This window comes from Pinus tabuliformis, chromosome 6 (genome assembly GCF_031772625.1).
Source record: "Pinus tabuliformis cultivar Carrire ecotype Pingquan chromosome 6, CPIR1, whole genome shotgun sequence".
NCBI classification, from domain to species: domain Eukaryota; kingdom Viridiplantae; phylum Streptophyta; class Pinopsida; order Pinales; family Pinaceae; genus Pinus; species Pinus tabuliformis.
The window spans coordinates 1,546,774,677-1,546,918,855 of record NC_142292.1 but is presented as its reverse complement, the minus strand read 5'-3'; positions in this window follow the sequence as shown (position 1 = coordinate 1,546,918,855).

Here is a 144,179-nt window from a genome sequence, read left to right as displayed (position 1 = left end):
TCAATTTAAAGATCCAGTAAGTGTCACTAGCTTTCCCTGTGATTACTCTTTTGAACTTTTGATGCAACATCTGACTTCATTTGACTCCATAGCCCAATATAAAGAAAGTAATTTGATCAGATCAACCAACCAAACCAATCAAACAAATTCAAACAAACAACCAAGCATAATCATAACTAGCCTAAAATCAACTTAAAAACCAAGCTAAATCATAAAGAGAGATCCCTCTCTGAAGTTGGCAAGGCTAGATCCTAGCTTCAAAAGTGGTTTGATGTTGTCCAATATATTTACTCCCTCAACCTCAAAAATATAGAACGATAACATAGTGGCGACCATACTGGGGAAGAACACATTTTAATCCAAAACATTAGTATTCCCTAGCTCAAAATCAGTATTTAAATTACAAATTGTTGTATAATTATGAAATACCTGATCTAAGGTTGATATTTTGTATATATCTGCTCTATCATTGATTTGGATTTTGATTTTTGTGTGATAATTTTTCATAATGTTGGCTCCCAAAAGGATTTATACTAGATCTCACCATGATCCCAACCTTGCTAAAATTGTAGATGACCCAGAGAAACTGGTGAGAAAAAGAAGCTTTACCAAGAGTCAAGGTAGTAATAGTCCCCTGTCTAGATTCAATTCTTGTAATGCCCCACTTAAATCTTACCCTACAAATTATGTTAATATTTACATTATCTGAAAATATTGAGAAATATTGGTCTAAAATAAATTTATGATTTCCATTATTCAAATTCCCCACTTACCTTCTCAATTTGAATATTGTGTAGGATATGGTCTCCTTCCATTAATTCAAAATATATTTATTCATTCACACACCCCAATGTACCCTCACATTTACTAAGGAGAAGACATGGTCCTCTCCATGTAAGCACATTTCACATTCCCCAATGTACCCTCACATTTAATTGGGAGAAGACATAGTCCTCTCCATCTTATCATCAATATATATATTTATTCATTTCACATTCCCCAATGTACCCTCACATTTACTAAGGAGAAGACAAAGTCCTCTCCATCTTATCATCAATATATATTTATTCATTTCACATTCCCCAATGTACCCTCACATTTACTAAGGAGGAGACATGGTCCTCCCCATGTAATTACACTTCACATTCCCAAATGTACTTTTCAGATTTACTTGGGAGAAGACATGATCCTTTCCCATTAAATTCTCAATTTTAAATTCATATCACAATTCCAAATGTACTCTAGCTTAGAAGAGAAGTCAACCAAGGATGGGTGAGAGTTAATGACATTAATGAGAGGTGGTTGAGGAAAGAGGGTATAAAAGGGAAGGGGGAAGGAAGAAGAGGGGGAGTGGGAGTTTTTCTTAGGATTGTAGGGGTTGGTTGTGATTGTTTGGCCTTGTTATGATTTTTGGGAGACCTTGGAAACCTGTGGAGGTTTCTTGGGTTTGAGAGGAGGAAAGTATCATTACTTAGTTTTGCACATTCTTCTTGAGGACACACTATATCTGGTTGGACTTGGGCACGGAGGGCTAGGGAACCTGTGGAGGTTTCCTGGGCTAGGAATTTATTTCCTAGTTGGCTGGGAGGTAAATCCAGTTGGGTCGGCTAGAAGGAGCGTTCAACTGGAGCTATCAGACAAAGGTATCGTCATCAACCGCCAGAACAGGTATTTTTCCGTGGACTACTCTTGTTAAGTTGATATCAATGGAATGCTCACCTTAATTTATGTTGCTTATGATAAAATGATAAAATGTTAAATGTTTAAAGCTATGTGAAAAGGTCAGCAAGCTCCTTTTGTTATTTATAAATTAACAGGAAAATAGATATGTTAGTGTATAACGAAATAAAGGCTCTAATAATAGGATTCGGGTTCTTACACATGGTATCAGAGCTTTAGTTCATAATCTGGGCCCAAAATCCACTAATCCCAAATTCCGCTGTAAGAAATTGGTAACCCTCATAAGGACTCATAATTCTAATATATAGATTCTTCAAATTTGCCTCCAAAGCCCACCTTGCACCCATTTACAGGTCTTAAATTGCCGCATCATAAACCTGATTTCTGGACTTGAAAATGCGGTATGAGCGCCTCTCAGAGTATGGTATCGGTGTCTGTCTAACTATTTATGAAATTGCAAACATAGAGAGGCGAGTGGCGAAGATATAGAGTCCAGGTTTAAACAATGGAAGTTATTAGAACCCCGCATTGTTTTATGGAGGGCAGCCATTTCTTAACGGAGAACCTGATTGAGATGAAAAGCCTTCGACATCATGGATTCTCAGGGCAGAAATCAGTGATTTCGTGATGAAATTGCGCTGGTTCGATTATCTGCTAGTCTTCTCCAAAACGAGCAAATAAAAAAAATTTGAGGTGGGTAGCACTCCTCCCGCATGTTTTGTCATGACAATCAATAATGCAATCAATGTTGCAATCTATATTAATCATGAATATGTATGATATGAGTGGCTGTCTGTTGTCTGTGAATCTGGTTTTGTTTGCATTAACTCTTTATGGAATAAATTTCCCATATTTCATTGCCTGCGTTGGGTGGCATGGAAATACCGCACAAACAGCACAGTACTCGACCCGCGGTCTGCTGTACTGTAAACATATCGGCCATTGGACCCTCGGCCATTTCTACAACGTTTTAGACAAATAAACAGTCAAAACAAAGGTCTGACAACTATCTCGATCAAATCTCTTACCTCTGATGTATAATCACTTGGACTCCTTCCTTGAAATTTATCTTTGTATTCTCGATCAAATCTCTTGCCTCTGATTTATAGTCGCTTTGTACTCCTTCCTTCCTTTGAATTTGATATCTGTTTGCTGCTTCTGAGGGGGTTTTGAATTTGATGACAAAACCCTGATTGGATTCCTCAAAATGTGAAAGGAAAGATATTAGCCTCTATCCAACAGGAGTGAACAACCAAAACAGATCGACGGTCCTCAACCTCGAACCCCTGCTACCGTACACAAATTCCTGGAAGGTTTCAGAAATGCGTGGTTAGAATCTTCAGTTCATCCTAACAGTTTACTGCGGCATATTGGAACCTAACAGCTAGAAATGAAAAGCTTCGACTTACTCTCAAAACTGCCTAGTCTGACCTATACGCAGAAACTGAAACACATCACGCATTAATCCCTCACTCTTTATAATAATTAAGTTACTTTGCATGAAACTACTCAATAGGGATGATTTTCTCATCCAGCCATTGTATCCATATGACCATGACAAGTGGCTTTTCTCTGCCTTCTGAATTTCATCATCTTCCTTTGAATTGAGGAAGTATAACATCAACTGCTGTATAAGGAATAAGTAGTGTTGCTATATCAAGGATATCCACTTTTAAATCATCTGTTGAGATGAGCGATTTGCCGAAACCTTTCCTAACCAGGATATTCCTTTATGTTGTATTCCTCCAAAAACTTGTCACACAATTACCTCTGTACTTCATCAAAAGTCTTTTGCGCAAGATGTCAAGGACGAAGTGTTAGATCTGTCCTTAAATTCATCCGACTGTCTAGAACTTACACATCTTGTTCACAACTTCGATTGTGAACAAGATCCATTGTCAATGCTTCTGTTAGAGTTTTTGAATATTATCACTACTGATGAAAAGTAATAAAGTAATATAGATCGTTGAACTAAAATGAATTGACTGAGCTGTCATACACACAGTTGTGATGCCATCTTACATAAGAAGTCAACCATGTTATTGTCAGCCAAGATGAGAATGGCGAAGATCAATCATACCACTGAGATGGTATACCACTGTGATGCCAATATAGCTGCCACTGAGATGCTATAACCACAGTGATACCAAGCGAAGAGGAATAACATAGTGATGCCATACGTAGAACAATGAGAGGAGGGTTGAGCCTTTTCTTTCAATCTTGACGCATTACCAGGAATTTTGAACTGTCTTAGAAAGTTGAAAAGTTACAGATGGAGTATAACCTTTGACTACTTATGGATGGAATTAACACTTTTACAACATATGGATTACCTCATTACCTTAGAACCACCTGTAAATGTGCTCAACGAAGTCCTTAAAAGAACGCAGTAAGCTACAAGCCCATAAGCCCTTTCAAAGTTTGTCTGCTCGCCAAATCGTTTAAGTTCCTTAAGGCCATACGTGATTTCAGAGAGAGAACAATGAACTCTTCTTTTGTTAGTGCCAATATTGGTCGGTCTACTGAAGGTATATATGCTAAGAAGAATTGTACTAAGATAAGGATCCGCAAAGAATAGAGCATGACTTCAAATAATCCTTCTTACACCTGATCTTTGCTCTTCTTGAATTAGTTGTCACTGAAAGTTCATCAGAAAGATACAGAGTATAAGATCTCATGAATTAAGCTATCTAAGATCTGAAACAATCCTGTTCACAAGTTCGTTTGTGAACAAGACTACTGCATAGCACAGTCACTACTGCATGGCACAGTCATGGTCATACGAGCTGTAACATAGCTATCATCACTGGTTCAGAACTGTAACTATATAGATTTGACAAGTATCCCAACTTATCCAAACTGATCTACACATAATTACATAGGAGACTATATGCAATGGCAACTTATCAGAGACCAAACCTAACAGTGATGACACTTTCAACAAGGTTTCTGAGTTGCCATACCATCGTAATAACTGCTTCACTGAGATGTCGATGTGCTGAGATACAAATATCAATACTACAAATCGATATTACTATGATGCCACTGTTATCAGTTCTAATGATATTACTAATGATAAATTAGAGAATCAGAATTATCAAAAACATCACATCTCCCTCTGAATATTGGGAAAGCAAGCTTGCCCATAACCATCAAGTCATTTGCAACCTGCTATAAACCCTTTGGTCCATGAACTATAATTATCCAATCATAATTATGCAACTCTTTTGCAGTTCATCCGAGTCATTAAACTCAACTGTCATGACTTGCTTTCCTCAAAAAAAAAAAAAAAAAACAAAAATCAGACAAGCAAAATCATCAGGGATTTTACACCTCCTTCTGAAGTCTTGTTGTAGATTGATTATGGTCCTTCTTCAACCAAGAAGAAGAAATCTTCTCATGAGATTATCTCAACACAATTATTGCAAATACTGATATGCAATGAAAGTAAGAAAAATGATAGGAGTGAAGTACAATATCAAAGTAAGAAATAGGAGTTAGTTCAAATTTCAAGACAACAACGAGAGAAATAACTAAGTAGTGAGAATACTTGTACTCCCAAGCTTGGATTGCACATTCATGCATTACAAGAATCTTATATCAAGCAATCAAGAGACTTAGACCCAATACCAAAGTCAAAAGTGTCTCTCTTTGGAACCATGACACATTCTGCCAATGTCTTATCCTTCAATCTTCATATATAATCCGCATGTTTCCATTGAAACTCTCAACAATGAAATGCATTACAAGAATCTTATAATAGCAAGCATCAAGAGACTTAGGCCCAATACCCTACTCAAAAGTGTCTCTGTTTGGTACCGTGACACATTTTGTCAGTGTCTTATATTAAGGTCATTCATTAGGAACCCCGAGATGGTTATTAGACGCACAATATCTGCATCAGTATGCAGGGGAATTTCCCATGCATAATCGCGGTATATATTATTCAGCAACATTTGTCAGCCTTCATAATAAAATATGAATATATCCTACAAAGTTACAAACATAATAGCATAATACCTTGAAACACACATGTCTAGAATCTACAGTAACCAGATTTCTAAAACGTCAAACACCGCATTTTCAAATGCAAATTTTCAAATTTAATAGAATAGTGAACAAGTGTAGATAATGGTCTCCACAATGTACTAAAACGTGTAATATCAATATGATTACAAGAGAAGGGGAAACTCTTATTTATACAAAAGGAGGGACTGATATGGGGTGCTTAGGCTCTTACGTATTGAATTAATCATACACACACTAATTATCAGTTTGAAGCCTTATTTTACATTGCTGGTTTTGTGCAAAATATTAATAACTAGTGATGAACATTCCCATAAAATAGCTGTTTTACGTCAATTTATCTGCATGATAAAAAGGTTGTGATAAGGTTCAAAGGTTATGAACCTGTTGCCATATCGACTCCCAGGGCAATGCAATCCTGTGTTAGTGCTAGAGGCACCCAAGCTCACATCTCAACATCATAACTCCATCCTCCCCACCTTGTCTAACCTCTAACTCCACCTCTCGTTTCTACATCGAAGGTGCTGGAACACATTTCAAAGCACCTTGAAACATTTCAAGGGAATTTCATGATTTGAAAATGCAGGCCCATGTTTCTTACACATTTCAACTTAGCAGTGTTTGTTTCACGCTAATAAAAACACTTAAAAAGTGTGGGAGCCACAACAAGCACACAAATGCCCACTCATAGTAAAATAAAAACAAAGTAATTCTAAAAACATTTCTAAAGTACACTAAAAAAAATTCCTGGCCAAACTCTAACCGATGCGGTAAGCTTCCTATATCTGTCTCATGGATTGCAGGGCAAGTTTACGCATTTGCTTGAGATCAAACAATAAATTACCAAGTACTTGGTTGGGGTAGAAGCAATGTAAAACATGATTGAGGACATCTTCATATTTCAAAGGTATATATAATACAATATCTCGAACTGTATAAGATATGAGGCTTCCTATAAGCCAAATTAGATATTTATAAAACTATAGGGTAGAATTAGTAAATATGCAGTAAAGAAAGGAAATTTAAAGTTAATTATTAGTTAGATGTAATAATATACAGTTAAAGGATATTATGGATATTTAGGGAAGAAATATATTTTATTTAGTTATCTCAAACAATTTAGTATCATTATATGTTCACATTTAAATGGAAAATATTAATGATATTTGATATTATTATTTTATATATATATAAAAGGGGGGGAGTGTATGCTCAAAGAGCCAAAGAACTAAAATCAAAAGATTGTCCAATTAAAATCTCAACAACTATTGGAGTTGGTTTCCCTACTTAGCTTCAAAGGCGAATATTATGTTCATTGTGCCTCAAATGGTTTTGATACATCTATGTCTAAGAAGGAAATATTGTTGAGAGTTTTTGCTTATATGTAAATAGGATTAATGGTTTATTGGTGAATACACAAGAATGGTTCAAAATTTCATTTTATATGAGTATTTTTTGAAAGCCAATATGTGAGTCAGCTAAGAGAGACAAGTCCTAGGATGGATTAATAAGTCTTAGATATTGAACAGATTTTGAACAAATCAAAATGGTGAGGACGCGAAGGAACCAAGGGCCTGGGGAGTCTTCACAAGGACCTCCTTCAAATAACCCATTACCTTCACCAGAATTGACTCTCATCCTGCGTTCCTTGGAAGCAATTAATGAAACCTTAAGAGGACGCCAAACAAATGAAATGGAAGGGGAACACCCTTCATCAGGGTTAAGGAACCCCGAGGGATCTAGAGACTATGATAGAAGACCTCCAGTTGAGGACATTACTAGAGAGCTCCAGAAGATTAAACTCCCAGAATTTGCAGGAGGTCGTGCCAGTGAGCGTGCAGAAGCCTGGTTAGAGGGGATGGGAAGGTGTTTCGCACTAAGGGATTACAATTCCAATTCCAAAGCCAAAATAGCAATATTCCAACTCAGAGATAGTGCTCTGAATTGGTGGGGTAACTTGGAGCGTCAACTGCACCTCACTCCAGACACAGTTACTTGGGAATTGTTTGAGGAGAGGTTTAGGAAGAAGTACCTACCAGCATATTATGAAGAAAAACAGGTAGGAGCCTTCCATGCCCTGATACAAGGAGGTCGTACTGTAGAAGAATATGAAATTCGATTTATGGAATTAGTCAAGTACGTTTCCTACATGGATACTGATCAGCGCCAAGCGGATCGTTTTATGTATGGATTGAGGCCTAAGATTAGGGCAATGGTACGAATGTGGAAACCATCCTCAATTGCAGAAGCTGTAGAACAGGCTCGTTATGTCGAAGAACACCTAGATTTAAAGGGTGAAGGCAGAGCTATCTTTCCACGTCAAACAGGGTTTATGGGTAAGGCCCCTCATACCTTCCCAAGGGGGGTAAGTCGGAGGCCACCACCATATGGAAACAGGGTTATACCTAGAACACCAACAGTAGGAATTTCCATGGTTTCTAGTGCAGCTTCACCCATAGTTTCAAGGGCACGTACAAATCAAAGTCATAGGCGAGGAACAACAAGTAGGGGTAGGGGTTCCAGGGGAAGAAACTCTTTCCAAAGAACTCCACATCATTCGGTTCAAGGTCCACCACACATCACTTGTTGGGGATGCGGAGGACCTCATTACCAGCGGGAGTGCCTAGAGTTTCGAACCAGTAAACAGCAGAAGAGAGGGAAAAGAACCAATAGGGGGAGCAGGTAGCCACCACCGAATCTATGCCGCAGTTGACAATCAGCAAGTTGAACACCAGTCTGTCGTGGTAGAAACCTCAGGTATGATAAACAAAGTAAAAGTTAAAATTTTGTTTGACTCTGGTGCTACAGATAGTTTCATTTCACCAGTTGCATTAGAAAAATGTGGGCTGGCAACCTATGAGCACGATGACTTTAAACAAGTTGAGATGGCTTCTGGAATAAAACAAGCAGTAGGGCCTAGTGTTGACCAATGTCAGGTAAACCTCGGGGTGTGTATGACTAAGTTGAAGGCATACGTCACAGAATTGGGAACGTATGATGTAATTGTTGGAATGGACTGGCTTGAAGCTCATCGAGCTTTCGTAGACTGTTTTAAGAAGAAGGTGATCTGTTTAGATGATGAAGGTAGGCCAATTGAGATTTGTGGAATCAAGAGGGGAGTGTCCCTATGATTCATATCTATGATGAAGGTAAAACGTTGTCTCAGACAAGGTTGCAAACTGTATTTGGTCAAGACTGTAAGTGACCAGAAAGGACCTTCCCTGGATCAACATCCAGTTTTGGCTAAATTCAAGGATGTTTTTCCAGAGGAATTGCCTGGATTACCTCCTGTAAGAGAGATTGATTTCACCATTGATCTGAAACCAGGTGCAGAACCAATATCTAAGACACCCTATAGGATGACAACTCCAGAGCTTTGTGAGTTGCAGATGCAGTTAAAAGAGCTCTTAGACTTGGGATTGATCAGACCTAGTATTTCCCCTTGCGGTGCACCAGTAATTTTTGTCAAGAAGAAGGATGGTTCCCTGCGCCTATGCATAGGTTATAGAGACTTAAACAGAGCCACGATAAAGAATCGGTACCCAATACCTCGAATAGATGACTTATTTGATCAAATGAAGGGGGCAGCGGTCTTCTCAAAAATCGATCTACGATCTGGGTACCACCAATTGAGGATAAAGGAGGAAGACATCTCAAAAACTGCATTTCGAACTCGATTTGGGCATTATGAGTTCGTAGTTGTTCCATTCGGTTTAACTAATGCACCAGCAGTATTCATGAGCCTCATGAATGGTGTGTTCAGGAAGTATTTGGACCAATTCGTGCAAGTCTTCCTTGATGACATCCTTATATATTCCAAGAATGAAAAAGAGCATGAACAACACCTAAGGGTAGTATTGACTTGTTTAAGGGAAAATCAATTGTATGGGAAATTGTCAAAGTGTTCCTTCTTTCAGAAGAAAGTCCATTACCTTGGGCACATCATTTCGGGAGAAGGGATTTCTGTTGACCCGGAAAAGGTGAAGCCCATAATGGATTGGCCAGTACCAAAAAAATTCCCGTGAGGTACGTAGCTTTATGGGGCTAGCTGGGTATTATCGCAGGTTTGTGGAAGGGTTTTCAAGGATTGCAAAACCCATCACCACATTACAGCGAAAGGGGGTTAGGTATGAATGGAAAAATGAATGTGGCACTGCATTCACAGAGCTGAAGAGGTTACTAACTAGTGCGCCGATCCTTCAAGTACCAGACATGACAAAAGACTTCACTGTCTGCACCGATGCTTCGGCGCAGGGATTGGGTGCAGTATTGATGCAAGAAGGCAGAGTAATAGCTTACGCTTCTAGGAAATTGAGGAAGCATGAAGAGTTATATGCTACCCACAACTTAGAATTGGCGGCAGTGATGTTAGCCTTGAAGCTATGGAGACACTACCTCATTGGGAGAAGATTTGAGTTAAGAACAGATCATCAAAGCCTAAAGCATCTCTTCACTCAAAGGGATTTGAACGCCAGACAAAGGCGATGGAGCGAATTCATGAGTGAGTATGATTTTGAAATCTCATACATCAAGGGAAAGGAGAATGTAGTGGCGGATGCACTAAGCAGGAGGCCACGAACTTTCTCCCTAGTAGCCTTAAAGGTAAATTTAAGGGAGCGGATATTGGAGAAACTCTTTGAAGATAGTTGGTATTTAAAAGTCATCTCAGCTATCCAAAGTGGGAAGCAGATAGAACCAAAGTTTGAAGGATATGTCCTTGAATCAGATGGGCTATTGAGATTCCAAGGGAGAATGTACGTACCTAAGGAAGGGGGTATAAGAGAAACCATCCTCGGAGAGTCTCACAGAGCACTCTATTATGCACATCCTGGGGTAAAGAAGATGTACGCAGACGCAAGGAAACTCCTCTTTTGGGCAGGCATGAAGCATGACACAGTCCAGTTTGTCGCCAAATGTCTTGAATGTCAGCGAGTGAAGGCTAATCATCACCATCCAGCAGGACTCCTACAACCTCATGACATCCCTACATCTAAATGGGAAGTAATTTCCATGGATTTTGTGGTGGGTTTGCCACTCACTTCCCAGAGGCACAATGCTATATTGGTTATAGTTGATAAATTGACCAAAAGTGCCCATTTCATCCCAGTAAGGGACACTTATGATGTTACGGATGTGGCGCGAGTGTTTGTCAATGAAGTTATCCGACTGCATGGATTGCCCACAAAGATCATTTCTGATAGAGACTCCCGATTTACATCTAGGTTTTGGACAAGTTTGCAGTCAGCACTGGGAACTCAGTTAAACCTAAGCACTGCATATCATCCAGAAACAGATGGGCAGACCGAAAGAGTAAATCAGGTTCTGGAGGACATGCTTAGGATGTACGTCATGGATAATCAGACTCAGTGGGAAAGGTACTTACCATTGGTAGAGTTTGCCTACAATAACAGTTATCATAGTTCAATCAGGATGCCTCCTTATCAAGCTCTATATGGAAGACCTTGCAGGACGCCATTGAGTTGGGAAAAGTTGGAGGACCGAGTGATAGTTGGCCTAGAATTAGTCCAAGAAATGGAGGAACAGGTAAAGCAGGTTCGACAAAGGTTAAAGGAAGCACAGGATAGGCAGAAGAGTTATGCTGATTCACATAGGATTGATCGCAGTTATGAGGTAGGGGACCAAGTTTTTATTCGTATCTGGCCCAACAAAAGCACCATCCAGTTTGGGAAGGGGATGAAATTGTCACCTCGGTTTGTAGGACCTTTTAGGATCAAGGAGAAGATTGGACCAGTTGCCTATCGTCTTGTACTGCCGCCGCATTTGCATAAAACTCATGATGTTTTTCATGTATCTGTTTTGCGACATTATGTTTCTGATGAATCTCACAAACTGGATTGGCAGGACTTGCAGGTCTCGGACATGGGAACCGTAATGGTATAACCATTATGCATATTGGACCGTAGGGTTCGACAGCTCAGACGTCGCACGGTGGACCAAGTTAAGGTCCAGTGGGACAAGTATAGCCCAGGATCTGCTACCTGGGAGGATGCAGAGACTATGCATCGTGACTACCCCTCACTTTTTGAGCATTTGTGATGCCTATTTTGACTTAGATAGCTACCTATGTTAAGATCCTATTTCCATGTTATTTATTTATGAACATTATGTAATATTGATGCATTTGGTTGACACATAAAACTACTTATATGAATCAGTTGATAGATTTGATATTTATGATAGAAATGGTTGATGTATGGACTACATGTCATACTCACTTAGTGATGGACTATCTAGTGGGTAACTTATTAGAATTACTTTGGTTCATATATAGCTCAAGTGGATATGATTTATTTAAATGAATGACTTAGCGAGAATTCTTAGATTGACACATGGATACTAGACTTAGTAATGTGATGATTATATGTCTTGTTGTATATAAATGCACGAATGAGAGGCTAACCCGCAGGGGAAGAGAACTATGTGATAGCCAAGAGGGAAGGATGAGACATCTCATGAGGAAGGTATAATGTACATTATTTTACTTCATTGGTATCTACTTGATATGCACTCTTATGACACAAAAAAAAATGCAAATGACAGGTGACAAGATGACTTGACTGGATTATTCGATGACAAGTCCAACCAGCTCTGTAGTGTGGTCCGTGCTCTGAAGGAGGGGTGGAGGTGTTTCCCACCGTGTATCCTCCGAAACCTGGAATCGTGGGGAGGACAGCTGAACACTCCCCCTAGACGTGTGATGACGATTGCCAGATTCCTGCTGGGGGAAGTTGGTCGAGGCATTTGACGCTCCCACCATGTCGGTTTTATCAGTGGTCAGTAGGGCCTTTGCCACTGATAAGGCAACAGAGGACGGATAGGGTGGGAACGGAAGTAGGCCAGGGTGGATAGGAAGCTATAGACCAGTTGGAGACTCTTGATGGGAAGTAATGCCATTTTCTGACTCATCGAATTTTAATGCTATAACTCTTTCTGGTTTGCTATGCTTTCAAACTCCTTGTATCTTTTCATTCTAACTTCGGGACGAAGTTTTCTGAAGGAGGGGTGTATGTAATGCCCCACTTAAATCTTACCCTACAAATTATGTTAATATTTACATTATCTGAAAATATTGAGAAATATTGGTCTAAAATAAATTTATGATTTCCATTATTCAAATTCCCCACTTACCTTCTCAATTTGAATACTGTGTAGGATATGGTCTCCTTCCATTAATTCAAAATATATTTATTCATTCACACACCCCAATGTACCCTCACATTTACTAAGGAGAAGACATGGTCCTCTCCATGTAAGCACATTTCACATTCCCCAATGTACCCTCACATTTAATTGGGAGAAGACATAGTCCTCTCCATCTTATCATCAATATATATATTTATTCATTTCACATTCCCCAATGTACCCTCACATTTACTAAGGAGAAGACAAAGTCCTCTCCATCTTATCATCAATATATATTTATTCATTTCACATTCCCCAATGTACCCTCACATTTACTAAGGAGGAGACATGGTCCTCCCCATGTAATTACACTTCACATTCCCAAATGTACTTTTCAGATTTACTTGGGAGAAGACATGATCCTTTCCCATTAAATTCTCAATTTTAAATTCATATCACAATTCCAAATGTACTCTAGCTTAGAAGAGAAGTCAACCAAGGATGGGTGAGAGTTAATGACATTAATGAGAGGTGGTTGAGGAAAGAGGGTATAAAAGGGAAGGGGGAAGGAAGAAGAGGGGGAGTGGGAGTTTTGCTTAGGATTGTAGGGGTTGGTTGTGATTGTTTGGCCTTGTTATGATTTTTGGGAGACCTTGGAAACCTGTGGAGGTTTCTTGGGTTTGAGAGGAGGAAAGTATCATTACTTAGTTTTGCACATTCTTCTTGAGGACACACTATATCTGGTTGGACTTGGGCACGGAGGGCTAGGGAACCTGTGGAGGTTTCCTAGGCTAGGAATTTATTTCCTAGTTGGCTGGGAGGTAAATTCGGTTGGGTCGGCCAGAAGGAGCGTTCAGCTGGAGCTATCAGACAAAGGTATCGTCATCAACCGCCGGAACAGGTATTTTTCCATGGAATACTCTTGTTAAGTTGATATCAATGGAATGCTCACCTTAATTTATGTTGCTTATGATAAAATGATTAAATGTTAAATGTTTAAAGCTATGTGAAAAGGTCAGCAAGCTCCTTTTGTTATTTATAAATTAACAGGAAAATAGATATGTTAGTGTATAACGAAATAAAGGCTCTAATAATAGGATTCAGGTTCTTACAATTCCCTCCCTGAGAATTTTCTTTGGTCAAGGTCTAATTCTCTCCGAGAGAAATTTGAAACTTTATAGGATATAGAATTTGATTAACATTTCCAGCAAAGTTTTTTTAAATCAAAGTCTAAGGATTTTGTGGATCAAATTATCATAGAGAAATCCATACTACAACCGTATATTTCCCAAACCCAATTCCTTGAGACAAATCCTAATCTTGATTCTTTAAAACAATTTGACAAATTACAAGGTCTGGTTTCAGTCTTGGACGAAGCTATAGAAGAAGCTTTTATTTAGCAGTTTGTTGAATTCTTTGCTTTAACTATTGCAACAGCCTCTTTGTCTTGTCAGTCTATACATTTATAGCCTCCCAGTCCTACTCATTCCATAGTTTCAACTTCCCTACCCATGGTTTCTTGAACTACTATCCCTACTGTCCCTGTAGTTATCAAAACTACACCTCCATTAGGTCCATCCTCTAGTCAATCTACCAGGATAGTCATGGCAGGAAGGTATGCACCCTTGGTGTTACCAGGCCAGCTAAATGCTATTCATGCAGATTATCCTTCCAAAATTATGACCTTTGATAATGTTGGTGCTTATATCGCCCAACAACATGTGGGTAGGATGAATTATGTGTTTGACCTCCAAGAAGTGGATGAGGTTGATGTTAAGATGGGCCAAGAAATGGTTTAGGGCTTACCTTCAGGAAGTATAGCCAACCTTGATGCTTTTCATCAAGATTTTTTAGCTAGATGGGAGATCAAGAAGAATCCACTTTAGCTCCTAAATGAATATAAAAGGTTAAAAAGAAAACCCAATGAAACCATGGAAGAGTATTGTGAAAGATTCAATATTGTTTATAATGCTATCCCACAAGGCATCAAGCCCTCTGTGGTGAAGTAAAATTATAAGTGCGGACACAAACAAATTCCTCTAGCCCGATGATGGGTCTAGCCATAGTAGATACATTATATGGAAGACTTCCTTAGGTTAGAACCAATTAATAGGGCCTACCTCCTAGTACGCTTATCCCGTTTGATGATGTCCTTGCTTTCTTGCTCTAGTTATCTCTCACTTTCTTTTCCAAGCACCTGAAACAAGTAAACAACAACAAACATCAACCGTGATAATAGACAAATAGTAATTCAACCTACTTAACAAGTCAAGAAACATTAAGCCATGAATATGTAAGATGAAAAATCATGTAGGAAACCAATAGATAATTGCATATATATTGAATCAAAGAGAGATTACAACCATTGTCTTGACGTTGCCGTTCTCCTTTGACAAGACCAGGTTCCTACACACTTCTGCTAGCATTCCATGATGGCCTCAATCAACAATAGTTTTAAGGCTCTTCCCTTTAGGCTTCACTCCAAACCAAATCACACTTCTCCCTCACACAACTAGATAGCTACAACTATGAATAACTTGTTGTTTTACTTCAAACCAAAATAACACTAGCACACCAATGTTAACACTTCAACACTAACACTAGCTTGTGCTTGGGAAAAAGGGAGGTTTATATAGGATGAATGGATGGGAGATGGATCCTCTTCTCATGGGAGAAGGTCTTATCCCTTGAGGTAGTTCCATCATTATAGGGGAAAGGAGCCCAAACTGACATCCTCGACCCCATCCGGCCAAACCATTTACCATACTTTCATTACGAAGCTTCTAGAGCTGGAAGCTTCGGCTCTTAATTTAAAAAAAATCCATAACAGGACCGACGCGACTGGAACAAATCTAAGTCTCTCCGCTCGGTGCTAGGGATAGTGCTAATCTCTACACATCGGCGTGATGAATACAAGGTCCATTAGCACCGGTCTTGTAAACTGGGCAAAACAGACATTTCAGGGAAAATGGTGCAAAATGGAATTGATTTGCTCATGAAGAGGGACACAATGGGGGTGTCTTCATGAAGGGAAAACATGTAGGGTTCATTGTAGAGGTCCTCCAGGATCAAGGAATAGGGATTACAGGGACAATGACAAAATGTTGTGTAATAGATGCCCCCTAAAGCGTGAAGGCCAAGCTAGAGTGAGGGATGGAATGCTTTATGAATCAGTGCAGCGAACCATTGTCTATTGTCGGAAAACCTGTAAGAAAGTACATATACATATACATAACTGAGAATTCTGTCAAATGATACATGAATCATGGCATGGACACAACCATCCGTCAAAGAGGATTATAATGAAACCAAGGTATGGTCGCAGCCATCCAATAATGAGAAGGATCACATATGATAACTCATGGTTTGGTTGCAACCATCCATATGAAAGAGACATGCATATCATAATAACAATGTATCACTTTGCAACCTAGACTTTTGTGATTTGAGTCTAGGGTCTTGTGCTCCAACATGACCCAATAAAAGTACAAATTCTAACATGTGAATGGATGTGTTGACGTCGAACATGCTGGAAAGTCACTTGATTACCAGTCAATGATGTAAACTGTTAACAAGTACGAGAGAAACTACCAATAATGACAATGGTCCTCAAGGTACTATCTGCACAATCCATGGAATGTGAATAGAGGAAATGAAGTCGAACACCCGTGAAATCACTCGATCGAAAGCCAATGATGTGAAATTGTCGTCGAGTGTGAAGAACTTTCCATTAGGGCATGCAAGCTCTAAGGTATCGGAAGGGAGTCTCTCGGTCAACTTCCCGGATAATGAATTGAAGTCGATGGAAAGAGACCATGTCGAAGAAGGGCCATAATGTTTCCCACACCATCGACACGAGACAAAAGGATGTAAAATTATTTTGGATGATACAAAGAATCAAAGGTAAGTGTAACTGTAGAAGGACAACTCTTGAACATATCGGCGACATGATTGGAAGTTTGGCAACTTTTGGATCTGTTACACAGTAATTTGTCACGTCCTTGCTACCCCTTCTCTCACACATTGGAGGACTTATTCCGGGACCTGTGAGAAGTGAAATAACCTGAAAACACTTGCATTTTATCCCCTTGAGTATGTACTTCATATGCCCTGAAGACACCTTCTGCAAAATACCCATAAAAATAGCCCTTTTTCCATTGGCACGGTTCCACTGTGTATCACTCGTGCCAATGGGGGAAATCCTCCAAAGAGTGCGCGCCAGCTGGCGCTCTGTCTCAGAGTCGCACTCGCGCCAACCCAGTTGGGTAAAGTTTTTAACAAACCAACTTACGAAGGTTCTTCCTAACCCACTCATGAACTGAATCTATATTGAGTTGGGTCAGTTTGGCTTCAAATCTCCATAGAAGGGAAGTAGTTCTCCACCTCTCATGGAAGCTTCTTAGTGATAAAGCCAATCCCATGAATCTTGTGGATGACCCTAACTCCTTCTCCTCTATCTATAAAAGCTTGTCCTTTTACCTTTGACAAGTTAGAGTCTCCAAGTTCCAAATTCTAAGTCTCAAAGTCTGAGAATTGCCGAGTTCATGCTACAAGGAGCCTTATTCATTCCCATGAGGCTAAATCTTAAGTGAGGAGATTCTTGTCCAAGTAACCAAGGAGAGAGAGGCTTGTTCCCCATTCCCAACAAGCTTTGCAAGGCATGTGCTGCTGATCACCCAGCCAAAGGAGGGTTTGACGTCAGAACTATGGTTGTATTCTTCTTTGTTGTTTATCAATAATAGACGACTATCATTATGGTTCCACTCTTATTGTCTTTGTAATGATGATTGAGTTATATCCTTTATGACTGATATATAGTTGCATCTCTTGGATTTTATGCTTGTGTTTGTGTCGTTCTTTGCATGTGCAGGTGTCCGTTCACGAGGATCGTGGGGATTGTGACCAGCCAGAGCAAAGGAAAGAGAGCGATGACTCTTCTACAAGTACTAGCGTTGGAATCTAGGTAGGCCTTCATAATCGGTCTTTAATTTGCAATTAGGAACCTGCGTGTTAGTGTTGTTTGATTGTTTCTAGACCCCATTTGGGCTAGTAGGGATCACCTCTGTCCGCAGAGGGGATTTACCTCCACAACAATTTGGCGACTCCGCTGGGGAGTTGGCTTTTTGCCTTGTTGTTTGTTTTGTCTTGTTGTTTGATTTGTAAACTTTGGACGGAGTCTGAAGTACGGCCAAATAGCCTTCGAAACGCTATTGCTCCTCATTAGCAAAGTAGATCAACGCCACTTCAGTCCATCTCCGGTTTGGTTTACGAGCTGAACGGCTTGGAACTTGCCTTGTTTCTTGGTTGTTTCTTGGGTTCTCCTACTTGATTAGCTTTCTAGGATGAATCCCTGTATTGCTTCTTGCCCCTTGGTGTACCTGGGTACTGTTGACTTAGCTTTGGCTCGTTTGTTTTTATTTTTCCATAGTAAACTTGGCTGGCGCAGTTTGATAGAGTTACATTTGCGCCAGTTGGCACATGTTGCACATTGACAACCCGCGCCAATACCAGAAAGGCGCCTTTTTCGACCTGACAGTCGCACCAGGCCTGGGAACTTTTGAAGTTTGCTTGGCTGTGAGCCCTCTGAGCTTGGTTTTTGTTCTAGGTACCTTTTTTAGACTACTTGAGTGTGTTGGAGTGTGATTTGACTGGATTTGATCATTACGCTTAAGGTGTTTGCTTTTTTCCATCGATTTCACGTTTCTAGCCCTAGGGCATCTAGTGGCTTTGTGTGTCGAGCCTTCCTTAGGTGTTTTAATCTTCTAGTGGTCCAGTCAATTCTTTGATTGCTCCCTTGCACTTTTTTGGTGGTTGTAAATCTTTTTGTTGCTTTATTTGGGTGACTTGCTTTGTCTTCACTTGAATTCCGCTTCGTCTCACTTTGAGCCTAGATTACACTGCTCATTGGTGTCTTTGGGATCTTTCTTGTTCTTTAGAGTTTTGATTTGTGATTTAGGGAACTGAATGTGCTTGTATTGAATAGAATTTTCTTGTCATCGTTTCTCAAAGTTTCTTTAATGCACTCTGCCATCAACAAAAGAAAAAATCTCTTTTCTTTGTATTAGTTAATGAGAATTAGAAGCTTTTCATTTTGATTAGTGATTAGTGATCTCAAAGAAAAGTTTGTTAATTTCCATTAGCTGCATTAGGGAAGTTATTTGTTGTTTTGCGATCATTTCTTTTGCGTGAAAGCCCTCAAACCCTCTCGTAACTAGCATTCATTGAATTAAATGACATATTTTGGCATATAGTTTGCATTTAGGGAATTTTGAGAGATTACATACGGTAAGGCCTGAAAACCGAAACCTAATGCAAGATCAACTTTAAAATGAACTGAATGAACCTAAAAACGCATTGGAACATAACGCACACTGTTTAGAGGTCTAGGCTAGAGACGTGCCCGACATCGTTAAACCTAGTCACTTTTGTTTCACTCAAGGTTGGGTGATTCCTCCTTCTGTGACACAATAGTGGTCTAGCATGGATTTGAGCTCCCACGTACCGTCGAGTATATGGGGAGACCCCACTAGGTTATCATCCTTTATCCATAGGAAGTCGTGTCTGCCATCTCACAAGCCGTAAAGCACCGAACACAGCATTCGGGAAGATTGACTGTCGTACGGAAAGTCCTTGGTTTTCATATGATTGCCAAGGTGTATATGCAGTTTTACGGATTTTCTGGTAAACCCTTTGCCTAGTTCTCCAAAGTAGTCACTTTTGATCCTTTTCGGACTCCTTAAAAGAAAAGGCTCATCTGAGCACTTGTCACTTCAGGCTCACTAAACATTCGAAGGCGACTAGAGTCATCTTTTTGTCCTTTTCTCGACTCTTTAAAGATGATAAGGTCAAGTTATGTCCTTGCGTCCTAAAATTTATTCGACTACGTTCACACCTACCCGGTTAGATCTTGTTTGCGTTAGTTTGAGTAGGGTTCTTTCTCATTTGTGATGGAAACTTTTCCGGAGTTTACCAACCCAGGCATCCCCTCTGATGGGAATCATGGTCATTTCCCTCCTTTCGGAAATCATGGTGCTCCTTACATGGCAACGTTGTCCCTTCCTGGGTTAACTGTTGGGTTGCCTGTTTGGTTGTTCTCAACCTCTCTGGTCCCTACCATCTAAACTATTGGTCAATCAGTTCCTCCACCCGAACAACATCATGTTGATTCTAAGGTGGACCTCTCCCCTTCTTCGCTTGTTTCTGCGTCCTCATCTTTTACTTCGCCTAGTGAAAGTATAGATTCAAGTAACCAGGCGGCTAAGAAGAATAAGAAGAAGACGACGAAGAAGAAGTCTCCTAAGTAAGAGGTTCTGTCTGTATACTGAGTTATGTCAGATTTTTCTGACTGTAATTCCTTCTTCTTCCAAACGTTGGAGTGTGATGATGTTTTCTCCTTTTGGTATGTTGGTTGAAATTTACTCGTGCATTCTTTTTCTATATGCCCAAACTTGTTACAAGCATAACATCTTATATGTTTCATATTCCTTCTAAAGAAATCAATGGTTTTGTGACCAAACACATTGCAAGAAAAAAAATATCCCTTAAAATACCTGGAAGTTGATAATCTTTCTATGTGGCTATTATTAGTTTGAACCATTCTACTTCTTCACCTAGCTGCAACATGTCCAAAATTATGACATATAAAACATTCAACATTGCTCATCATAGGACATAACTGATTATCACTTCCATAGTTAGGAGTAAATAATTTTCTTTGAGGTATTTATTTCCTTGGTTGTTGATGGGATTGACCTTTGATCTCCTTGTTGAGCATTTCAGATTTAGAGTTCCTTGCCTCATCTTGTGAGCTAGATTCATCTTCAAGAGTTTCATGAAAACCACGACTAGATTTGATGATAAGAGAACTTTTACTACAAAGAATATTATCCAAAATCTTAGTACTATCTTGAAATCATAACAGTTTATCATTTTCTTCTAGTTTACCTTTTAGGATATTTACCTCTACCTGATATTGCTCTTTTGTTTCAAGATACCACTTCTTCATGATTTCTTTACATTTTCTTCCTTTTTCCACTTGTTTATTTAATTTGAGAATATCATTTTCTTGTTCTTCATCTTCTTGAGGTAGTTCTTCATTCTACTTATTTGAATTTTCAAGATCTTCTTTTAGAGAGACTATCTCAGCTTCAAGACTTCTATCGTAACTGGATATTTCTATAAGTTTCTTGATTGTTGTATCCTTTTCATTTACTTCATTTCTCAATGATGTCACTTAATCCTATAGCCTTTGACATTGATCTTCCTTTTCCTTGTATTTCTTCCTTACTTTGTTTCCTTCCTCCAACTGAGCTTTTAATCTGGTAACTTCCTCTTTGTAGGCACATTCCCTTTTATCAATTAGATCTTTTTTATTTCTAATTGTGTTTGTGAGATTTTTAAATTCTGCCTCTATTTTATTTCTTTTTCTTTAACCCATAAGAGCAAATTCAGTTGTTTCATTGTCTCATTCATTATCTTCAAATGAACAAAGAAATGTATCACCAGAGGACAATAAATTCATACCTGATAATCCTTTTGCTTGTTCATCTTCATTCTAAGGTGATTTTGAATCTGAAGAGTTTCTTCCACATAGTGGCCAATCGTCTCTCCCACTGTCACAGTTCCTTTAAGATGTCTTCTTCTTTTGAGGCACTTTCTTCTTTTGCTTCTTTCCCATTGTTACTATGGATCTCTTTCAAGCAATCAAGCTTCTCCCAAAGGACCCACTCCGATACCAATTGTTGGGAATAATACTAAGAAGAGGGGGGGGGGGGGGGGGGGGGGGGAATCAGTGTTTACAAATCAATAACTTTTTCCATTTCATAATCAGATTTATATGCGCTACTTCAGTGAAGGGAACTCGTGTGTACACGCAAATGTTCTTAATGCAACCAACGTATATCCAGTGAACTTATGATTCAGTTAATTCATCATATCTTGACCTTTAATTAGTGCATCAGTACTTTATTAAACATTAAACAGTAACCATGTGTAGTAATAATAGAATAAACCATGACACATAATCAACACACATGAACACCAAGATTTAAGGTGGAAACCCAATGCGGGAGAAAAACCACCTGTTGTTGTTGTCTCTGTCTTCTTTTTAATATACAGAATGATCTGTTTACAATCTTTTACTGGTGCAAACTCATACCAGTACGCAGGCACCCATCTGTAGATGGCTACAACCTTCTCTCGTTCTCCAGCTTCTACTGGAAGGGAGATACAACCCCCTAGCTCTTCTAATGGTTGATATGTTTACCAGTACGTACGTGTCGGCCTACAGAAGGCTACAACCTTCACTCGTTCTCTAGATGCTACTGGAAGGGAGCTCCAACCCCCTCATCAAATCACCAACCACTACTGGTAGGAAGCTTCAACTTCCTCACTAAAGGCTCCAACCCTCAGTATCCTCCAGGGACCATGTTTCATAAATTTTCATACTGGATACTCTTGGTGCATAACAACACAATATGTAGGTCACGTTTCATCAAATTTTCACACTGAACCCATCAGTAACATTGAAGCTCAAAATCAATCACCACTGCAATACATCCAACAAATACATCTGCATCCAGCAATCACTGAACCCTAATCATCAATCTCTGATATAACTGAAACCCAATCATCAATCTCCGAATCAACCATAACTAAATCAATCAATAAATGAAACCTATAACATATTGAATCAAACAATCACTGAACCTCTGACACAACTAAATCAACCATTCATTCAAACCTTAATCAAAATTCAACCAATCATCTAGAACAAATAGATCATTGTAACCAGTACACAGATGTGAACCCAAAACATTGCATCAACAACTAGAAACAACTATAACCTCAAAAATCATGTGCCAGAATGTATACACTACTTCCATTAAAAAAACCCATGTATACCTCCAAAATTACTGAATCATAAAAACCTTTGAATCAAAACTGTACCAACCAGTACAATCTGAAGATCTACTGTCAAATTACAGATATCTAAACAAACAACATCAAAGATCACCCTTCTCACTTAATCAATCAATCAATTAGAATTAGTTTCCTTATGCATTCAGTTCTACTTTAAGATATAAGAAGACATCATTGACAGACAACAGTAAAACAACAACAATAATCAGATATGTGAGTCATCTCTGAACAACAAGCTTTTCTTTTGCATACGCTACTTGGAAGTACTCAACTAGCGTGTATACATTCCTTCACCAAGGCGAACCAGCGTACAAATCTGCAAATAAAAACTTATAACGTCGCATCTACTCCAGTCTTCAGATATACCCATATCATGACGTAAAGGATAAAACATTTATTAGCATTCAGATATAGCCTATCCATTATCATATCACATAAGATAAGTCATTATGATCGTGATCCATTATGAGATCTCATCCATCATCAAACACTCAGGTGCATACTTATTTCAGATCAAGCAAAGCATTAGAAACCCACAACATGCATAATTGCCTTTTGATATAGCACTTCATAAGATATTCATTGCTTGTACGCTTAGCCCCTTTGATATTCTCCTCCTTATATAGTTTTAGCCTTTCTCAATACCTTGTACCAAAACAACACTTAGAACCTGTGGTATTCTTAGACGGGATCAAATAATTGTTACTCCACTCAATATTGTGGGCTAATACCATGTATTGACCCTTGGTATTATTTAATCTTGCATTTCCTTGATTTTCCAACCCATGTGCGCTTTTCCTCTTGTGAAAGTGCGTACATACATATATGCTCTTTTTGTACAGTGAACCTGCGTGTATATGCTCTTTTTGTATAGTGAACCCACGTATACAACTTAACATGCCTGAAAAAATCCTTTTTATTCAACTTCTTGATTTTGATCTGTAGTCCTTGTTCCAACATCCTATTCTTCTATAACATTTCATTGTTACCTCTGAATTGATTTGCTATAACGTGATTTTCCATCATACATCACTTTTGAACTGATTTCTTTGAACTTCCCTGCATTTTGTCAGAATTAGTTCATTCATGAAATATCAAGGACAACACACACTAGCAATCTCCTTGTATCAAACCTTTGACCATTATTCTCTTCCATCATTCTGTCACCTCTGACCTATAGATTCATCTTTGTTCCATCATTCTGTCACCTATGATCTGTCGTGTAGATTCATCTAGTTTCCATATACTTGTTTGGCTACAAGTGGGTTTGGCTACAAGTGGGTTTGGTTTCATGTTGGAACTATGATTGTATAATAGTTCAATGGAGAAGGAGGTGATCCTTCTGGTTATGTTTCATAAGTTCTTTCAGTCATTTATGCTTTGTCTTGTACCCTAGACCTGTAGGTTGCATTGATGGCAAGTGTTTGACAAAATGTTAGTCCCGGTTGGGGATGCTCAGGCCTAGTCCTGAGGTTGATTTTTTATTTATCAGCATTTTTATCATGTCTTTGATGGATTTTGAAAGTTGTAGCAAGTTCTGGGCAGAGACCGGGATTCTAGGCTAGAAAAGTGGTCAAATCTCGAGGTCATTGGCATAAGTTTGTTGAGAAAAGTCCAAAGTCATTGGCACATAGGCCTATGAGAGAGACTTTGGGTTGTTGGATGTTATAATGCATATAACATGATACCAACCAGGGGTTAAAAGGATTAAATCATCAGCGGGAATAAGGGACAAGATGTATGAGTGGCTGACATGTCTCCTGAGGGTGTTGTTGCTGATGTGGATGGGTTTGTTTGATATGTTTTATCGGTTCCATTTCCTTAAGGTCACCAAGGAAGTTGAATCCCTTATAGTAGCCTCTCTCATCACATGTTTACCCCTGCTGGCAAGTTGCTTGGGTGGACCTGGGAGGAGGGGGTGTTACAGAACACTACTTGGAGAACTTACCTCTGCATGTATAGGTGCACACAAAGTCATTGGTTTAAAATAGGGTGCACAATAATAAAAATCCTTAGGATGCACATTCACTACTATTATCAACCTCGACAGTGAAGGTGTTGATGGTCAAAATTGACCTCATCAACATTTAGTTAGGAGACCACTCAGTCAGAGCCCCAAGTTAGACTCTTATCTATTTGGGATGGTGGTTCTGACTGGTTAAATGGGTCTAGTTACCCATATCCTAAAACTAGCCTAAACTAAATGCTAACCTAACCTAAACTAATCTATATGTAGAAAAATATATACACAACCTTTTATATGCTAATGTATCTTGTTATTTGTTGTTATCAACAAACAAAAGAGAATGATTTATCTTCTTGTGGCTAATTGAATAAGACAATCCTTTTAGTTAGCTAAAACAAGGTGAAAGGAGACTTCTGAAACTGTAACTAATTAAAATAACATGCAAAATGAAAGATAATTTGTATGCAAGACACAAAAGGAAATCCTAATATATCTCAATTAAAAGAAGGTTTAATCCCCTTCTCAATCAACAACAAGGGAAATAAATAGGAAAATGACTAATATAGGATCTAATATTAATATATTCTTGCAAATCATAGAAATAGTTCCTATGATTTGCAAAATATTTAGACAAATATGCAATAAGATTACTTAAATAGTTATCAAAATCATCCCATGCATATAATTAAATCCAATTATTAATAAATGAACTTGATATTAGATTTACTAATATATTAAAGAAAAGCTTCATTAATATAATAAAAAAATATTCAAGAGAAAATAGTAATTGACTAATAAATAGTTAGCATCCAACACAAGCAAGTCGCATCGAATCCACTATCTAATTCGAATTCAATCCTATTCAACCCTACAAATGTAACTTAACACAGAGCATCGATTAGCATAAAATAAGTAAGATTAACAATAGTGCTAATACCAATTACTCTTATACTAATTGAAACATAATTCAAGACAAAATTAACAACAATAGTAAAGAAATAATAGGTCTGCAAATTTAATACAATAGTGGAAAGAAATGAGAACTTATTATCAATAGCTCCAAATGTCTATATACAGTCCTTTGAAATCATGAATTTCTTCAAGAATTAGTTTTACATTTGTGCATGGATTCTTCTTTTAAAAATTCATAACACTCTTAATCCTACAAAAAAGAAAATATTTCTCCTACAATAGTGCAAATGACATTCTCTTTCCCTGTAGAACTTTCCTCTTTGTAGGTTGTAGAACCAAAGTCTAATAATAGTGCAAACACCCCTTTTCCTACATCCTATAAGATATTTGGAACCATTTTTCCCTGGTATGCAATGTGTTTTATAGTTTTGTAGAGCTAAAGAGGATCATAATTTTCTCCCCATTATCCTTGATCATAACAATGAATATAACTTCCCTTATTCATTTATGTCTTGGTTGATATGAAATTGGTTGATCCCCTTGCTCTAGGTTGTTTAACTAAGTCATCTAATAATTTATACATCTTTTTTCATATAAAATTATTTCATTAGTTGATTAACTGTTTGAAAAGAAATATGATTAAATCAATGATTTCCAAGTTGTGATGAATCTTATCCTTAGGAGTACTCGAGAATAGCTATTCAATTATGCTTCTCCATGTATGATTTCTATTTTAATATTATGTCGAAATGTTAGAGGTTTGATTTGTCTTAATGTGATATCCCTTACTTGAATTCTCAAGATCACAATCATATTAGAAAATGCCAAGCATGGATGCCTAGGATCCAATCAAAGAATCTCAATCACTTGCACCATTCCTAGATTATAATGAATTTTAATCCTCTAGAGTAGTTGAAAATCATTATTGAAACATCTTTTTTGAAACAAACCTTTTTGTTAAGATATGAGTATCAAAATGCATGGAGTTTGGCTTGATTTATAGTGACTTTGATCCAATTTCCTGAATCCTTGGGATTATCATCTAATATGTTAAATGCCAAGCTAACATGAACATGGACACCTATGCAATGAAATATATTGATGTTAACAAACAAAAGAAAAGTGATAATATAATCTAAAAAATAGTTATAATGTTACTATACCACATTGATATGGTAAAATGACATTGCAATGTTTATATAGTTTTCTGCTGTTACAATATAGCATGAGAAAATGAGATGATCTTGTAGTAGAGTAGCCCATAGATATCATTTTAATGCCCAAAAACCATATGCCACGAATTGAATGCCTAATCCATTAATAATTAAAAACATGAAAAAATGGCCCTACACCTTGTGATGGCATGGCACACAATGATTGGTGAACGAGAGTGCTATGGAGCGGAGGAGGGGGCTAATGTGAAAGTAGAGTTGTCCCAGAAGAAATGAATGGAAAACCTTGTGAAAATCATCGAGAAAACAACCCCAAGATTGTGTGGAAAAGGAGAGACAGGTAAGCGTGACATGAACTAATGGAGAGGATGACGCATGGAGGGGGTGATGACTTGGAAGGCTGAGGTGGATGTTGAGTTGTCATAAAGATTCAATCTTGGAAGAAATGATGGGTGCACGCTTAAGGGATCACAAGGATGACAGGACAATGGGGTGAAGTGGAGAGTGAGTATGCATGTTTCAATGGGAAATTATAGTGAGTGGAATCCATTACCTAAGTCAAAGCAGGTTAACAACCAACATCGACTACCTGTGACCGTACGCACATTAAGCTCTCCCACCTGCGGCTCCATTAAGAACTCATATTTATCAATTTTCATTAATGAAATATATGTTTGTATTATAAAATCAATCAAATAAAATCAAATACTTGTTAAATCTTATGCAGTTGTCTTTAAAGAGACTTTTTGGAAGCTATTCCAATGGGTTCTTCCAATCAAAATCCGACAACAATTTATTGAAATCGCAAGTTTGATAGCTAATTTCTGTACAATCAAAGTGTCCCAGGGGTTTTTCAAGGTGCTGAATCCAAATATGCAATTAAAAAACCATTTTAAATAATACAAATCAAGATTTAACCTCTATTTTTTCCGCGAGATTCCGTCACCGGAATCTCCAAAAAGTCACACTAAAGACAACTCCAAATCTTATTGTGGAAGTAAAAAATTCTCAATTAATAATATATTGAAAAAATTTAATTAAATATTTTATATTATATTTGATATTTTGAAGTTCTAATTGTGGATGTGTGTCACATATAGATATTTTTAGATGTAACTTCACAATTGTTATTGAAAAGCATCTATGGATGTGCTAAACATTAAACTTCAAAATGTGATATCTAAATGATAAACATTGAGTTCTAAAATGTGGAAGTTAAATTTGATAGCGTGGAGCTTAAAATTAAATATATCAAATTTTAAGTCAAACATATATCAAATTTTCCGCGCAATCATACTAAACAACTAGATATAGTACAACATTAAATATAATTGGAGTACATTTACTTTATCCACCCTTTCAAGAAACAAATAAAAATTATTAAAAGGTAAATAAAATTAAGCTACTTTTCATTATATATTAATTATTTTAAATAATAATTAGTTAAAACAATATTATATGTATCATCTACTTTAAAGTTTTGGAATCAACCATAGGTTGAAACAGTTAGGTAGAACTTATATTTATCAATTTACATTAATGAAATATATCTTTTATTAAATATTTTATATTTATTAAATGCCATAGTACAATATTTTTTTTTTGAAGTTGTAATTGTGGATGTGTATCACATATAGATATTTTTAAATGTAACTTCACAATTGTTATTAAAACTAATTTATGCATGTAATAAATATTAAACTTTAAAATGTGAAATCTAAATTATAAACATTGAGTTCTAAAATTTGGAGTTAAATATTATAGTGTGGGGGTGAAAATTTAATATATCAAATTTTAAATCAATCATATTAAACAATTAGATATTTTACAACATAAAATATAATTGTTGTATATTTACATGAAAATTAAATATATCAAATTTTATGTCAATCATATTACACAACTAGATATTGCACAACGTTAAATATAATTGGAGTTCTAAAATTTGCAGTTAAATATGATAGTGTGGGGGCCAAAATTAAATATATCAAATTTTAAGTCAATCATATTAAACAATTAGATATTTTACAACACAAATTATAATTGTAGTATATTTACATGAAAATTAAATATATCAAATTTTATGTCAATCATATTACACAACTAGAGATTGCACAACATTAAATATAATTGGAGTATATTTACATTATCCATTATCCACCTTTAATTAAGAAGCAAATAAAAATTATTAAAAAGTATATAAAATTAAACTACTTATTATTATATATTTATTTATTTTAAATAATAATTAGAGTTTGAAATATTATTATATATTATATATTATTTATTTATTTATTTATTTATTGAGGCAGAATATTTTAAATTTCCAATTAAATAACAACAGTATAGAATATAGAAACCAACAAAATTAAAAAATTAAAAAATAAATAAATAAATAAATAAATAATAATAATAATAATAAATAATAAAAAATAATAATGATAATAATTTATTATAAAATTTAAAAGGATAAAATTAAACACTACATTGCATCCACATTAAAAATAAATAAAAATAATAATAATAAACGTTGTATTTAAGTTATAAAATATTGCATAAAATAATAGTTCATTATAATTATAATGAATTTATTACAATTTTATATATTATATTGAAATATACATTATTCCATAAAACAATCATTAGTTATACTTGGAAGTTACATTGCATCTAAATTAAAAATAAATAAAAATAATAATAATCCTTGTATTGATATTAATTTCAAATATACAATATTGCATAAAACAATAATTCATTATAATTATAATGAATTATTTACAATTTTATATATTTTATTGAAATATACATTATTGCATAAAACAATCATTAGTTACAATTATAAGCTATAGTTATAAAAAAACTCATTATTTTATATATCATGTTTAAATATTTAATAGAAAACTGAAATTTTGAATAAAATTATAGGTTAATAAACAATATACAATTATAAATCAAATATCATACAATTTAGTATAAAAAAAAAATCAAGTTTGAAACTTTTGTATTTATATTGAAATATACATTATTGCATAAGACAATCATTAGTTATAAGTTATGATATATAAAATTAATTATTATTTTATATATTATATTTAAATATTTGATGGAAAAACTCAAATTTTTAATAAACTTATAGGTTAATAAACAATATACAATTATAAAGCAAATATCATACAATTTAACAAAAAAAAAAAAAAAAAATAAATAAATAAATAAATGATATTAAAGTTTGAATATTTTATATATTATATTGAAATATACATTATTGCATAAGAGAATCATTAGTTACAGTTATAACATCTAGTTATAAAAAAATAATTATTATTTTATATATTACATTTAAATATTTGATGGAAAAAACTGAAATTTTCAATAAAATTATAGATCATTAAACAATATACACAATTATAAAGCAAATATCATACAATTTAGTACCAAAAAAATCAAGTTTGAAAATTTTATATATTTAAATTAATTTGAAATACACAAATATTGTATTTAGTACTCATCATTATATTATCATGTTAATATAATGATAACATTTAAAATCAAAATAAAAAATTATGCTTCAACAATTATTAAGTCACATATTTTGTTTGGTTTTTTTTTTCCAATTGAAATCACACATGAGAATTATCCAATTTTAACATATTGAATTTATTTAAAAATGCACAATTTCACACACTTGTATGATAAGTGTAAAGAAATTGAAGTGACAATATATAAACTAATACATTTAATTCAAAGTTTCGAATGGTGTATTTATCAAATTTACACATTTTATAAAGAAAGTTTTTTATAAAACAAAAATTTATTATAAAATTAAATATAACACAAATGCAATACCATTTATTTTTAATAACTTAGACATCAAATTTCCAAACATTTGTATTAATTTTAAATATTGTGAAATGAATAAAATAACACAAAATGTTGTGTGGAACCACATAATATACACTTTAAAAAACATTTAACCAAGACATTACAACAGTTACAACACAAAAAAACATGACACATAAACAGACACATAAACATATAAATAACACAGGCAAACATATGAATTTAGAGTTTTGTTTATATATAAATTTTGAAATCTTTAATGTTCATGTTTGTTTTTTATGTTATAAATTTAAATATCTAGCTGGTTATTTATGTTATAAATTTAAATTTTTGTAACTTGTTATTTAAGTGATAAATATAAATATTTGCTATTTATATTATAAATTTAAATTTAAATTTCAACATGCAATTGTAGAATATCATTTAATATTCAAATTTTAAATGTAATTTTATAAATGTGGTTAGCCTGTATAAGTGTTGTATAAACATTTGACTTTTGAAATATGAAATTGAAAAAGGATTTTTGAATGTAATTTTATTAATGTGGCTGGTGTTGTAAGTGTTGTATAAACATTTTGGAAAATGATTTTTGAATGTAATTTTAAGGTGTGAAATTGAAAAAAAAAAAAAAAAAAAAAAAATTGAATGTGACTTTAAAGTGTGAAATTGTAGTGATTTTTTTAATGTAATTTTAAATTGTAAAATTTAAAATTAAATATATCAAATTTCTTTTATTTAATTATAAGACATATCACTAAAAAAAATACAAAATAAAAACCATAAAATAATAATAATAATAATAATAAAAATAGGCACCCTATTAGGATAGCTTTGGCCTTGGCTATCCATAGAGGTTGAGAAGGGGGCAACCCTCTTCTCAAAAAAAAAATATTTCATTATATTTTTATTGTAGTTTTAGGGTACTTACATGAACAATAATATACTTTTCTATCAAAAGCTACCCAAGTAGACAACTTCAACTTTTCAATGTAGGGATTTCCATCTATCCTCTCATAAATGATGTGATTTTTGTCACACCACTCCACATCTACCTTTCTTTTGCAGAAGATCAATTTCTTTTTGTGAGAACATTGTTTCTATGTGTGCTCTCTCCATGTATCTGTTTCATATCATAAGAATATTAATTAAATATTTAATAGCAATTTCATTATAAAGAAATCAATTACTCAAATATTTTTTCAAATATAAAAAATTGCTATGCTACTCTAATATTCATTCAAATATAAATACTTGCACTGATATTGTTATAATTTTCTTCATGAGTTGCACTTTTAAAAAATTCTTTCCATCTACCTGTTCATTTATAAAAAAAATGCTTTCCATCTACCTGTTCATTTAGAATTGAGATTTTCCATCCATCTCCCCTCAAAACGCTTTCCATTTAGCTTCTAACATACTAAGCACTTTCCATTTAGCTTCTAATATATGAAGCTCTGCAAACTCTTCTGTCCCCCTTTTCCAATGGGTTTCATAACAAAAATAATTGTTTAATAACTAACAATTTCACTTTTGTAAAACAAATAATTAAATATTATTCCTAAATTAATTCAAGATAAATAGATGTCCTAAACATCTCACAACAATTTCACTTTTATAAAACAAATAATTAAATATTCTTTTGAATTTAATTCAGAATAAATGAATGTCCCAAACATCCATCTGCAAAAAAAAAATATGTATTTAATTCAAAACATCAAAGAATGAGATACTAACCTAAACATCTCAGAAAAGCAATATTAAAGAAATAAATGCTATACATAATAGAAATAAGTCTTTTATAAATTTTCTAATAACAATTATCTTAACAACATTATCATCATCTAAAGCACTTAAGGAAATTTTTATAAAAGCAAATGTTATATGTAACATATATGGGGAAGTTTTGACATTGTTATATGTGACATATATGGGGAAGTAATTAAACATACATATTATACTGCCACTTAAAAGCCATTCAGGCCCTAGCTAAAGGGCTATCCAGGGAAAAGGCCAAGCCCAGCAAAATCACTCTTTACCCACATATTTACTCTGGAAGGGAGAAACCTCACCACTCTACCACATATTTACTCTAAAAAGGAGAAACTTCAGTGTGGGATATAGCGTATTTACTCTGCCAGCCTATGCATAGGTAGACTTATTACACAGGGAGAGGAGCAGGCAAGTTGAAAGAAAGGGACTATAGGAAAACTATAAATACCAACCTCAGCAAGCCCGTTGAAAGAAAAAGAGACTGATACAAAAACTGTATGGGGATTTGCAAAAAAAAAAGATTGAAAATTGTTCAATTACAACAGGTAACAAGGGATTATTTCTAACCCGTGGGCACATAGCTATTTACATGTACTCTAGCTTGATTCCTATTACAGCTGTAGTTCAGTTGTTCAACTTTACCCACAGGCCAACAATATTGAGTTATCAAATGCCTTAGGTTCATCTCGACAAACAACAGGTGCACAATATGGCAAACCTACAGGCTAAACTAACAGTGAACAGTTACAGGAGTGTTTAGCCCTTGATAGCATCCTGGAAGGAACGAAAACTCTACCTACAGAGTAAGAAATGGGGCAGCAACGCTACATAAGGAGAGACATAGGAAACGAATAGAGAAAGCCAGAGAGGCACACCCATTTAAAGACTCAGAAGGCGCAGGCGCATTAACCATGAGCCGTGAAAGTCATTTGTAATGATGCAACCTTAATCTTTAGTCTGTGTTTTAGCCATAAATCTATTATGTTCATATCTGGGTAGTCCAGTTCAATTGCCTTTCACACTCTATTTTCCATTCCTGTTAACTAACATTGCCCTGTGATGGAGTAGGATAAGTAATCCATGGGAGGGAGTTGTTCTATTGCCCATAGAGAGGTCAGAATGAAAGGAAGAACCATCCTTGAGTTCTGGTTAGAATATAAGGTTATCTAGGAATAATTAGGAGATTGATTCAGAATCAATGAGATAACCTATATTGCTCTTCAACCTCTTGACTATAAAGCAAGGGACAGTTAATTGAGTTGGCTGGCTGGTGATTCTTTGGTTTAATATCTATATTTTTTTTGGTTTAATATCTATATCCTACCCCATTAGCATTAGCACAAATATCTTACCTACTTATGATTAGCCCGTATCTTTGTAATAGAGAGAGCCACTTGGTGTGAGACCAAATAAATATATTTGAAATAAAACTTGTTCTACCCAACCCCTTTAGCATTAGCACAAATATCCTACCCAACCCCATTAGCAAAAATTTCCTAACTACCTATGATTAGCTGGTATCTTTGAAATAGACAGAGCCACTTGGTCTGAGACCAAATATATTTGAAATACAACTTGTTAAAACTTTTGGGAGAACAAATATTAATAAATTTAAATTGAATTAGATTTCTAAAACTAAAAAAAACCACACAAAACAAGCAAACAGTAGTAGGAAAGAAAATAAACTCCTCAATATCCACAAGGGCATCAGATAAGATTTTATCATTCTAGGAATTCAAATACAAAGGAAAAAGAAAAAGGAGAATAGGAGCATGCAATGAATACCAGGGAAAAGGAGAATAGTAGCAAGTGTCAGTCTCACTCTCTCCGTTACATGTATATGCGGAAGCCAGCCATAATTTAATTTACAGCATGGTCTCGTCACCTGGTAAAAACCCATAATCCAAAAATTCAATAAAATGTTTCAAATATTCAAAAATAATTTAGACAACATATTACATAATCTCACATAAAAATTTAATTTACAGCATGGTCTCGTCACCTGGTAAAAACCCATAATCCAAAAATTCAATAAAATGTTTCAAATATCCAAAAATAATTTAGACAACAGATTACATAATCTCACATAAAAATTGAAGGGATGCTTACCTTGCCAGGGTTTGTTATGCCACTGGATCCCATCATATTTTCTTCCAGTTCTCCTCTCCTCTGCAGCACCATCTTATTTGTTGTTCTCCTTCCTTCTCTCCTCTTCAGGTTCTCCTTTGCAGCAGCATCGTGTTTTCTGTTCTCCTCTTGTCTGTAGCATCATCCTAGTCCTTGAACCCAACCCCTCTAAATAGGAAAGCATCCTGGTCAGGCTCTTGACCCCAACGCCACAAAAAAAAAAAAAAAAACTAATAAAACCAAAACCACAAAACAAGATAAAAAATTCAAAACAAAAAACACGTTGACAAACGCAGAATATTTAAAGCGGAAACAAAAACAAGCATTGCCATGCTTAAAAGAAGGCATAAATAAGAATTAAAAAATACAGCCTAAAACAAGCCCCAACTAAAATCCCCACCATCTCCAATCTTCTTCTCCTCTGCCCGTCAGGGGACAAATTCTTCGGAGAGGCTCGTTGATCCACATTGTTGTAGGTGGTGCTCCAGCAAATAACGTCTCCTTCGTCTAAGATCTACGCCCGAATGAAAACTTAAATGAAAACTTAAAGTCTCCTTACTCGGGCTGTCTCAGATTTGCGCCCAAACGAAAAACAATGCAGCATAAGGACTCATACACACACCTCCCAAATGCCCAAATGCTGCCCTGCTCTGCTGTGATAAGGGAAACCTCGTTAGTATCATCACAAGTAGGCTTCCGCCATCATTTCAGGTGAGTCGGCAAGCATAACGAATCGAAGGAAGTAGGGTAACTGGGAGGGAGACGAGGGAGAGATGCGGAGGGTAATGGCATCCTTCTCACGTCCAGTTCCCCGTCTGTCTAGTCATTTACTTCTCAGAGGAGTTTGTCCTCTCATCTTTCCAAAAGTAACCACTGCGGTAACAAACCGACAGTTGTATTGCATTCGCTTGTGAGCGCGGCCTCTAGGCTTCTTCTTCTTGTCTCGTTTGGTCACCTTGGGCGTCTGCCCTCTCACTTACTCCGCTCGGGCAAGGGAACCATGAACCTTACTCATTGTGATGCGGTAATGTTGCAGGAGCTCCCAATCAAAGGAATATCGTGGTGCATCTGAATTTATGTAAAAGGAATCGATATGGGAAAATGAAAGCTCGCAGAGGTAACACCGTAAAAAAATACACCACCCCCTACCATCCAAGAAGCGTTCCCTTTTTACCAAGATCCCTTTCTTGATTTCCCTCAATCAGTTTCCAAATATCAAGAATCAGTTTGTAACTGATTTGTAACTCTTTGATTTTACAATGAGTTATTTGGTTATTTACGAGAGGAATATTACAACTTTGATAAGGGACTAGAATGAGCCTCAGGGCTCAATAAGGAAGGCAAATGAAATTTTTCTCTATCTCCCATTTATTTATTAAAATTCATTATAAAATCTATGAAAAGGAGAAAAAAAAAATTATATTATATATATATATATATATATATATATATATATATATATATATATTTTAATTTGAAAATTATATAATCTTAAAAAATTTGTATTCAATTTTGATTAAATTAAATTTTTAGAGACATTCTTTTACTATGAACTAATAATTTTAGAAAAAAAATGCTTTTTTGTATTAATTTTAATTAAAATTAAATGATTAAGATTCTGAAATATTAATGAAAAAATCTACTTTTAAAGATAAGGTAGCTAAACATATAAACCTTTTTTCTCAAAAAAGATAATTTCTATCAATAATATTTTAAAAATAAATAAAATTGTGTTACATGTTCATGTTTTTAACCATTACATTCATAAGGTTTGATATCTTAACCATATCTTTTTAGAGACATTCTTTTACTATGAACTAATAATTTTAGAAAAAAAAATGCCTTTTTATATTAATTTTAATTAAAATTAAATAATTAAGATTCAGAAATATTAATGAAAAAATCTAATTTTAAAGATAAGGTAGCTAAAATACATATAAACCTTTTTTCTCAAAAAAAGATAATTTCTATCAATAATATTTTAAAAATAAATAAAATTGTGTTACATGTTCATGTTTTTAACCATTACATTTATAAGATTTGATATCTTAACCATATATTAAATAAATTTAATGATAATATATATATTTTATAAGATTTAATATTTTAAATAAATTTAAAGGTAATATTTACTTATTTCTTTTTTTAGTGAATATTGTATTTCTTTCTAAACTAGAATATACATGGATATGCTAGATACAAGGTCCTTGTTTAACTATGAACATTGGACCATATCCAAAAGTGCGCTCTTAAAAAAGAGGCATAGGAAATCATAATAAGTAAAAAAACTAAGTAGGTGACAATGTTTAGGGATCAATGTCATCTATAGTGTTGCCACAAGTGTGGGGAAACAATGCCAAGATGTTGCTCAATATGTCCAAATTCTAATCCATATCCTCATGTGACGATGTAGGTGCTCCATAGATTTTATGATGTGTACTTGGTGCTCGAAAGCGTTCATCAATATTCTAACAAAGAGAAAATTCAAATGCAAATATAGGTTGATGGTGTACATATAATGGCTAAAATGATCTCTTGTGTGTCCAACATATGACATCTAATAATCCAGTTTAGTGAGAACCTTTGTGTTCGAAAGTTGCTACTCTTGGGAAGCCCCTTCATGTTCCATGCAAGCTAGTTCCCCCTAGATGGACCCCATGATGGTATCTCAAACACTAGCATCTAAATTTTGTAGTCGATGGTGTGCATATGTGTGTCTTGTAAAGGCTCTCCCCTAATAATATGCATCCCCTCAGTAAATACGTGCTCTATGATGGGGCGTAGATACGTGCTTTGTGATGGGGCATAGTAAAATGTCAGACAGGAATATAGAAGCCAACTCTTGGGAAGGCAATTGAATTTATGTCAGATTAAAATCATAATCTCATTTCATTTCTTTCCATACCTCTTACCCTTTCCTCCCTATTAGAAAATGCATGTGGATGATGGCCAACGATCGCAATAGATATTGATCAGTCAATGAGTGGAAAGATCAGTAGCTATTGCCAATAAATAAATCCACACATGGAGAGTTTGTTGATTCTTGTTGTCTTTATTTTTTAGGTAAGACAATTAAAGTAATCTTGGTTATTAATTTAAGATAGTTAAAATAATATGTGTTTAGGATGAGATATTAGTTTTTTTAGTTCATTGGTTCTTATTTTATCTTAATTTCTTAGGTAAGATAATTAAATTAGTCTTTGTTATTAATTTAAGATAATTAAAATAATAATCTGTCTTTAGTATGAGATATTAGTTTTGCCTTTAAAAAAATTCTTAAATTTCCCTATTATGGTAGTGGCACTTATACTAGAAAGCATTTTTTCCATCCAGTGTCATATACAAGTGTTAACTTCCCAACTACTTGGGTTTGCATGATGCAAAATTATCCTTGTTTATAAAATCTACTCAAGTTCTTTATTTCAATATTGTTACTTAGGCATATAAGTTTTGTATTTAAAAAAATTCTTAAATTTCCCTATTATGTAATAGTGGCACTTATAATAGAAAGCATTTTTTCCACTCATATACAAGTGTTAACTTCCCAACTACTTGGTTTGGCGTGATGCCAAATTATCCTTGTGTATAAAATCTACTCAACTTCTTTATTTCAATATTGTTACTCACGCATCATATCGTAGATTAGATGGGGTAATTTATATGTTGAAAAGTACAAAATGCATGACCAATGGTAAGGGTATCCCCCGATTATGAAGTCCCAATTAGACCTAAAACCATTTGGAGTAGGAATCCCATCATTTTTGTGGGTTTGGCTACCACCATGTTTGTTTGTTTCCTATTTGGTTTTGGGAGAAAAGATATTAAGGTGAAGGCAAGTGTGAAATACCTGGAGCATGAATATGAATAGACTCACTTATGAAAAACTTGAGATACATAATCCAATAGTATAACAACACAACAATTGTAACATCCCTCAATATACCTAGTGCAAAATACACAACATTAGAATGTTTTACAAGTTTTAATAGAATGTAATATTCCCAAATAACTTATCACGTATTCTTTAACTGATAATCAAATGTTATAATCATGATCATTAAGTAAAGCAACCTTGGAAAAAGAATAGAAAATCTCATTACGTAAAATCCATTAATGCAACTTGTTGACATAATGTTTTCGTCTATAACTTTCCATCATTAACATTGTTCATTAAAGTAGGCTTGTTAATAACATTTTGAATGATGTATTTCCAACATCATGAAAAGTAGAAATATCATCAAGATAATAGAAAATTAAAGCACATAAATGAACACTAATATATCCTCGGAACCGTGAAGGAAAAAACCAACAAACATTTATTTTATTGAACATTTTGTGAAGGAGTTCACCCTTCTCTTAATGGAAAGAAAAGATTCATTCATTGTCCACTATAGAATTTTTACAAAAGAAACATAATATTTGATTCAACCATAGTTAACCAAAAGCTATTACATTAAACATACTATCATGTTTCTCAATCACATTATCGAGTAGTTTTTTTATCCCAATGCTTTCATGGCATGGTTGTTTCCCACAGCAAGTTACACTTGTGAACTGCATTGTATGATCTTTATCTCTACATGGAACAACAAGTATACATAATAACCTCATCACCTGCAATAGTACTAGTTATAATTCATCTTTTGATTGCAGCAAAATAAGTTAGTTTAAAACAATCACTCCATTCTCTGTGAAAGTTGTGATTCTTTCCTACAAACACTATCATTAGTAAACTCTCACATCATGATAATATAATATATCAATTCATAAAAAACATATTCAATCTCTTCTAGTTATGATTTTTATGTTAGAATCACTAATCTTTTTTTATGAATCATACCTCTTTTGTCACCAACAACAAATGCATATATAGTACAACCATTCTTTGTTATGCATACAAATTTCTCTGCAAAATACCCAATTAGCCATATAACAACTTTCATTCACATAATAAAGACATTCACAGTTACTCCTACTTTTAGAAAATTACACTACACTTATCTGAGTCATTTCAGGAAGAGGCTATGGCCTTCATGTTCAACCCAACCTTGAACCAAGCATTCATTAGTTCCCCTCAAGCTATCCTCTAATTTTCATGAAAAGAAAAAGTAACTTTGTAGAGTTGTTCTTTAACTTTTCACCTCATGAACCCTAAGCAATGTCCTGCTAAATTATCTAGATTCCACCATTCTTTCTCTCCCATTTGTATTTATCCATGAATTGTTTTCAACTCCCATAGTTCTTTTCATAAAACTCACATTATGGCCTTTATCTGCAGCCATCGAAAAACATAAATTGTGGTCAATAGTTTGTCTTTTTCTATTTCTCTCCCAAAAGAAAGTAACAAAAGGATGATTTCTTTGTTTTATTCCCCCCTCACTAGAGACAACCAACTTCAACAATTTTTTCCCTTATAGTTAGGGTTTAATATCTCATTTAGCCATTTACCTTTTCCTAAGAAAATTATAGATTAAAAAAAGTCCTAATTTCCTCTTGTCAAATGGTATTTTCATTATAATATTCATCACATGTTTTTTCAATTTCCCTAATTAAGTAATAAATAAAAATAAAAGAAATAAAAACAAGTCATATAGTCCTTTTCCCAAGGGTGTTACATCAACTTCCTCAAATTTTGGCCTTGCTTATGTACTAGTGGAACAACCCTCATCAGGAGAGCCCCACAACTCCATATGCACCACCAGGAATATTAGCAACAACACCTATCTATATCTTGGCTTTGATAGGATTGGAATTGGTCTCCATTTCATTCCTCCTCCATCAGACTCATCAACATTTTCAAGCTAGTTAACATCCAACTACTAGTAGTCTATTCAATGGCACATCCACAATCCTCTTCTTATCAAATGAATCTAAATTTGTTGTAATATTATCATCTCAAATGATGTTCCTTATGCTGTAAATATACTTCTCCAAGGAGCTCCTCACCTATACCTTATTCTTGTGTTCTTCATCTTTAGCCTTGTACATATCATAATCATGAACCATCTTCTTGATTTCCTCCTTAATCAACATTTTTCATTTGTAATGGTGATTTTACTTTTTTGACTAGTGGTTTTGTCCATGACAAAGACATTTCGAATACCACTGGCATCAATATCAAAGAACACAATGATTTGGGTAACTCCTTTGGGATCAAGGGGTAAACAAAATTTTAAATTTACCCAACAAGTTATTGTCTTTGGCTCGAGTTCACTCACCCTCATACACTTCAATCAACATACTAGGCTAGTTGTCTAAGTAGAAAATATTTTATCCAAGAAGTGTTCCTTGAGATGAGAATTGTCATAATCCCACTTGCAGCTTAAAACCCTAATGAAAGGGGAGTCCTTGGCTCTAGTTCACTCACCCTCATACACTTCAATCAATGCACTAGGCTAGTTTTCTAAGTAAGTAGAAAATATTCTATCCTTCTTAGTGGGGATATTAATGTTCCTCGAGATGAGAATTGGCATAATCCTTTATCCTTATTGATGGGGATATTAATGTTCCTTGAGATGAGAATTGAGATAATCCCACATGCAATTTGACATGCTAGTGAAAGGGCAGTAACATCAACAAGAAATAGGCATTTCACTTTCTCATTTTCCTCTCCACTCAAAATAGTAGAGCGCTTTCACAACATCTTTGAATGCAACACTCTCATCAGGGTTAACGCTTTTGCAAAGCTCCTTGCCATTAAAGAATTTCTACAAAAAGGAATAAACCTTGGATATAGAAGAACCTTGAAAAAGAACCACATAATGGATTGAGTTTTTATCGACCTTCGCATCATGCAAATGTTTCTTAGTAGGCTCCATGCACTTCTTGAACAAATCCATTTTCAACTCTTGAAATCTAGCCCTAGTAATGGTGGTTTTATACAACAAGGACTGAACCTTGGGTATAGTAGAAACGTGAAAAAGAAACACATAATGGATTGAGTGTTCGTCCACCTTCGCATCATGAAAATTTTTCTCAATAGGCTCCATGCACTTCTTGAACAAATACATTTTCAACTCTTGAAATCTAGCCCTAGTAATGGTGGTATAGAGGTCGATACCTTCATAGAGGGAATCAATTTCAATGGTGGTCTGGGAAGTTTGTAGCATACTTCCATTAAAAACTTGTAAAATTTTCTCTTTTATTTTTATTTTTCCTAATAAATTTATTTTACAAATTACGGGACCCAGCTTGAAGGTCAGAAATGGAAAATATGATGTGCATAAATAAATTTTAATAAATAAAATATTTTTCCATATGAGATTGCAATGAAAAGATGTTATAGAGGGTTTCACACTTCAGGTAGTTACCGACAGTCAGGATGGTTGGGGGGATGGTTGGTTTCCTGCCCGAATCTCTTTCATAGTATATTTCAAGCAACAAAGAAAAAGGCTAGCCAAAAGGTGAGGGTTAAGAGTCTAGGGTTTAGGGTTAAGAGTCTAGGGTTCATAAGACTTTAGTAAATCCTCTTAATAAACACTTAAATAAAAGTTAGAAATTTTTTTAAGATGTTATAAAATGCTTAGGGTTTAGAGTTTAGGGTTTATGGTTTTGGGTTTGGTGTTTAGAGTTTAGGGTTTAGGGTTTATAACACTTTAGTAAATGATTTTAATAAACACTTAAATAGAAGTTACAATATGTTTTTTAAAATGTTATAAAATTATTAGGGTTTAGTGTTTAGGGTTTAGGGTTTAGGGTTTAGGGTTTCAGGTTTAGAGTTTAGGGTTTAGGGTTTGTGGTTTATAGTTTAGGGTTGAGGGTTTATAACACTTTAGTAAATTCTTTTAATAAACACTTAAATAAAAATTACAAAATTCTTTTTAAAATGTTATAAAATGCTTAGGTTTAGGGTTTAATGTTCACGGTTTGGGGTTTAAGGTTTAAGGTTTAGGGTTTATGGTTTAGGGTTTATGATTTAGGGTTTAGGGTTTGGGGTTTAGAGGTTAGGGTTTATGGTTTATAAGACTTTAGTAAATGATTTTAATAAACACTTAAATAAAAGTTTCAAAATACTTTTTAAAATGTTATAAAATGATTAGGGTTTAGGGTTTAGGGTTTGGGATTTAAGGTTTAGGGTTTAGGGTTTAACTTTTGGGGTTTGGGTTTAGGTTTAGGGTTTAGTGTTTAGGGTCTACAACATTTTAGTAAATTCTTTTAATAAACACTTAAATAAAATGGTTAGGGACTAGGGTTTACGGTTTAGGGTTTGGGGTTTGGGTTTAGGGTTTATGTTTTTGTGTTTAGGGTTTAGGATTTTGTGTTTAGGTTTAGGATTTATAACACTTTAGTAAATTATTTTAATAAACACTTAAATAAAAGTTACAAAATCCTTCTTAAAGTGTTATAAAATTCTTAAGGTTTATGGTCTAGGGTTTAGGGCTTAAGGTTTAGGTTTGGGGTGTATGGTTTAAGGCTTGTAACAATTTAGCAAATCCTTTTAATAAACACTTAAATAAATGTTACAAAAGGCTTTTAAAAATGTTATAAAATGCTTAGGGTTTAGGGCTTAAGGTTTAGGTTTTGGGGTGTATGGTTTAAGGCTTGTAACAATTTAGCAAATCCTTTTAATAAACACTTAAATAAATGTTACAAAACGCTTTTAAAAATGTTATAAAATGCTTAGGGTTTAGGGTTTAGGGTTTAGGTTTTATAACACATTAGTAAATTATTTTGATAAATGCTTAAATAAAAGTTACAAAATTATTTTTAATATATCATAAAATTCTTAGGTTTTAGGGTTTAGGGTTTGGGGTTTGGGGTTTAGGGTTTAGTGTTTAGGGTTTAGGGTTTATAACACTTTAGTAAATTATTTTAATAAACACTTAAATAAAAGTTACAAAACTCTTGTTAAAATGTTATAAAATTCTTAGTGTTTAGGTTTTAGGGTTATAACACTTTATTAAATGCTTTTAATAAACACTTAAAAAAGTTACAAAAATGTATTTTAAAATGTTATAAAATTCTTAGTGTTTAGGGATAGGGTTTGGGATTTATAACACTTTGATAAATTATTTTAATAAGAACATAAAAATAGTTACAAAACGCTTGTTAAAATGTTATAAAATTCTTAGGCTTTAGGGTTTACGATTTAGGGTTATAAAATTCTTAGAGTTTAGGGTTTAGGGTTATAACACTTTATTAAATTCTTTTAATAAACACTTAAAAAATTTACAAAGTGCTTAGGTTTGGGGTTTAGGGTTTAGGGTTTAGGTTTTATAACACCTTAGTAAATTCTTTTAATAAACACTTAAATAAAAGTTACAAAATTATTTTTAATAAATCATAAAATGCTTGGGTTTTAGGGTTTAGGGTTTGGGGTTTGGGGTTTGGGGTTTAGGGTTTAATGTTTAGGGTTTAGGGTTTAGGGTTTAGGGTTTATAACATTTTAGTAAATTATTTTAATAAACACTTAAATAAAAGTTACAAAATTCTTCTTAAAGTGTTATAAAATTCTTAAGGTTTATAGTTTAGGGTTTAGGGCTTGGGGTTTAGGGTTTAGGGTTTAGGGTTTAGGGTTTAGGGTTTAGGGTTTAGGTTTTGGGGTTTAGGTTTTAGGGTGTATGGTTTAAGGTTTATAACAATTTAGTAAATTATTTTAATAAACACTTAAATAAAAGTTACAAAATGCTTTTAAAAATGTTATAAAATGCTTAGGGTTTAGGGTTTAGTTTATAGGGTTTAGGGTTTATTGTTTAGGGTTTAGGGTTTATTGTTTAGGGTTTAGGGTTTATAAAAATTTATTAAGTGCTTTTAATAAACACTTAAAAAAGGTTACAAAACACTTTTTAAAATGTTATTAAATGATTAGGGTTTAGGGTTTAGGGTTTAGGGTTTAGGTTTTATAACACCTTAGTAAATTATTTTAATAAACACTTAAATAAAAGTTACAAAATTATTTTTAATAGATCATAAAATGCTTAGGTTTTAGGGTTTAGGGTTTGGGGTTTTGGGTTTAGGGTTTAGTGTTTAGGGTTTAGGGTTTAGGGTTTATAACACTTTAGTAAATTATTTTAATAAAAACTTAAATAAAAGTTACAAAACTCTTGTTAAAATGTTATAAAATTCTTAGGGTTTAGGGTTATAACACTTTATTAAATGCTTTTAATAAACACTTAAAAAAGTTACAAAAATGTATTTTAAAATGTTATAAAATTATTAGTGTTTAGGGATAGGGTTTATGGTTTAGGGTTTGGGATTTATAACACTTTGATAAATTCTTTTAATAAGAACATAAAAAAAGTTACAAAATGCTTGTTAAAATGTTATAAAATGCTTAGGCTTTAGGGTTTAGGATTTAAAATTCTATAAAATGCTCATGGTTTAGGGTTTAGGGTTTATAACACTTTAGTAAATGCTTTTAATAAACACTTAAAAAAAAGTAAGAAAACACTTGTTAAAATGTTATAAAATACTTAGGGTTTAGAGTTTAGGCTTTAGGGTTTTGGGTTTTGGGTTTAAAATGTTATAAAATGCTTACGGTTTAGGATTTAGGGTTTATAACATTTTAGTAAATGCTTTTAATAAACACTTCAAGAAAAGTTACAAAAATCTTGTTAAAATGTCATTGAATGCTTAGGGTTTAGGTTTAGGGTTTAAAATGTTATAAAATGCTTAAGGTTTAGGGTTTAGGGTTCACAAGACTTTAGTAAATTCTTTTTATAAACACTTAAAAAATGTTACAAAGAACTTTTTAAAATGTTATAAAATGCTTAGTGTTTAGGGTTTAGGGTTTAGGTCTTATAACACTTCAATAAATTCTTTTAATAAACACTTAAAAAAAGGTTACAAAACACTTTTTCTCAAGGTTTAGGGTTTAAAATTTTATAAAATGCTTAGGGTTTAGAGTTTAGGGTTTATAAAACTTTAGTAAATCATTTTAATAAACACTTAGAAAAATGTTACAAAACACTTGCTAAAAAGTTATAAAATGCTTAGGGTTTAGGTTTGAGGGACAATTTAGTAAATTATTTTAATAAACACTTTAAAAAAAGTTACAAAACTCTTGTTAAAATTTTATAAAATTCTTAGGGTGTAGGTTTTAGGGTTTAGGGTTTATAACACTTTAGTAAATTCTTTTAATAAACACTTCAAAAAAGTTACAAAACTCTTATTAAAATGTTATAAAATGTTTAGGGTTTAGGGTTTTAAAATGTTACAAAACGCTTGCTAAATTATAATAAAATTCTTAGGGTTTAGGGTTTATAACAATTTAGTAAATTCTTTAAATAAACACTTAAAAAAAGTTACAAAGGCTTGTTAAAATGTTATAAAATACTTAGGGTTTAGGGTTTGGGGTTTAAAATTTTATAAAGTTCTTATGGTTTAGGGTTTAGGGTTTATAATTCTTTAATAAATTATTTTAATAAACACTTATAAAAAAGTTAAAAAATGGTTTTTAGGGTTTAGGGTTTTTTGGGGTTTTTAGGGTTTAGGGTTTATGGTTTTTTATGGTTTATGGTTTTTTTAGGGTTTTTAGGGTTTAGGGTTTTTTAGGGTTTAGGGTTTGGGATTTAAGGTTAGGGGTTTAGGGATTAGGGGTTTAGGGTTTATAGCACTTTAGTAAATGGTTTTAGTAAACACTTAAATGAAAGTTACAAAACACTTTTTAAAATGTTATAAAATCCTTAGGTTTTAGGGTTTGGGGTTTAGGGCTTAGGGTTTAGGGTTTAGGTTTTGGAGTTTAGGGTTTAGAGTTTATAAGACCTTAGTAAATGATTTCAAGCTTTAGGCTTTAGGGTTTAGGGTTTATAAGACCTTAGTAAATGATTTTAGGGTTTATCCTTTAGGCTTTAAGCATTAGGATATAGGGTTTGGGGTTTGGGGTTTAGGGTTTAGGTTTTATAACACTTTAGTAAATTCTTTTAATAAACACTTAAATAAAAGTTATAGAACACTTTCTAAAATGTTATAAAATTTTTAGTGTTTAGGATTTACCGTTTGGGGTTTACGGTTTGGGATTTAGGGTTTCTGGTTTACAGTTTAGGTTTTAGGGTTTATGGTTTAGGATTTATAACACTAAAGTTACAAAACACTTTTTAAAATATTAATAAAAATTTAGGGTTTAGGGTTTCAGATTTATGACACTTTAGTAAATTCTTTTAATAAACACTTAAATAAAAGTTTAAAATTCTTTTTAAAATGTTATAAAATGATTAGGGTTTAGGTTTTATGGTTTGGGAGTTTAGGGTTTAGGGTTTCGAGTTTAGGGTTTAAGGTTTATAACACTTTAGTAAATTCTTTTAATAAACACTTAAATAAACATTACAAAACACTTTTTAAAATGTTATAAAATGATTAAGGTTTAGGGTATAGGTTTTGGGTTTGAGGGCTTAGGTTTTAGGGTTTATAATAATTTAGTAAATTAGTTTGATAAAAAGTTAAATAAAAGTTACAAAACACTTTTCAAAATTCTATAAAATACTTAGGGTTTAGGGTTTATGGTTTTGGGTTAGGTTTTAGGGTTTGTTTAGGGTTTTGGGTTTAGGTTTTAGGGTTTAGGGTTTAGGGTTTATAACACTTTAGAAAATTCTTTTGGTAAACACTTAAATGAAAGATACAAAACACTTTTTAAAATGTTATAAAATGATTAATATTTAGGGTTTGGAGTTTGGGGTTTAGGGTTTAGGGTTCATGTTTTAGGATTTAGGGTTTATAAGGATTTAGTAAATTCTTTTAATAAACACTTAAATAAAAGTTAAAAAACTCTTTTTAAAATGTTATAAAATGCTTAGGGTTTAGGGTTTAGGGTTTATAAGGGTTGAGTAAATGATTTTAATAAACACTTAAATAAAAGTTACAAAACACTTTTTTAAATGTTATAAAATGCTTGTGTTTAGGATTTAAGGTTTATGGTTTAGGGTTTCAGGTTTCGGGTTTAGAGTTTAGGGTTTAGTGTTTAGCATTATAACGCTTTAGTAAATTATTTTAATAAACATTGTAATAAAAGTTACAAAATGATTTTTAAAATGTTATAAAATGATTAGGGTTTAGGGTTTAGCATTTAGGGTTTGGAGTTTAGGGTTTAGGGTGGTTTAGCATTTAGGGTTTAAGGTTTATAACACTTGAGTAAATTATTTTAATAAACACTTATATAAAAGTTACAGACTACTTTTTAAAATGTTATAAAATGCTTAGTATTTATGGTTTAGAGTTAAGGGTTTGAGGTTTATTGTTTGGGGTTTAGGGTTTAGGGTTTAGGGTTTTGAATTTAAAATACTTAGGGTTTAGAGTTTAGGCTTTAGGGTTTATGGTTTTGGGTTTAAAATGTTATAAAATGCTTACGATTTAGGATTTAGGGTTTATAACATTTTAGTAAATTCTTTTAATAAACACTTCAAAAAAAGTTACAAAAAGCTTGTTAAAATGTCATTGAATGCTTAGGGTTTAGGTTTAGGGTTTAAAATTTTATAAAATGCTTAAGGTTTAGGGTTTAGGGTTCACAAGACTTTAGTAAATTCTTTTTTATAAACACTTAAAAAAGTTACAAAACGCTTTTTAAAATGTTATAAAATACTCAGTGTTTAGATTTTAGGGCTTAGGGTCTAGGGTTTATGAATAAATTCTTTTAATAAACACTTAAAAAAAGGTTACAAAACACTTTTTAAAATGTTATAAAATGCTCAGGGTTTAGGGTTTAAAATGTTATAAAATGCTTAGGGTTTAGGGTTTATAAAACTTTAGTAAATCCTTTTAATAAACACTTAGAAAAAAGTTACAAAACACTTGCTAAAAAGTTATAAAATGCTTAGGGTTTAGGTTTGAGGGACACTTTAGTAATTTCTTTTAATAAAAACTTTAAAAAAAGTTACAAAACTCTTGTTAAAATTTTATAAAATTCTTAGGGTGTAGGTTTTAGGGTTTAGGGTTTATAACACTTTAGTAAATGCTTTTAATAAACACTTAAAAAAAGTTACAAAATGCTTATTAAAATGTTATAAAATGTTTAGTGTTTAGGGTTTTAAAATGTTACAAACTCTTGCTAAATTGTAATAAAATGCTTAGGGTTTAGAGTTTATAACAATTTAGTAAATTCTTTAAATAAACACTTAAAAAAAGTTACAAACGCTTGTTAAAATGTTATAAAATACTTAGGGTTTAGGGTTTGGGGTTTAAAATGTTATAAAGTGCTTATGGTTTAGGGTTTAGGGTTTTTTAGGGTTTTAGGGTTTAGGGTTTTTAGGGTTTATGGTTTTTTAGGGTTTAGGGTTTTTTGTGGTTTATGGTTTTTTTAGGTTTTTAGGGTTTAGGGTTTTTTAGTGTTTAGGGTTTGGGGTTTAAGGTTAAGGGTTTAGGGATTAGGGATTTAGGGTTTATAGCAATTTAGTAAATTATTTTATTAAACACTTAAATAAAAGTTAGAAAACACTTTTTAAAATGTTATAAAATCCTTAGGTTTTAGGTTTTGGGGCTTAGCATTTAGGGTTTAGGGTTTAGAGTTTATAAGTAAATGCATTCAAGCTTTAGGCTTTAGGGTTTAGGGTTTATAAGACCTTAGTAAATGATTTTAGGGTTTATCCTTTAGGCTTTAAGCATTAGGATATAGGGTTTGGGGTTTGGGGTTTAGGGTTTAGGTTTTATAACACTTTAGTAAATTCTTTTAATAAACACTTAAATAAAAGTTACAGAACGCTTTCTAAAATGTTATAAAATTCTTAGTGTTTAGGGTTTACCGTTTGGGGTTTACGGTTTGGGATTTAGGGTTTTGGGTTTAGGGTTTAGGTTTTAGGGTTTGTGGTTCACGGTTTATGGTTTAGGATTTATAACACTAAAGTTACAAAATGATTTTTAAAATATTAGAAAAAATTAGCGTTTAGGGTTTAGGGTTTAGGATTTATAACACGTAAATTATTTTAATAAACACTTAAATAAAAGTTTAAAATGTTATAAAATGATTAGGGTTTGGGGGTTTAGGGTTTAGGATTTCGGGTTTATAGTTTAAGGTTTATAACACTTTAGTAAATGCTTTTAATAAACACTTAAATAAAAGTTACAAAACGATTTTTAAAATGTTATAAAATGATTAAGGTTTAGGGTATAGGGTTTAGGGTTTGGGTTTACAGTTGAGGGCTTAGGTTTTAGGGTTTATAACAATTTAGTAAATTATTTTAATAAAAAGTTACAAAACACTTTTCAAAATGTTATAAAATACTTAGGGTTTAGGGTTTAGGGTTTTGGGTTTAGGTTTTAGGGTTTAGGGTTTAGGGTTTATAACACTTTAGAAAATTCTTTTAATAAACACTTAAATGAAAGTTACAAAACGCTTTTTAAAATGTTATAAAATGATTAGTATTTAGGGTTTGGGGTTTGGGGTTTAGGGTTTAGGGTTCATGTTTTAGGATTTAGGGTTTATAAGGATTTAGTAAATTCTTTTAATAAACACTTAAATAAAAGTTAAAAAACTCTTTTTAAAATGCTATAAAATGCTTAGGGTTTGGGTTTAGGGTTTAAGGTTTAGGTTTTAAGGTTTAGGGTTTATAAGGGTTCATTAAATGATTTAATAAGCAGTTAAATAAAAGTTACAAAACACTTTTTAAAATGTTATAAAATGCTTAGAGTTTAGGATTTAAGGTTTAGGGTTTATGGTTTCATGTTTGGGGTTTAGAGTTTAGGGTTTAGTGTTTAGGGTTTATAACACTTTAGTAAATTATTTTAATAAACACTGTAATAAAAGTTACAAAATGATTTTTAAAATGTTATAAAATGATTAGTTTAGGGTTTAGCATTTACGGTTTGGGGTTTAGGGTTTAGGGTGGTTTAGAATTTAGGGTTTATGGTTTATAAGACTTTAGTAAATGGTTTTAATCAAGGCTTAAATAAATGTTACAAAATTCTTTTTAAAATGATATAAAATGCTTAGGGTTTAGTGTTTACAGTTTGGCCTTTGGGATTTGGGTTTAGGGTTTATAAGACCTTAGTAAATGATTTTAATAAACACTTAAATAAAAGTTCCAAAATTCTTTTTAAACTGTTATAAAATGCTTAGGGTTTAGGGTTTTGGGTTTTGATTTTGGGTTTTAGGTTTAGGGTTTAGGTTTTAGGGTTTATAACACTTTAGTAAATTCTTTTAATAAACACTTAAATAAAAGTTACAAAATGGTTTTTAAAATGTTATAAAATGCTTAGGATTTAGGGTTTAGGCTTTAGGCTTTAGGGTTTGGGGTTTTAGGTTTAGAGTTTAGGGTTTAGGGTTTATAACACTTGAGTAAATGCTTTTAATAAACACTTAAATAAAAGTTACGAACTGCTTTTTAAAATGTTATAAAATGCTTAGTGTTTATGGTTTAGAGTTAAGGGTTTGAGGTTTATTGTTTGGGGTTTAGGGTTTAGGGTTTAGGGTTTTGAATTTAGGGTTTATAACACTTTCATAAAATCTTTTAATAAACACTTAAATAAAATTTACAAAACGATTTTTAAAATGTTATAAAATGCTTAGCATTTACGGTTTAGGGTTTATGGTTTGGGGTTTAGGGTTTGGGGTTTAGGGTGTAGGGTTTAGGGTTAGGGTAGAGTGTTTAAGGTTTATAAAATGCTTAGGGTTTAGGTTTTACAGTTTATAACACTTTAGTAAATGATTTTAAACACTTAAATAAAAGTTACAAAACACTTTTTAAAATGTTATAAAATGATTAGGGTATAGGGTTTAGGTTATAGGGTTTAGGGTTTAGGGTTTAGGGTTTAGGTTTTATGGTTTAGGGTTTATGGTTTATAACACTTTAGTAAATTATTTTAATAAAAACTTAAATAAAAGTTACAAAACCATTTTTAAAATGCTATAAAATGTTGAGGGTTTAGGGTTTGGGTTTTAGGGTTTAGGGTTTTAAGTTTAGGGTTTAGGGTTTAGAGTTTAGGGTTTAGGGATTATAACACTTTAGTAAATGCTTTTAATAAAAATTTAAATAAAAGTTACAAAACACTTTTTAAAATGTTATAAAATACTTAGGGTTTAGGGTTTACAGTTTGGGGTTTATGGTTTAGAGTTTAGGATTTAGGGTTTAGGAATTACAATTTGGGGTTTAGGGTTTAAGTTAAGTTTTTTCGGTTTAAGCTTTGGGGTTTAGGGTTTAGGGTTTATAACACTTTATAAAATTCTTAGGGTTTAAGTTTTAAGATTTTTGGTTTAGGGTTTAGGGTTTGGGGTTTAGGGTTCATGGTTTCAGGTTTATAACACCTTAGTAATTGTTTTAATAAACACTTAAATAAAAGTTACAAAACACTTTTTAAAATGTTATAAAATGCTTAGGGTTTAGTGTTTAGGATTTGGGGTTTAGGGTTTATGGATTAGGGTTTGGGGTTTAAGGTTAAGGGTTTAGGGTGTAGGGATGAACCACCCCACCTTAAGTGGGTATCCACTACTACATATTACACATAATGCATTCATCCCATGGAGCCTCGAGGAGTTATGAATAAAAATAAATAAAAGGAAAAAGGTTTATGAAGAAGGGTGGAAAAACAAAGGTCGGGGTATCTCATGTACCACAATTTTCTCCCTCCTACACTCACATACCTAGGTGTGGTCTTCCCTTATTATAGATACTCATAAATTCTTAGGGTTTATGGTTTAGGGATTAGGGTTTAGGATTTAGGGTTTATAAAATTTTAGTAAATTCTTTTAATAAGCACTTAAATAAAAGTTACAAATAGTTTTTAAAATGTTATAAAATTCTTAGGCTTTAGCATTTAGGGTTTAGGGTTTATAACACTTTAGTAAATGTTTTTAATATACACTTAAATAAAAGTTACAAAACACTCTTTAAAATGTTATAAATTAATTAGGGTTTAGGGTTTAGGTTTTAGGGATTAGGGTTTAAAGTTTATAACACTTTAGTAAATTATTTTAATAAACACGTAAAAAAAGTTACAAAACACTTTTTAAAATGTTATGAAATGCTTAGGGTTTAGGTTTTAGGGTATAAGGTATAGGTTTATGGTTTTGGGTTTAGGGTTTAGGGTTTAGGGTTTATAACACTTTAGTAAATTTTTTTAATAAACACTTAAATAAAAGTTACAAAACACTTTTTGAAATGTTATAAAAGGCTTAGGGTTTAACATTTAGGGTTTAGGTTTTTTGGTTTAGGGTTTATAGTTTAGGGTTTAGTTTTTATGGTTTAGGGTTTATAACACCTTAGTAAATTATTTTGATAAAAAATTAAGTAAAAGTTACAAAACTCTTTTTAGAATGCTATAAAATGCTTATGGTATAGGGCCATAAGACTTTAGTAAATTCTTATAATAAACACTTAAATAAAAGTTAAAAAACACTTTTTAAAATGTTATAAATTTCTTAGGGTTTAGGGTTAAGAGTATAGGGTTTATAAGACTTTAGTAAATCCTCTTAATAAACACTTAAATAAAAGTTAGAAATTTTTTTAAGATGTTATAAAATTCTTAGGGTTTAGGGTTTGGGGTTTGGTGTTTAGAGTTTATGGTTTAGTGTTTATAACACTTTAGTAAATGATTTTAATAAACACTTAAATATAAGTTACAATATGTTTTTTAAAATGTTATAAAATTATTAGGGTTTAGCATTTAGGGTTTAGGGTTTAGGGTTTAAAGTTTAGGGTTTAGGGTTTAGGGTTTCAGGTTTAGAGTTTAGGGTTTAGGGTTTAGGGTTTGTGGTTTACAGTTTAGGGTTGAGGGTTTATAACACTTTAGTAAATTCTTTTAATAAACACTTAAAAAAAAATAAAAAATGCTTTTTAAAATGTTATAAAATGTTTAGGGTTTAGGGTTTAATGTTCACGGTTTGGGGTTTAGGGTTTAAGTTTTAGGGTTAGGGTTTAAGGTTTATGATTTAGGGTTTATGGTTTGGGGTTTGGAGGTTAGGGTTTAAGGTTTATAAGACTTTAGTAAATTCTTTTAATAAACACTTAAATAAAAGTTTCAAAATACTTTTTAAATGTTATAAAATGATTAGGGTTTAGGGTTTAGGGTTTGGGATTTAGGGTTTAGGGTTTATGGTTTAAGGTTTGGGGTTTTGGGTTTAGGTTTAGGGTTTAGTGTTTAGGGTTTAGGTTTTAGGGTTTAGGTTTCATAACACTTTAGTAAATTATTTTATTAAACACTTAAATAAATGTTACAATTTTTTTGATAGATCATAAAGTTCTTAGGTTTTAAGGTTTAGGGTTTGGGTTTCGAGGTTTAGGGTTTATTGTTTAGGGTTTAAAACACCTTAGTAAATTATTTTAATAAACACTTAACTAAAAGTTACAAAACTCTTATTAAAATGTTATAATTGCTTAGGGTTTAGGGTTTAGGGTTATAACACTTTATTAAATGCTTTTAATAAACACTTTAAAAAGTTACAAAAATGTATTTTAAAATGTTATAAAATTCTTAGTGTTTAGGATACGATTTATGGTTTAGGGTTTGGGATTTATAACACTTTGATAAATTCTTTTAATAAGAACATAAAAAAAAGTTACAAAACACTTGTTAAAATGTTATAAAATGCTTAGGCATTAGGGTTTAGGATTTAAAATTATATAAAATTCTCATGGTTTAGGGTTTAGGGTTTATAACACTTGAGTAAATACTTTTAATAAACACTTTAAAAAAGTATGAAAAGGCTTGTTAAAATGTTATAAAATACATAGGGTTTAGGCTTTAGGGTTTAGGGTTTTGGGTTTAAAATGTTATAAAATGCTTACGGTTTAGGATTTAGGGTTTATAACATTTTAGTAAATGATTTTAATAAACACTTCAAAAAAAGTTACAAAAATCTTGTTAAAATGTTATTGAATGCTTAGGGTTTAGGTTTAGGGTTTAAAATGTTATAAAATGCTTAAGGTTTAGGGTTTAGGGTTCACAAGACTTTAGTAAATTCTTTTTATAAACACTTAAACAAAGTTTTCCAGGATGAAACACTTAAACAAAGTTACAAAACGTTTTTTAAAATGTTATAAAATGCTTAGTGTTTAGGGTTTAGGGTTTAGGTCTTATAACACTTCAATAAATTCTTTTAATAAACACTTAAAAAAAGGTTACAAAACACTTTTTAAAATGTTATAAAATGCTCAGTGTTTAGGGTTTAAAATGTTATAAAATTCTTAGGCTTTAGTTTAGGGTTTAGGGTTTATAAAAATTTAGTAAATCCTTTTAATAAACACTTAGAAAAAAGTTACAAAACACTTGCTAAAAAGTTATAAAATGCTTAGGGTTTAGGTTTGAGGGACACTTTAGTAAATTCTTTTAATAAAAACTTTAAAAAAAGTTACAAAACTCTTGTTAAAATTTTATAAAATTCTTAGGGTGTAGGTTTTAGGGTTTAGGGTTTATAACACTTTAGTAAATGCTTTAATAAACACTTAAAAAAAGTTACAAAACTCTTATTAAAATGTTATAAAATGTTTAGGGTTTAGGGTTTTAAAATGTTACAAAATGCTTGCTAAATTGTAATAAAATTCTTAGGGTTTAGGGTTTATAACAATTTAGTAAATTCTTTAAATAAACACTTAAAAAAAATTACAAACGCTTGTTAAAATGTTATAAAATACTTAGGGTTTAGGGTTTGGGGTTTAAAATGTTATAAAGTGCTTATGGTTTAGGGTTTAGGTTGGGGGTGTGGGTATTATGGTTTATAATGCTTTAATAAACATTTAATAAACACTTATAAAAAAGGTTAAAAAACAATTTTTAGGGTTTAGGGTTTTTTGGGGTTTTTAGGGTTTAGGGTTTTTTTAGGGTTTAGGGTTTTTTAGGGTTTAGGGTTTGGGGTTTAAGGTTAAGGGTTTAGGGATTAGGGGTTTAGGGTTTATAACACTTTAGTAAATGGTTTTAGTAAACACTTAAATAAAAGTTACAAAACACTTTTTAAAATGTTATAAAATCCTTAGGTTTTAGGGTTTGGGGTTTAGGGCTTAGGGTTTAGGGTTTAGGTTTTGGAGTTTAGGGTTTAGAGTTTATAATACCTTAGTAAATGCTTTCAAGATTTAGGGTTTAGGGTTTAAGGTTTAGAATACCTTAGTAAATGATTTTAGGGTTTATCCTTTAGGATTTAAGAATTAGGATATAGGGTTTTGGGTTTGGATTTAGGGTTTAGGTTTTATAAAACTTTAGTAAATTATTTTAATAAACACTTAAATAAAAGTTACAGAATGCTTTCTAAAATGTTATAAAATTCTTAGTGTTTAGGGTTTACCGTTTGGGGTTTAGGGTTTGGGATTTAGGGTTTCAGGTTTAGGGTTTAGGTTTAAGGTTTATGGTTTAGGATTTATAACACTAAAGTTACAAAATGCTTTTTAAAATATTAAAAAAAATAGCGTTTAGGGTTTAGGGTTTAGGATTTATAACACTTTAGTAAATTATTTTAATAAACACTTAAATAAAAGTTTAAAATTCTTTTTAAAATGTTATAAAATAATTAGGGTTTAGGTTTTTGGGTTTAGGGTTTAAGGTTTCAGGTTTATGGTTTAGGGTTTATAACACTTTAGTAAATTCTTTTAATAAACACTTAAATAAAAGTTACAAAACACTTTTTAAAATGTTGTAAAATGCTTAGGGTTTAGGTTTTAGGGTTTATAACACTTTAGTAAATGCTTTTAATAAACACCTAAATAAAATTTAGAAAACTCTTTTTAAAATACATAGGGTTTAGGTTTTAGGGTTTCAGGTGTAGTGTTTGGGGCTTAGGGTTTAGGTTTTATAACACTTTAGTAAATTATTTTAATAAACACTTAAATAAAAGCTACAAAATGATTTTTAAAATGTTATAAAATGATTAAGGTTTAGGGTTTGGGGTTTACAGTTCAGGGCTTAGGTTTTAGGGTTTATAACAATTTAGTAAATTATTTTAATAAAAAATTAAATAAAAGTTACAAAACACTTTTCAAAATGTTATAAAATACTTAGGGTTTTGGGTTTTGGGTTTTGGGTTTAGGGTTTAGAGTTTATGTTGGGTCCCTATAATACTAGTGATTACCCCATTACTATTGTAGTTGTATCCCTTATTAATATTGTTGTGCCCCTATTGTCCCCATATTGTTATTATTGTTCCCCATAGATTCCCTCTATTTTTATTTTTGTGGCTTTATGTTATTACTGTTAGGTCGGCTGGGTTATATTGTGACTCCTTAGACTCCTATATAGAAAGGAGGTTTTGTCATTTGAATCATCCAAGTATTGTTCATTTATGTAATGTAAAGGAGGTTGCCCCCTCGAAGAGGCTGAATTCTAAGGCATTGATCTATCTTTTCTATCTTTTTCTTGAGCTGCTTTCATAACATTTGGTATGAGAGCTTTGGATTCTAGGGTTTCGCTGCTCCAAACAGCTCATCGTGGAATTTTCGCTATAACTTTTTTCTGCGATGTTTCAAAAGCTAAAAAAAAACACATTTGAGAAGAAATCACTTTGAATCTCGGGTCCAAATTTCAGAGCTTTTTGCGCTATATTGCGGAGATATGATCTGAGAAAATTGGCATTTTTGAAGACTCCTGAATTAAATTCCAAACATGTGACCTGGGGAAAATCGTCATAACTTTCTCTCTGAGCATTGGATTGATATTTCGTAAAAAGGTAAAAAAAGAGGACGGACTTGTAGTTTCTTCTATATATTTTTCAGAGCCAAAGGTCGAAACAGTGACTCGTGGCATGTCGTACAAGTTCTCTCTACTGAACTAGTCTATAATCAGGTCACTGTGGGAGATTTCACATAACTCTTCCTTGGAGAATCCAATTTGGATCACACTGGTGACATTGGAAAGAGGACACAGAGGGCTACTGTAGGTCACAATTTTAGAACTGGATGATCCAAAAGTACAGAGATACATCAAAGGCAATATTGAGCTCCTACAAAGTGAAAAAAGGTGTGTAGATTTTTTTAAATTTTTGCTTAAGCTTGGTTTGAAAATTTAGTTTGAAGGAATTCAAAGGGCATAGTAGAGCGTTATTATCGGTAACTGATGCCCTGAGGAAAGAAAATGCAAACACCTAGTAAGCAACCTGAAAGCTCTAGCATGACTCATGAAGAAGAGGAAGAAATGCTACATGATAATAAAAATTACAAGACCAAGTGCAACAAATGTCACTCTCACAAAAGCTAATAGAAGCTAAGATAAAGGGTGTGGAAGCTAAGATGGACGATTTGAAGAGAGACATGGTAGATTTGAAGACAGATTTGACAAATTTTCTACAAGAAATACTTACTAATGGTGAAAAGGTAGTAAAGGAAACTCATGATGTGAACAAAAGAAATGTTAATCATGATTTCATAGACTCTAATGTGGGATCGAAGACCCACCATATTCCAAAAATCGATATGAGGAAGTTTGATGGCAAGGATCCCGCAACATGGATATTATAGATGGAGCAATTTTTCGATCTCAATAATGTGCAAAACACACAAAAGGTACGTATTGCAACTTTATATTTGGAACCAAATCAGTTTGTATGGTATCAATGACTTTGCTCTAGTAAACAAATTATCACTTGGGCAATTTTTATGGAAGAATTGATAACACATTATGAGGATACAAAAAGCAACACTTTTTTTAGCCAATTGATAAGTCTCAAACAAAAGGGTTCAATAATGGAGCACATTGAGGAGTTCCAAAAATTGAACATAAGGGTAAAAAATATTCGAGAGGAGCATAGGATTGATGTGTTCATAGGGTCTTTAAAAGATAATATCCAACATGATGTTCACATTTGGGAACCTGATTCATTGGAGAAGGCATTCAGGTTAGCAAGAAAAATGGAAAGCAAAATTATGGAAACCAGGAAGCATACCACTCACAACTATAAAGATGGAAGTGTTGTTGCCCCTAGTCTTCCACAACCTATAAGGTTGACACCACAACAATTGGAAGAAAAAAGAGCAAAAGGGCTTTGTTACAGTTGTGATAGAAAATACACTAAAGGTCATAAGTGTACTGAGAAGAAATTATTCTACATAGATTGTGAAGAGGAAGAAGAAAAGGAGCAAGAAAGGTCAAAAGAAGAGGATATACTCCAGGAACAAAGCCTAGATAAATAAGAAATGAATCCAACAATATCTTGTAATGCATTGGCGGGAATTACCACTCCTCAAACCATCAAGATAGAAGGACAAATCAAGAAGAAAAAGGTAATAGTGTTGATTGATTCAGGAAGTATCCATAATTTTATTCATTGTAAGGTAGCAAAAGAAATGAATTGCTTCTTATATCCAACACCAGAGTGTCAAGTGATGGTTGCAAATGGAGGAACAATAATTTGCTCTGGAAAGTGCCATAATATCAAGCTATCCATAGGAGAATATGTATTGACTAGCCCAATGCTTTCCATTCCAATGGGAGGTGCTGATGTTGTACTAGGAGTCCAATGGCTACAATCCTTGGGTACAATAGCTTTTAATTTTCAAGAACTTTTCATGAAATTTTCTATGGAAGGAAAGGAAGTTGAATTAAGGGGCATTGCAGGGAAAACGGGAAAGATAATCAACTCTAATGGTATGACAAAGCTTCTAGAAAAGGAACAAAGAGGTGTAATTGCACAATTATGTTCGCTAGATGTTGCCACATTGGAATCATCTCTTTCTCCAAATCTCCAAAAAGTCTTGGACAATCATTCCAAGGTATTTGAGACTTCAAAAGCTCTCCCACCTATTCGTGATCATGATCATGCTATTCATCTAATTCCAGGAAGTGTTCTTCCAAACATCAGGCCGTACAGATATCCCTATGCCCAAAAGAGTGAAATTGAACATATGGTTGTAGAAATGCTAGAGGCTGGTATAATTCAACCGAGTCAAAGTTCTTTCACTGCTCTAGCAGTATTGGTGCACAAGAAGGATGGATCATGACGCATGTGTCTAGATTATAGGGAGCTCAACAAGCTCACTATTAAAGATAAGTTTCCCATTCTTGTCATTGATGAATTATTGGATGAATTGCATGGATCAATTTGCTTCATCAAGTTGGATCTTCGTTCAAGATATCATCAAATCAAAATGAAGACTAAAGACATTCCGAAAACAACATTTAGAACTCATGAGGGTCATTATGAATTTTTGGTCATGCCTTTTGGCCTTACCAATGCACCTTCAACATTTCAAGGTTTGATGAATTCCATTTTCAAAACATTCCTTAGAAAATTTGTGTTAGTATTTTTTGATGATATACTAATCTACAACAAGTCTTAGAAGGATCATGTTGAACATGTTGACAGGGTGCTACAACTATTGGAGGAGAAACAATTATATGCAAAAAGATCCAAATGTTTCTTTGGAGTACAAGAGGTGGAATATCTGAGTCATATTGTATCTCATGAAGGAGTTAAGGTAGACCCTAGCAAAATTAAAGCCATTAAGGAATGGAAAATCCCCACATCCATAAAGCATCTGCTAGGATTTCTCAGGTTGACAGGGTATTATCGCAAGTTTTTTAAGAATTATGGGAGAAGAATAGCACCTCTAACAACATTATTGAAGAAAGATGCATTTTCATGGACTCCAGAAGCAACAAAGGCCTTTGAACATCTTAGGCAATGTGCCAAGCACCAGTCTTAGCTACACCGGACTTCACAAAAACCTTTATTGTGGAATGTGATGCTTCAGGAAATGGAATTAGTGTTGTTTTAATGCAATATGAAAGATCCATTGCTTTTGAAAGTTGTCCAATCAAGGGAAAGTTTTTACACAAAGCTATTTATGAGAAGGAAATGTTGGCAATATTCCATGCATTTAAGAAATGGAAACCCTACCTAATGGGTAGACACTTCAAGGTAAAAACGGATCATGATAACCTTAAATACTTTTTAGAACAAAGATTATCCTCTGAAGAGCAACAAAAGTGGTCACAAAGATGTTGGGTTATGACTTTGAAATCATCTACAAAAAAGGGAAGCAAAATGTGGTGGCAGATACACTCTCAAGAAAGGATGAGGATGTGGAAGCATTGTTGTGCGCCATTTCTATTATCCAACCAGATTGGATAAATGAAGCAAGGGAGGAATGGAAGAATGACGAAGAAGTGTGGGCACTTATTCGAAAGTTACAACAAGATTCCAGTACGTCTGATACATTTAGCTGCCAAAATGATTCGTTATGGTACAAAGATCGCTTATACCTCTGTAAGAATTCCTAGCTAAAACAAAAGATTCTTATGGAATTGCACACTTCTCCCTTAAGAGGGCACTCAGGATTTTTAAAAACTTACCACAGGGTTAAGAAAGAATTTTTTTGGGATGGCCTTAAATTAGATATTTGAAAGTTTGTGGCGGAATGTTTGGTTTGCCAACAAAATAAAGTTGAAACAATTAAGACACCGGGTATATTACAACCTTTATCCATTCCAAGCCAAAGTTGGGAGGAGGTTTCAATGGATTTTATCACAGGTTTACCCAAGTTTCAGGGAACGAGTGTCATCATGGTGGTAGTTGACAGACTTACCAAGTATGCACACTTTTGTGCATTATCACATCCATTTAAAGCCAGTATAGTTTCTACTGCATTTATGGAAACAATTCAAAAGCTACATGGAAACCCAAAGATTATTGTAAGTGACAGAGATCCCATTTTCACTGGAAATTTTTGGACATAATTATTTTCTTGTCTTGGTACTCAGTTAGCTCATAGCTCATCTTATCATCCTCAATCTGATGGGAAAACTGAGATAGTAAACAAATGTTTGGAAGGATATCTTCGTTGCTTTGTATCTGATAAACAGACACAATGGGTCAAATGGTTGCCTCTGGCTGAATGGTGGTATAACACTTGCTTCCATATAGCAACAAAAATGACCCCATTTATGGCACTTTATCAATATCAGCCACCATCCATCACATCATATTTAAGAGAAAATTCTAAGGTTCAAGCAGTGGAACATCACATTGAACATCAACAACAAGTCCTCCAACTCTTAAAGGACAACCTTGTGTTGGCACAGAATAGAATGCAACAACAGGCAGATCAACATCGCAATGAAAGAAGTTTTGATGTAGGTGATTGGGTATTCCTACGGCTACAACCATATAAGCAAATGTCCCTCAAGCAAGCTAAGAAGGATAATAAATTATCACCAAAGTATTATGGTCCGTACAAGGTGTTGTAAAAGATTGGTACTATGGCATACAAATTGGAGCTTCCTGCAGCTTCTCGATTGCACCCAGTTTTCCGTGTTTCATGTTTAAAGAAGGTTATAGGCGACAAGCTCCTAGTTCAAACAATATTGCCAGAACTTGAGGAGGAAGGAAAAATTATATTGGAACCGGAAGCAGTCACAGGAACGAGAACTCGACAGCTACGAAATCGATCAATTTCGGAGTATCTTATCAAGTGGAAGAACTTATCAGCTGAATATTCCAGATGGGAGGATGAGACTTTTATAGAGAAGCATCTAGAACTATTCAAGCGTTGAGGACAACACTTTTTTGAAGGAGAGAGGCATGTTGGGTCCTTATAATACTAGTGATTACACCATTACTATTGTAGTTGTATCCCTTATTAATATTGTTGTGCCCCTATTGTCCCCATATTGTTATTACGGTGCCACATAGAATCCCTCTATTGTTATTTTTGTGGCTTTATATTATTACTGTTAGGTCGACTGGGTTATATTGTGACTCCTTAGACTCCTATATATAGAAAGGAGGTTTTGTCATTTGAATCATCCAAGAATTTTTCATTTATGTAATATAAAGGAGGTTTCCCCCTCAAAGAGGTTGAATTCTAAGGCGTTGATCTATCTTTTCTATCACTTTCTTGAGTTGGTTTCATAACAGTTTAGGATTATAAGACTTTAGAAAATGATTTTAATAAACACTTAAATAAAAGCTACAAAAACGCTTTTCAAAATGTTATAAAATGATTAGTATTTAGGGTTTGGGGTTTTGGGTTTAGTGTTCGTGTTTTATAATTTAGGGTTTATAAATATTTAGTAAATTCTTTTAATAAACACTTAAATAAAAGTAAAAAAACTCTTTTTAAAATGTTATAAAATGCTTAGGGTTTAGGGTTTGGGGTTTATGGTTTATAAGGGTTCAGTAAATGATTTTAATAAACACTTAAATAAAAGTTACAAAACACTTTTTAAAATGTTATAAAATGCTTAGAGTTTAGGATTTAAGGTTTAGGGTTTAGGGTTTCAAGTTTGGGGTTTAGTGTTTAGGGTTTATAACACTTTAGTAAATTATTTTAATAAACACTGTAATAAAAGTTACAAAATGATTTTTAAAATGTTATAAAATAATTAGGGTTTAGGGTTTAGCATTTAGGGTTTGGGGTTTAGGGTGGCTTAGCGTTTAGGGTTTATGGTTTATAAGACTTTAGTAAATGGTTTTAATCAAGGCTTAAATAAAAGTTACAAAATTCTTTTTAAAATGATATAAAATGCTTAGGGTTTAGTGTTTACGGTTTGGCCTTTGGGATTTAGGGTTTAGGGTTCATAATACTTTAATAAATCCTTTTAATAAAAACTTAAATAAATGTTCCAAAACACTTTTTATGCTGTTATAAAATGCTTAGGGTTTATGGTTTATAACACTTTATTAAATGATTTTAATAAACAGTTAGAAAAAGTTACGAAATGTTTATTAAAATGTTATAAAATGTTTATGGTTATTGTTTTAAAATGTTACAAAACGCTTGCTAAATTGTAATAAAATGCTTAGGGTTTAGGGTTTATAACAATTTAGTAAATTCTTTAAATAAACACTTAAAAAAAGTTACAAACGCTTGTTAAAATGTTATAAAATACTTAGGGTTTAGGGTTTGGGGTTTAAAATGTTATAAAGTGCTTATGGTTTAGGGTTTAGGGTTTAGGTTGGGGGTGTGGGTATTAGGGTTTAGGGTTTATGGTTTATAATGCTTTAATAAATTCTTTTAATAAACACTTATAAAAAGTTAAAAAACAGTTTTTAGGGTTTAAGGTTTTTTGGGGTTTTTAGGGTTTAGGGTTTTTTTAGGGTTTAGGGTTTTTTAGGGTTTATGGTTTTTTAGGCTTTATGGTTTTTATGGTTTATGGTTTTTTATGGTTTAGGGTTTATGTTTTATGGTTTAAGGTTTATAACACTTTAGTAAATCCTTTTAATAAACACTTAAATAAAAGTTACAAAGCATTTTTTAAAATGTTGTAAAATGTTGAGGATTTAGGGTTTATAACACTTTAGTAAATTCTTTTAATAAAAACCTAAATAAAATTTAGAAAACATTTTTTAAAATGTTATAAAATACATAGGGTTTAGGTTTTAGGGTTTCAGGTGTAGTGTTTGGGGCTTAGGGTTTAGGTTTTATAACAATTTAGTAAATTATTTTAATAAACACTTAAATAAAAGCTACAAAATGATTTTTAAAATGTTATAAAATGATTAAGGTTTAGGGTATAGGGTTTAGGGTTTGGGGTTTACAGTTTAGGGCTTAGGTTTTAGGGTTTATAACAATTTAGTAAATTATTTCAATAAAAAGTTAAATAAAAGTTACAAAACACTTTTCAAAATGTTATAAAATACTTAGGGTTTAGGGTTTAGGGTTTAGGGTTTAGGATTTATAACACTTTAGAAAATGTTTTTAATAAACACTTAAATGAAAGTTACAAAATGCTTTTTAAAATGTTATAAAATGATTGGTATTTAGGGTTTGGGGTTTAGGGTTTAGGATTCATTTTTTAGGATTTAGGGTTTATAAGGATTTAGTAAATTCTTTTAATAAACACTTAAATAAAAGTTTAAAAACTCTTTTTAAAATGTTATAAAATGCTTAGGGTTTAGGGTTTGCAGTTTAGGATTTAAGGTTTAGGGTTTATAAGGGTTCAGTAAATGATTTTAATAAACACTTAATAAAAGTTACAAAACACTTTTTAAAATGTTATAAAATGCTTAGAGTTTAGGATTTAAGGTTTAGGGTTTAGGGTTTCAGGTTTGGGGTTTAGAGTTTAGGGTTTAGTGTTTAGGTTTATAACGCTTTAGTAAATTATTTTAATAAACACTGTAATAAAAGTTACAAAATGATTTTTAAAATTCTATAAAATGATTAGGGTTTAGCGTTTAGGGTTTTGGGTTTAGGGTTTAGGGTTGTTTAGCGTTTAGGGTTGATGGTTTATAATACTTTAGTAAATGGTTTTAATCAATGCTTAAATAAAAGTTACAAAATTCTTTTTAAAATTATATAAAATGATTAGGGTTTAGTGTTTACGGTTTGGCCTTTAGATTTAGAGTTTAGTGTTGATAAGACCTTAGTAAATGCTTTTAATAAAGACTTAAATAAAAGTTCCAAAACGCTTTTTAAACTGTTATAAAATTCTTAGGGTTTTAGGTTTTGATTTTGGGTTTTAGGTTTAGGGTTTAGGGTTTAGGATTTATGGTTTAGGTTTAATAACACCTGAGTAAATGCTTTTAATAAACACTTAAATAAAAGTTAGACTTCTTTTTAAAATGTTATAAAATTCTTAGTGTTTATGGTTTAGAGTTAAGGGTTTGAGGTTTATTGTTTGGGGTTTAAGGTTTAGTTTGAATTTAGGGTTTATAACACTTTTGTAAAAGCTTTTAATAAACGCTTAAATAAAATTTACAAAACACTTTTTAAAATGTTATAAAATGCTTAGAATTTATGGTTTAGGGTTTAGGGTTTAGGATTCGAGGTTTAGGGTTTAGAGTAGAGTGTTTAAGGTTTATAAAATGCTTAGGGTTTAGGGTTTATGGTTTTGTGGTTTAGGGTTTAAGGTTTATAACACTTTAGTAAATGCTTTTAATAAACACTTAAATAAAAGTTACAAAACACTTTTTAAAATGTTATAAAATGATTAGGGTATAGGGTATAGGGTTCAAGGTTTAGGGTTTATGGTTTATAACACTTTAGTAAATTCTTTTAATAAACACTTAAATAAAAGTTACAAAACTGTTTTTAAAATGCTATAAAATATTGAGGGTTTAGGGTTTGGGTTTTAGGGTTTAAGGTTTAGGGTTTTAAGTCTAGGGTTTAGGGTTTAGAGTTTATGGTTTAGGGATTATAACAATTTAGTAAATGCTTTTAATAAACATTTAAATAAAAGTTACAAAACACTTTTTAAAATGCTATAAAATACTTAGGGTTTATGGTTTAGAGTTTAGGGTTTAGGGTTTATAGCACTTTAGTAAATTCTTTTAATAAACACTTAAATAAAAGTTACAAAATGTTTTTAAAATTGTTATAAAATGCTTAGGGTTTAGGGTTTAGAGTTTGGAGTTTAGGGTCTAGGGTTTAGGGTTAAGCGTTTGCAGTTTAGGCTTTAGGGATTAGTGTTTATGGTTTAGGGTTTATAACACTTTATAAAATGCTTAGGGTTTAAGTTTGAATATTTTCAGTTTAGGGCTTAGGGATTGGGGTTTAGGGTTCATGGTTTCGAGTTCATAACACCTTAGTAATTGTTTTAATAAACATTTAAATAAAAGTTACAAAACACTTTTTAAAATTTTATAAAATTCTTAGGGTTTAATGTTTAGGGTTTGGGGTTTAGGGCTAAGGGTTTAGGGTTTAGGGATGAACCACCCCACCTTAAGGGGGTATCTGTTGCTACATATTATACATAATGCATACATCCCATGGAGCCTCCAAGAATTATGAAAAATAAAAATAAAAGGAAAAAGGTTTATGAAGAAGGGTGGAAAAACAAAGGTTAGGGTATCTCATGTACCACAATTTTCTCCCTCCTACACTCACATACCCAGGTGTGGTCTTCCCTTATTATAGATACTCATAAAATTCTTAGGGTTTATGGTTTAGGGATTAGGGTTTGGGGTTTAGGGTTTAGGATTTAGGGTTTATAACATTTTAGTAAATTCTTTTAATAAGCACTTAAATAAAAGTTACAAATAGTTTTTAAAATGTTATAAAATTCTTAGGCTTTAGCATTTAGGGTTTAGGGTTTATAACACTTTAGTAAATGTTTTTAATATACACTTAAATAAAAGTTACAAAACACTCTTTAAAATGTTATAAATTAATTAGGGTTTAGGTTTTAGGGTTTAGGTTTTAGGGATTAGGGTTTAAAGTTTATAACACTTTAGTAAATTCTTTTAATAAACATGTAAAAAAAGTTACAAAACACTTTTTAAAATGTTATGAAATTCTTAGGGTTTAGGTTTTAGGGTATAAGGTATAGGGTTTGGGGTTTAGGGTTTAGGGTTTATAACACTTTAGTAAATTTTTTTAATAAACACTTAAATAAAAGTTACAAAACACTTTTTGAAATGTTATAAAAGGCTTAGGGTTTAGGTTTTTCGGTTTTGTAAATTCCTATAATAAGCACTTAAATAAAAGTTAAAAAAAAACACTTTTTAGAATGTTATAAATTGCTTAGGGTTTAGGGTTAAGAGTCTACAGTTCATAAGTCTTAGGGTCTATGCTTTGGGGTTTGGTGTTTAGAGTTTAGAGTTTAGGGTTTATAATACTTTAGTAAATGATTTTAATAAACACTTAAATAGAAGTTACAATAATTTTTTTTAAATGTTATAAAATTATTAGGGTTTAGTGTTTAGGGTTTAGGGTTTAGGGTTTATGATTTAAGGTTTAGGGTTTGGGGTTTAGAGGTTAGGGTTTAGGGTTTATAAGACTTTAGTAAATGATTTTAATAAACACTTAAATAAAAGTTTCAAAATACTTTTTAAAATGTTATAAAATGATTAGGGTTTAGGGTTTGAGGTTTAGGGTTTAAGGTTTGGGGTTTGGGTTTGGGGTTTGGTTTAGTGTTTAGGTTCTACAACATTTTGGTAAATTCTTTTAATAAACACTTAAATAAAAGTTACAAAACAATTTTTAAAATGTTATAAAATGGTTAGGGTCTAGGGTTTACAGTTTAGGGTTTAGGGTTTGGGGTTTAGGGTTTACGTTTTGGGGTTTAGGGTTTATGTTTTTGTGTTTAGGGTTTAGGGTTTTGTGTTTATGTTTTAGGGTTTATAACACTTTAGTAAATTCTTTTAATAAACACTTAAATAAAAGTTACAAAATTCTTCTTAAATTGTTATAAAATTCTTAGGGTTTATGGTTTAGTGTTTAATGCTTGGGGTTTTGGGTTTAGGTTTTAGGGTGTATGGTTTAAGGTTTATAAAAATTTAGTAAATTCTTTTAATAAACACTTAAATAAAAGTTACAAAACACTTTTAAAAATGTTATAAAATGCCTATTACATAGCTCTCTCTGTAGCAACAAGGCCTTCAACCCAATAGTTTAATAAAAGCTCTCAAAGAGATGAAACAATAAAATTTGGAAACCCCCGCGATTTAGGGTCCTTTTTACATATACCTAAGTACAAATAAAATTTATGGGGCGCAGAGACATGCTGAAGCTTGAGGATGGCTTCAAGAAGACTTGTAAGGGGTAGTAATAGATGAGTACATATAAGGATGAGTTGGAAACAAAGTAAACTTGTAATAAATGAACCATGATTATGCCTCACATCAAAACCCCGAGTCTGGTTGAGGACTAACCTGTGAACAATAAGAGAAAACCATTAGTACATTGTGAGACTTCTTAGAAAATCCACAATAAGAATATTACAAAAGAATTTTATTGCAAACGCGTATCTCACCTTGGAGGGGAATAATCAAAACCTCCATTGCATCACCCTATTACAGTAGAAAACATGTTTAATATAAAAAATATGTAGAAAAAACCCTTTTGCAAAAGAACAAGGTTAGGGTTTTAACTTGAGACTAAGTTGTGAGAATTCAAATGACTCTAAATTTTATGATAAATGCGTAGCAACCATCAATTTTGTACAAGATATCCATCATGATAGAACCTTTTGAACAAGCAGAGCATTGTCCTGCAAAATATACCCAAAAAGGGAAAAATTTGTTGTGAAGAAATTGCACCGAAGTGTTGCCAAAAGGTACAAAGAATATTCATAGCAAACATCAATCAAGTATTTAGAATATACAGGGTTGATTCTAGGACCTAGTGCGTAAATTCTTGCTTCAATCAACAAGCAACATCAACTCTCATACAATGTCAACAAGACCAATTAACCATGGTGGCACTCCTTAGAATGCAAGGAAAAAACTTTGCCTTTCTTTCCAATATAACCTTGTGGTTGCAGAGCTATATTTTCAACCTTTTCAAATGAAAATGGCACCAATGCTATGTAGGGCTAACTATAGGTAGTTACCCTAACAATGTAAGTGTCATCCCAATCGTTGATTAGATTATAGTAGTCACCAGTGTCAAACAAAGACACAAGTTTAGGGTAGGTTGGGCTACTGAGACTCTCCTTCCATGTTGTTCCTTCACATGGATAGGACGTTGAATATCCTCAATGTATGTAAAAGAAGGCTCTAGGGCCTTTAAGGGTAGAGCATTCATTATGTATCCTAAATATATAACCTGTCAAAGGAAAGCAATAAAGTATAACACCAAGGTCATAAGCATGTATTATGAGCAAAATATTGTAACATAAGGTCAACTTATTTAAGAAGATAGTTTTTTTTTAGACTTTATGTCTCAAAGAGTTATGGGATGCTAAGAACTTGGAAATAAAGGTAGTTTTCAAACTTTCTTGTTTTTGAAACATCAAATCCAAATCTCTTGAAATAGTTTTAAAATACACAATTTCAATAATGCTCATCATTATTAATTATATCAAATTGTATAATGTAACTTTAAAGAGTGGTTAAATATGGAAATTTTCAAAGGTAATTTTTCAGATGCTATTGAAATATAGCCTCCACTATAATTCGACCCTTGAAATAATTTTAAGATACACAATTTCAATGATCTTCATCATTATTAATTATATCAAATTATATGATGAAATTGTAACATTATTAATTATATTAAATTGTATGATGTAATTGTAAAGAGTGGTTAATTATGGAAAATTTCAAATGCCATTGAAATATACCCCTCTAGTATGATATGTCCGTAATCGTCGAGTTTTAAAATTTGATATTAAATTTTAATACACTGTAAAATTAAAAATCATAGAATGCAATACAAAAAAGAATTGAAAAAAAATAAACACAATATAATATCATAATTAACTAATTTCAAATTTATAAAACAAAAAATTACATTTTTATTAAATAACAATTTAATTTAAGAACACAAATTTTAGGTCAATCATTTTAAACAACTAAATATCCTATAATTTCATAATTAGCTAACTTCAAATTTATAAAACAAAAATTTCAAGTTTATTAAATAAAAATTTAATACAAGCACACAAATTTTAGGTCAATCATTTTAAATCATTTTAAACAACTAGATATTCTACTACATTATATATACTTGGAGTATATTTAGTTTATCCACCCTTCATTAAGAAACAAATAAAAATAATTATTAAATAATATTAAGCCAATTTTTAAATATTTTTTTATTTTTATTTTTTATAATAATGAGTTAAAACATTATTAGATATAAACAAAAAATTGCAATTTTATTAAATAACAATTTAATATAAATACACAAATTTTAGGTCAATCATTTTAAACAACTAGATATCCTACAACATTATATATAATTGGAGTATATTTACTTTATCCACCCTTCATTAAGAAAGAAATAAAAATAATTATTAAGCAAATACAATAAAGCTAGTTTTTTATATATTATTTATTTTTAATAATAACGAGTTAAGACATTATTACATGTATCATCTATTTTAAATTTTGGAAATCAACCGCAAGTTGAAGCACTTGGTAGAACTCATATTTATCAATTTACATTAATAAAATATATATTTTTATTATAAATCAAGCCAATAAAATAAAATACTTATTAAATCTTATTATGGAACTAAAACAAATATAATATATTGATATTTATTTATTTGTAATTGTGGATGTGTGTCACATATAGATTTTTTTTTCTAAGTTTAATCCATTAATATGATACAAAAAAAGATTTATAGTGAGGCTGGACCTTAGAGGATCTAAGCATCATTCATCACACAATCAAACCAACAGAGAGGAAACCAATCCAAAAAGTATTAGTCCAAAAATAGCCGACGCAAGGGTTACAAGTTTGATCACAGCATAATAGAAACAACGTAACCAAATCATAATCCTAACTAGAAGACACAAAGACTGAACAAAAACTGAACCGTCAACAAGACAAAACGTCCCCTTGGCAAACTCAACACGTGGAAATCAGTGGTCTGGGGCTGGTTCCTCCACAATCGGACACGTTTACTTGTCTGAATCGTCATCCTCGTCCGAAGCGCCAAGTCCATGTACTGGATGGTCTCCCTCAATGTTGCAAGCACCTACACACATTCCTGACATGTCTCCTCGGTGACTACCAGATGCCTGTGTGTTACTAAGCTTGCCCTCCTCTACATGTTGACTGTCAGCCACTGCTTTACCATGCAAGGTGGCTCAACCTTCATCAGCGCTCTAATTACCATTGTTGCCTCGGCTCTCGCTGCTTGGTTCTGCTCTATTCGTTCACCCAGAAGCGCTAGCGGCTCAATTTCTTCCCTAAAAGTATTGAGACGGTGGCGACGATTACTAGGCAATTCAAGGAACTGCGAAATCAAAATTGCATGGTATGAGTAGGGTGCAGAGGTATGGTAAAGTTATCAGTGCAGACCGCTACATCTCCGCGTCCTGTGCCACGGAGCCAGGCTCTGCCTCTGCAGAGCCTCTGCCACTTCGGGTGTCTCGGTAACACCCCACAAAACTAAGCGGGTTGGGGTTATCGGCCGAGGAGGCAAGGGAAACCGAATCAAGCTGAGCATTGCAAGTGAGCGAGAGCTTCCACCTCTAGTGCCCCTCTTCTACTTCACATACAGTGGCAGACCATGATGGGGATGGAAATAGGGGAAGAAGCAGCGGCGATTGTGGAGGAATTGACAGAGGAACAATGCAGGGAAATTACAGAGGCGCTGGGGACATGAGAAAAATTGCAGAAACGGGTGTGGGAATGGTGGAATCCATTACCCAAGTCAAGGCAACATAACAACCAGCATTGACTACCTCTGACTGTACGCACATTAGGCACTCCCACCTGCGGCTCCATTGTTATGTGAGAATTGGTTCTGCCTCGGCCTGTGCATTTATTAAATGGCTCCTGCGAGATGCCTTGAATGCAATTCAGAGTGGCATGGGGGAAGTTGCAAGGGGCCATGTGGCCTACCAGACTGTTGCCTTACCGTTTTGTCATGTTAATGTTTGGGATGAACACCTGCATCTGAATCACATATAGATATTTTTAAATGTAACTTCACAATTGTTATTGAAACACATTTATGAATGCGCTGAATTTTAGACTTCAAAATGTGAAATCTAAATTATAAACACTGAAGCACTTAGGTAGAACTCATATTTATCAATTTACATTAATGAAATATATGTTTTTATTATAAAATCAATCAAATAAAATCAAATACTTATTAAATCTTATTGTGGAACTAAAAAACTCTTAATTAATAATATATTGAAAAAAAATTAATTAAATATTTTATGTTATATTTGATAACTTCACAACTGTTATTGAAACACATTTATGGATGTGCTAAACATTAAACTTCAAAATGTGAAATCTAAATTATAAACATTGAGCTCTAAAATTTGGAAGTTAAATTTGATGGTGTGGAGCTTAAAATTAAATATCAAATTTTAAGTCAAACATATATCAAATTTTAGGGCAATCATACTAAACAACTAGATATAGTACAACATTAAATATAATTGGAGTACATTTACTTTATCCACCCTTTCAAGAAACAAATAAAAATTATTAAAAAGTAAATAAAATTAAGCTACTTTTCATTATATATTAATTATTTTAAATAATAATTAATTAAAACCTAATTATATGTATCATCTACTTTAAATTTTTGGAATCAACCATAGGTTGAAACAATTAGGTAGAACTCATATTTATCAATTTACATTAATGAAATATATTTTTTATTAAATATTTTATATTTATTAAATATCATAGTACAATATATTTTTTTGAAGTTGTAATTGTGGATGTATATCACATATAGATATTTTTAAATGTAACTTCACAATTGTTATTAAAACTAATTTATGCATGTACTAAACATTAAACTTTAAAATGTGAAATCTAAATTATAAACATTGAGTTCTAAAATTTGGAGTTAAATATGATAGTGTGGGGGTGAAAATTAAATATATCAAATTTTAAGTCAATATTAAACAACTAGATATTGTACAACATAAAATATAATTGTAGTATATTTACATATATCAAATTTTATGTCAATCATATTACAAAATTAGATATTGCACAACATTAAATATAATTGGAGTATATTTACATTATCCACTATCCACCTTTAATTAAGAAGCAAATAAAAATTATTAAAAAGTTAATAAAATTAAGTAGATTATTATTATATGTTTATTTATTTTAAATAATAATTAAATATGATAGTGTGGGGGTGAAAATTAAATATATCAAATTTCAGGTCAATATTAAACAACTAGATATTGTACAACATAAAATATAATTGTAGTATATTTACATGAAAATTAATATATCAAATATTTTAGGTCAAATCTATCCATTAAAAAAGGTAATAAAATTAAACTACTTATTGTTATATGTTTATTTATTTTAAATAATAAGTAGAGTTTGAAATATACAATATTGCACAAAACAATCATTAATTATATTTTTTTATTTTAATTCAAAATTAAAAAGACATAAATAAATAAATAAATAGAATAGCAATTACTTTGTCCCTTTCATAAACAAACAAATAAAATTAAAAATAATTACAATTTGAAATATACAATATTGCATTGAAAAATCATTCATTACATTTTTAATTTTAATTCAAAACTTAAAAAAAAAATGGAATAGCATTTACTTAAAACCCTTCATAAACAAACAAATAAAATTAAGCTACCTATTATTATTTATCATTTGTTTTAAATAATAATCAAGTAAAACATTATTATATAAATAATTTATTTTAAATTTTAAAAATCAACTATAAGTTGAAACTAGACAATTATGTACAGATCATATTTATGAATTTACATAAGCAAATATATATTTTTATTATAAAATAAAATAAAATACTCGTTAAATCTTATTGTGTAACCAAAAACAATTTTGATGAGTAATATATTGAATAAAAAATAATTAATTTTATATTTATTAAATATCATAAAGTAGAATATATTTTTTTAAAGTTGTAATTATAGAATTTGTGACAAGTAGCTATGTTTAAATGTAGCTTCACAATTGTTATATTTTTTTAACATTAAACTTCAAAATGTGAAATTTTAATTATAGATATTAAATTCTAAAATTTGTAATATTAGATATACCAAATTTTAAATCAATTTAAGATACATAATATTGCATACAAAACTTTTCATAACATAAAAAATTTAAATTTTAGAAGCACAATGTTACATACAAAAATGTTATGGATTATTTTTTATTGAGGCAGAATATCTTAAATTTCCAATAAACTAAAACATAGAAAAAACACAAAAACATAGAAAAAACACAAGAATACAAACTAAAACATATAAAAAACACAAGAATAGAAAGGGAATGATAGAGAAAAAACAAAAAAAAAATAAAATTTAAAACTATAAAATTAAACACTACATTGCATCCAAATTAAAAATAAATAAATAATAATAAACCCTGTATTGAAATTAATTTAAATTATAAAATATTGCATAAAACCATAGTTCATTATAATTATAATGAATTTATTAGAATTTTATAATTATATTAAAATATACATTATTCCATAAAACAATCATTAGTTATAGTTATAAGTTACATTGCATCCAAATTAAAAATAAATAAAAATAATAATAATCCTTGTACTCTTGTATTGCATCATATTAATTTGAAATATACAATATTGCATAAAACAATAGTGGATTATAATTATAATGAATTGATTACAATTTTATATATTATATTGAAATAAACATTATTGCATAAAACAATCATTGGTTACAGTTATAAGCTATAGTTATAAAAAAATAATTATTTTATATATTATATTTAAATATTTAATAGAAAACTAAAATTTTTAATAAAATTATAGGTCAATAAACAATATACAATTATAAGGCAAATATCATACATTTTAGTGAAAAAAAAATCAAGTTTGAAACTTTCATATTTATATTGAAATATACATTATTGCATAAGACAATCATTAGTTATAGTTATAAGTTATAATATAAAGAATTAATTATTATTTTATATATCATATTTAAATATTTGATGGAAAAACTGAAATTTTCAATAAAATTATAGGTCAATAAACAATATACAATTATAAAGCAAATATCATACAATTTAGTAAAAAAAAAACAAAAAAAAATTGAAAAATATCATACAATTATAAAGAAAATGTCATACAATTTAGTACAAAAAAAACAAGTTTGAAAATTTTATATATTTAAATTAATTTGAAATACACAAATATTATATTTAGTACTCATCATTATATTATTATGTTAATAGAGTATGATATTATGTTAATAGAGTATGATAACATTTAAAATAAAAATAAAAAATTATGCTTCAACAATTATTAAGTCATAATTTTTTTTCCAAATTAAGTCAAGCATGAGAATTATCCAATTTTAGCATATTGAATTTATTTAAAAATACACAATTTCACACACTTGTATAATAAGTGTAAAGGAAATGAAGTGACAATATATAAACTAATACATTTAATTCAAAGTTTAGAAATCTGTATTTATCAAATTTACACATTTTATAAAGAACAATTTTATAAAACAAAAATTTATTATAAAATTAATTATAACACAAATGCAATACCATTTATTTTTAAATTAACTTAGACATCAAATCTCCAAGTATTTGTATTAATTTAAAATATTGTGAAATGAATAAAATAACACAAAATGTTGTATGGAACCATATAATATACACAAACATAACACAATTTTGTATGGAACCATATAATATACACAAACATAACACAAAAAAAACATTTAACCCAGACATTACAGGAGTTACAACACAAAACAACATAACATTTACACAAACATATAAATAACACACCCATATGAATTTAGAGTTCTGTTTATATATAAATTTTGAAATCTTTAATGTTCATGAGTTCTGTTTATATATAAATTTTGAAATTTTTAATGTTCATGAGTTCTGTTTATTATAAATTTTGAAATCTTTAATGTTCATGTTTGTTTTTTATGTTATAAATTTAAATTTCTAGCTTGTTATTTATGTTATAAATTTAAATTTTTGTAACTTGTTATTTAAGTGATAAATATAAATATTTGTTATTCGTATTATAAATTTCAATTTCAATTTCAATTTCAACATGCAATTGTAGAATATCATTTAATATTCAAATTTTAAATGTAATTTCATAAATGTGGTTGGTGTGTATAAGTGCTGTATAAACATTGACTACCAAAAGCTACCCAAGTAGACAACTTCAACTTTTCAAAAGCTACCCAAGTAGACAACTTCAACTTTTCAATGTAGGGCTTTCCATCCATCCTCTTATACATGACGTGATTTTTGTCACACCACTCCATATCTACCTTTGTCACACCACTCCATATCTACCTTTCTTTTGCAGAAGATCAATTTCTTTTTGTGAGAACATTGTTTCTATGGCTTTTTGTGAGAACATTGTTTGAATGTGTGCTCTCTCCATGTATCTGTTTCATATCATGAGAATATTAATTAAATATTTAATAACAATTTCATTATAAAGAAAATCAATTACTCAAATATTCTTTCAAATATAAATAATTGCTCTGATATTGTTATAATTTTCTTCATGAGTTGCACTTCTAAAAAATTCTTTCCATCTACCTGTTCATTTAGAATTGAGATTTTCCATCCATCTTCCCTCAAAAGGCTTTCCATTTAGCTTCTAACATACTAAGCACTTTCCATTTAGCTTCAAACTCTGCAAACTCTTCTGTCCCCCTTTTCCAATGGGTTTCATAACAAAAATAATTGTTTAATAACTAACAATTTCACTTTTATAAAACAAATAATTAAATATTATTTCTAAATTAATTCAGGATAAATAGATGTCCTAAACATCTCACAACAATTTCACTTTTATAAAACAAATAATTAAATATTCTTTCAAATTTAATTGATAATAAATGAAAGCCCCAGACATCCATCTGCAAAAAAATATATATATGTATTTAATTCAAAACATCAAAGAATGATATACTAACCTAAACATCTCATAAAAGCAATATTTAAGAAATAAATGCTATGCATAATAGAAATAAGTCTTTTATAAATTTTCCAAAAACAATTATCTTAATAACATTATCATCATCTAGATCACTAAAGGAAATTGTTATAACAGCAAAATGTAACATATATGGGGAAGTTGTGACATTGTTATATGTGAGATATATTGGAAGTAATTAAACATACATATTATACTGCCATTTAAAATCCATTCAGGCCCCAGCTAAAGGGCTATCCAGGGAAAAGGCCAAGCCCAACAAACTCACTCTTTACCCACATATTTACTCTGAAAGGGAGAAACCTCACCACTCTACCACATATTTACTCTAAAAGGGAGAAACTTAACCATTAAGTGTGGGATATAGCGTGTTTACTCTGCCTGCATAGGTAGATTTATTACACAGGGAGAGGAGCAAGCAAGCTGAAAGAAAGGGACTAATAGGAAAACTATAAATAGACTGATACAAAAACTATATGGGGATTTGCTAAAAAAAGGATTGAAAATTGTTCAATTACAACACATAACAAGGTATTATTTCTAATCAGTTATAGCTATTTACATGTACTCTAGCTTGATTCCTATTACAGCTGTAAAACTATAAATAACAACCTCCGCAAGCCCGCTTACAGAAAAAGAGACTGATACAAAAACTATATGGGGATTTGCTAAAAAAAAGGATTGAAAATTGTTCAATTACAACACATAACAAGGTATTATTTCTAACCCGTGATAGCTATTTATATGTACTCTAGCTTGATTCCTATTACAGCTGTAGTTCAGTTGTTAAACTCTACCCACAGGCCGACAATATTGAGTTATCAAAGGCCTCAGGGTCTCTGGTCGGGGTCCCGATCTCGACAAACAACAGGTGCACAATATGGCAAACCTACAGACTAAACTAGAACAGTGAACAGTTACAGGAGCGTTTAGCCCTTGATAGCATCGGGGAAGGAGCAAAAACTCTACCTACAGGAGTAAGAACTGGCGCAGCACCGCTACATAAGCAGAGACATAGGAAAAAACCAGAGAGGCACACACCCATTTAGAGACTCGAAGGCACAGGCGCATTAACCATAAGCCGTGAAAGTCATTTGTAATGATGCAACCTTAATCTTTAGTCTGCCTTTTAGCCATAAATCTAGTATGTTCATATCTGGGTAGTCCAGTTCAATTGCCTTTCACACTCTATTTGCCATTCCTGTTAACTAACATTGCCCTGTCATGGGGTAGGATCAGTAATCCATGGGAGGGAGTTGTTCTATTGCCCCTAGAGAGGTCGGAATGAAAGGAAAAACCATCCTTGAGTTCTAGTTAGAATATAAGGTTATCCAGGAATAATTAGGAGGATTGATCCTGAATCAATGAGATAAACCTATATTGCTCTTCAACCCCTTGACTATAAAGCAAGGGACAGTTAATTGAGCTGGCTGGCTGGTGATTCTTTGGTTTAATATCTATATCCTACCCCATTAGCATTAGCACAAATATCCTACCTACCTATGATTAGCCCTTATCTTTGTAATAAAGAGAACCACTTGGTGTGAGACCAAATAAATATATTTGAAATAAAACTTTTTCTACCCAACCCCTTTAGCATTAGCACAAATATCCTACCCAATGCCGTTACCATTAGCACAAATTTCCTAACTACCTATGATTAGCTAGTATCTTTAAAATAGACAGAGCCACTTGGGCTGAGACCAAATATATTTGAAATACAACTTGTTAAAAGTTTTGGGAGAACAAATATTAATAAATTTAAATTGAATTAGATTTCTAAAACTAACAAATAATCACACAAAACAAGCAAACAGCAGTAGGAAAGAAAATAAACTCCTCAATATCCACCAAGGGCATCAGATAAGATTTTATCATTCTAGGAATTCAAATAAAAAGGAAAAAGAAAAAGGAGAATAGGAGCATGCAATGAATACCAGGGAAAAGGAGAATAGTAGCAAGTGTCAGTCTCACTCTTTCTGTTACATGTATATGAGGAAGCCAGCTATAATTTAATTTACAGCATGGTCTGGTCACCTGGTAAAAACCCATAATCCAAAAATTCAATAAAATGTTTAAATATCCAAAAATAATTTCAAATATCCAAAAATAATTTAGACAACAGATTACATAATCTCACATAAAAATTGAAAGGATGCTTACCTTGTTAGGGTTTGTTATGCCATGGGATCCCATCATATTTTCTTCCAGTTCTCCTCTCCTTTGCAGCACCATCTTATTTGCTGTTCTCCTCTTCTCTCCTCTTCAGGTTCTCCTTTGCAGCACCATCTTGTTTTCTGTTCTCCTCTTCTCTCCTCTGCAGCACGGTCTTATGTTCTGTTCTCCTCTTCTCTGCAGCATCATCCTAGCCCTTGAGCCCAACCCCTCTAAACAGGAAAGCATCCTGGTCAGCTCTTGACCCCAACTCAAAAAAAAAAAATCTAACAAAACCAAAACCACAAAACAATCCAACCCAAAACCACAAAATTCAAACACAGAGACAGACGCAAAACCACAAACAAAAAGAAAAATAAATTCGAAAGAAAAAACACAGAGACAGACGCAGAATATTTAAAGTGGAAACAAAAACAAGCATTACCATGCTTAAAAGAAAGCAGAAATAAGAATTAAAAAATACAGCCTAAAACAAGCCCCAACTAAAATCCCCACCATCTCCAATCTTCTTCTCCTCCACCCGTCAGGGGACAAATTCTTTGCCCCAGGCTATTCCTCTGGCTGCGATTCGGAGAGGCTCGTTGATCCACATTGTTGTAGGTGGTGCTCCAGCAAATAACGTCTCCTTCGTCTAAGATCTGTGCCCGAATGAAAACTTGAACTCTCCTTACTCGGGTTGTCTCAGATTTGAGCCCAAACGAAAAAGAATGCGGCATAAGGACACATACACACACCTCCCAAATGCCCAAATGCTGCCCTGCTCTGCTGTGATAAGGACAGCCTCGTCCTCACCTCGCAGCTTACACGAATGAATGAATGAAAAATTAAAGTCTCCTTCAGAATCGGGTTGTCTCAGATCTGCGTTCAAACGAAAAAGAATGCGGCATAAGGACACATACACACACCTCCCAAATGCCCAAATGTTGCCCTGCTCTGCTGTGATAAGGACAGCCTTGTCCTCACCTCGCAGCTTACACGAATGAATGAGAGAATTTGGATTTTAGAATTTTATGTTTTTCGATATTGTCAAACACATGTGGGATGAGGCGGTTCAAAATTCGAAAGGTGGCCGTTCAGTTTTTACTAGCTTCATAAAAAATAAATAATAACACTTGTGCGATGAGGCGGTTCTAAATTTGAAATGTGGCTGTTCAGTTTTTTTTATTATTATAAAAAATAAATAATAAGGAAGGTTGGTTTTCGCCATAGCTTTGTGCGTGCCTGCCTCCCTCCCTCCCTCCGTCTAACATTTAATCACTCACATTGGGTTTCTTCTCTTAATCTCCTACCTCGCATCTCCTTTCCTCTATAAACATTGTGGCTTGCTACATTGTATAATACTATATAATTAATTAATAAAAAAAAATATCACATTTTATGACACAATAAAAATATATAATTAATTCATTTTATTAGGTTGTGTTTTTAGGTTATTTGGTTTTGTCCACACAAACTTGAAAGAACTAGTAGGATACTCTCTTTACAAACTACGCTCCTTGTTTTTGGTTTTGCTCACACAAACTTGAAAGAACTAGCAAGGAGGCAAAAACCATCCCCCCATTTTGTGAGGTAATCTCTTTTCTTCTTTATTTTATTTAACATTTCTCTAAACTTCAATTCTCATTTCTATGTAGTTTCAAACAAATTTTGATATTCACATTATATCAATGAATAACAATTTCTCTTCTCTGTAGTTTCAAACATTTGATATTGATATTATATCATTGAATGACAAATATTATCTATGGTTTCAAAAGTTTGATATTGATATTATATCAACCAATGACAAATGTTATTTAGGGTTTGATTACATGGTTAATAAACATGAGTGGTTGATATCAATGTTTTTATTTATTACAAAGATGAATAATACAATATACTCTATATAAAATGGCTTGTTAATTTTTCTTCTATTTATTGGTGGATGTTATTACTATATAGATGGGGTTGGCTTAATATATCAATTTGAATGGTTAAATATTATGAATTATAAACAAAATGTGATGAGGTTAAGTTTTTATGTTACTCTCTCTTTGTTTAGATATTGTTGAAATATATTTATTGGATTAAATTGCCAAAATTAAAACTCTCAAAACTTATAAACAAAAAATGATTAATCTCACCAAAATATAAATTCAAAAACAAATAAAACTTTAAAAGATTATTTTGAAATATTTATAAAATAATATTCTCACATATTATTTGATAACATTAAAATCAAAATATCATAATTTTTTAATAAATAAGTAAAATTATTAGTATGTCAAGATACTTATACTTGAAACAATATCAAATTCACTATTAAAAGTAAGCCAATTTTATCCTAACTATCTTCACACACATCTAATGCCTACACACTATTTTGACATCTAGAGATGTCAACCCTATTACAATGTATTCTCTCATTCATATATTCCATATATCCTCATGTTAATAACATCTTTCTCGCATTCATATATTCCATACATTCTCATGTTAAGAACATCTTAAATGCAAAACAAATTGAATGATATGAAGAATGCATTTTTAATAACTATTTCTTAGAAGAGACACATTTATCACCTCGAGAAGGAATAAAGTTGGAAATGTGGAGCCTCCATGATTATTTTTTTTCCTAGTAGGGCAATTTCTATGATTTACCAACCTATTTTTACTTGTACACTACAAATATAACCTCTCATGATGTCCCTTATTTGTGATGGTATGTCCATATATTCTAGAATGTTATATCTGTTTTTTATTTTGTAGTTAACTTTGATGTTGAATTATTTCATTTTAGTTTTAATAATTTATAATATGTTTTTCTTGTGGCATATATATATATATATATATATATATATATATATATATATATATATATATATATATATATATATATATATATATATATATATATATATCATTTTCTTCTTATGCTTTGTGTGTGTGAGAGCTTCCATTTTCGGGGAAAATCTAGTTTGCGATCAAAACAATAAATTCAAACTGTTCTATGTGTAAGGTCAATAGCTTAACCACATGTTACTGACCTTGTAGATTTTTCAAGACTACTCTTCCCACTTTATTCCTCATAAACCAGGAACCTCTTCATGTCATTTACCTGCGTGAGCAATCATTCCTCCACGAGAATGATTCCTCATGACCGTGTGAGACATCAACATACATACAAACATATATATACATATAAACGTCAACATAAAACAATCATGATCCTTGGTGACCGTGTCAGATAACAAAGTACATACATACATATATGCATATAAACATTAACATAAAACAATCATGATCACATCATAATTACTAGATATCATAAGGGCAAGGTTAAGAGAAATTCCTTTATTCATGCACAACATTGACATTATTAAGAAGAACAATTCCCAACATAAGCAAGGCATCTGAAACCTGAAATCCATTTACATTACTCTTTTTGTTACCTTTCTCATGATTTTCCTATGACCGTCCATTTACCTCAATGGACCCACAAATCCAATTAGTTGTCATACGCTTGCCTTTAGTTTCCCTTATACATGCACTAAGATTCATCAATTCCTTACATTACCGAATGGATTTCACTCAGCGCTCCCTAAGCTCCACTAACTTGGCAAGGCCTTGCACGATACATAACAAAGATGCAATCAAATGCAACCAAACCAAAAATACCAAAAGTATAAAACTAGCAATAGACACCATGACTCCATCCCCATGGTTATGTGCCTCCAAGTGAATCCCAAGCTGAGCCTCTTTCACGACTTCATGGAAACCTCTCTTGCCATGCAACTTCCTCCATCACACTACCATAAACACATAATTGTCAGTGTATTGTTAGCTTACCTTGTTATGACAAGCACGTTACTGTGCAACTACCCACACATGTCAGCCACATGTTCCCAATATCAAGACAATCATGTCTATCAATTTAAAATGAACCTTTACTAAGACTAACAATCATTTCATAATCCATAGCCAACTCATAGTCATTCGACATAGTGCTACAACTATCACCTATATAACACAGTACATGTAGAGTAAAACCATATTAAACCATATTAAAACAAGATCATTTGAACACATACTCATATTGTGCAACTCATCAAATATTCAACCAACTTGTAAACATACCATGTTAAATAAATCAACTAGGTGACATAATAGACATGTTCATGTTATAAAATCATAAATAATTATCATTCATGCATAATAATCACATATGCAAAGTGAGTCTAGATTATTACAACACAATGTCACAAATAAGTCGAATCATACCTAAATGTCATAACCCTAACCATCTGCATAGGCCAATCCAATTTAGAATGATACATATAACATCAAGATATTAATGCTATAACTCTAATCATCAAGTTAACTGACATATAACAACAATAAGTTAACAAATAACATGTTCATTAACAACATATAACATAATGTCCAAGCTAACTATCATATAACAACAACATGTTAACCTATAACATACTCATCACAACATATAACATAATCATCAAGTTATCTAACGTAAAACAACAATATAAATGCATACAACCACAAGTTACTATCATTCATGACCATCTGACACATGTGCCTATGACTACACTAATCAATTAGCATCTATCATGTATGTAACCATAACATCAATAGAATGAAAGACATACACACAACCATAATGCATATAACAATCCTTAACCTACATAGCTGCATGCCCAACATACAAACATGTATGACGACATGCTCTGGCCTCGAGGTCCAATGTTGCAACTTCAGTTTGATGGTATGCATCTCTTGCTTTATCTCAACCAATGCATTAGCATAATAACATATCAATATCATCTTAATGACCTAAATGTGTACAATGACCTTATGCACAACAACCTTTACCGTGAAAATGCATGCATAACAACATATAGACACTAACATGCATAACAAATGCATATACAACTCACATGCATTCATGATAAACACATCCCAACAACGACATGTTTAACTACCACAATTGACCTTTTCAAGGTATCGCTAGTCTCTTGATGAGGATAGTAAACATTATGACTTTTAAACATTAAAACATACATTTTTATCATGATTACAAATACAATAACAAACATAAATGTAAAATTTTAAATCAGAAATACACATTAAATTAAAAACTTGTTTCTGTCCATATCTTATATTTTGGTAATATAAAACAATTGTTAGAATGTTTTTCTTTCTAAAATTAATATCATATTTTTATGATTTTTTTTTTCAAACTAACATAACATTGCACACATATGTAACTAAATTAATTTAAAATACATTATATTCCAATTAAAAAATCATAATTATGAGAGACAATATTTCATAAAAATCTCTTTGTTTTAATATATTACAAAATAATTAAAAATTACAATTGTTATATTTAAATGATAGATAAAACAAATCACACACTCTTGATAAAACCAACCTAGATCCATATTAACCTCGGATCTATCATGTGTCATGAGGGATCAAATCGCTAAAGGTGAAAACATCTTTTTTGAGTGCAAAATTGAATAAAGGTTTGCACCTCAAGAGATTTGATCCCTCTCGGTGCTTGATAGATCTCGGATTAAGATGGATCTAGGTTGGTTTCAATCATGCATGTTCATACAAAATTTGTTGAACACATAATTATTCTAATCATTTTAAACATGATAAATATTTCTAATATTAATTTGGTCAATTTAATTTTAAATTTGTTGAATTACCTTAGTTTGTTGAGATGAGAGTCTGTTAGTAACTTGAATGATGAAATAAAAAATTTGAATGTAAAGTTACAATGTAACAATGTTGAATGATAGAAAATGTGAATAATAAGAATTTAGTCAATTACAAACAATCTTCATTGTGATCAATCTAAAATTATTTTCTTATAGTGTTACTATTGTCACACGTATTATTTTTTCCATCTTTCTTATTAGTATTAGTTCTTATTGACCAACTTTCTCTCTCTCTCTCACTCCTTCTCACTCCATCTCTCTCTCTCTCTTCCTTCCTCTCTCTCCCTTTATCTCCCACCTCCCTCTCTCTCTCCCCCCATCACTGTCTCTCTCTCTCCACCCTCCAACATTGTTACTATCTCCCTCCCTCTGTCCTTCTCTGTCTCCCCTCTGTCCCCCCTCCATATCTATGTCTGCCTCTCTCTCTATGTTCCCCTTCTTTCCCTATCTATATTCTATATTTTTCTCTCTTTTCCCTTGTCTCCTCTCTCCCTCATTATGTCTTCATATCTTCCTTGTCACTCCCTCTCTCTCTCCACCTCTCTCTCCGCACCTCTGTCTCTCAATGTCTTGTTTCTTCCCTCTCTCTCTGTCCTCCTCTAAATCCATCTCTCCCCCCTCTCTCCTTCTCTCCCCCCCTCCTCTCTCTCTTATTTCCTCTCTCTCCCTCTCTCTCTCTCTCTCCCTCTCTCTCCACCACTCTATTTCCCCCTACCAACTCTCTCTCTCTCTCTCTCTCTCTCTCTCTCAAATTTGATCCCATTGTATTTTATTTAAGAAAATATCTAAATTAAAAAAAAACATAATTGGTTGTAAAATTTTAAACCCATATTTTGGATCAATAATGTCAAATAAAATACAATAATAAAAAACTTAAGAGAATTATGCACATCTTTCCTCTATCATTGTTAGTCACCTTTAACATACAATAATAAAAAACTTAAAAAGAATCATGCACTATCTTTCCTCTATCATTGTTAGTCACCTTTCTTTCTCTCTTCCCTTGGATCCTTGGTTAAGATGCATCTAATCCGAGTTATTTATAATATATATGGAGGGATGGAGGGTTTAGAATATCTCAAAAGTTATTATAACCTTTTTTCTTTAGATTTAATTAAAAAATGTCATAAAATTAAATTAAAATAAAATATTTATAAAATATATTGATTGTAAAATAAGTTAAAGTTTTTCGGCACGTGGTATTGATAATTCATTGTCTTGGCCCATGGTATGGTATTGACCTACCTTATTGTAACAAAATAATTAAAATGTTAGATCCATAACATAATAATCAAAAGCATAGATCACCCATGGTATTGGCACATGATATTATGATTTTCTTTTATTTGAAAGTTTGTTGGTAATTTTATTAATAAAAACAAAATTAAAATATAACAAATTTAATTCTATTATTTTTATTACTTAGCTCAAACTAGTTTATTGCACTAAGACTAAAGAGAACATGGAAGATTGTGTTGTTTTTGTAAGTTATTATTACTATTAGTTATAATATAAGGGACGTTAAAAATGTTGACATACAATATTTCTTACATTACATCTAACCCCTAGAGATCTACCTTATACTGGGATGTATAGTTCCTCAATGCAATTACAGTTCAATATACAATTGATAATTATAAAATTAAATATAAAAATACAAATATTTTATGATTTTTTTTTTAAACCTCTGTTTTTCTTTGATGAATATAAATTAATTGCATATAAAATTATAGTTATAATATATTAAAAAAAATATAAATTAAAAAAAAAATTATATTCACTATAGTTAGATTTTTTGGTAAAATTTTATTTAAAATTTAAAGTTTTAGAATGCCAAACAACACATTCCAATTGATGTAAACTATTTTAAAATACATAATAGTGAACACATATGTGATGCCAAACAACACATTACAATTTAGTTAAATGATTTTAAAATACATAATAGTGAACACATATGTAATTAACTTGAAATATGATCATGGTTAAAATATATAAAGCAATACATTTAATTAAAAACTGTCAATTTATTTGATGAAGAAATCACACATTTTTTTATAAAAATAATGATAAAATGCAATTCAAAATTAGAAAATTAAATATGATACAAATAAAATACAATGTTTTTGAGAAATGTGCATTATAATATATACACAAACATCACAACATTTAACATGATACAACACAAAACACTATAATACAACATAGCATATAAATATATAAATCTAAAATTTTATTTATATAAATTTTAAGCTTTAGATGTTCTTTCTTTTTAATTAATTATATAATTTTTTTATTTTTTTATTTTATATTTATTTTTTAGAACGAAAAATCATCATAATATTATATTGAGAGAATATAATGTTTCAGATTGTACAAATAACAGCATTCAGGAGCTGTAAGATCTTGATTTTGAATACATCCTGATGACAAAAATTCCAAAAAGAGCATCAATCATAAACAAAACCATGTATATATGCGATACATACAAGACCAATTCAGATATGAAAAACTAGATCATAGATACCGCTGGGCATCATATATCACAACATGTTCAAATTTCAGAGGTAAGAGATGAATAGGAGGAAAAAACCATAGAAAAGTCAGCATCGAGGAATAGAGAAATCCTGGATGAGCCAGGAATTCTCGCCGAAAACAACCTTCATGGACCAGGTCTTTTCCCAAGAAGTAGACTCTCATTTGATAGGCAGTCCGCTATCTGATTTCAAGCACGACAGATGTGTTGAATTGAGCTATCTTTCATGAGTCCCCAGTAGAACATGATCCTGTCCAACCATCTAGCTAGGTGGGGGGAACTGATGTGACTCAATCCCATGACATGATCAACCATAGATTTGGAATCACCAAAAATAGAAATAGTTTTGATATAAAAAAAATACAAAAATCGAGTAAACTTACTAGGGCCCGCACCTCCGCCAAGCTATTGGAATTGCTCCTCCATTCCATGAAAAAAAATATTGCAGGTTCTTGTCCATTATGAGATGAACCCCACATCCACATATATTTTGTTGTTCAGCACCATCAAAAAACGCCTTTGGAAACTCTGAGTGGAAGCATACATCCTATCATCTATTGCCTTTCTTCATTTTGGGCTTCTTTTTTGGAATAGTATCATAGATAGATATGATTTGCTGCAGGATAGAACTGAGGGGGATCTTTGATTCCTCGAAAATCTTGTTGTTCCTCCATTTCCAAACACACCAAAGGACAATAATAATCATGGGCCTCCATGAGTCTTTTTGCGCACTCCACCAATCAAAAGCTGCCTGAGTTGAAACAAAAATAATGAGAGGGAAACCATATAGATTTGCCAAGGCCTGCCAGATTTGCCAAGAAGATTGACATTGGAAAAACATGTGGAAATTTGATTCCTCGTGAGAATTGCACATCACACATCTGCTCGGCCCGTGCCAATTCCTTTTCCTCACATTCTCCCATGTCAAATATTTATTGTGGAAAACAAGCCACGAGAAGAAAATTAATTTCGGAGGGCAACCTATCTTCCATAAGAGCGGAAGAAAAATCATACTAAAATGAGGGGACTTTGGGCGAAACAGATCAACGTAAATGTCTTTTACTTGAACCATGATGTTTGCATTTGGAACCGTCCAGATCAGATAGTCAACTTCCCTTGAACGATGAAAACCACAACCTTTCAGAGATACCATGACGGATTTCCACAGCCCAGCCAGAGAAGCTTTGTATGAGTTTTCAAATTTTAAATGTTAATGTTTATTAAACATATCAAATTTTAACATGTAAGTGTAAGAAGTTATCAAATCTTAAAAAGAAATGTAATTCTATAAATATGATTGGTATATATAAATGTGTGTATAAGCATCAAATATTATTATTTGAACCAGTGACCTATCACAAGGAGTACCTTTACAGTGCACCCATTCACTGTCAATCCAAAGCCCCATGGGCTAAAGGTGAGAAAACTTGGCCTAGGCAAGTCACTCCTCATGACTAGTCAACGCCCTCGCTCAGGTTTGAGCACAAGACCTCACCATCTTAACGAGTCCAACTTTACCAACCAGCCGCCTCCACCGACCTTATATAAGCATCAATTATTATATTAACATGTGAAATTGAAAATTAAATAGTATCAAGCGTAAAAGTGAGAAAAGATTGAAAATTTTAAATTTGATTTTGAAAATGTGGTCTGGAGTAGATAAAAGTGTGTTGGTGTAGATTTTCAAATTTTGAGTCTTAACTTTCATTAAACATGCATATGTTTTGAAGTTGGCACCTAGGCTCTTCACTTTCCAAATCATTTTGGTCTCTTTTTTCCTAAAGCATTTCAAGTGGTTTAGGGAAGCTTGTAAATGTTGCTAGCATTTCAATTCACTTGACATAGACAACTTTTCTATCATTTCAATTCACTTGACATAGACAACTTTTCTATCATTTCAATTCATTTGACATAGACACATGTAGATGTCACTGTCATTTCAATTCCCTTGACATAAGACATGTAAATATTTCCATTATTTTATGCTACAAATGAAACAATGAAGTTGTTTTAAAGTTTGAGTATGGATTGAAAGTTTAACCAAATTGGGAATCCTACTTATAAGATATCCTAACTAGATTACAAAGAAAGTGGATTAAGAAATTATCTTATTTGTTTGTGTCTACACGTGGATTCCACTTGGTAAACTCTTTATCACGCTATAATATGTTTAGTTCCACAAATTATTTCTCATACTAAAATTTTCATAGGGTTAGGTGTGTAAGCTATCCATTTCTTATTAAACCCTTTAAACATGGAAACATAGTTGATAAAATGGATCTTCTTTTGCGATTTGTATACTCAAAAGGATTGTTTCCTTATACTCCAGAGTTTCACATAAGAGTTTCTTCTATAAAATGCTCTACTCTAGTTGCGATATGCCTCAAGGGATATTGGAGAAATAATTTGTTTTGAAATGCTATATTATTCTAAAACTATTTCCATTGGAATAAACAAAAACATGTGACACTTATCAACGGAGTTCTATCCATTGAAGATCTATTCGCAAGGCAATGCAACGTTTAAAGGCTGAAACACAATTTTATGGGCTAGGCAACAAAATTTTTCCTAGTAGACTCATTAAGGGAGAATACGAAATGCAAAAGATCGATGACACAGTTTCTATCGTTTCCAAATGGATTGATTTCAGCCAAGGGTGGGGTGATTTTCTTCAACTTAATATTCTACAAATGAATTGGAAGTTTCTACACTAATATACTTGTTAGCACAAATTTCACGCCTACGATTAGTCTTTCCATGGAGTAAGCAAGGGCGCTTTCCCTCTACCAAGTATTCGTTTCCTTATCTATGCTGAGTGGGCCCCAAGATTTGGTCCGAGACAAGATATTTGAAATAGAACGTATTGAAATTTGCCTAACAAGTGGGAGAATGAAACTGCATAAGAGGTGGTCTTATAAAATTCATGGGACTCTGACATATGCACCAATTTTGGAGGTCACTGTCTAGGGAGTGGGATGCTTGCATTGGTTCGTCGAATTGTGAAGTTCCACAATTGGTATCGAATGCTAAGAAGGGGAATATCCAAATTGAACAATAGCTAGTGAAGGTAGAAGACAATGCCTAGTATTGCATCACCTGCATAAGCTCAACTTTCAAATGATGTTGTTATCTACATTTCCTGTCATAAGGACACAATGCCCATAGCCTCACTCGCAAATGCAATGTACACTAATGATATTGGATTAGATGTTATAGGTTTCATATGCGTGAAGTTTTTGGGTCCTTCAAATATGTCAAGCTGTTAATGTGGCGTGTCAGATGTGGTGATCTAATCATATCAAATTTGAAAAGTGGTCATTGAGTTTAATAAATTTTGAAATAAATGTTTTTTTCTTATACTTTTTGAGCATTTTCGTGCATAATGCCAACATCTCTTGCAGCTCCTTCCACATGTGTGTATTAAAAACTAGCACAAATGCAAGATTTAAAACCAGACTTATGTTGTTGACATTTGTGTATAGGCACATGAATGTTTTATGGCTTGCCACTCCATCCAAAACCCAAATGATAAAGATATAATTAATTCTGTTAATGGGCGTCAAAAATCCATTCCATTTCATTGATGGTTTTTCATTTGGTTGTTTTGCACACTTCCTAATTGTAACTATGATTTTCTCATGGAAACTTGAAACAACGCGATGTAAAGCACGATTTTCGATAAAAGGCGAAGGAACCTTTTTCACTACTCACCAATTCCATCCTCATCCCACATAATTTTTAAATTTTATTTAAGATGCTAACTTGGAAACTATCCAAAATTTCCATTTCTCTAGTTCATGGATTCCACGGATCTCATCGTCATCACATCAAAGATTTCCAAACATTTATATTAATGAATGAAAAATGCTATTTTTCCTTAGTTTAGGCCTTTCCTAAATAGTTAGAAGGGATAAGTGATGGAAATTAATGGTCTAAGTGATAGGATGTATCCATAAATCTTACATTTTTTGCACCTCCCTTGAAATACTTATAGCACAACATCCCTCATAAAATATTACAACAAGGGACAATGAGAGAAGATAAATCACATGACCATCTTTCCCTTTCATCTACATCACACATCACCAAGCACACTTGGGAATGAGTATCACATTAATAATACTACTATGTAGGGCTAAAAAATATCATGAAGGGATTTTGATGCATATGACAGGAATATTGTATTCCTTCCCTAGAATCTTGAACATAATAGGACTCTTTTTATGGAATTTCCACATCTCTCTCAAGACCTTATCTTGAATCTCCATACTCCTCCTATCATTCGTTAGAGTCACAATTTTGAACAAAATAAATTTTGTGCTATATCGAGGTTGAAAAGGTCAATATGTGTGCTCACATTAATAAATCCAATCAACATCACAAAGATAAACTATAAGCATTACAGAGACTTCCAAGATAGTTTCTTGAACCTAAAGCTACACAAAACGACATGACCATGTTAAGAGGTATGCATCATTCTCTCTAAGGACATATTTAATTACTTTTCTATTCTAGCACCTCTATCCTCACGTGTTCTTTGGTGATTTGTAGAGCATGATCCAAGACTCTCTCTCTCTCTCCGAGTTACTTCTCATGTGTTCCCGTTGGCCTCACTTACCTTCTAATGTATGGACCCAACTTGCAATTTACCAACCATGCTTATGGCATGCAAACGGTTGTTGAAATTCATATTTTTCTAGACACTTGCATATACTAGGAATATCGATTTGGATCTTTAACATCTCAGTTTAGCTTTCAACATCTCCATCTAATATTCTTCTTGAAGTGTCTATACTTCACTAGGAAATTGCTAGAGTAGTAATTTCCAACAAAATTTTCACTTACATATTTGTTAACAAGGCTCAATATGTTTCTTTATAAATGCCAAAACAATTATAGTGATGTAAGACTATATCACTATAACTCACTATCACATAATTTTTTTATTTTATTTTATTTAACATGTTGAACTTGCAAGGGGCACATTTCACCTAAGAGTTATAGCGAATTATAGTGAGTTGTAGTGATATAAGATGAAATTGACCTTGTATCACTCCACAAAGGTTCTTCCTCACAACATATTTAAAAAATTTATTTATTTTATAATACTATATAACATGTAAACTCAATATAAATATAAAAATAGAGCTCAATCATTATTATCCATCTTTAATAAAATAAAATAAAAAATATTCTAAAAACTCACACACACACACACACACATATCATATATATATATATATATATAGATATATATTGCAACAAAAAAGGTAATTGGTGAGGGTCATGTCTGTGACCAATGTCACATATGGTGAGAGTCTTTAAAAAAATGTTGTTGTAAGTGTGTATAGTGATGGTCCTTTAAGGTTTGTCACCAAATCCATTTTCAATGACCTTTTCGTGAGGGTCGTTAAAGCCTCATCACTAATTCTCTCTTTGGTGACACTTCTAGTGATGATCATTTATTGATGCTCACCAATCCTCTTTTTGGTTACTTTTGGTGAAGGTCAAAAAATGTTCGTCATCATTGTTCAGTCCAATGAGTTTTTGATGACATTATGTGCTTGTTACTATATTTTTTGTCAAACGATAACCATTTAAGACCATGGTTGTGGATTATTTTTCATCATGTGTCGACGCTGACAGTGGTTAGAGTTAGTCAATTTGTTAAGAAGTAATTAGTGTGTATCATTTCCCTTAAGCAATGAGAATACAAGTTTCCTATGAGTCAACGCATGATTCATATCTATTAGATTTATTATCTAACAAATTCCATTTAGGTAAAGTTCCACTAGTGTGTGTAGAAACTATATTATTTAAAACATAATCAAGCTATGATGATTCTATTAATGAGAGAGACCTAACACTTCTCAACAGTGTTGGCAGACCTTAACATGCTTTGGCACATTCCTTGGCACCTCACATGTCTTGGAACATATTTGTACCTAGAACACATTTACATGACTATGATTCCTAAGAACATGTTGGCATGCCCGAGCACAACATAACACTCTCCTAGCATGTGTTGGCATGCTCTATAGTCCCTAGCATGCTTTAGAACACCATGGCATGCATTTACATACATTAGCAAGTGGCACACATTAGCACTTCGCATGTATTGGAACCTATTATTAGTGTGCATAACATGCCCCTTTTGAAAAAGATAAAGTCTTGACTTACTAACCATATTATCTGTTCATTTCCTTACATTTTAGCTTGGTTATTCCTTTTATTTCTTTAACACTGCTTAACACACATTGGCATACCCTAACACTGTTCACATCCTAGCATGCCTTAGAACCTGGCATGACTTGGCACTATTTGGCATGTGTTAGCACACCCTGAAACTCCCTAGCACACTTTGGCACTTCTTGAAATGCCCTGATTTACCTAGCATTCCTTACCAGTGCTTAGCATACCTCGTCACACCCTCCTTGCCATGAAAACTATCACTCATTGACACTCTCTGGCACACACTCGTATTCACTCATTTCCATGCATTTTTACCTAGTGCTCCCTTGTGTTGTCCTAGTACTCCCTAACACTCCTCAGCATGATTTTTCACTCTCTAGAACATCTTAGCACTCTTCGACATGCCATGCCACTTCATAGCATGAATAACACTCCCTAACACACATTGGCACTTCACACGTGTTGGCGCTTGGCAAACCTTCACATTTTTGGCATGTGTTGAGATGCCTTGGTATGCTTTGGCATGGTTTCATATTAAGTATATTTGAGATCAAACATTGGAAAGTAGATGAGAAGCAACAAAGGAAGATATGGAACTTGGAATGCACTAATACTTGGAACTTCACATGTATTGGTACCTAGTGTTGGTGTTCCTAGCATGCCCCTCTTGGAAAAGGTAAAATGATGACTTGTTAACCCTATTATGTGTTAATTTCCTTGTAGTTTAACTTGTTTCTCCCCTTTGTTGCCTTGACAGTCCCTAGCACGCATTGTCACACCATTGCACATCTAGGCATGCCTTAGCACTTGGCACATATTAACATGTTTGAATGCCTTTGCACTATATGGCACATGCTAGCATGCCCTAGAATTTCCTAGCATACCTTGGAACTCATTCCCTCACAACTAGCTAACCTTACATTTCTTCACAACTTGGGAACCCAATCAATTCCTTGGCTACTGCAGTTCATGTGACATTGGCCTGCTTCAAGTGTAACAACTTGACCAATTGCACCTACTACAAGTAGATTGTGCCTTGTTCACATAATAAATTGCTATAAATCATCTAAGGCCACTCACGTCCAATATCAACTTGTCCCACTTAACTAGTTATAAATACAAGGATCACATCTAGCCATGGCCATAAAAAAAACTAAGAAACATATCTTACACGGGCAATATTTCAGGGCTTAGTAATGCAATTGATGTGAGGAGGATATTCCAGCTCAAAAAAGTCTTGGAAAACTCCATTCAATTGACCAGCAAATGATTGGTATGAGAATTGTCTGGTTTTTGTTCAAAAGGAAAAGAAATTTGATTATTTTATTGATTTTAGTCTTCTTGTAAATCTGAAAATCAAATTTTTTATTATTATCAAAATTTGTTGTTCATTGAGGCATGGATAGTCACTCCTTCTACCAGGTTGGGCCTGTCTGTATTCTTTGCATGATTAAATGAATCGAAACTTGTGACATCATAGACAACTATAGCTGATGCTGCATGACGGTAATACATGGGAGCGAAGCTATGATATCTTTCCTGCCCTGCAGTTTCCTATATCTCAAACTTGATCACAGTCTCATTCAAAGCTAAAGTCTAAGAGAAGAACGCTGCTCCTATGGTCGATTCCTGATATTAAAAAAATTGGCCTCTGACAAACCGCAAAACCATGCTAGACTTACGAACTCCCATATCACCAAGAAACACCATCTTCGTCGACATACTATTGGTGCCCATGGAATATGCTGAAATGACTCCCTGAGAAATTATTCATAGGAATCAATCCGAGATCACTGCTAAAATAACTCCCTGAGAAATTCTTCGCATGAATCAATCACCGATCGTTGAAACCTATAGAATCAAACACGGAAAATTCTGATAAAAGGATTATCTGTCCGAGGCACGTTAAGACACGAGGGTTCTCCGACTGCGTGGTGGTGATATTTAATTGTTAAAGATATGTTTATATTTCTCGTTATGATTAAAAGATCTATTTGAAAAAAATTATTTCCCTTGATGTTGCTAATATTAGGCAATCCAAACGCAGAATATTGGAATCAGATACTGTTGTTGAGAAAGATTTGTATATGCTAGAAGAAACTGCAAGCTCTCCTCTGTGAAACTCTAAGAGTGGACTTACAGAGAATGAAGTATATGCCAAGGATTATATGCATCTCACCAATGCATTTTCTGGTTGTCTTGATCAAGCCGATGCGGTCAATAAGCACCTGGATTTATTGCAATCCATATTGCCCGAGACACCAATTTGCAAGAAAAAAACACTTGGCGTAGCAATGGAATATATAAGTGCAATGGAGCAAAGAATTAAGTCATATGAAGGCAAGGATAACAGCAAAGCCAACGTGAAGCCAGCATAAACCAACCTAAGCTAGCAAGAAGCTAGATTGAGCTAGCCAGCAACCAGCGTGGAGGACAACCTAAAAAAAAAAAAAAAAAAAAAAAAATTCAGCCTCTTTAAGAGTTTTTTATTTGGAAGTTTAAAGTTGAATATAAGAAGTGAAGAAGTCTTTGCTGGAGAGAAGGATTTTTCTATTGTTTGTAATTTGGAGATATTGTTTGTAATTTGGAGAGATAAGAAATTTTCTATTATTTGTAAAATAATATTTTTGGAGTAATAAGGAGATTCTATTTGTAATTTTTTTTTTTTTCATTTCTGGAGAGATAAGAATGAGATTGTAACTAAAAGTAATTTTTTACTTTGAGGGGGGTAACAATTTTTTTACCATGATTTGCAAGAGAATTGTAAAAGTCAAATTTCAAAAGTTACCTTGTAAATATTTGAGAAATTGATTAGAGCCAAGTGCAAAGCTCAGTTATTTTTCTCATGTTTCAACGACTATACAAGGGTCAAGGCCAAGCCCTGATAGATCTTTTTTTGTGTGGTGTGTTGCATGTTGTGTTGTCGATCTTGATATTTTTTCTGAGCCTGATTCTTGGTGTGAAGCTTCAACACTACAATGTCAAAGTTGATTATTCATTTTCTGATTCCAACAAACTTGAAGGCACAAAATCTTACAAAACAAGGCAACGCCTCATCGAAAGCACTCTCATTTATAATGAATGGTGGCATGATATACGTGATGGTGATATTAAGCCAAATAAACCCACAAATGCAACTGCACTAGAAAAATGGGAAGTTAAGAATGCCAAAGCGTTAGATCTCATTAAATATTCTGTTAATGATGAAATGTATGTCCATATAGCAAATGCTACAGATGCATGGTCTTCTTTGAGAACTTTTAAAGAATTCTTTGATACTCAGCCTAAATCAAAGAAAGATGATCTACAATTAAAATTGTTGCAACAAAAATTGACTAAAGGAGGTCATGTTCTTGAATATATATCCAGACTTAATAATATTAAGCAGGAAATCATTAATTCTGGTTTTCAAGCAGTAGATGATAGTTTTATGGTCACAATTTTAATTGTTGGACTTTCTTCTTCCTACACACAGTTTTTGGAAACTCTACAATTAACTGGAAAGTTAGAGAAGCTAAAGTTTGATGAGCTCGACAAAATGTTGACCCAACATGATAAAACCTTTGGGAAGAAAAAGAAAGTTGGTGAAGATGTCTTTTTCAGAGAGGCTAGCACTAGTAAATCATCAACTGACAGTTCTAGAAACATAGGTAGAGGGAATTTCAATCAAAATCAAGCAACACATAATGTACAAAGTAGAGGTCGAAGCCAAAGTAGAAGAAATAACTTTAATACTAACAACAGTTCAGGCCTGAGTAATTTTCAAGGTAGAGGAAACAGTCAAGGAAGAGGCTATTTTCAACACATGACTTATCGACATGACTTCTTTTGTAATTTTCAAGATTGCCAACTTAATTCCATTTTCCTTGCAGATGATACAAAACATACTCCTTATGGAAAAGGTGTAGTTAAAGTTTCTCTCCTTGGCATTGGAGAGAAAATGATTTCAAATGTATGGTATGTACCAACCTTTAAGAAAAATTTATTATCTTTAGTCACGATTCGACAAGCACGAAATCAGGTAATTATGGAATATGGCCTAGTTAAGATTAATTCAGTCAAACAGAGCTTGCAAACAATGATGACAGGTTATGAAGATGGAAAATTGTTAAGGATGAAAGGGACAATTATTCCAAGGCATTCTGACTTTGCAGGGGCAGTGACTATAGGAATTTCACCTATAAGATTATGGCATGTAAGATATGGACATTTAAATTTTGATATCCTTTCTCAATTGCAAAAGCAAGGGATGGTTAAGGGACTTCCAAATTTCAAAAAGGAAAATGCAAAATGTGAAGCCTGCATTTATGGAAAACAAAGTCAAGAAAGCTTTCCAACAAGTTCATGGCGTGAAAACAGGCTGCTGCAACTAGTTCACAATGATGTTTGTGGACCACTACAAACTTCATTTGGTGGCTGCAAATATTTCTTACTATTCATTGATGATTTCAGTAGAATGACTTGGGTTTACTTCTTGAAGCACAAGTCAAAAGCATTTGAAAAGTTTAAAAATTTTCGCCAACTTGTTGAAAATGAAGTCAAATAAAAGATAGGCACTCTCAGGGCAGATAATGGGGGAGAATTCACTTCAAATTAATTCAAAACTTATTCAAATGATAATGGCATAAGAATACATCTTACAAATGTTTACACTCCACAACAAAATGGAGTAGTAGAAAGAATGAATCGCACCTTGTTAGGAATGCAAGATCTATGTTAACTTTCGAAAAGTTAAGTTCAACATATTGGGCAGAAGAAATTCACGCAACTCTCTACTTGCGAAATAGATCTCCAACTACTTCTTTAGATGAAATCACACCTTATGAAGCTTGGTCTGGTTTCAAACCTCGAGTTAAACATCTTATAGTTTTTGGATCAGTCTTTTATCCCTTAGTTATGAAAGAAAAAAGAACTAAGCTTGACTCAAGAAGTTTGAAATGCACAATGATTGGATATTCTGATGAGAATAAAGGGTACCGTCTTTTGACCAATGGAAAATTTATTGTGAGAAGGGATGTAATTTTTGATGAAATAGAGAGTAAGAGTGCTGAAGAAATCGAAAGTCTTCTTCAAAAGTTAGAAACTAAAGGCAGTCAAAGAAAATGAAATTCACAAAGTCAACGAAATTCACCAATTTGGTATGAACTTGATTTTCCTCATCTGAAGACGATTCATCCAGTTCATCTACTTCAGCATCACCCTTTGGATCTTCTAGCAGTTCATCTAAATCTCCAAGCAGCAGCAGTTCTTCTGACAGTGATTCTCCAGAACCTTCACCTGATTGACGAACATCAGTTTACATTAATCCTCTTACAATGATGGTGACTTTTCAGAATCTCAAACAAGTGATCATCAACTACCAAAATGCGCAGTTCAACTTTTGAAAGATGTAAAGCTTGATGAGAAAAATAAAACAAGAACAAGAAAGTCACACAGGAGTGAAGGAAATTTTGCCTTAATAGCAAATGATTTTATTGAACCTTCCACATACAATGAAGCAGTAAAACATAAAGAATGGCAACACGCGATGATTGAAGAATATCAAGTAGTAATTGATAACAACACTTGGAAACTTGTTTATTGTCCTCAACATGTTAAACCCATAGGATGCAAATGGGTTTACAGAATTAAGTACAACCAAAAGGGAGAACTTGAAAAGTATAAAGCAAGACTTGTCACTAAAGGTTTTGCGTAGCAAGAAGGCATTGATTATGAGGAAACTTTTTCTCCTACAACTAAATGGAGCACCATCCGAATAACACTTGCATTGGTCGCTCAAAAAGGATGGAAAGTTCATCAAATGGATGTAAAAAGTGCTTTTCTCAATGGAGATTTACAAGAAGAAGTATATATGACACAACCACCAGGTTTTGAAATTGAAGGGTAGGAACATAAAGTCTACAAATTGATTAAGGCTTTATATGGGTTAAAACAAGCTCCTCAAGCTTGGTATGCAAAAATGGATGAATACCTTAGGAAAGTTGGTTTTCAACGAAGTGAGTCTGATGATACTTTGTATGTACGACAACAGGGTAAATATATGGTGATTCTTGTTATGTATGTAGATGAGTTGATCATTACTGGAAACAATGATGATCATATTGCACAGGTGAAAACGGAGTTACATGTAGGTTTTAAGATGACAGATATGGGATTACTTCACTACTATCTTGGCGTTGAAGTCTTCCAACGTCCAAATCATATTTTCATTTCTCAGTGTAAGTATGCAGCAGAGGTTCTTCAGCGATTTGGAATACAGGATTGCAAGCCCGTTCTTACCCCCATGGAGCAAAACTTGAAACGTACAAAATTTGAAGGGGAGGAAAAGGTGGATATTACTACTTACAGATAGTTGATTGGAAGCTTGATTTATTTGACAAACACTCGCCCTAATCTGTCTTATGCCATCAGTATTGTTTCACGTTTTATGCAGGGACCATGAGACAGCCACTGGAATGCAGTCAAAAGAATTCTTTGATATATCCAAGGAACAAAAGATTTTGGTCTTCTTTACACAAAGACTAAAAACTTTGTACTTGGTCGATTTTTAGATGCTAACTTTGATAGAAGTATTGATGATCGAGCATCAACATCAGGTTATTTATTGAACATGGGGTCAAAAATAGTGTCTTGGAGTTGTAAGAAACAAGCTATAGTGGCCACTTCTTCAGTATAAGCATAGAACATTTTAGCATGGGAAGCAACATGTGAAATTTTCTGGTTGCACAGAATTTTGCGAGACATGGGCATTTCTGAGGCAGAAGCTACGTCATTATTCATTGACAGTCAGTCAGCCATCAAGCTTACCAAGAACCCAGTTTTTCATTCAAAGACAAAGGATGTGGACACCAAGTATCATCATATCATATCTCTCATTGCCAAAGATGTCCTCAAGCCAATTTATTGTCCTTCAGAAGATCACATCTCTGACATTTTCACGAAACCTCTTGGCAGAATGAAATTTAGTAAGTTCAGGGATGAACTTGGTATCTGTTCTAATGTATCTTTGGATCATAGGGGGGAATGTTAGATGATCCAAAAATAAATATTATCATAGGTTATTAAGTTAGAATAAAATAATTATTAATTTCAGATATTTTTTTTTGGTTGATAAGTGGGTGAATCCTGAAAATCACGCTTACCTAGTGGCTGAGAGGCCACGACTCAGGGGCATCTAAGCTTTCAAAGTCTCTCGGGGATCGCACCCAGCCTGAGCCGCACCAGCGGAAACCATGCTGGATTTTTGGTATCGACGAAACTAGAACCGGTGACCTTTGCTTACAGAGTGCCTTAACAGCGTGCTTCGTCACTGACTATTCTAAATCTCTTTGATAATTTAAGATATTAAATTAATAATTATTAATCTAGAATATTTAATTATTTAATGGAGACACTTAGAATTAGTATATTGTTGTAAAAGATATGGCTCTACAAATGTGTCATATCGTATTCTCTAATTTAGGAGCATTGTTAGTAAGTTGTTTGAATAGCTTTTATTGTAAGTGGACACTCGTTATTTCATAAGTGATCCATAATTAGATGTAGTTAGGACATTGTACAAATAGCTCATTGCAAGAGTGTTTGGTTGTTTGGGTATAAACTCTTGCCAAAATCAATATGTAATTTCTTTTTCTGATCAATAAAATTACGTGTCTGAGGACACTTCTGCTATTATTTTTTTACAACTTCATGTACATATGTTCGAAAAGCACATTTGCAAATAGTAGCTAAAAGAGGAAAATAACAAAATTACAAAACTGGAAAAATAGGCCTGAAGGATTCCTCTGTAATTTCGAAACCATGACACATGTTGCAAAGATGAGGGAGGTTTTTGTAAATCATTCCATTCCCAACATTTTTATTTTATTTATTTATTTATTTTCATCACCCCATTTTTGAAATCTATGTTTTAACATAGTGACTAAAAGATGAAAAATGTTGGAACTTCCATTTTAGAGCAAATTGTCGTTATAGGGTTTAATTTAAAATCTCTCTTGTAGGTTTGAAAAACATGACAAATTTCATATAAAGGTTTAATAAGGGTAAAATTTCTTGAAAAATGGTTTTGGCACTTGAAAAGTAGTTTGGAAACTCATATTTTTAAATTTTCTATGAGCACTACGAAATATTTTCGTAGCGCCACCTGAAGGCTTCTGATAAGTTGATTTTGCTGCAAAAAATTAGGGAACACTTAGGATTAGGTGAAATAACTATTTATAAATATTCCTAATATTATGCTACATTTAAAAAAAAATCATAGGCCATTGTATAAATTGTTGCACAATGAACTGAAAATCATAACCTTTGGACCTTTAGGAAAGGTACAAACTTTGGTGCTAACAATTGGCTCCAATGGGGATACTACCTCCACATGAGGAAGTAAATAACACGCTGGCCATTTGCATGATCCATTAGGTGACTCCCAACTCTTTTGGGAAACTTGCAATCTGATTCCTGCTCTGCAATTGGAACCACTATACACACTGAAAATGACAATTTCACATGACAAACTCAAAACTGAATGTTGAAGTCTAAAAGACAAACTGAAACAAATTCTTGTCCCAACATGATTATTGCAAACTACTTCCTACTTTCTTTTGTTGAGAACAACTTCTGAATCAAGTATTTACATATTTCCAATGTAGTCAATCAAGCAAATGATTATTTGATTTCTTTTTACTCTCACATGCTTAAAAAAGAAAGAAAAAAATTAAAAATTGGCAAATCAAACTCCAGGTGAAACTGATATGAATAATCTGTAAATAACAAAAAAACCATTTTTGTTGATGATTCCAACATATTTTCCAAAGGATCTTCAAAATCATGGAGGATCTGCTCTTGTTGATGAGCACAAATGAAAAGAAAAACTTCATCCTTTAATGTTTTTTGTTTAATGTTTTTACTAGAAACTCATGCTTATTTTGAGATGGAATAATAATAGTTTTCTTGATTATGTCTTCATTCACATGATTCACAAAGAATGTTCTGAATGCTCATGGACAACTTCAAATGAAGCAACCACTACTTCTATAATTGATTCCTCATGTGGCTCAGATATTTCTGAAAAATGACTTTTCAAGTGCTTCAATAGGAACAATATGATTTTGAATTTGAAAAGAATTAAGGAAAACAACTTCTTGGATATCATTTCCTTGCACATGTGGGTAATTTTTATCATGAAATAGTTAATTGCCTAATGTTTTTAGTTTTCAAAATTTTGTTTTTTACAAGCTTCTTCTTAAAGTAGAGATTCTTGAAAATTTTCATGCTTGTCTTCATCATTTAAAATTCTCAAAACTAATTGTATCTCCTTAATATTTATGGAAGGAAAACGAATAATAGTGTTCCGCTCTTTCTGTTATGAAACCAGCTCAAGAAAAGATAGATCAACGCCTTAGAATTCAGCCTCTTCGAGGGGGCAACCTCCTTTACATTACATAAATGAACAATTCTTGGACGATTCAAATGACAAAACCTCCTTTCTATATATAGGAGTCTAAGGAGTCACAATATAACCCATCTGACCTAAAAACAATAATATAAAGCCACAAAAATAACAATAGAGGGGTTCTATGGGGCACAGTAATAAAAATATGGGGACAATAGGGGCACAACATTATTAATAAGGGATACAACTACAATAGTAATGGGGTAATCACTAGTATTATAGGGACCCAACATGCCCCTCTCTTTCAAAAAAGTGTTGTCCTCAACGCTTGAGTAGTTCTGGATACTTCTGTATAAAATTCTCATCCTTCCATGTGGAATCTTCAGCGGATAAGTTCTTCCACTTGATAAGATACTCCGAAATTGATCGATTTCATAATTGTCGAGTTCTTGTTTCTGTGACTGCTTCTGGTTCCAATATAATTTTTCCTTCCTCGTCAAGTTCTAGCAATATTGTTTGAACTGGGAGCTTATCGCCTGTAACCTTATTTAAACATGAAACATGGAAAACTGGGTGCAATCGAGAAGCTGCAGGAAGCTCTAATTTGTATGCCATAGTACCAATCTTTTGCAACACCTTGCACGAACCATAATACTTTGGTGATAATTTATTATCCTTCTTAGCTTGCTTGAGGGACATTTGCTTATATGGTTGTAGCCGTAGGAATACCTAATCACCTACATCAAAACTTCTTTCGCTACGACGTTGATCTGCCTGTTGTTTCATTCTATTTTGTGCCAACACGAGGTTATCCTTTAAGAGTTGGAGGACTTGTTGTTGATGTTCGATGTGATGTTCCACTGCTTGAACCTTAGAATTTTCTCTTAAATATGATGTGATGGATGGTGGCTGATATCCATAAAGTGCCATAAATGGGGTCATTTTTGTTGCTGTATGGGAGGAAGTGTTATACCACCATTCAGCCAGAGGCAACCATTTGACCCATTGTGTCTGTTTGTCAGATACAAAGCAACGAAGATATCCTTCCAAACATTTGTTTACTATCTCAGTTTGCCCATCAGATTGAGGATGATAAGATGAGCTATGAGCTAACTGAGTACCAAGACAAGAAAATAATTCTGTCCAAAAATTTCCAGTGAAAATGGGATCTCTGTCACTTACAATAATCTTTGGGTTTCCATGTAGCTTTTGAATTGTTTCCGTAAATGTAGTAGAAACTGTACTAGCTTTAAATGGATGTGATAATGCACAAAAGTGTGCATACTTGGTAAGTCTGTCAACTACCACCATGATGACACTCTTTCCCTCAGACTTTGGTAAACCTGTGATAAAATCCATTGAAACCTCCTCCCAATGTTGGCTTGGAATGGATAAAGGTTGTAATAGACCCTGTGTCTTAATTGTTTCAACTTTATTTTGTTGGCAAACCAAACATTCTGCCACAAACTTTTGAATATCTGATTTAAGGCCCTCCCAAAAAAATTCCTTCTTAACCCTGTGGTAAGTTTTTAAAAATCCTGAGTGCCCTCCTAAGGGAGAAGTGTGCAATTCCATAAGAATCTTTTGTTTTAGCTGGGAATTCTTACAGAGGTATAAGCGATCTTTGTACCATAACGAATCATTTTTCTAGCTAAATGTATCAAATGTACTGGAATCTTGTTGTAACTTTTGAATAAGTGCCCACACTTATTCGTCATTCTTCCATTCCTCCCTTGCTTCGTTTATCCAATCTGGTTGGATAATAGAAATGGCACACAACAATGCTTCCACATCCTCATCCTTTCTTGAGAGTGCATCTGCCACCACATTTTGCTTCCCTTTTTTGTAGATGATTTCAAAGTCATAACCCAACATCTTTGTGACCCACTTTTGTTGCTCTTCAGAGGATAATCTTTGTTCTAAAAAGTATTTAAGGCTATCATGATCCGTTTTTACCTTGAAGTGTCTTCCCATTAGGTAGGGTCACCATTTCTTAAGTGCATGGAGTATTGCCAACATTTCCTTCTCATAAATAGCTTTGTGTAAAAACTTTCCCTTGATTGGACGACTTTCAAAAGCAATGGGTCTTTCATCTTGCATTAAAACAACACCAATTCCATTTCCTGAAGCATCACATTCCACAATAAAGGTTTTTGTGAAGTCTGGTGTAGCTAAGACCGGTGCTTGGCACATTGCCTCTTTAAGATGTTCGAAGGCCTTTGTTGCTTCTGGAGTCCATGAAAATGCATCTTTCTTCAATAATGTTGTTAGAGGTGCTGCTATTCTCCCATAATTCTTAACAAACTTGCGATAATACCCTGTCAACCCGAGAAATCCTCGCAGATGCTTTATGGATGTGGGGATTTTCCATTCCTTAATGGCTTTAATTTTGCTAGGGTCTACCTTAACTCCTTCATGAGATACAATATGACCCAGATATTCCACCTCTTGTACTCAAAAGAAACATTTGGATCTTTTTGCATATAATTATTTCTCCTCCAATAGTTGTGGCACCATGTCAACATGTTCAACATGATCCTTCCAAGACTTGTTGTAGATTAGTATATCATCAAAAAATACTAACACAAATTTTCTAAGGAATGGTTTGAAAATGGAATTCATCAAACCTTGAAATGTTGGAGGTGCATTGGTAAGGCCAAAAGGCATGACCAAAAATTCATAATGACCCTCATGAGTCCTAAATGTTGTTTTCGGAATGTCTTCAGTCTTCATTCTGATTTGATGATATCTTGAACGAAGATCCAACTTGGTGAAGTAAATTGATCCATGCAATTCATCCAGTAATTCATCAATGACAGGAATGGGAAACTTATCTTTAATAGTGAGCTTGTTGAGCTCCCTATAATTCGGACACATGCGCCATGATCCATCCTTCTTGTGCACCAATACTACTGGAGCAGAGAAAGAACTTTGACTTGGTTGAATTATACCAGCCTCTAGCATTTCTGCAACCATACGTTCAATTTCACTCTTTTGGGCATAGGGATATCTGTACGGCCTGATGTTTTGAGGAACACTTCCTGGAATCAGATGAATAGCATGATCATGATCACGAATAGGTGGGAGACCTTTGGGAGTCTCAAATACCTTGGAATGATTGTCCAAGACTTTTTGGAGATCTGGAGAAATAGATGATTCCAATGTGGAAACATCTAGCGAACATAATTGTGCAATTACACCTCTTTGTTCCTTTTTTAGAAGCTTTGTCATACCGTTAGAGCTGATTATCTTTCCTGGTTTCCCTACAATACCCCTTAATTCAACTTCCTTTCTTTCCACAAAAATTTCATGAAAAGTTCTTGAAAATTAAAAGCTATTGTACCCAAGGATTGTAGCCATTGGACTCCTAGTACAACATCAACACCTCCCATTGGAATGGAAAGCATTGGGCTAGTCAATACATATTCTCCCATGGATAGCTTGATATTATGGCACTTTCCAAAGAAATTTATTGTTCCTCCATTTGCAACCATCACTTGACACTCTGGTGCTGGATATAAGAAGCAATTCAATTCTTTTGCTACCTTACAATGAATAAAATTGTGGGTACTTCCTGAATCAATCAACACTATTACCTTTTTCTTCTTGATTTGTCCTTCTATCTTGATGGTTTGAGGAGTGGTAATTCCCGCCAATGCATTACAAGATATGGTTGGATTCATTTCTTCTTTATCTAGGCTTTGTTCCTGGAGTATATCCTCTTCTTTTGACCTTTCTTGCTCCTTTTCTTCTTCCTCTTCACAATCTATGTAGAATAATTTCTTCTCAGCACACTTATGACCTTTAGTGTATTTGCTATCACAACTGTAACAAAGCCCTTTTGCTATTTTTTCTTCCAATTGTTGTGGTGTCAACCTTATAGGTTGTGGAAGACTAGGGGCAACAACACTTCCATCTTTATAGTTGTGAGTGGTATGCTTCCTGGTTGCCATAATTTTGCTTTCCATTTTTCTTGCTAACCTGAATGCCTTCTCTAATGAATCAGGTTCCCAAAGGCGAACATCATGTTGGATATTATCCTTTAAAGTCCCTATGAACACATCAATCCTATGCTCCTCTGGAATATTTTTTACCCTTATGTTCAATTTTTGGAACTCCTCAATGTGCTCCATTATTGAACCCTTTTGTTTGAGACTTATCAATTGGCTAAAAAAAGTGTTGCTTTTTGTATCCTCATAATGTGCTGTCAATTCTTCCGTAAAAATTGCCCAAGTGATAATTTGTTTACGAGAGCAAAGCCATTGATACCATACAAACTGATTTGGTTCCAAATATAAAGTTGCAATACGTACCTTTTGTGTGTTTTGCACATTATTGAGATCGAAAAATTGCTCCATCTGTAATATCCATGTTGCGGGATCCTTGCCATCAAACTTCCTCATATCGATTTTTGGAATATGGTGGGTCTTTGATCCCACATTAGAGTCTATGGAATCATGATTAACATTTCTTTTGTTCTCATCATGAGTTTCCTTTACTACCCTTTCACCATTAGTGACTATTTCTTGTAGCAACTTATTCATATTTATCTTCAATTCTTCCATCTTATCATCCATGCCATCAATTTTAGCATCCATGCTATTCATCTTAGCTTCCATTCCATCCATCTTAGCTTCTAAACCTTTCTTTAAACCATCCATCTTAGCTTCTACATCTTTCCTTAAACCATCCATCTTAGATTCTGTTGCTTTTTGTGCAAGTGACACTTGTTGCACTTGGTCTCGTAATTTTGATATATCATGTTGCATTTCTTCCTCTTCTTCATGAGTCATGCTAGAGCTTTCAGGTTGCTTACTAGGTGTTTGCATTTTTTTTCCTCGGGGCATCAATTATCGATTCAAACTAATTTTTCAAACCAAGCTTATGCAAAAATTTAAAAAAAAAAAACTACACACCTTTTTTCACTTTGTAGAAGCTTGATATTGAATCTGATGTATCTCTGTAATTTCAGATCATCCAGTTCTGAAATTGTGACCTATAGTAGCCCTTTGTGTCCTCTTTCCAATGCCACCAGTCTGATCCAAATTGGATTCTCCAAGTAAGAGTTATGCACAATCTCCCAAGATGACCTGATTATAGACTAGTTCAGTAGAGCGAACTTGTATGACGTGCCACGAGTCACTGTTTCGACCTTTGGCTCTGAAAAATATACACAAGAAACTACAATCCGTTCTCTTTTTGTACCTTCTTATGAAATTTCAATCCGATGCTCAAAGAGAAAGTTATGACGATTTTCCCCAGGTCACCTGTTTGGAATGTAATTCAGGAGTCTGCAAAAAGACCAACTTCCTCAGATCATATCTCCGCAAATATAGTGCGAAAAGCTCTGAAATTCGGACCCAAGATTTAGCGTGATTTCTTCTCAAATGGGTTTTTTTTTAGCTTCTGAAACGCCGCAGAAAAAAAGTTATAGCGAAAATGCCACGATGACCTGTTTGGAGCAGCGAAACCCTAGAATCCAAAGCTCTGATACCAAATGTTATGAAACCAGCTCAAGAAAAGATAGAAAAGATAGATCAACGCCTTAGAATTCAGCCTCTTCGAGAGGGCAACCTCCTTTACATTACATAAATGAACAATTCTTGGATGATTCAAATGACAAAACCTCCTTTCTATATATAGGAGTCTAAGGAGTCACAATATAACCCAGCCGACCTAACAATAATAATATAAAGCCACAAAAATAACAATAGAGGGATTCTATGGGGCACAGTAATAAAAATATGGGGACAATAGGGGCACAACATTATTAATAAGGGATACAACTACAATAGTAATGGGGTAATCACTAGTATTATAGGGACCCAACACTTTCTCATCCATAATCAAGGGGCGAAACAAAGATTATTGAGAATTCTCTTAGATGTCATGTTTAACCTCTACTATTTCCCATTTCGATGAATATTCACAAAGGGCTTCTATAATTTCCTCATCCATAAGCACCTCATCACCATAAATATCTTCTAAATACTGAATACAATCTTCACAACATTCACAACAATTTTAAAACAATGACAAAGAAGAATGAGATTCCTCAGAAAGAATGTTGTGTGAAAATCTTTAAGAGAGTATAAACTATCAGGTTGTAGCCTTTCATGCCATGATATAACCTTTTCTTTTAAGGTATCCATAAACATCTTCATTAAACAATCCTCATGATACTTAATCCCAAGCTTATATATATGTCTATGAAACAAAATCAAAATTCAAAACTGCATAATCTCCTTCCTATTCATTGAAATTTGGGAGGTATGTTTTCCAGCCTATGCGCGGAAAATGGTTTGGAAAAAAAAGAATATTTGAGGAATTCATATGAGAATACTTTATAGATCTGTAAGCCTCCATGGAAGCCATCTTCGTATTGTGGAGTCGCCAGTGACACTTCAAATTTTGGATCTCGCTGACAATGGAATCTCCAATGACACATTAAATTCTGGATCTTGCTAATAATGGAGTCGCCAGGTGAATGATGTACAACCTCTCTCTTGTGTCTGATTTATGTTCACCATAAAAAATCAGATCTAAACAATATCCCTAGTATGGTCACCAAGATGTTATCACTCAGAAAGTTTCTTGGTTGTAAAAAAAACTTCTTAAGGTCACTTTTTCAAACCAATCTTGTGGATTGAGATCTGGCCCCTTCAATCAAAGATGGCTCTCTTTAACAACCTAATCACTAAGCTTATAAATTGGTTGTGTCTTCAAACAATTGCTAGATCTTTAGTAGGGTTGCGGTGAAAATAGAGTATGGTTGGGATGAAGAAATCAATCCATTGGGAAATGGGGTCAACAAATCAAGTTTTTAGATGTAATTACCAATATATTGACTATATGAATCAAGAGGAAAAAAAGGAAAGGTAGATGGTAAACTATAGACATATCAAACATCATCTAAATGGTAGTAGAAGGAGATAACAATCCACTATAGGAGGGCATGAAACCTGAATCCTCAAAGTTTTAGAAGAGAAAGTGTAGATGTCTAAACCATATGAACCAGAGCATTAAATTAATCAAATTTTGTGACATAATCTCATTTAAACATCAGAAGATAAAATATAAACTGACATCACATAGAAAGGAAACTATCCCAAAAGAGAACATACTAAGTACACCATCACAAGAATCTATTTATGAGTGATCATAATATTCTAGTTTTCTTGTCACTTGAAAGGATGAATAATGTGATCACACACACAAAAAAATACTACTTTGTTTCGAAGTCCAACCCTTGGACCTTCCTTTTCATACATTATATAGAAACATACAAAATCTGAGACGCATAATGTTTGGGAAAGTATTAATTACAATAACCATCAAGATCCAAAAGAAATAGATCTAAAAAACCTCTTCAACCATATTTAGTGTGATCCTCAAGACGAATTTGATAAGGTGGCCTTTAGCTGTTGACTTAGCATTTTTATAGGAGACAAATTTTCAAAAAAAACTGGCAAATTTATGAAAAATAAGCTTCAAAGAGGCATTTGGATCTCCCAAATTGTGATATCAATGTTAAAACAAAAAGACATTTTTTAAAATAAGCTCATTCCCCAAAAATATTCTTTAAAACTTTAAAAAATCATTTCCATATTCTCAAAAACTGTGCTCAAATGACTAAAACAGGAAAGATGACTAAAACAGGAAATATTAAATATTTAAAACCTTCAAAATGATAGCTTAGAAAAATGAGAGAGGATTTTTTAAATTGCGATGGTACCAACAAAAAACCCTTTTTTTTTACAACATCATCTCCATATGTTCGGAAATTGTATTTGAACATAGTGACTAAAATAGGAAAATAACAAAATTACAAAATATGGAAAAATAGGCCTCAAAGATTCTTTGACACATGTTACAAAACTTAAGGAGTTTCTTTGTAAATAATCTTGTTCCCAAAAAAACCTCTTTTTTTCTTTTTGAAATTCATCGCCACCTATTTGAAATCTGTGTTTGAACATAGTGACTAAGACATGAAAAATGTTGGAAACTGCCATTTTAGGGCAAACCACCCTCTTAGAGTTTAATTTATAATCCCTCTCTTAGGCTTGAAAACTCTGACTAATGTCACATCAAGGTTTAATAAGGGTAAATCTTCTTGATAAATGGTTTGGGCACTTGAAAAGCAGTTTGGAAACTCATATTTTTAAACTTGCTATGGGTGTTAAGAAATATTTTTGTAGTGTCACTTGTAGACTTTAGATAAGTTGATTTTGTTGCAAAAATTTAAGTAACACTTAGGATTAGGTGACATAATTTTTTATAAATGTTCCTAGGATTATGTTACATTTCCACAAAAAAAAATCATAGGCCATTACATAACCCCTTGCACAATGAATTGATAATCATAACCTTTGGATTTTTAAGAAAGGTACAAACTTTGGTCCTAACACATCCCCCCATCCCCCTCTTGGATCCTATGCACACCCCCATCGAGGAATATATAAATTCAATTAATAATATGAGTGAATTCAGATTCTTGTATGAATACCTTCTACTATTTCAACCATAGTATTTCTATATTTCGCTTCACTAGGTACATTTGGTGATTTTTCTTGGGGAGAGACCAAGTGTCCATTTCCCTCCATTTTCATGCATAGAAACTTCTATATGTTATCAACCTTGGCTTTCATTAAGCTAACCAACTCTTCTCTTTCCATGTACTTCACTTCCTAAGACCACATATGAATTTTCATCCCGTTTCCTATTTTTCTCAAATACCAACTTTGGACCATCATCTCTACCTTGTGTCTTGTCTATTCTTGTTCTTCCAATTGTAGGTTGTTTTCCCACATTTAGTGCTAGTTAGTCCATCGTAGGGTCACTATGGTCACCTCTCATTAGTGTTCTACAAGACTTCTCATACTGTAACCTACATATGCTATATAATCTCTACCCACTTGTACACTACACAATGTTGATTTCTACATTTATCCATGGAAAACTAATAATACAAATTCACCGTTGCATTCTTGATCAGATTCAAGCCACTCTTTGATGTCTAGGTTCACCCAAATGTGAACGAATTTGAAGGTGTGAAAACTTGAATGAGAAAGGAAAGGGACAATAAATACCAAAGCATATCACGGTAAAATTGGATTTCTTATATCCAATTCTTAAATAAGTCCTCCATCATCATCTTGACATATGAAAATTAGAATGAATAGAAAAAAAAGTTTAAGGGTGTACTCTAATAGATGTTTTGGCCCTTTTCTAGGAAGCTTTCATGGTCCATTTTTCATAAATGGAGTAGGTATTTTTTAGAATTGTAATTTTGAGTTGTGTAATTGTTGGAAATACTGAGAGATTCTTTTCATCACCAAAAACATTTATATATGGAACACAGAAATAGATAGCTAGAATAAATGCTTTTATTAATATAATTTGTGCAATGAAATAGATACAATATATAAATTGTTGCAATCAGTTTCCAAGCACTAACTTGGACGTTTGTGAGGCTCCAACCTCTAGAGCACCAACTCTGTTTTGCCAAGGCAACAGTCCTGGACTTAGGAGCACCAACTCTCAAGGACTCCAATCCTTTCAGTTCTGAGGCTCCAACCCTTTATTATAAACTGTTAGAATCTGTATTGCTATAGTTCTCTACTCCCAAGCCTGCTGAGCATATGCTTCACTTCTGTTCTCCTGCTTCTCCAACCTCTGGCTGAACTTCAGCTTCCTCTTCCTCTGATTATTCACACGCACACCACACTTTCCTTGTTTTTCCTGTTTTATGTATTCCTAATGCCTTTGACTGTTGGTTTCCACTTTCCGCTAGATCTTCGACTTCCTCAATTCTCGCTTCAGCTCCCTCTGCGCTTGCTTGCCTCTTCGGCTTCCTGATTCTTCATGTCACTTTGGCTTCCTCTGCGCTGGCTTGTCCTTCGGCTTCCCGACTTTCAGCTTCTTTTGTCTCTTCCAGTTCAACAACACTCTAGGGACACATAAGTTCATAAGAGAGGACCGAAATACACAGAGAAAACATGTTGCATATTAAAAATTGTAACAAAGCCCCTTTTTCAATAATAATAGGCATACACAGGACTTTACTGTTCTACAGAGAAACTGTACCAATCAGGAGGCCCCATCTACCACGTCACCATCGTAATTGCAATCGCCATTGTTCAGGCTGACTGAACTATCGGAACCATTATTATAAGCTTTTTGCCTCAAAAACCCCGGGCAATACAAATATTGAAATACACAGGAATATATGAAAAAACCCGACCGAAATGCTTAAGGGTAGACTTCAAAATCATTACACCCGCATCTATAACTACATCGGGTTCGTTGTGTAATCGCAATTGATAGTCGCAGCTTTTGGAAATCCTGTATAAGTCCGATGGACGATGGCCGATTCTCCTGTGGATGCGATATAGCATTAAGTCAACTGTAATGTTGCATCGGGTCCGCAACATATATCATAATCGGCGCTTTCAGGAGTGACAACCCTTTGTATATTGTAATATGCGAGTACTAATAAGTGGATGCGATATAACAATTAACCATTGCATAATGTTGTAGCGGGTCCGCAACATATCTCAGTTAAATCTAACTCATAATAGAACCCGCCGATTATATATATACTCTGCCTCTATACTCCGTATATGTATATATATATATATATATATATATATATATATATATATATATATATATATATATATATATATATATATATATATATATTCCACCTCCAATAGTTTATTCCGATTCTGCCTCCAATAGTGTATATTGCATATATATATTATATGCTGCTTTGCCTCTGCCTTTAGCCTTTATGTCTTCCACTCTTCCTCTATGCTCTTCTGATCGGTCTCCCGTAGTTCTTCTGTGGCATATATTGCTCCCAATAGTCCTTCTTTGGCATGCTCCCGATAGTCCTTCTTTGGCATACCTTGCTTCCGATAGTCCTTCTTTGGCATATATTACTCCCGATATGGCTCCTCTTGAGCTCCGATAGCTCTATTTTGCTCCTCCAGTAGCTCTGCTTTGTTCCTCTGATATGCTCTACTTTTATATGCTACAATACTCCTCCTGCAGCTTCGATAACTCTTTTTTGCCTCCTCTGGCTCCTAGAATATTTCCATATTGATATCAATGACAATCTATGTCAATAATCTCCCCCCTTGTTATTGATGGCAATATTATTCTTCTCTCTCCCATTGACATCAATGGCAAAGAAATGCATATGGGCTCCCCCTGTCGTACTACTCCCCCCTGTAGAACTCCTCCCCCTGTCTTGCAACATCTTTATGAATGAACTTAAGTGATGCTAAAGAGATAACCCTCATCATTTGACGAAGACATTCAAATGATTCTCAAGGAAGAGATTTTGTGAAAATATTAACTATCTGCTCCTTAGTGTCGATATATTCCAAGATGATGTTTTGTTCAACTACTTGTTCATGAAGTAAATGATACTTGATTGGTATATGTTTGGCCTTTGAGTGCATCACTGGATTTTTGTTGAGACTGATAGCACTTTTGTTATCACAATAGATGGTAATTGGTTGATCTGTACCTATGTTGACATCTTTTAGAGCTTCCTTCATCCATAGTATTTGAGTACAACAGTCTGCTGCACCTATATACTCGGCTTCAGCTGTTGATAATGATATGGATGTATGTTTTTTACTGAGCCAAGATACTAAACAACCTCCCAGGAAGAATGAATTTCCACTAGTAATTCTTTGATCCTCTACAATTTAAGCCCAATCAACATCGGTGTATGCAGTTACAGTCAGAGTTGAGCTCTTAGGGTAATAAAGACCGAAATCGGAGTTCCTTTCAAGTATCTGAGAATTCTTTTACAGCTAACAAATGGGATTTTTTAGGAGCTGATTGAAATCTTCCCACCATTCCTAGTAGTAGTTAAGTAAAGAAGGGCTCCAATTATTGACCTGTAATGAGTTGCATCTACTGGAGGGGAGTCATCATTTTTGCTCAATTTGCAATTTGTGGTCATAGATGTGCTCATGGGTGCATAGTCTTCCATTCCATATCTTTTAAGCATGTCTTTAAGATATTTGGCTTGAGATATAAACAATCCTGCTCTGATTTGAGATACTTGTAGTCCAAGGAAGTGAGATAACACTCTCCTATCATCGACATCTCGAACTCTTTTGACATGTTTTGAGAAAATTCATCATGGCTCATCTCATCATTATTGCTAGCAAAAATCAGATCATCAACATAAACAATGCGACTAGTAACTTACCTTCATCCGTCTTTATGTAGAGATTACTTCCTGCCACTCCCTTCTTGAAGCCTTGTTGTTGTAGATAGTGATCTAATCTTGCAAACCAAGCTATAGGAGCTTGTTGCAACCCATATAATGTATTTTTCAACTTATAGACCAAGTCTTTTCCTTTTGTTAGGTCAAACCCTTCTGGTTGCTCCATGTAGACTTCTTCCTTGAGTTTCCCATTTAGAAATGCTAATTTTACACCCATTTGATAGATTTTGAATCCTTTTGAGCAAGAAAATGCCAAGAACATCCTGATAGCTTCCACACGAGCTACTAGTGCAAATGTTTCTTCAAAGTCAATTCCTTCAATTTGTGAATAGCCTTTACAAACAAACCTTGCCTTGTTTCTGATGATTTGTCCATCTTCATTCATTTTGTTTTTGAATACCCACTTGGTTCCTATTATGTTTTTTTTCTTTGGATGAGGTACCAGCTCCCATGTCTCATTCTTCTCAATTTGGGACATTTCTTCTCCACGGCTTTTACCTAATGAGAATCCTTACTTGCTTGAGTATATGTTTCTGGTTCTATCATGGATAGAAGAGAACTATTGTTTTTCTTGGGTGTACTTATCATCCTTCTTCGGGTTTGCATCCCTTCATCTCCATTGCCAATAATCTTCTCTTCTGGATGATATTTTTGGGGAAACTTCATATTTGAAGGGGTTGAGGTGGTTCTTTTTCCTTGGCTTCTTCTTGATCTATTTATTCTTTTTGGGTTCTTCTTCTTCAATGAGAGGATTAGCTTCGTGTTCTTCAATTTATTTTTCTGGAAGGTCTTCATCAATATTTACATCAATGCTTTCAACTATTTTCCTTAGTCGATTATTGTAGCACTTGTAGGCTTTGCTCCGTGTAGAGTATCCAAGGAAGATCCCTTCATCGACCCGGGAATCAAACTTTCTTGGTGAGCCATCATTGATTTTTATGAAGCACTTGCTTCCAAAAATCTTGAATTACTTTACTGAAGCAAGTCTTCCTTTCCATAATTCATAAGGATTTTTTTCATAATTTGGTCTTAATTGAGTTCGATTCAAGGTATAGACAAATTTTCCTGATTGCTTCTCCCCAAATTTTGGCAGCAAATCTACTGCTAACAACATTGTTCTTACCATTTCTTGAACTATTCGTTTTCTTCTTTCAACTACCCCATTTTTATGGGATGTTATGGCAGCAGAGAATTCTCTTTTAATTCCATGTATTTTACAGAATTCATTAAATTCTTTTGATGTGAATTCTCCCCCTCTATCTATTCTGAGATAGTTAATATTTGAGTCCTTTTCATTTTCTACAAGAGATTTAAGATTCTTAAGGCTCTCAAATGCTTCAGATTTATATTTTATAAATATATCCACATCATTCTTATATAGTCATCAACAAATAAAAACAAAATACCTTTCTCCTTGGCTGCCAGATTTCTAGTTGGTCCACGTAAATCAACACGGATGATGTCCAAAGGCTTTGATGTAGAGAACTCCTTGGTCTTGTGGCTGGTTCTGGTTTGCTTTCCATGTTGACATGGACACATATTCCTTGATTTGATTTGAATAGCTTTCGGATGTCTCGTACAACTTTAATCTTGCTGATATTGATCAAGTTCTCAAAGCTTGTATGTCCAAGTCACTTGTGCCACAACCAACTTTAATCTGTTTGAATTAAGCAGCATTTATCTTCTTGAATCTTGTTCAAAATGTAAATTTTTTCTGGTGTTCTAACCCCTTTCGCCACAAGTTCCCCTGAGGAAGAGTTCCTTATTTCACAGTCTTTGGTGCTAAAGACAACATTATGTCCTTGATCACAAATTTGGCTAACCTTCAGGAGGTTGTGTTGAGCCCGTTTACTAGTATAGCATTTTGAGCTTTTTCCTTTTCCATTGATAAGATTAACAATTCCTTTTCCAACAATTATGGCAGATCCACTTCCAAAGGATACATTTCATTCCTTTTTACTCAATGAGACAAACTTCCTTTTGTCCCCTATCATGTGTCTGGAGCACCCACTATCCACAAACCAATGATTTTCATTATTTTGAGCATATAGAGCCAGGCCACATTTATCCGTGTTGGGATTCTCACTTCTTGCTTTTCCTCTTTTGTGTGGGCAATTTTGTTCATAGTGTCCATTATTGTAGCATAATGAGAAAATCAGATCGAATTTGGTCAAGGGAACAAACGAATTGTAGGTCTTGATTTGTCCTTGCCTTTTGGGGCCATATGGTTTGTTTATTTGATCCTTTAATTTTGGTGTTTTCATTCTTGCGAGCCATGCAATGTCTGGCTTGATGACCAAAATTCTTACAATAGAAAAAATGTCCAAGAAAGATAGTTTTGTACCTGTTGTAATAGTCATGATTTGAATCAACATTCTTCCTTGGAATTACTCCCACTTCATTCTTTGGATTTGAGATGGGCCTTTGATGGAATATTGATTTGTATTTGTTGTAATATCCATGATTCGAATCCATATTCTTCTTTGTAGTTATTCTCTCTTCATTCTTTGTATCTGGGATGCGCCTTTGATGAAATACTCTTTCTTCTTTTGGGTTGCTGGAAAGTGCATCGGCATAGCTTTTCACACTATTCTTAGTGCTCAATGATTCTCCTTTAAAACCTATTCCAGATTTGTCATGTTGAGGTTTTTTACTTCTAGGATAGTCTCAAGTATTTGAGATCTTTTCCAACCCTTTTAACTTGCTCCAATTCCTTCCTCAGAGAAACCATTTCGGCTTCACGTTCTTCGCAAATTTCTTCTTTTTATTTTAGTTTTGTTTCCATGTGATCTTCCCTTCTTTTTGTTTCCTCTTGTTTTATACCTTGAGAGAAATGATTTTATTCCGTAATTTCTCATTTTCTTCAATGGCACTTATTAACAATTCATCTACATTTCCTTCTAGCCCTGAGTCATCATTATTTGTGAATGCCATGAATAATGTTTCTTGGCTTTTAGCATGGTCACTTTCTTCATCTGATTTCTTTTTGATGACTACAAATTCATCTTGATCAGACTCATCTTGCTTAGAGAAGAGGTTCTTACTGATCCCTTTCTTTTTGTATACCATTCTTTTAGAATTTTCTTCATCATCACTATCATGCTTATGAGGACATTTTGTAGCATAATGACCTATTTTTCCACATTTGAAATAGATAAGAGGGTACTTACCTTTTAGCTTAGATCCTTTCTTCAGCTTTCGTACAAATTGTGCCAATTCGGATTCCACATCGAAGTCATCACTATTGTCATTCCTTTCTTTCCCCTTCTTTGATTTTGAATCCTTGACTGCTACATCTTTGGAGCTTGGGCCACCTTTTCTCATATCATATGTAGTGAGAATTCCATGAGTTCATCCATCTTGAGAGTATCTAGATCCTTTATTTCTTCTATGGCACTTACTTTGGAGTCAAATCTGTCTGGAAGAGATCTTAAGACCTTTTGAACATTGGTACTTTATTCAATGTTTTCGTCGAGTCCTTTAAGAGAGTTGACCACTTCAGCTACTCGGAGAAAGTATGATGCAAGATCTTCTTCATCATCCATTTTCATACTTTCAAATTGCCTTCTATGAGTTTGAAGCTTTGCCTTCTTCACTTTTGAGTCCCCATCGTATAAGCCAATTAGCTTATCCCACATTTCTTTGGTAGAGTTACAATTCATGACTTTTGTAAACTCGGAATCAGTGATTCTACTAGTGATGGAGTTCTAGGCTTTTGCATTTGCAATGTAGGCTTTCCTCCTCCATCTTGATCTATTGGAAGAGTGGAAGGAATTGGGTACTCATTTAGAATCGAATGCCACACTTCAGGTCCAAGGGACATTAAGTAGTAGGTCATTCTCTTTTTCCAGAAACCAAAATTGGTGCCATCGAATAGAGGAGGTCTTCTTGACGCTTCGTGATTCATGACTACGAATCCTTATTCAAGTTGTTAGGCTAATATGAAGAAGCCCACTCTGATACAAATTGTTGGAAATACTAGGGGGGTGTGAATTAGTATTTCGTTTCAATTGTTCTTTTTATCACAAAAAACATTTATATATGGAAACATAAAATAGATAGCTGAAATAATCAATTGCTTATTAATATAATATGTGCAATGAAAAGATACAAAATATATAAATTGTTGCTATCAATTACCAAGCACCAACTTGGATGTTTGTGAGGCTCTCCAACCTCTAGAGCACCAACTGTGTTTTGCCAAGGCAATAGTCTTGGACTTAGAAGCACCAACACCGAAGGACTCCAATCCTTTCATTTCTAAGGCTCCAACCCTTTATTATGAATTGTTAGAATTTGTAATGCTATAGTTCTCTGTTCTCAAGCCTGCTGAGCTTATGCTTCACTTCTGTTCTCCTACTTCTCCAACCTCTACCTGAACTTCGGCTTCCTCTTACTCTGATTATTCACACGCACACCACACTTTCCTTGTTTTTCCTATTTTATGTTTTATGTATTCTTGATACCTCTGACTGTTGGTTTCTGCTTTCGCTGGCTCTTCGGCTTCCTCAACGCTCGCTTCAGCTTCCTTTGCGCTTGCTTACCTCTTCATCTTCCTGATTCTTCATGTCACTTTGGCTTCCTCTGCGCTAGCTTGTCCTTCGACTTCTTGGCTTCCGGCTTCCTCTGTCTCTTCAAGTTCACCAACACTCTAGGGACACGTAAATTCATAAGAGAGGACCGAATACACAGAGAAAACATGTTGCATATTAAAAAATGTAACAGAGCTCCTTGTTCAATAATAATAGGCATACACATGACTTTATTGTTTTACGGAGAGACTATACCAATCGTGAGGCCCCACCTGCCACGTCACCATTGTAATTGCAATCGCTATCGTTCAGGTCCAGTGAACTATCGGAACGTTATATTAAAACTTTTGGCCTAAGAAAACCCTGGCAATACAAATATTGAAATACACAGGAATATATGAAAAAAACATGACCGAAATGCTTAAGCATGGACTTCAAAATCATTACACCTGCATCTATAACTGCATCGGGTCTGCTGTGTAATTGCAATTGGCAGTCGCAGCTTCTGGAAGTCATGTATAAGTCTGATGGTCGATGGCCCATTCTCCTGCAAATGCGATATAACATTAATTCAAACTGTAATGTTGCATCGGGTCCGCAACATATATCACAATCGACACTTTCAGGAGTGACAACCCTTTGTATATTGCGATATGCGAGCACTAATAGGCTCATAGTAGAACCCCCCGATTATATATATACTCTGCCTCTATACTCCTATATTATATATATATATATATATATATATATATATATATATATATATATATATATATATATATTTTCCCGCCTCCGATAGTGTATTCCGATATATACTCTATTTTTCCGCCTCCGATAGTGTATATTGCATATATGTATATATATGTATATATATATATATATTATATATATATATATATATATATTATATATATATATATATATATATATATATATTATATGTCACTCTGCCTCTGCACTTGTAGACTTTAGGGCAAGCCACCGTTTTAAAGTTTAATTTAGAATCCCTCTTTTAGGCTTGAAAACTCTGACTAATGTCATATCAAGGTTTAATAAGGGTAAATCTTCTTGAAAAATGGTTTGGGCACTTGAAAAGTAGTTTGGAAACTCATATTTTTAAACTTGCTATGGGTCTTAAGAAATATTTTTGTAGTGTCACTTGTAGACTTTCGGTAAGTTTATTTTGTTGAAAAAAATCAAGTAACAATTAGGATTAGGTGAAATAATTTTTTATAAATGTTCCTAAGATTATGTTACATTTCCACACAAAAAAATCATAGGCCATTACATAATCCCTTGCACAATGAATTGATAATCATAACCTTTGGACTTTTAGGAAAGGTACAAACTTTGGTGCTAACACATCCCCCCTATCCCCCTCTTGGATCCTATGCACACCCCCATCGAGGAATATATAGATTCAATTAATAATATTAGTGAATTAAGATTCTTATATGCATACCTTCTACAATCTCAACCATAATATTACTATATTTCTCTTCACTAGGTACATTTGGTGATTTTTCTTGAGGAGAGACCAAGTGTCCATTTCCCTCCATTTTCGTGCATAGAAACTTCTATTTATTATCAACCTTGGCTTCCATTAAGCTAACCAATTCTTCTCTTTCCATGTACTTCACTTCCTAAGACCACATATGAATTTTCATCCCTTACGTATTTTTCTCAAATACCAAATTTGGACCACCATCTCTACCTTATGTCTTGTCTATTCTTGTTCTTCAATTGTAGGTTGTTTTCCCGCATTTAGTGCTAGTTACTCCAATGTAGGTTCACTATGGTCACCTCTCATTAGCGTTCTACAAGATTCTTCCCATACTATAACCTACATATGTTATATAATCTCTACCATCTTGTAAACTACACAATGTTGGTTTCCACATCTATCCATGGAAATCTCTTGATGCAAGTTCACTTTTGCATTCGATCATATTCAAACATCTATTTGATGTCTAGGTTCACCCAAACTTGAACCAATGTGAAGGTATACAAACTTGAAAGAGAAAGGAAAGGGACAACAAAGGCAAAAAAATCTCACACTAAATCTAGATTCCTTATATCCAATACCTAAATAACTCCTCCATCATGATCTTGGTGTATGAAAATTAGAATGAATATTGCAAACATTTAAGGGTGTACTCTAATAGATGTTTTGGCCCTTTATAGGAAACTTTCATGGTTTATTTTTTCGTTAATGGAGTAGCTATTTTTTAGAATTGTAATTTTGAGTTGTGTAATCTATAGAATTTGAGTGCCCCATCGATTTTACGGGGTATTAAATTCATTTATGCATTCAAAAATGCATTTTAAACAAAAAGAAACACACAATCATGCCCAAAAGTTCAATATCAAATTTTGGTGAAATAGGCCAAAATGCTTATGCTCTAGTAGGTTTAAGTCCTCATCCTTTCTCCATGGGTGTAAATCCACTTGTCAATTATTATAAGGGTACACTAATTACTCATTAATTTGAAGGGAGGGGCATTAGGATAGGTGCCTCCCCATTTTATATTTATCAAATTTTCCTTCATGTGTTATCTTAGGTTGGCCAAACAATCCACCAACACCTTATGTGTCCTTAAGACATGAAAAAAGGGAGGTGAATTCAAATTGTGCTACCAAATCCATGAATATTTGAATTATTATTTTTGGATTCCAATTTGGGTGGAGTGTAAGAAGATATATCAAATAATGATGAACATTCTCTTACAACTAGTTTTTTTATGTACTAGTACAAAAGCTCTAGAGATATTACCTTTTTTGGCTATTCGAAATAATAGAAAGGGAAACCAAATTTTTGCTTGAAATGTAGGAAGAATCATTTGTGATTCATGGAGTTGCATACATCAAATGTTGCAATTGAACAATTTGGTTGTAGTAGGGGTATTCTTAGAGCTAGATTTATTTTTACAATAAGAAAAACACCTTCACCAAGTCAAATTTACATTCTTTTTGGAAATTATTTGACCAATGAAAACTAAAAATAGTCAATTCCTTATAATGTTTAACCATGTTTTTATATGATTGATCTTTATTTCTACTTGATCTTTATATGTTTTTATCGTATAACTACAATTATAAATTTTACATAACGTAAATTATTTTCAAAATATTAGCTAATCTAAACTATAATTATTTTAATAATATAATTAAATATTATAACCATATAAAATTATTTTAAAAATAATTATTATAAGATCATAAGTGAATCATTTTTTAGTTTTGTTGGAGCTTTTTGGACTTTTTGGAGAAAAGAACTACCTTTAAAGATGAGACTATTAGGTTCCTTTGCTAAATCTGACCGTTACAGCTCTTTTGTTATTTCTTTACGGAGGATGGGTTTGTTTACTCGATATTTCATGAGAGTCAGGGGTGAATTATGTGAGAAACCCAACTGTGCTGATGTTTTATTGAAAAACAAAAAACAATTATTGCTTTCTTAATTTCTTGGAGCTTTTTCAACCAAAGCACTGCTTTTCAAGATCTGACCGTTAAGCTACTTTTCTAAATCGGACTGTTCCGTTATTTTAGTAAAATTTAGTTGTCAAGGGTGGATGGGTTTGCTTGCGAAGAATTCGATATCTGATAAGGCTTCAAAACACTGTCAGCCCTCGGTGAATTATGTGAGAAACCCGCAGATGTTTTGGTTTTGATTTTATTTTTTCTTCGAGGCTTCCCAAAGTTCGAAACCAGAATCAGCTGATTCCGTTAAGGGTTGATGAAATTTAGATAAGGATTGATGATTGTTCAGGATTTGCTTGCACAGGGAGGACTTGATCCAAGTCTCAGTTAGGGCGCTTTGATGGATCTTCTGATTAAAGGTATGAAAACTCTTTCTAATTTAGAATTATTGCTCTGCAACTGTGCTCTTTTGAGATTTTTCTGTTAAGATATCTTGTTAGCTCGCAGCACATTGCTTACCGTATTTAATTTTAAAGAATTACATGTAATTCAGATAGATGCTGCTAGAGTAACACAAAGCTTTTGACTCTTTACATCAAGGTTCAGTTGGGGAATTATTTTGGCAAGTCATTTGAGAAATTAGCATTTGGGGAAACATTTTGGTTTAATTAGTTTAAGATTCTTTGCTACCATACAAATGTAAGCATGTTGGGAGAAACGCAGCCACATTGAAGAAATATTTTGATTTAATTAGTTTAGGATTTTTTACTTTCATGCAAATTAAGCCAAGTTGTTGAATGATATCCGTTGGTGATTTTTTTTGGTTGCTTTTCAATCTGCATTTGAACCCATATCACACATATCTATTCAGTGCCAAAATATTACAAAACTTCTATTTTGTCTTTTAATCTACACAAGGCCCACTGTTTTTAAAAACTGAGGGTTCTTTTAGACTTACTTTGATTACCGCAATACCGCGTGTTCCATGACGCTTATATTGTTTGTTGCGGTTCGAAAAAGAAAAAACCCTCTTTATCAATGACAATCCTTATTACTTGAAATCCTTTTACCTTCACTTCAATCAAGATTTTTATTAGAATTTATATATAAACTATATTTAAATTTATATGCGAAAATTAAATTCTAATGTAAATGTTTTTTATATTGATTTTGCATATGTGTTTTATCAAATCTTTCAACTACAACATGTATATATGTAAATTCTTATAAATCTACATTGTGTTAGAGTAGGGTAGGCTAAGGTAAAGTGGGTTAGGATAGACTAAAATAGACTAAGCTACTCAAGGATATAATCGAAAAAGCTTGACTAGGCTATTCTAGGGTAAGCTAGAGTAGCCCAGGGTACTCTAGAGTAGGGTAAAGTAAGCTAGAGTAGGCTAGGCTAGGCTAGGTTAAGCTAGAGCGGGTTAGAGTAGGCTAGGCTAGGGTAGGCTAGAGTAGGCTGGAGTAGGCTAAGTTATGCTAGACTATAGTAGCCCACGCTAGGCTAGGATATCTAGAGTAAGATAGCGTATGTTAGGCTAGAGTAGGGTAGGGTAGGCTAGGTTAGGCTATAGAAGGTTAGGCTAGGCAAGAGTAGAATATGCTAGGCTAGAGTAACCTGGAGTTGGATAGGATAGGCTAGAGTAAGCTAGGCTAGGGTAAATTAGGCTAGAGTAGGATAGGCTAGGCTAGAGTAGGATAGACTAAGCTAGGCTAGGCTAGAGTATGCTATGGTAGGCAAGAATAGGATAGGCTAGGATAGCGTAGGCTAGGCTAGGCTAGATTAGGATATAGATGGCTACGCTAGGATTAGCTTGTCTAGAGTAAGCTAGGCTAGGCTATGCTAGGATATAGTAGGCTAGGCTAGACTAGGATAGGCTAAGCTAGGCTAGGCTAGGCTAGGCTAGGGCTAGGCTAGGTAAGGTGAGAGTAGACTAGTCTAGACTAGAGTAGGCTAGGGAAGAGTAGGGTAGTGCAAGGCTAGGTTAGGCTAGACATTAATAAGTGAGGCTACGTTAGAGTACGCTAGGAAACAATAGTGTAGGGCTAGGTTAGGGTAGGGTAGACTAGGGTGGGCTAGGGAATGCTCACATAGAATAGACTAGACTAGAGTAGTCTAGGTTAGGATAGGTTAGGCTAAGGGAGTCTAAGCTATGCTATAGTAGGCTAGGATAGGCTAGGCTACATTAGGCTAGAGTAGTCTAGGCTAAAGTAGGCTAGTATATAATAAGATAGGTTAGAGTAGGCTAGGCTAGGCTAGGATAGGTTAGATTAGCCTCTTTTAGAGTATCTTTAAGATAAGCTAGTGTAGGTTAAGCTAGGATTGGTAAGGCTCTAGGAGGCTATGCTAGAGTAGTCTATGTTAGGCTAAAGTAGGGTAGGCTAGGCCAGAGTAAGCTAGGATAAAGTATGATATGCTAGAGTATTCTAGGCTAGATTCTAGGCTAGAATAAGCTAGGATAGAGTAGTTTAGGCTAGGCTAGAGTAGGTTAGGATAGGCTAGAGTAGAGTAGGCTACGCTAAAGTAGGATAGGCTAGGCTAGAGTAGGTTAGAATAGGCTAGAGTAGAGTAGGCTAGGCTAAAGTAGGATAGGCTAGGCTAGAGTAGTCTATGCTAGGCTAAAGTAGGATAGGCTAGGCTAGAGTATGATACACTAGATTATTCTAGGCTAGAATAAGCTAGCATAGAGTAGGCTAGGCTAAGGCTAGAGTAGGTTACGCTATGCTAAGATAAAGAAGGTTAGGATAGGCTAGGTTAGAGTAGGTTAGGCTAGAGTAGTCTATGTTGGGCTAAATTAGGCTAGGCTAGGCTACAATATGATACACTAGATTATTCTATGCTAGAATAAGCTAAGATAGAGTAAGGCTAGGCTATGCTAGGATAAAGTCCGTTATGATAGGCTAGGGTAGGCTAAAGTAGGATAGGCTAGGCTAGAGTAGGTTAGGCAAGGGTACACTAGAGTAGGCTAGGATATGCTAGAGTAGGCTAGATTAACCTAGGCTATAGTATGCTAGGCTAGGCTAGAATAGGCTAAGCTAGGGTAGGTTAGAGTAGGCTAAACTAGATTAGGCTAGGCTATGCTAGACTATGGTAGAGTAGGCTAGGCTATTGTAAGCTGCATTAAGCTATCGTAGGCTACAATAGATTAGGCTAGGGAAGAGTAGGCTACACTAGGCTAGGTTAGCCTATGCTATATTAGGTAGGTTATGCTAAAATAGGCTAGGTTTTCCTTAAGTAGGCTATGATAGGCTAGAGCAGAGTAGGCTAGGTTAGTATAGACTAGAGAGTAAGGTAGAGTGGGATAGGCTAGGTTAGGGTGGGCTCGAACTGAGTAGGCTAGGCTAGGCTAGAGTAGGCTCAAATTGAGTAGGCTAGGCAAGGCTAGAGTAGCATAAAGTAGGCTAGAGTAGTTTAAACCAGGATAGGCTATGACATAGTAGGTTTTCCTCACATAGGCTAACCTAGAGTAGGGTTGACTATGTTAGAGTATCCTAGGCTAGACTGGGTTCCAGGTTAGAATATCTTAAGCTAGGCTAGGTTAGGATATGTTAGTATAGGCTAGCTTTGTGTAGGCTATGCAAAAATAGGCTAGGCTAGGATAGGATAAGCTAAGTTATTGTACGTTAAGCTAAGGTAGAGTAGCCTTGCTAGGCTAGAGTGGGCTAAACTAAGCTAAAGTAGGCTAGTCTTGGCTATAGTATGTTAGGCTAGGGTTGGCCAGGTAAGACTGAAGTAATATGGGCTAGAGTAGGCTTGGTTATGATAAGTAATGTAAGGCTATGCTACGCCAAGCTAAGCTAAAGTATGCTAGTCTAGAGTAGTCTAGGATAGGGTATGCTAGGCTAGAAGTGGTTAGAGTAGGCTAAATTAGGCTAGGCTAGGCTAGATTTGGCCAGGGTAGAGCAAGCTAGGTTACATTAGGCTAGGGGGTTCTTCAAGCATATTTAATTTATAGAGGTACATGTAAATAGCTGGTTTGTATGGTATTCTATAGTAGGTTGGGATAGGTTAGAGTAGGTTAGGCTAGGCTAGGCTAGGCTACAATAGGTAGGCTAGAGTCGGCTAGTCAAGGGTAGGTTAAGCTAGAGTAGGTTAAGAAAAACAATGTTAGGATAGAATGGGTTATGTTTGAGTAGGCTAGGCTAGAGTGGGTTGTGCTTGAGTAGACTAGGCTAGAATAGAGTAGGCTATTCTAAACTAGTTTAGGCTAGCCTAGAGTGGGCTAGGCTCTACTAAAGTAGTCTAGGCTAGAGTAGGCTAGGCTAGGGAGGGATTAATGCTCTGCTTGGTGCTCTTGCAAGGTTGCATTGATACAAGGAATATTCTTTGCCACATCGTTGACAGTGGAGGATTCTTGAATGTTCTATAAGTGTTCTATCGATCTCGTATTTTAGGGACAATTTCATAGCAATTGGGGTTCTTTTCATCCCGACACTTTAAAGGCTCTTTGCCTTTTCCATTAAATCCTTTATTATTAAATTTTACTTATTTAGACCTGGTATGATTATACATTTGATTCCTTTAGGTTTTATTCTTATTTTTATTAAAACTTCGATTTTGACTCCCCTTACCAGATTGCTTAAATTACCCAAGTTTTCCTCCTTTTACACCTTCGAAAAATATTTCTTTCTTCTTATTAGGCCACAATTTCAAATTCTCATCTCTTTTCTTGGCATGCTGGTAACAAAGTTTTTCTTTTATAATAACCTCATCCATGGTGTTGGGATTATCGTACTCGATTTGTTCCTTAAAAGAGAGTGGGAGGCAATTTATAAAGCATTGTACTTTATCTCTTTCTTCCCTTATGTGTGGTATATATCACAAAAAATGTGTGAATTTTGTTATTAACTCATCCACTAACATCTAGCCAAGCTTTAAATCATGAGATTATTTGGCTTTATCATTAAAATAATGTTTTGTTAAATATTTTTTTCAATGATTCACTGAAATTATTTCTAATTAGCATCTTTATTTTCTAAATTATGCATTGCTCTCACTTCTTCCCACCAGAGGGAAGCTTTTCCCTCTAGTTGGTAGGTAGCAAATTTACCTTTCAGTTTAGTAGATAGTCATAAACTTGATAATATTTTTTGATATTAAGTATACATGCTTCTGTTGCTTCTTCGAATTCCCCATCATATGTTGGGAGCTTGATCTTTTTATATTCTCCTTGTAACTCCATTTTGGACTTCTTTCCGAGCTTATAATGAATTTTTAATGAAATTCACTCTTCCCCTTTAGATTTTCCTTTCTTACTTTCAACCATATCTTCAAAGGTATTCTTCTTTGATTTCTCTCCTCAATTTTCTTCCTCCCTCATTATTTCTATGATCTTGGGATTAGACTTGTATGCCAGATTTTTAATCAGTTTTTCTTGTTCTACACTAGATTTTAGTAGGTGTTCATGTCTAGCATGAACATTCACTTACTCTATTTACAAATCCTTCATCATATTCAATAATTCTATAGCGGGTACTTGCGCCTATTGACCCAAATGCAAATAGGTTTTTTCTTCACCTATCTGGGTATCTCCTTGTGCTTCTACCAATATTTTTCCTTCTATTTACACTTCCTTATATTATATGAAAAATACAACATTCATTTTGTTACACAGAGTCATGGTCAGCACAAAGGCTACAAAATTAAAATTCTTTTTCTCTCATACCACATGTAACACCCCTCTAAAATTACTTAGAAGTAGCTACAAATTATCATTCATTTTTGTTTTAGATATAAATACCCTTATATAACATATGCATAAATTGATATATTTACTAAAATTCTCTTGGAACTCTTCTTCCAAAGGAGGCATTTAATTCCCAAATTCCTCCTTACTTTTTCCAACCACGAGTTCTCTATATAATATCTTTCTAGATTGCTATATGACATGGAACTCCACTTGAGTAATTTGTTATAGCTCAATGTTTCTTGTCTATTACTTTGGGTATTAGTATTTGGGATGTTGGTCTATCCAACTCTTTCTAATAGTTAAGTATTAATATCATACTATTTAGGATGTTGGCACGAGCTAGCCAACACTAGAAAGTTTCATCTTTCTACATAGGAAATATCACATTGCATCTCATATTCCTCACCTCGTATCAAATTGTGATTAAACCCTTCTAAATCCAATACTCTATAAGTTGCAAGACTAATCCTTAATGCCCATTGTCCTCCATGCCACCCCTATGTTGATTACTTGGCATGGTGGGACATGGTGGTGGTCTACACTTCCTCAAAACCAATTCCACTATCACTGTGTTGATCTACCCTGATCAAAGTATAAATAAATATTAATTAAAAACTTATTAAAAATATTATATGATATAAAATATAAATATCAATTTTAAATTGATTTAAAATATGGTTACAATGCCAATTTTTTTTTTTTTTTTAAATATAATGATGACAAAAGCATAAACATGTAGTACAAATTTATCTATTTTTGAAATATCATGTTTATAGAGTATTACAAGTTTTATTGAAAAGAAAATTTTAATGTTTATATAATCCTCATTTAATGTCAAAATAAGAAGATAACTTCAGTAAGTATATATATATATATATATATATATATATATATATATATATATATATATATATATATATATTATAAATATTTAATATTATTATATTATATTTTATAAAACCAATTAACATTATAATACTATATAATACTGATACATTAAAATATTGTATAATATTATTATACTATTTAGTATTAATATTATTTTTTAGATTTTGATAAAATTTTATATTAATCCTATAAATATAATTAATAAATTAACATAAATTATAATTGTTTTACATTAATCTTTTAAATTTTTTCTATGCATTAATTTATATATAAATATATGTATAACCATATTCATAATAAAATCCATATTAACTTCAGATTTATCAAGCATAGAGAGGAATCAAATGTCTCAAGATGCAAACATTCTTTTCATTTATATATAAATACATGGATAACCATATTCATAATAAAATCCATATTAACTTCAGATTTACCAAGCATAGAGAGGGATAAAATGTCTCAAGATGAAAACATTCTTTTCATGCTAAAACTTGAGGAAATTTTTTCACCTCAAGAGATTTGATTCTTATGGACACTTGGTAGATCTGGAGTTAATATTTGATTCTTATGGACACTTGGTAGATCTGGAGTTAATATGCACCTACCCTGATTATTAATAATATTATTGATCCCCCTTTCTAATCTTCCTTGTTGTTTTGTCAAATATAACCATTTAGATAACTTGATCTAATATAATTTGTAATATTAATTTTGGTCAAATTTACCCAATCCTAACATATCTCCTCAGTTCATTGTTAACCTAATATTATATTTAAGTGACCCTGCACCTATTACTCATAGAGAGAGATTTGTGTATCTCTAATGTATCCTTAATGATCAGTGAAGTGTCTAGCTGAAATGATTGATGTTTCCAATAATTTAAGGACTTTTTTCTTCAAAAAAATAATCTAAAATATTATTTATATTTATAAAGAAAACATTTAGGAAAATCACAAGGGAATTCTTGAGGTCAATTAGTTTCAAACCATTTAGTGTTATTCATCAATCCATGAATTGATCTAAGCAAGGAAATAAATATTATAGAGATGCAAAGAAAAGATATAACGAAGTATAATAATGGGTAGGAAGTAACGTTATTTTATTCAAAATTAAAGGTTTATATATATATATATATATATATATATATAATATATAAATATAATTAAAAATAAAATAATTAAATATAAATATAATATAAATATAATATATATATATAATATATATTATATATATATATATATATATTAATTTTTCTTTAACATTAAATTTTGAATAAAATAATATTTACTTCCTATCCATTATTAGAATTATTTATATTATTTCTTTGCATCTCTACAATATTTATTTTCTTGCTTAGATCAGTTCATCACCACGCAAACTGAAGCACTGGATATTGCAATGAAGTTGGACTTCATCTACATGAGAGCAACAATTGTGTTCACCTTCAAGCACCAGTTGAACCATTCCACCACACTAGTGACATCGCAAGCCTAATACCTCTCCAGACTCATGGCTACTTATAGGGACTGAATTTTTCCACCATCTAGTGAACCCTTATGCATCCAAATACACAACAGACAAAAAATACAAAAACAATAAGAATTTCCCACCACCCACTCTAACAGGTTGAGTCCAAGCTTAAACTTCCACAATATTCATCCAAAACTTTAGGTCTGAGCTTTCTAATAGTGGAAAGTTGCCTCTTTCTCCATAGGAAAAATCACATAGCATCCCAAATTCCTCACCTCATTTTGAATTAGGATCGAACTCTCTAGAAAAAAATGCATCTAATACTTTATAAGTTGCAAACATAAAACTTAAAGCTCATCCTCCATGACACCCATGAATTGATTGCATGGTAAGACGTGGGGGTGTGAACACTCTCCCCAAAATCAAATCCACTATCACTTTGTCAATCCACACACATCAAGATACTAGTAATATTAATTTTAAACTTATGAAAAATATTATAAAATATCATATTTTATAAAATATAAATATTAAATTTAAATTTATTTAAAATATGGGTAGGAGATTTTATAAAGTATAATGTCCTTAAAAGTATTAAAAGTATTGCAATGTAGTACAACTTTAATTATTTTTTAAATATCATGGCTCTAGTGTATCACCAGTTTTGTTTAGAAAAAGAAATAGATTTCTTTGTTAATATTTAAATATTTAAATTTATTTTATCTTAATAAACGTTAATATCTAAATTGAATACTTTTTAAAAATAAATATTTATTTAAAAAAATTATTTCCAAAACAATTTTTTTCATTACCATGTTTCTACAATTTTTTGATCTAAGGTATAAAAAAAAGGATGAAGAATATTAAAATTTTAATCATATTGAATTATAATAAAATATGATTAGTCTTTGTTATTTATGGAGAATTATAGTTAATTTTTATCAATTTTTTTTCAATGAGGAAGAATTATGATAAACTTTTACTCCCCATGGCTAACCATTTTCAACCTTAGCTTACCATAAGTAACTATGGTCAACTCTCACAATCCATACTGAACCACAACCACCTTTGGTTAATATACTTTAACTATAGTCAACCATAGTTTACTAATCTTCAAGGATACTATCCAATAGAACAACCATATTAATAATGTGGTTGATCTATACCATTAATTTTAAAAGTTAGAAAATGAGAGCAAAAAACTTGTACCAATCACTTTATTATGTGATTTTGGTAATAAATTTATAAATAAAACAAATTAATTATTGTTTACAAATGTAACAAATAGGATTATTCATGTTTTTAAATTACTTCTATTTTTTAATAAATATATTTTAAATGAAAAAATAGTTATATTATTATTATTATTATTATTTGTTAAGCATGGTGGGACCATTCCATTTTCTATTAAACATAAACAAGTTTACACCACAGAGATAAACCGAGTGGCCTCAACTTGCCCCGGAGGGAAACCAAGTCTGTTGGCCACTGGTCCACATTTTAAGCCATCCAAAAACAATATTGTCTTAGTCTTTCCAGCCATGCTAGATATGTCTCTGTTTCATGACCAAACACTACATAACTATATAAACTAAGAATTACAACATGGAAATTAAAAGCTATCCGCATAAGACAAAATTATGCATGGGTAAGAGTCTAATCCTTCTGTTCCTCTGAGACAGATGCAATAGGTGCTAGGTCCTTGGTGGATGCAAGGGATATGGTGATCAATTTTGTCCAGCCTAATATCCTGTTTATGCAGCTGGAAGAGGATTTTCTCCATATCCTTCTTGTAGTTCGGCATTCCCTATAGTGCCACCACCATTCCCACTGAGATCTGCTCCATTGCCTTGCCTAGTAAACTCTTCATTAGCCAGTACAAGTATAGAGTTTGCTTGAACTGCGTGATTCTTCCATGGGTGTTTTCTGGATCTGGGAGTAAGGTCATATAGTTGTCCATCTATTCCTATGTCTTGTTGCCTTGTTTCACTTCCTCTTCCTATTCTTCCAACAATTTCTAGATGCCAACATCTGTCCCCTCTTGGTAAGCTTCCGTCGCCTCTGTTATGAGATGTTCTACTGATTTTTTTCCCTTGCGTGCCTCCGAAGTGCTCGACCCCTTATCTTTCCTAGGTTCTGGGCCTCTCCTACCATGCCCATGGCCTCGGACCGCACAAGCGATAACCTGTTGTCCTGAGCACTGATGAAATCCACAGTAAGTTAGATTAAAACACGGAATTGAAATTATGCACCACCTCACTCATTCATTATTTCTTGCAGTGAGGTACCTCTTGCCTTGCTTCTCCTCTTCACCAATTCTCCCCACAGTCATGTTGGGGTGGGTCGGAGCCCGCAACCCCCAATGGGAAAGGCCATGACCCCAGCCCCTTGAAGTGCCCTTTTCCTCCTCTCCATTTCTCTCGTTTGTATGTAGGTCTACCAACCCATGCCCATGCTGAGCTCGCATACCCCTCTTGCATCTTCTTATATGCCTGCTATATTTGAGGTTCCTTTCCCCCTCTACCTTAGACTTAATGCTTTTGTCTCTCGGTTCCCCCTAATTGGGTCTCCACCGAGAGTTTCTGGCCTCGCCATCACTCCGGCATGGTTTCCAGGTAGCCCAACGCTTACTTTGCAAGTCACAGGTATGACTGCATCCCAAGCCTCCTACCAACTGCTTTCCCCTGCCCCCATCTATGATCAATTGCCCCTCCTACATTACCTTGTGACAGTCAAGCTTCCCCTTACCCTTGTTTACTGAGCACGAAGCTTCCCATCCTAGTTACAAGAAATTTCCCCCCAGTAATCATGGGTTTCATGCATTTGACAGAAGGTATAGACATAGAACCAGGCCATGGCGAGCAGTTTCTTGCCTCATTGCCACCAACAATTTCCTATCCCCCAGACAACCCCTTGCATCCCGACTAAACCCCAACAAGACCATAATTACAGTTTTGAGGTGGAGCCGAATAACATACCTGAAGTCCGCAGGTGTTCGTCGACGGCCCTGGTTCTTTGCGTTTCGACGTTCCCCCTTGCCCTATGATACCATCCTTCTCCACAAGCTATCTCGCTAAGATTGCAAGTTGAATTGCCTCACCATCCATTATGCCCTGCCTTGCCTCTAGTCCCGCCACCTTGCCCACCTCCCTAGCATGCATTCATGCCAAGGATCACCGCACCCCCTGCCTTGAGCATGTGGGGGACGACAGTATTAAGTGCTCAAGTACCCTTCATTACTGCACCCAAGCTGCCCCAGCTGTGATACTTGGTCCACTCGTAGATATTTTGCTCCCTATAATTCTATGCATTAAAATTGTTGCCAAGTGCATTAGAATTGTTGTCTAGTATTTATATTATAATATATTATAATTTACTATGTTAATATATTAAATTTGATGTTTAATATTAATCTTGTTATTAAATTATATTAGAATTTAGAATAAGAAATTTGTATTTTTTAATAATAATAAAATTAAAATTTTGATTTTAATTATTGTAAAAAAAATACTTTAAATAATTTAATGAATTATTTGTTTTTTCATTTTAATGGTTTGAATAGAGTTCTACTAAAAAAACAAACAAATAAAAAACTTTAATTTTTATAAATTAAAAATTTGTAGAAAAATTTCTAAATTATAGAAATCTTTTCATTTTTATAAGATTAAAACTAGTAATAATAAAATAATAATAATATCTATTTTTAAGGTCACAGCCAAGCGAGACACCAAATTTCTGCATGAGACCCCCTTTTTTATGGGACAAGGGACCCACCTCCGAGTAGTTTATGTATGAGACCCCCTTGTTTATGGGACAAGGGACCCACCTCCAAGTAGCGATTTGACTGCTAAGTCTACAAAGGCATACATACTCTACCCCCGCTCTGGTTTTGAACTTGTGACCTCTTAGGAGGAAACACATGCTCTTAACCATTAGGCCCACTCAAGCTATATTAAAAATATTAATGTGATTGATATAGCAGAATGCTTCATAAATATAACAAAACTAAGAATGCCTTACCAATGCACACATTTCCCTGATTAACCATGTATAAAAAAGATTATGGGTCAACTTTAACTTGAGAAAAAAAATTAAGCATCTTATTATTGTAAAATGGACCATTTTGCTAAACAAAATTTGCTTATATATTAAAAAAAGAAAGAATTACACATCTTGTTGTAAAATGGACCAGATTTCTAAAAACAAATTGCTTATATATTAATTTCTCCATCTAATTAGAATATGAACAAATTGGAATAATATCAAATGTCAAGAAAATTGGTGGGTAGGGAGTCATGTGACACAAATATAATTTTTTAATTTATTAAAAGTCAATACAACCTAACAAAGTCTCTAACACAGTATAGTAGTTGATAAACATTAAGACTAAGCATACATTGAGCATATTCTCTTGAGAAACAATCTAGGCCATCAATTAAAAAAATAAAAATAAAAATGAATAGATCCTTATCCACCTTAAGTTGAAATAAAAAACCTTAGACAAACATAAAAATAAAGTGAAAATGTTTAAAAAACACTTAATTTAAACATAAGGCATATTCCTTTTCTAATTATATATATTATATATATATATATATATATATATATATATATATATATATATATATATATATATATATATATATATATATATATATATATATATATATATGGATTGAATGGAGGTTTCTTTTGAATATTTAAAAATATTTTGGATATATAATTTAAGAAATTAACTCTTCTCCAGAGATAAATGATGGACTCACCTAGCTAGTCCGAAACGTTGGTTTCATAAATTGTTCACAAGTTTTTCCACTAACATAAAAAAAAAAAAAAAAAAAGAAAAAGGAAAAAGAAAAAGAAAAAGATAAATGATATTATTTATTAACATGATTATAGATTTTTATAAAAATATATTTAAAATTTATTGACATGATTATATATTTTTATAAAAATACCGAAAATGGCATAAGATGGATGAGAATAACATATGATTTATATCATTACAAATTTTATTAATAAAATAACCAAACATTGACTTTATTAAAATTATGGTTAAGATAACAAAATTTATAAAACAAAATGGTGTATGAAGAGTGAACTTATAACATGGCATATAGAGATGTATTATGATTATATTTATTTTTGAAATATCAATAGTGGAAATTATTACAATTTTTTTTTCAAATAAATGTTGTGTCTATTTGGGGCAACTCAATTAGTTAATGTGAAGATATAAGTTTAAATCCCCTGGATTGAAATTGTAAATTTTAATTATCTTATTTTAATAAAAATGTACATATATATATATATATATATATATATATATATATATATATATATATATATATCCCTTGATTGGGGTGCCATCCAGTTGTTGGGACAACAAGCAAGGATTAATGCAGGGTACCTCTGAGTATTGTACCACTGCCCCCCACACACTCAAGGTGATGGGTGCGGTGGCCCTTGGCATGATTGCATGCAAGGGAGGTGGGAAAGGTGGCAACGAGGGTGGTGGAGGAGAAGGATTTAACAGGAGAGAGGGTAGACACGTGGGTGGTGTAGTTGGGTTTATTCGCAGACGGGGAAGCTGGTGCATTGGATGGGTCTGGCGACACCATCCTCAACTCCAAGCTTGTCAACGACCTGCAAGTATTCACGGGTATGAATTATGGTATCTCTCTTCCATAGCAATGTTGACCTGTTTGGGTTTTTACTGGAGGGAGCGGGGAAAAATAGGAATGGAAATTGGGAAGTTGAGAAACGTTGGAGGAACTGGGGGTGGCACCTGGTAGTTTTGGCTCGGTCATGTGTCTATATTCTGCAACCGCCTCGTATAACTTCAATTTCCCTCTGTTTCGAACTCTTACTATCTTGCATGTGGACCCTGGGAATTGTGCGTCGAGGGCCAAGTGGGGATGCCTATAGGGGTCTTGCGGGTAGAGGTAGAGAGACAGGTGCAGAGGGGCGCGGGTGTCAGTTAAGCTGCAGCCTAGGAGTTGGTCCCTACTGTATTTGCAAGGGTAGTCGATGGGAGGTATATAGCTACCATTGCAGAGAGGGAAATTTTGGGAATCATGAGTGGGAAGTCGGGCAAGAAAATATCAATGGCTATCCGCTTGCGTATTGGGCAGAGGGGAAAGGGTATGCAAACCATGGCTGGCTTAATGCTGGCATGCGGCAGTGCTCACCAACTGGTAATTAGTGAGGGGAAGATAACCTGCCTGCGGCTATGAGGAGGTGGGTGTGGCGATGGGGTCTCTTTGCTAGTGGAAGTAGGTCGGCCCCTACTAGGGAATGGACCTATGACCACAAAGGCTCTGGCATCGACACCGAAGGGGAAGGGGAGGAGTAAGGTGGGACGGTTATCTGTGATAATCCAACCCATGAGCGTGATCGTTGTTATACCATGTTAAATTGTTTTTGGTTAATGAATTGTTGCAATGAATAGGATCAGGGCATCTCCGCCATGGCTCGTCTTGCGAAAAGTCGTGGCAATGGAAGACGAGAACACGTGCCTAAAAAGGAAAAGGAACTGAGCATGTCTGAGCTTCGTATGGGTAGAAAATTAGTGAAAAGGCTTATCAGCGAGGCTGCAGAGGCATATTATACGGGCATAGATCAAGTTATTCGGAAAATTTTAGAGGAATGGGAAGAGGAAGTCAAGCAGGACAATGAGACAAATGTGAAAATGGATGACTAGAGGACTCTAGTCCCGGATCTTGGTAACACTAGAGTAAGGATCACTCAATTTAAACAGACCTTATACCTTTATTGGTTGATGAAAAGCCTATTGGGTAAGGCTATGGAGCAAATTTCGGTCTGCATGGTTTTTACTGTCCAAGGCATGGCGAGCTACAAACAAGAATTCTAGAAAGTTCAGTTTAAACTCCATAAGCAAGATATGAGGCTCGAAAGAATTGAGAGGCACATTCCATGTATCTTAGAACTATCCGAGATGCCTAGATCGAATGTCAAAGACCCTGCACCAGTGGAATCGACCTCAGAGGAACAAAATGATTAGATAATCTCCCTTGTTTAATTTTGTTTTATATGCGGATAGCTTTTCCTTTTCCTTATTAAAGAATATGTATAGGTAGAAATCTAAAGTATGGTCATGAAACATAGACATATAGATTATATATATGGAATTAAAATATTTGAAGGATTAAAGTTTCCTCATAACTTTAGTGAGAAAATGTCATAAAACTTTATCTAATTTTAAAATGACATAAAATATGAGAGGATTTAATGAATGAAAAATTCAATCTTTTTGTTTGCTTGGGGTAGCTCAAGTGGTGATGGCCATGGAATGAAGTCTCACAGAACCAAAGATCTTGGGTTAGAATCTTGTGCTGCCCTAACCCTGTAGCTGTGGTGAATAATGGACATGTAAACTCAAAAATTGGAGAGTCCTACCAAACTTACAAACAAAAAAAAAGTAATCTTTTAAATCATATAATTTTCAAAATTATCTAAAAATTTTAACTAATTCAAAGCCTACAAAATAATAAGCAATTTTTTTTTAAAACAAAGCATTTATTTATATTAGGTAAAAGGATAGTTGATTAGTTTTCATGGCCAAATCCATTTACATTCAATAGTAACATCAGCAGGTCCAAAACTCTAGTAGAGCCACAACTTAACTTTTCTAGTGTCGTAGGTCTTCTGCTCTACAATATTACAATGAAAATGCCCATAAATTCTACAAAATTTCCCCAAAAAGTTTTCAATTTTACATAGCATACTACATTATTTATTAATTTTCCCTTGAAGGGTGAGGGCCTCACTTGTCCATAGTTTCTTCCTGCTTGTCGTGTGCTCCTCCTTCATTGCATGCCACACCTGCGTTGATCATATCTTGCAAAGTCAAGGTGGGTTCGAGGGAGTCCTAATTTCTTTCTTCCTCTTAGCTCCAGGGAGTCTCCTTCGTCCTCAGTAGCAACTCTATCTCCATGCAGATGAGATAAAGTTCCATCTTTGCATGCATCCATACCCATTCGTAATCAACCAGTTAGGCTAAGGCATCCCTTTTTTGCGAACGAAGTAACACGCAGAGGCAGGGAAATAATCCGCATAGCATTTTACGCAGAGAGTTTCGGGTGGAGACGGTGCAGAAGCACGAGGACGTGGAATGTGCTGTGTGTGTTTAATATATACAGTAAATAAACAACAACTCGGCCACTTTTCAATATACGCCGAAAGTGTAGTTGTTTATACTATTCAATAGACGCGAATAATTATGGCTAGTTTTTATCTGATCACGCGTCATCCGTTTTGGAAAATAAGAGAAGAAATTTCACACAAAAATCTGAAACTTGAACGTCATGATCATGAATTTAGTGACAAAGCCAACTCCCCATAACTAAGTAGTGGGTGGGTTGAAACCCCTTTGGCATGCTCCCTTGGGAGGGAGGAATAAAATGTATTGAACTAGACCTAAAATCTTTTAACAAAAATTAAATTTTGTTCCAAAAAGTTTAGGTTTTAATTATAAATTTAAACATTTTCACTAGTTTTATGTTTTTGGAAGTTTAGAAATGAAAAGAAAACATGTCTAATGAGTTGGAAATGGTTTTAAAAATTTGGAAGCTTTTGAGTGTCAATTTATGACTATTGAAGTTTTTATTCTTTTTTCAAAATAATTTTATAGATTTGAACTCATTAAGCTAGAAAAACAAATTGTTTGTCAAACCACTCAAGCTAAAATCATTGAACACAAATTAAATTTATAATTTTAACATTATAGAACTTCTAGAAAGCTATGACGTAATTTTGTGTGAACACTTCACCCATTTTCAAGAGCATAAAGTTTTATGTCCCTGAAGATATGTGAAGTGCTCACCCAAAAAAGAAAAATACAAGTTTTACCAAAAGTTCTTATCAACATTTGAAAATCTCCATACTAAAATATTATAATTGTTTAAAAAATAATAAAATTTAATTTAATTTAAAATTACCATTCATTAATATTTAAAAAAGATTTTATTATGTTAATATAGTTATACAAAACTATATACACATGCATTCTACATCTCCATATTCCCTACATCCTTTATTAAAAACACAGATACAACACAAATTTAATATGAAATATATATATATATATATATATATATATATATATATATATATATATATATATAATTAAAAAATGAATGATTTTTATAAATTTAATTATTCACATAATAACGTTTTTTATTTTATAATTTGGATAATAATTTCATAATTGTATTTCGTATTTGAAAAAATATGTATGTATTCTTATGAAGTTATTTGTTATGGATCACTTTTTTCATAAATTTGAGATGGATCACAGAAGCCTCAATTCAACAAGTTATTTATTATTAAATAAGCTTAGTGGTAATTACATAATTGTATTTTATAAATATAAAAAAGTAAATATAATTTTAGAAATGATGAAAATATGCTCACATAATTCATGTATGACTATAAATTAAAGATCTAGATTAAAAAAAAGATTAACCAATCAACATTTAATAAAAAAGATACCTATCAACATAATTATAAATTTTTTAATATATACCATTCCATTTTAACTCCAAACTCATTAATAAACTTATTTATTACCAAAATTTTACATATAACATCATAATACTTTTGGTTTTCATCTTTTATAAATGAAACTCTTACATAAAAGATTCCACATATGTACTCAAAAATAATAGTAAGAAAATGAGTACCTTATATATATATATATATATATATATATATATATAATATATGATTTAATCAATTTTATTTAAAATTTGGTAGAATTTGTATGTTTAAGATGGATAATTTAAATTGTTAGAATATTGAATTCATTTATATATTTAAAAATAAAATATAATTCAAAACACAAAATTTCATCGAAAAAATTGGGTCCCTAAAGCTTTTATTAAAAAATCAAAACATAAAATATTTAAATAGTATATAATTAATTATATAATTAATTTCATTTAATTTAAAATATATTGATTAAATAAATAAAATTAATTTAAAAACATGAAATAATTTTAGACTTTACATTTGTAAAAATTATAATTAATTTGTATTTTAAATATATATTTATTGTGAAAATTATATCTTAAAGTGGTTGATATATATTGGTCCCATTTTCTACCACTTAAAATTAATGACATTATATTTGACTATGGTTAAATTATTGTTAAAGTTAATTGGTTGAGTATGATTGTGGAGTGTTGACAATAATTAATTATAATAGGCAAAAGTTGGAGACAACTGACAACTGACATAAACTTGCATAATTCTTATTGAATAGTATAAATTGATAAAAAGTTGACATATAGTTATTGCATAGCAAAATTTGATAAAAAATTATCATGAATTTTATATAATTAAACATTTAATATTCCATATCTACATGGAAAGGCCACCCACGATGTTCCAAACAATTTCTTGTTAACATGTAATTTCCTCACTCTGGTGTCCCCATGGTCTCCACAGTTCCACTCATGGATCACACAAAGACCTCCCCGTCAACTTTCAATTACATTTTTTTCTTGAGTTCATCTGCACTACGATGTAAATGTAGGGTAAAGTGAATATGTTAAATTTCATGGTAATTGTTGTGAATTTTTATGTTAGATTAATAGGTTTTTTAAAACTAATATAGATCTATTTTAAGTACTGATCTAACATAAACATGAATCTAATTTCTTCATATGTAAATTTTTTCATGAACTAATATTAGTTAAATATTTTATATAGTTATTTAATTTTTTTTTAATCTTTTAAAAAAATTATTTGGACTAACATTAGCAAAATTTGGACTTTGATAAGGGACTAGAATGAGCCTCAAGGCTCAATAAGGAAGGCAAATGAAATTTTTCTCTATCTCCCATTTATTTATTAAAATTCATTATAAAATCTATAAAAAAAGAAAAAAAAAATTATATATATATATATATATATATATATATATAATTTGAAAATTATATAATATTAAAAAATATGTATTCAATTTTGATTAAATTAAATTTTTAGAGACATTCTTTTATTATGAACTAATAATTTTAGAAAAAAAATGCTTTTTTATATTAATTTTAATTACAATTAAATAATTAAGATTCTGAAATATTAATGAAAAAATCTACTTTTAAAGATAAGGTAGCTAAAATACATATAAACCTTTTTTCTCAAAAAAGATAATTTCTATCAATAATATTTTAAAAATAAATAAAATTGTGTTACATGTTCATGTTTTTAACCATTACATTTATAAGATTTGATATCTTAACCATATCTTTTTAGAGACATTCTTTTACTATGAACTAATAATTTTAGAAAAAAATGCTTTTCTATATTAATTTTAATTAAAATTAAATAATTAAGATTCTGAAATATTAATGAAAAAATCTAATTTTAAAGATAAGGTAGCTAAAATACATATAAACCTTTTTTCTCAAAAAAGATAATTTCTATCAATAATATTTTAAAAATAAATAAAATTGTGTTACATGTTCATGTTTTTAACCATTACATTTATAAGATTTGATATCTTAAGCATATCTTAAATAAATTTAATGATAATATATATATTTTATAAGATTTAATATTTTAAATAAATTTAAAGATAATATTTATTTATTTCTTTTTTTAATGAATATTGTATTTCTTTCTAAACTAGAATATACATGGATATGCTAGATACAAGGTCTGTGTTTAACTATGAAGATGAGACCATATCCAAAAGTGCACTTTTAAAAAAGAGGCATAGGAAATTATGATAGGTAAAAAGACTAAGTAGGTGACAATGTTTAGGGATCAATGTCATCTATAGTGTTGCCACAAGTGTGGGGAAACAATGCCAAGATGTTGCTCAATATGTCCAAATTCTAATCCATATCCTCATGTGACGATGTAGGTGCTCCATAGATTTTATGATGTGTACTTGGTGCTCGAAAGCGTTCATCAATATTCTAACAAAGAGAAAATTCAAATGCAAATATAGGTTGATGGTGTACATATAATGGCTAAAATGATCTCTTGTGTGTCCAACATATGACATCTAATAATCCAGTTTAGTGAGAACCTTTGTGTTCAAAAGTTGCTACTCTTGGGAAGCCCCTTTATGTTCCATACAAACTAGTTCCTCCTAGATGGACCCCATGATGGTATCTCAAACACTAGCATCTAAATTTTGTAGTCGATGGTGTGCATATGTGTGTCTTGTAAAGGCTCTCCCCTAATAATATGCATCCCATCAATAGATACATGGTCTGTGATGGGGCATAGATATGTGCTCTGTGATGGGCCATAGTAAAAAGTCAGACAAGAATATAGAAGCTAACTCTTGGGAAGGCAATTGAATTTATGTCAGATTAAAATCATAATCTCATTTCATTTCTTTCCATACCTCTTACCCTTTCCTCCCTATTAGAAAATGCATGTGGATGATGGCTAGTAATCGCAGCAAATATTGATCGGTCAGTGAGTGGAAAGATCAATAGCTATTTCCAATTGATAAATCCACGCATGGATAGTTGGTTGATTCTTCTTGTCTTTATTTTTTAGGTAAGATAATTAAAGTAGTCTGAGTTATTAATTTAAGACAATTAAAATAATAATCTAAGTGTTTAGGATGAGATATTAGTTTTTTTAGTTCATTGATTCTGCTTTTATCTTAATTTCTTTAGGTAAGACAATTAAAGTAGTCTTTGTTATTAATTTAAGATAATTAAAATAATAATCTGTCTTTAGGATGAGATATTAGTTTTGCCTTTAAAAAAATTCTTAAATTTCCCTATTATGTGGTAGTGGCACTTATACTAGAAAGCATTTTTTCCATCCAGTGTCATATACAAGTGTTAACTTCCCAACTACTTGGGTTTGCATGATGCCAAATTATCCTTGTTTATAAAATCTACTCAAGTTCCTTATTTCAACATTGTTACTTAGGCATATAAGTTTTGTATTTAAAAAAATTCTTAAATTTCCCTATTATGTAATAGTGGGACTTATACTAGAAAGCATTTTTTCCACTCATATACAAGTGTTAACTTCCCAACTACTTGGTTTGGCGTGATGCCAAATTATCCTTGTTTATAAAATCTACTCAGCTTCTTTATTTCAATATTGTTACTCACGCATCATATCTTAGATTAGATGGGGTAAGTTATATGTTGACAAGTACAAAATGCATGACCAATGATAAGGGTATCCCCCGTTATGAAGTCCCATTTAGACCTAAAACCATTTGGAGTAGGAGTCCC